Here is a 121,207-nt window from a genome sequence, read left to right as displayed (position 1 = left end):
AGCAATAATGCTTTTACCATTGATAAAACTACAGGCAGACTACATTTCTAAAACAGTGCAGAAAAACGACGTCATCTTTCACAACTTCTTCTGTTCGCCTGGTGGAAATTCTACAGGAAGAATCCAAGTGAATGGGAGAAAGCCCAGATGGAGCACCAAAGGGAGATGAAATTGCATAGTTCACCTTCGTGGTAAACTACTGAAAAGGAATTTGACTTCCCATCATAGCTGTATTTGACACGTTGAAATTAGCCTCTGTCTCTTTAAGAACCTCCCACCCTTTCCGACACTGTGCCTTCTGTACATCATCACAACAGTGCTCTACATATTGTCCATTGATGCCATTTGCAGTTTTCTCTTAGGACTGAGAAGTGGTTTGTATGATGAGCTCAGCAGGCTTGCAGTTTCACCAGGTGTTTGCTAATTGCTGCTGCCGCTAGTCTGGAGGAGCTGTGAGGCAAAAACTCAGCCCGCAGGCTGAAGCTCCAAGGCATAGCATAGTAAGAGTGAAAATTGGAGTTATGAAAATGTTAAATGTTTTGGAAATGTTTTATTTTGAAAGGCTCCCCAGATGGGGAGAAGAGCGAACATTCGGGGACAGCTGAGCGCGGGACAGCTGATTGAGTAGCGGAAAAGAAATGAAATGTTCGACACTGAGAAAGGGCTCAATTGTTTCTGTGGATTATTCTACAAAGGAGAATCACAATATCTGGACACCCACAAGTTTTACAATAGCTTTGTTTAACTAGGCAGTTCATCGCATGAAGAGACATTAAGGCATTTTTAAACATGCAAAATTGAGTCAAAGCAAAACGTCGGGTTTGGTTTTGATACGCGAATTATGTTATAACTTGATAAACAGCTCAAAAAAGTCAATTTTTGCATAATCACCCCTAACCAACTCTTGAATATTTTACATTCTTGAACAAAAGCAAATCCTTCTTTAAAAACAGAAATAGTACTTCAGTGCAGAGAGAGGAGAGAAAGCTGTGAATCAAAACAGGCGATTGCGTCGCTACCAGGTAGCAGTTAGCTAGTTGTGCTATTCGCAGGATGCCTCATATCTCGCCTGTCACTTTATTATCCCCAAAAAACAACTGATTTCGAACACTTGGGGTTAGCAAACTCCACTGACACAATGAGAGCAGGACTAACAAACTAAAGTCACTTCCCTTCACATCCACGGTTTCCAATATTCACTTAACCTTCCTCCACCAGCCAAAACAACATAATGGCAGCAGATGAAAGTGCTTAGAAAGACAAAGTTCACTTTAACAAGAAATATCGTGGCATGAGACATCGTCACATCCGTAAGAGCATTTAAATAGTTTTTGTCAAACCGTTTTAGCTTCATGTTTTCAACAACTTTATTAAGTTGTTCTTAAATTAGCTTCCAAATCAGAGGAAAATATTAAACGTAACCAGGTGGAAATCTTGATAATGTGCTTTCTTTTATATAAAATGAAGTACATTAATACGTGATGGTTTGTAGATGGAGAAGTTTAATTGTGATTTTCTTTTCTTTTCATGATCACAGAGGAGTTAAACAGCACCAAACCTTTACTTTTGGTTTTGCTCCATTTGTTGCATTTGGGTACTCAGACGTTTGTATTTGTCTGAGTATTTAAGGTTGTGCATAAATGGGCCTTTACTGGCTAATTTGTTTAAGCTAACATGTTGTTCAAAAGTCCACTTCTATTTGTTTAGTCAAACTGATTGAAGTTGACCAGAAAGCAAGTTTATGCAACAACCTAATTATCTGAAAGCTTCAGTGAAAATCATTTCTGAATCGAATTGTGATTCTAAAAATCAGAATCGAATCACCAGACACATAAAAGATTAGCATCTCTAGTGGACACACAAAACACGGCCCTGCTGATTGTGTCCTACAGACATTAGGGTATCTTTAGTTGTTTTTTTTGTAAGATGCAATAAACACACACAAAACACAAACACACACTCCTGTTGGTACAACGTGTTTACACATCCATCATCTCGCGCAAACAGAAGAACTCCGTTTCCATCTCGTTAAACCTCAACTGCAGCCAAATCAGGAATGTTCGCAGATTGTCCCACAATTCCAGATGACAGACACACACTCTGCACATACAGTGAAAATCACCCACTCTTTCAGCTGTGGGTGTGTGTGTGTGTGTGTGTGTGTTTAAAAGGTAAAAATATGCTGGTGTTTTGTGGACATGGGAAGCAGGCTGATGGGTGCATAAATAAGGCATGTTGGAACATCTGGTCTTTGTTGTGCGTTCAGCTTTTTAATGTCTTCAAAGAGCAACTCTGACGCATCGCTGACTACCGCTCCTTGCTCCTGCTTCATTTTACCATGGAATAATAAACCATCTTTGGGGAATTGAGTCCCTAAGTCTCTCTCGCTCTCTTCATTTGGATATGCCGGTGCGACCCTCCTCTTCCCCCACACTCTTCCTTTCTTCCCTCGCTTCCAACTCCTAGCACCCCATTTAAGGCAACTTTCCTTTTTACTTAGTTGATTTTAAATTTTTTATACCTCAGGGAACACTGGTGTGTGTCACTGCAGTCACCGGCTGTGTTGCTACGAGCACAATTAAAATTCACGCACACTTTCCTCGTCCCCCATTCCCCCGGCATGCTCAGACGCTTCCTCTCCGGACGACGGCAGACATGGAAAGTTGTACATTTCTGATTATATGCAGAGTAGATTTAGTCTGGAAGGCCCTGCACTCAACACGATTAGGCACCCAGAGCCATAAATTAAACACACGCAGGACTTCATAACTGAGTGATAATCCTGTTGACCACGAGAGCCGTGTTTAGCTTGTACTTTCATTACGAAGCACAAGTTTCGGGCCGTGTTCAACCAGTGCTGCTGCTGCTCGAAATCAACCAGCTACATGACACATTAGGAAATGTTTCCAGCGCGACACGGAAAAGCTCCAAAGACACAGCAACACGCTCTCACAGTGCGTCTCGCTGCTATTTTGAGAGAACTCATTCACTTTGCACATGGTAATTGAAAGATGACGGCAGACTGTATTCCCTGAGAAAAAGATCATTCACAAGTGGATTCAATGGGAGGAAGTGTCGAAGAACAAAGGGCATTTTCTGGGGGCTTCAGCGCGCTGGTGTTGTGGCATCTGAATGCTGTGAAAATCGGCGTGTGTGTTGAGGTCAGGCCGGTTTTATTTAGTCTCATGAGTGACACATGACTCACTGGTGATATAGATTTACCGAGTTCAGCTGAAGAATTAAAATATCCGAAGACTGAGCAGCTGGGGACCAGCAGATTCATGGCTCTTAATGTTTTTGACATGAAAATCTGCTAAAATAGTTTTAACTTTGGCAGAATTATTGACTTTAATGAAATCTGAAAGGGTTAAGACTTCTTTTCTTAAAAGTGCTTAAAGTTATACTGAATGTTTTCCTTCCTAATTTGTCTACTTTGGGTGTCTAACATTTAAATTGTTTTGTAAATAAGTTTTTCATCACGTGATTGCAAAACTAACCACTTCTAAAACATTTCCAAACATATATATTTTTTATGAATTATTAATGTATTTATAAATTTTTTTTAAACGTCCTTTATGGTTTAATGATTGCACCATTTGTGCATCAGTTTCTCTGCTTTCACTGCAAAAACAAAATTAAACCAAAGTATTTTGGTCTATTTTTTAGTGCAAACATCTCTACACACTTGAATTAAGACAATACTAACTTACAAGTAACTTTCTGCAAGATATGGGGGCTTGGTTTAAGTAAATAATTCCTTAATATTGACAAAAAGTACTTTTTCTGGCAGATTATTTCACATATAGCATGGAAAAAATGTCTTATTATTATCAATATCAAGGAGTTATTGCCAAAACCAAGCTCCTAATTCTACATTTAAGTTTGATTTATTTTAATTCAAGTGCACTAAGATATTGTCACTAGAAACTGGATCAAAAATACTTGGCAGGATTTTGTGTTTTTGCAGTGTTCTTTCTCAAGGAAAAAGTTTAATTGATTTTAGTTTTTTTGGAAGAATGGTCCAGAATGGTGAGCCATGGGAGAAGTTCATGATCACAGTGAGTGCAGTTCTCATTACCAGCTTACAAATAATTAAAATATCCTTAAAATAAGTATCTATGATTAGATTCTTTCTACCTTTTTTGTATCCAAACATAATTTCTCTGAAAAAAGGCAAATATTTGGCATATTCTGGGTGAAGATGTCAAGAGAATTACAAAATCAACCATAAAAAACAAAACAAAAAAAAAAACATTCGATATTAAACATCATGGGCTGAAAAGCCACTCAGAGAGGAAGAAGCCATTATACAAGAACAGCAAAATTCACAACAAATAAACAGAAATAGACAAGAGGACACATGAAATATTTAGGCAACATGCCAAGATGTCAGCCAGGAGGTTAAAGATGCGACGGAAACGAAGCAACACTTTAGTTTCAAAGCGGGTTAAGGAAAACAAAGTCAGTGTTTTAGATTTGCCGTAAAAAAGCTGTGATTTTGGCACAATGGAAGTTTAAAGACAGAGCTGAAAAGATTTGCGAAAGTAAACAGGAAGCTTTAGAAATATAACCCAGTTACTCCGGTTCTGTCAGGAGGATTGGGCCAAAACATCAGCAAATTACTGTGGAAAACAAACGGAAGGATAACCTAAAACACGTCAAACTAAAGGCCCGGGGACCGAGCACGGCCCGCCACAACTTTTTATGTGGCCCTTTAGACTCCAGAGCCACATAAAGAGAACTTCAAGATAACAGATGTATGCTTAAATATCATTTTATCTGTGAAATCAAAGCACTTTATTACATTATTGTGAAAGGATATTCAACATTATTTCATTTAAAGAAGTAATCATGGATTGCTGAGACAAAAATGTATATTCTGTTATATATAATGATTAAGATGGCTTTATATCAAACAATCCCTTTGTACAAATATCAGTGATCATTTCACATGCAATTAATAATTAATCATATATTTAAATCCATCAGCCTTTCATACATAAATCCCAGGACCCATCTAAACAATCTTTCCTAATTTTTGAATCTGTTTGCAGTAAAATAAACTGATCCTCTCTCATAAAGTTGAGTTTTTCTGCTCTAGCAGATGTTGATGCTCATTTCTTTGTTTAAACCAAAAGGAAGAAAAGAGGTATGACACCAGAAAATGTAACTTATTTTCCCAGGAAATCAGCCATTAATTAACAATAAACAATTTCTCCACACTATCTAATTGGCACCACATTTGCCAAGGATAGAGTTAAAGAGACTGCTTAATTAATTAAACATGAAATAGCACCTTCGCAGAGTGTTTGAGAATACAGATGTAAAAGTGAAATTTTTCTTTCTCTGCGCACCAACACCTCAACCCCAACCTCTAAGAAAAAAAAAAAAATCCAGCACCAGATTTGATAAGATTTGTTCTCTTTATCACTTTAATTAGCACCTCCCTCCTGTCCCCTTTGCAAATGAGGGTTAGGTGAGGGGGTTCGGGATTTGATGACTTAAAATGCACACAGCTAACGAGTTATTCATACCCTGCACAGCTGTTAAGGCAATTTAACGGCTTCTTCTCCATTCTCTTGATGCTTACTTGTCAAGGAGGGAAAGGTGGCGAGAGGCCTCAACAACTGCTCCATTATCCTGCCAGAGATACTCTTGGATTCAAAAATGGTCACAAATTTTTATCATTCACCTGAAGCGGGAACGATTTACGGCTATTCAAAACTCAAGCTCCCACCTTTCCTGGAACTTCTCTCCGTTTTTATGCAACTTTTTCCTAATTCTGAAGATGGAGGGGTTTTGTTGGGAAATCTTGCTGCTGCTTTAAAGCCGTTTCTGTTCACAACTAGAGTATGAGCACATTTCCATGCATGAAGTATGCTTGCACTCCACCGTCGCCCATCTGTCACCGTGCACTCTTGATCAGGGGAAAGAAACGCACTTCCATTTCCATGCAGATAGGAACAGTTAGCATCAAAGTGATTGGAGGTTCACTATGCATGTCTGCAAAATGCTGAGAGATGCAAATACTTTATGTAAATTCATTAAGTTAAAAAAAAAATTCTAATCGTCCAGGTTTTTTTGTTTTGAATTTTAGATATGCACCTCCAAATATATACAATTACAGTTAGAAACTTTTACTTCCAAAACTCTACTCTTGATCCATTTGTTGTTAAACTGCTTCATTTTAATAACTGTCAAAAATTTATTGCAAGCCTTTAATTGAAAGTAATTATGAAGAGTTTCAGCTGGTTTAAGAACTGAGCGCACAAAAACAAACTGGGAAAAGTTACTAAAATAATGTTCTCATCGATTTAGATAACTGGCCTCATGTTTACTTGTCTTGGAAATATAAAGTGATGTTGGTGTAACTATCTGGCTAGTCACAAACTTTGGATGGCATTAGCTTGTTTTTATTTCACTAAGGCTTGCTTTAAATCCACTGCAACAAGTTTTCACAACTGCTTGTTTTTATTAATATAATTTGAAATATCCTTTACAATATTGACAAAGGAAAGTAACTCATGATTTTGTTTTACTTCGACGCTGGAGTATTGCGATTCTTTCTTTACTATTGTGATATTTAAAGGGGAGAAGTATTACAAAGCTTTTTGCTGATTCATAATGCATAAGTTTGCTAGTCTTGCTAGGTAACGGGCTGGGCTTCGCTGGGGTTGCTAGGTAACGGGCTGGCTTCTCTGGGGTTGCTAGGTGACTGGCAGTGCCTGCTGATTTGGTTACATTCCAGAGGTTTTTGAAACAGATAATTTTCCAGACACCAAAAAAACATTAATTTATTGCCAAAAATTGACTTTTTAAAAATTATTTTAATCGCTTGTGCTCTTTTTAGAAGCAGTAGAAACCCAAATGTAAGTACAAAAACAAGCAAAGCAGGTAGTTCACCAATCCCCTGATTAAAGATGCTTTTCCATGTCGCCTCTCAATGTGTTATTGCTCTGATTAAAACGTCTGTCTCATCAGGCTAACGGTTTTTAACAAGCTGTTGTGGCGCTTCTTTTAATAAAAACCTCGACCAGACTGCAGTGTGGGTTCCAGTTTGAACCAGGAAAGCTGCATTTTCCTGGCTCATACTGGGCCATTGCTGTTTGGTGCTGCTGGGGTTTATGTTTAGGAAGCACAGCATAGCTTTTCATTGTGTTGTCCATGTCGTTCAGGCCTGTTGGCTAGTTAAGCTAAGCGGCAGTAATGCTCTGACACCTTTTATTGAACGACTCCAATAAGGAATTAGGGTGTTATTTTGGACAGTTCTTTTAAGTTGGCTAAACAGATAAGCGCAGTTATTAAGTCAAGCTGTTTCCAACCCGACTCATTGCTGAAATGAAGCTTTATTTCTTTAAGGATCTCGAAAAGGTTCATCACCTCTCATCTCGATTACAGTGATTCTTTATTTTATCTCCTTCTAGATCAATCACCCTTATAGCATTTATAAATAGTTCAAAAACATGACAGGAAACGTCATATTAGTCGTTGTTGCTGATATTGGCTTTATTTTGATGTGAAGGAACAATTACTAAACTATTTTTTTTTCTAAATTCAGTTGTTTATCTATTGACATGTTGTTAGCTCTTTAGTTTTGGGGGGGGGGGGGAACCAAGAATACATTAAACATAATTCAGACTCATAAGTGGTGGCGAGCCACTTGGACCTGCAAACGGCCTAAAAATCTGTGACGCAACTTTCGCTGTCGAGTCTGTTTTGGTCAATGCATAAGTGGAACCGCTGTGACAAGAGCCTCCAGACGAGTGGTGTTGTTCATTGATGAGTTATTGTTTTTAAAATAAAAGAGGTATGGCAGGTTTGGGGAATAAAAAATGAGTTCAATTAGTACTTCATCCTGCAAGAGGCCACTTGAGCTAAAATCAGACAAGAGGCTACAGAATTAGTAAATAAACATGAGTCGATTGTTCATGAAATTTGAGGAAAATCTACTAACCAGACTTCAAAAAATTCATCACATTCATCCAAATTCTCACCTAAAATAATGATAGGAAAACCCGTTTTAGCTTCTTTAAACCTTCATCTGGCTGAACGGACTGCAGTCTTCGACACAAACTTCGAGGAAGCTGAAGTGTTAAGTAGATCCATCTGTCCGTTTCCACACATTTCTGCTTGAGATGCTCAGATTGTAAACAGAGGTGGAAGGTCTGAGCTCTGTGGAGCCACAGCTCTGCTTGTTGTGTCTGCCTCTAAACTTCAAACAAAAGCTGTTGTGTCTGAAGCCACAGAGATGAAGAAAAGGGCTGCTAGAGGTGTCGGCTTCAGACGTAAATAAAAATCTTGTAATGCCGATGCCAACGGCTGAAACGAAAAGATGAAGCACGTTTACAAATGTGCTGTCATGGTCATTATTTCACTTACAACATGGGGGAAAAGCTATGTCTTGTTAAAAGTGAAATAATCTGCCAGTGGATCTAGTACTTTTTATTTACGCAAAACAAACTCCTATGCGGTTCTGAAAAGTTACTTGTAAGCAGAGGTGGGCAAAGCACCGAAGAAATTTTTACACAAGTAAGAGTAGCACTACTTAAACATATTTTTACTCAAGTAAAAGAAAAAAGTAGTTGTCTAAAAATTACTCAAGTAGGAGTAAAAAAGTATTTGGTAGAAAGACTACGCAAGTATTGAATAACCGATCAAATTATCAATCATTTAATATTTTAAAAAGGACTCATTAGACGGACTAAGACATAAAGTAAAATGGAAATGTTGGTATTTTAAAAAAAAAAATAACAAAATCGGGCGATTTTTTTTTCTCCAAATCAGTTTCTTTCAATAAAAAAAAAAACCTGATGAAACTTTAACAAAAACTGCAGGTGTGTGTCTGGTGAATTTTTCTTTAAAACACGTTTGTTTTTCATTCAGTGGGTAGAAAATCCAGGAATTTTACTCAAGAAAGAGCAGAAATACTTCATAATAAAATGACTCAAGTAGAAGTAAAAAGCACAGCGTTTTCAAAAAAGTAAATATAATTTAGTGTTGTCTTATTTTAAGTGTACGACCATATACTAGATACTAGAGAGGTTTTGTGTTTCTGCAGAGCACTTCCCAGACGCAGTGTAGAGAAAACGAATACCAAAGTGACGAAGGAACATTTTTGTCTAGCTGTTGTAATAGATTTAATACAGCTAGATAACAGTGATGTTTTTTTTAATAAAAACAGACCAGGTAAGGAATGTGGTTGGGCTTAATTTTCCATAAATCAGAACATGGATCCAAACTGGTGTCGTGCCGCTGAACTAATGTGATCAGCAGGACAGTTTCAACCTGCCGCATTGGTTCGTGTTTAATCTAGCCTCCAAAGACCTGGAAGGCAAACAGTGAGAGAGGAGAGCAGAAAGCAACTCTGTGATTAAAGTTATTAATTCCCAAAGCTCTAACCTTCCACTTCGCTGCATTCAGGAAACCAAGTGCTGTTGACTCCTAATGTTCAGCAGCTCAATGTGACGGAAAGAGTCACAGTTATAGGCGAGATTCGAGTTTATGTTGTGGCGTTGCCTCTGAGATTGCCATTAAAATAACTTTATTAGGCTTTCTGCTGCATTTCCTGTCTGATTTACTGCACAGTCCCAGGAGCTCGCCGGTAGGCGCAGAGGACTCGCCGACACGAGGAGCCAGACCTGCCAATGTTCTGCCGCGGCAACCTGAGCATAACGTCCCTATTAATCTGTAGATAAACGTGGCAGAAAGACAGCAGAGACGCTGCCCAGTAAAACGGGCTGCAGACCTGTTAATGCAGCATGTGTTCATGTTGGTGTGTCCATGTTGACAGAGATAACAACCAGATGATTCCAGGAAAACAACCTGTTTAGGGACACTAATCCGATGTGTTTGACTTGCTGTCAAATGTTCTGTAAGGTTACCAAAATGCAAGGATTACACTGAAGGAACAGTCAAGTTTTGCTTCTTTGTCATCTGGAGTACTGTGCCAAAGGAATAAATAATCCTTTATTTCTTCTTACTTTCCTTTTCAATTCCATTGAAATGCATACATCTTACACACCACTCATGCAGGTGAAAAATGTTGCAAGTTTTCATATATTCATGAGTCCAAAAAGCCAATTTATTTTGAAAGAGAATAAGAGTCAATGCAGTTACAAAAGGCCTTTGCAGAAATTTCTAATTATTCTACAGCAGCTGCATTTTCATTGACTTTATAATTGCACAAAATTGTAATAACAAAAATCAATGGATATACGACAATTTAAAAAAAAAAGTTTTTGCACGAAGAGATCGTTTTTCGGCTGTATTAAAATTTGTGTATTTCACAAAAGTGCAATGGCAACACTTTTATTTGCATCCCGAGTCATGTGACCAACAACCAGATGTTACTACTGGCGGAAAAGACAAAGATGGCGTGGCATGTTTTTTAATGACTTACCGCGTCAACAAGCGTTTTCACGTGATTTTAATTGTGTTTTTTATTTAATGGAAACATCGCAATTCCAAAATTGTGTTTTTTCAACATTAGCGGGATGTTAAAAGTTTTGCGCACATTTACAACAGAAAAACAGCTAGTGTGAAAGACCAGTCACAAGTGGAAAAAATGTAAAAGGGCTGATCGACAAGTTTTCCTTTATCTACAAGCTTGTTGAATTTTATGATGGGACCAAAAATGAGCAAACACCAAACCAATGTCACACAAAAGTGGTGGAGAGTTAATAATTTGGGCTCGTTTGGGAAGCCATACATGCCCAAATTCAGAGTCAAAAACAGCCGTCAGTGGAAACTGACAATGATCCCAAACTACAAAACAAAAACAGACAAAGGATCAAAATGTTTCAATGGCCCGATCAAAGTCCACACCTCCACCTGATATTCACTGGAAAAAATTACCAGAATTCCTCCACAATATTTTTGAGTGACTGATGAAGTCAGACGGAAAAAAAAAAGGACAACTGCAAGTTATCAACAGTTCACCAAGCTGTTAAATCACGAGTTATATTTAAGTTTTCGCACTCAGCTTTTACATTTTAACTGCATCTTTATTTTTAAACATAATGATAGTGCGGAATCTTTTGTGCATTTTTTGCTGTTTAGTTTAGACGTTTTAAGTTTAGAAGCTGTAAAAAGATGGTGTTTTTCTGTGAAACCCCAAAATTAAAAGTCTGTATGGTTTCTTTTCACCATGACTGTAAATGCTGTAAATATGATCTGTTGTCTCCAAACAAAACTTACTTTTTCTACAGTCACGAGAGCGTGTTAAAATAAAGATTGTTTTGTTTGCAGAAAATGGCTTGCTGTAGTGGCCTGACTCCAAACTCAACTTTGGAGTCAGGCCACTTTAAAAAGCTTGAACTGCAAGAATTGTAAGGGTCAAACTTATGCAACCTGGGCCAAGCAGGCTTAAATGAAACCTTCACAGGTGCTGTCAATTATGGATGAGGTGCCATGCAGAGAGCTTTCACATATCTATCCAGGGCAAGTTGAGATTCTGTAGAGCACATGTGTCAAACTCAAGGCCCGCGGGCCACATGTGGCCCGCTACGTCATTTTATGTGGCCCTCTCCCCCCACCACCGTTTTACAGCCCCATTGATTGACTTAAAACAGGTTTTGAGCACGAATTGACTACAAACTACATCTCCCATAATGCCTTCCGATTCTTACCAACCAACATTACGGCTTCTCGCCACTAGAGTGCAGCAGAGTCACCTCAAGCTGATTATTAATTTTCCCAGCGAATAAAACTGAAACATCGACAAGCTAACAAGCTAAAGAGCGAAGTCCCGTGATGTTTCAATCGAGGACTTTTACCGTCTCCTGCCCCCTGATTTGATGCCACAGCTTCGGCTCCATGCAGCTCGTGTGTTTTGTCCACGTTTGGAAGCACCTATCTGTGCGAACAGATGTTTTCAATAATGAATTTAAACAAGACCAAGCACAGATCGCGCATTACTGACGAAAACCTACACGCCATTTTGCGGATTTCCACAGAATAGAACTAAAACCAGACATGGACGAACTGACCAGGGGAAAACGGTGCCAGACATCCGGCCAGAAAACATTGGTAAGCACGAACAAACTAAATTAAAATAGAATGAATGTAAAACCAAAACTCAGTATACTGGAATATGCATATAGTTTATTGATTTTGCTTGTGTTTTGTGTTTATTTACAGAACACAACACAATGAGGATGTGTGTGAGTTGGTGACAGGGTGAAGAGGATCAGCTTTGTGTTCAACATCACCTCATTGTTTTGTTCTTATGTGAAATACATGTTCGTTGTGTAATAAATAACGAAAACGTTTTGTGAATGAAGTTGAGAGTTAATATCAAAACTTGTTTTTTATTATTTGTCTGCTTATCTTCAAAGCAGACCATGATTAATTTTCCCAGCGAATAAAACTGAAACATCGACAAGCTAACAAGCTAAAGAGCGAAGTTTAGCTGAGCAGTTTAAAAATACTGAGCATATTTTTAAACTGCTCAGTTTAAAAATACTGTAATTTTTAAACTGAGCAGTAATTTTACATCCATGCAAACTCAAATGTAATATTTAAAACTTGAATACATAAAATCAGTTATTTAACAATATGAGGTGTTGTTTAATTTATTTTTAACATTGTATTTTCATACATTTATGCTAGGGTTGACCAAGTCTAGTTTTCCAGACCTATCACTCTGCAACTTTAGATGCGTTCTTTCTCTAACACACCTGGATCATTGACTCATTCATAGGCCTCTACAGAACTGAGTTGCTGCTAATGAGGGAAGTCAACTTTTTGTCTGGGGTATGTTTTAGCAGGGACACATCTAAAAGTTGCCGTCTGGAGGACTGCACTTGGGCATTCCTGATTTATACCGTCAATGTGGCCCGTTGAGGGTGGCCAATATGCTGAAGTGGCCCTTGGTGAAATTGAGTTTGACACCCCTGCTGTAGAGCGTTGATTGACTAATGTGTTTACTTTCTTCCTGCTGCATAAGGAAATGCAGACACAGCAGGTCTTGATGCTCAATTCCGATTTTTTGGGTAAAATTTATTTTGCTAATTTCTTTTTTTTATTTTTTGGTCGGTTGTTTTTACTACTAAATAAATGTGACCTCTAAGACTTCTGTGTGAACGGTTCACGTCCCCAAAGCCGTCCACATGCGGCGAAGTAGAACGTTGACGTCACACAGTGGCGCATTGTTTACGGAAGTAATAATGGATTCAGCAGTTTATGGGTCGATTTTAAAGTTTATTCAGCAACGGGAGCCGACAGCATGTCACAAGATCATAGCAAGACTAAGGAAGCTAAAAAGAAAGAAAGAAAGAAAGTTGATCTAATAGCAATGGCCCTTTGTGAAGCACTGACTGCAATTTCTATTTCTGTTTGGATTCGTAGTCAGAGCAAGACCTGACACGGACTTCTATCATAAGTTCATGGACACAATTTACAACCATTGTTTACCTTGTCGGGCTTCTTCTGATGCAGAATTAAGATGCATATCTCACATCTATGACATAAAAGTCTGATCAAATGAGATAACCGTTTAAAAACAGTAATATATCGTCCCATTAAAGAAATGTGACCGCGATCAGAGTTCTGTATGAACGGTTAACGTCCCCAAAGCCAGCCGCGTGCACAGAAGAAGAAGAAGAACGTCGACGTCACTGGGCAGCGCCTGTTTACGGAAGTAATAACGGATAGAGCCGTTTATGGATCGATTTTAAGTCTTTTCAGCAACGGCAGCAGTATCGTCACAAGATCATAGCAAGACGAAGGAAAGAAAGCTAAAGAAAAAAAGACTTCTTTCATAAGTTTATAATCACATTTTTCAACCATTGTTTGCCTAGCTTCTCCTGGCGCAGAATTATGACGCATGTCCCAAGTCTGTGACATAAAAATCGAATAAATTAGACCAGTTAGACTGAAGAAAGTTAGAAAACAATCCGAATTAGTACCACATAATGAAAATGATCGGAATTGGGAAGTTCAGAATGCCATGGAAAAGCCGACTTGGGTCGCATTTGCCTGCTGTGTGAACATAGCCTTACCTCGTGTTTCCTTGAATTCCTTTATTATTTTATTTTTTTTTCTCTTTACCTTATGCTGTTGATGAGCATTGTAGCGAGCCATTCCCCTGCTTTGCTTAACATCGTGACACTTCCAGAAGTCTTTGTTATGATGAAGCCAAAACTCCTGTTTCCCTTCAGTTCGTCTGTGAAGTGTTAATGCTTGCATTTGATTGACGTCTCCATGAGGACTCTGGGGGATTGTGTTCAGTGGAGCGTGCGCGCTTTGCAGCATTTAAGTACATCCACGCTGCAGATGTGCATCCTTGCAATGCAAAATCCTAATTATTGAACAAACTCACAATTTCTCGATGTTTTTATTTTAATCAGTTTTGTCCACTTAATTTAAAGTTTTCTTTTAATTATTGGAAGTGTGAACTTTTGTAATAGTTGACGTTGAAATCCACACATGGAAAAGCAGCGTTTTACCTTCAGCATTACAACTGTTTAAAATTAGATTTATGAGTAGGTTTGATTCAGTACTGGTGTCTGGACTTAAATGTTTACGGATGTATTTACGGTCCAAATTTATGGATGATGTTTAAAAAAGGCTTGATTTTTATTTTTTTTTTATTTCAGCTGCATAATTCTGCACTGAACATTTCTGAAAATGCCACTTTAACAAACTATTGCCTGTAATAAAATTTCTTAAGTAGTACTTGGGCAACATAGAACTATATTTTCCACAGATTGTACCTTCTAAAGCAGTGCTGTCTTCTGCCGAGAGCCTATAAACATTTGAACCGGTTCAAAAATTGGTGGATTTTTCTGTGAAAAATCTGCGGAAAATCTGCCAATTTGCAGATTATTTTGCAGAGAATTTCTAAGGTAAAGAAAATTAAGTTAGGAAATATGAGACAAATCTACCTGACATGCCCCTGGTTTGCATATGCAAACTAGCCAATTCAGGAGCGCCATTAAATTTCCTTGGTGCCGATTGGCTGTACCACCAAGAGCAGATATAGTTTCTGTGGTAGATGGTTTCCAAAGTGCATATTTATGTATTTTAAGGTACACTTACCTTAAAATATATTGGTTGATGTATTAGAATAGGAAGTTGTATACATTTTTAGAGGAGTTTTTAAGAAATCATAGATTTGAGCTACATATTTGTGGCCATTTCTGAGTTGATTTTGCCATTTATTTTGAATCTTCATCTTGAAAGAACCAGTAGAAACACATCTTTAGTTTACTTTATGTCAAATTTTTGTTCAAAATGCTGTATTTCACAGATTTTATGATGCTGTGCACTCTGTTTTCCTGTGCATTTGGAAGAGAAATAGGCTCAGAGCATCACCTTCACTTTAGAGCGTTTGTTGCCAGAAGGCTCTTTCTCATCTGACCAAATGACACAAATTAGAAAAATTTTGCAAACTCTTACTGTGTTTTTGACAGCATCTAGGTTTCATTTCTTTAAACTTCCTTAATGGCCAAACTTAGGTGTTTGACTCAATTGCAGCTTTTAACTTTTTACTATTTTTCTGAATGTGCATATGGCGAAGGTTATGAAGATCAGCACTCTTCTGTTTTAGTTTAACACAATGTTCTCTTGTCTTTCTTATTTTGTAGAACAGTTGAGAAACATTATGCCACAACATGTAGGAATCAGGTCATTCTAATAAAAAGTTTGAAGGCACTTTCATCAACTTAAATAAGTCAGATAAGAATAAAATTTGTTTTTAAGGAATCATTCAGGCATTTTTAAAATACTTGTTTTTCCCTCTGAATAAATGGACTCAAATTACAGGTTATATTTGTACAGAATGTTCAGCATAAGATATGCTAATTTATTTAAAGATTAATTTACATTTAAGTTATTTACGGTGCTAATAAACAAAGAGTTTTGTGCACGACGAAGATGGAAAGCCATTTTTTACTCATAAATTAACTCATGTTATAACCTTAAACCTGAAAATTTAACAAATATATAAAGCTAATCTCCCAAATGATTTTCCTTACACTGCAAACATTATTTCATGTTATGCGTCACCTGTAAATATGTTTCCTCTCACCACCGTTCAGACTTTACCGTTATTATTTAACCAGTTAAAATTAAACTTTGCTTAGAGCTCCACCCAGCTCTCACCACATGTGCGTCAGCTGGAAGCTTAATGTGGAAACTGTTTGCTGAGGATTTCTACAAATATCACAAGAAGATGCCTCTGTTTGCTTCTTTTTCACCAACTCAGAAAAGGTGGCCTGTTCCCCAGCATGACGTCTCTTTAGTTTAATAATTTAAAAGCATATAAGCCTCCCCATGACGTGCCTGAGGTAACAGCATTGGTGACTCATCAGTCACCTTTATTGCCATGAATGTGATTTCTATTTTAACGTGTGGTGAAGTCTTTGAAGCGGAGAGCCAGAAAACAGCCTTACCTGTCAGAGAGTCGAACACAAACCAGAGCTTTCTGCTGCTGCTTGGGGGAGAGTATTTACTGAAGAATCAAATTTAACATCTACATGAAGAAAGTTACACTGAGGTTGACAGAACATATTTATTTTTGACTTTATTTTGACCCTAATCTATGATTTACTAAAAGGAAATATTCTTTCTGTGTTAATCTTGTCCCTGTACCTTAATATCACATTATAAAAGCTTGTTTGTGTTATTAAACATTAAAAAGAAAAGCAACCTCGCAGTTTAAGCAATTTAGTTTCCTAGGTATTTACAATTACTTCCATAACGTATAGTTTTACAATTATTTACTGAGAATGTAATTTTGAACTTAATGAGTTTTTAGCTTTAAATATGTTTTATTTATTTGTAGTATAAATACTGACTATTTTGGCATTGTTTTTAATATTTTTGTTCAAATTTTAAACAATGATTATGTCATATTAGCCATTTTTGATGTTAGATTTTTGAAATGTATTTAGATAATTTTAGCAACTTTTAAATTTATTTTTGTAAGATTTAGACCATTTTGGACTTTAAATATTTTACACAAAATTTTCTCTTTATGCTTTAGTTACATTTTCTTTTATTTATCATAAAATAACCCTCAGAAAATCCAGATTTTACAGCAAACACACAGAGGAACAGTGGAGGAAAATATTTCAGGACAGATTTGTCAGTTTTTGGACTTAATTGGACAGAAACTATGTAAATTTTTAAAAACTTCTCCTTGTTTGCACTTGTAGGTGTTTTTTTATGCGCAGTACTGACCCGGTATTTAGAGATGTTCTTCTCCACTGTGTCCATGTGCTTGCACAGGAAGAACAAGTACATTAAAGTAATTAGACATGCTGGTTTAGCAACTCTATTAAATATAACCTTAAATGTACTGGACGCATTCTGTAAAATGACTTCTGCCGTAAAAGAAAAGCTGTTTTCTAAAGGAGACAGTCTGGTTGTCATGAAAACAGTGATAATGACTTAACACTGGTGTTGCTGATAGTTGTTGGCACCTCTGTCAGCGAGCGAGTGAAAAATCAGGAAAAATCAACGCCGCTTTCTTATTTCAATCTCGTTTTCACCTCTTAACATGCTTTGTGTCCCCTCAGATCATCACCTCTGACAGCTCAGACATTTTTTTGTTTGTATTTCTTCTCCCCGGAACACAAACCGCATTACATTTTGCAGGATAAGACAGAAAGCCGGCTGCTGGAGGACAGGCTGGCACGTTTCCCTGGGTGTGAACAGGTGAGGGGGGATTCCCTCTCAGTGAGGTCAGGACACCTGCGCCGCGTTAGATGTTAACTCCCAGGTGTTCACACCTCACGCTTTTATTTATTTCAGATTTCACAGGTGCTTCAGATACACTCAGCAGTTCGGAGGAGCCCAGGTACAGTCGCTCTGAGAGGAAGAGGCACAACAGAAAATTCAGTTCTTGTACGATGAGCTCTTACACAAACTTCAAATATATTTACAATAATAAACAATCAATGATCCATACCATGTGATATTTACAGTTATTACAAACAGCAGGTGTTCCCAGCTGAGCGGGGTGTTTAAAAACAATTCACATTGTCTCGTGTTTTGATTCCGGAGAAGAAGACAAAATAAAAACCCCTCCCTCCGAGGGCGAAAGAGTCTGGTCAAGTTAATGCCAAGAAATCTGTGTAACAATACAAACACTTTTAATCGTGTAATTAACAATCAATAACCACTTCTAGTTAGAACATCTCTGCAGAGACGAACTGAGAAACACTTACAAAAACAGTCGGTTTGTAACAAAATAACCGGTGTTCTCGTTGAAATGAAGGCTTTTTAAAAAAAAGGAAACACTTTTTGTACAGGATCTTTACACAGCCGGAGCTTTCCCAATCGGATCGTTGACCATAGGAAGACGTGTCGCAGACATCGGACCTCACACAGATTGCATATGTTTTTTTCTTTTTAACTCTCTCTCTAAGCTCGCTTCAGGTTAGTCGTTCCACCTAAGCTTATTTGCATGATAGTAAAAATTGCATACAACAATAATAGTGAAGCTTGTAGCATGATTAGCTTGACGGACAGCACTTTATAGGCAACCTTTAAAGCACGCTTCTCCGTTTAAGACGTTTAAGACACTTTTTGTTTTCACTGCCCGGTGAAGTTACACTTATAAATAGGAATAAAAAGACTGGTGGAGATTATTATTTAAAAAAAAAAAAAAAAGAAAAGAGGGGGGGGGGAAAGTGACAAAGTTTCAAAATGAAAACTGTAATAATTACATCAGAAACACTGCATGAACCGCAAATAAATAACGTCAGACAACAGAACATTTTCATCCATTCACATTTCTAACCGTGTGGCATTTCACAAATTACAGTGACGAAGGTTTTGCAAAATAATCTAACATCGGCAGTGCCGTATAGTACAAGGCATTTGTTGGCATAGTTTCTTTAAGACTGTACTTTTTTTTTATTTTTACAGTTACAATATAATGTCTATATATATTTATATTTATAATTCTTCCCTAACAGATAATAAGTACAGATTGAGATCTTCTCAGAGATGCACCTGGGCTCTGGGTGATTGCAGTGATCCAGAATCACATTACGCTCTTTTGTAAAAGAATAACTTATCCGCCAGCAGGCTCCAGACTTGATACCTCATAATTAAGGCCTTGACAACCACTTGGTCCTTGATTTCAATTTCTTAAAAAAAACTACATACATAAACACCTATCGAACTCCTGGGAAACTTTTTTTTGTTTGTTTCTTTTTTTGTTTCCTTTCGGAATATAATCAGTAGCTCAAAAAGAGAAGTCAGTGTAAAACGATGTACATCGAGTGCAGCCAGCAAATATCCACGTCAACATAATTACAATAACTTTTTTTTCTTTTTGTGCAGGTTATTAAAATGATGCTTCAGTCTTTACAGTGATTATTACAAGTTTTACAAAATCCAAAAAGTAGTTCTGGGTTTTTTTTGGAGTCTGAAATGGGCTTTCCAGTGTGTGTGATCACATATTTCCACATAGACACGCCTCGCTGGTCCGGACGCCGTACAGACTGAGGTCACGGCTCCGCCTCACGTTCAGCGCGCTGCCATCATCACGGTCGTCGGTCCTACTTGACCTCGTGCTCGGACTCGGACTGCACCTCGGCGCCGCGGCCCAGGTGCTCCTCCATCTTGATGGAGAAGATGGTGGCGGTGGTCTGCGTGCTCTCGTCCAGCTCCTTCAGCAGCTCCCCGCTCTCCCTGAAGTCCGTCAGCTCCTCCTCGAAGGCGGGGCTGCTGCGGCTGCTGCTGCTGCTGCTGGTGTTCGCCGCCGTGCTGCCGCAGTTGTTGTTGTTAGCGGCGGCGGCGGTGTTGCTGTCCTTCGGTGCCTTGGCCGGGTGATTGATGTAAAAGCGTTGGTTCTGGAAGAACTTGATGATGGTGAGCTTGGGCAGGTCCAGCTGGGCGGAGAGCGTGTGGATGGCCTCTTCGTCGGGGTAAAGGCCCACGTCCTGGATGAAGCTCTGCAGGATGCCCAGAGCCTCCAGGGAGATCTTCCCCCCGCCACGGGACTTGATGCCGCGGCCGCCCTCGTCCTCCGTCTCGGCCGGGGAGGCGGTGGACGGCTGTCGAGGCGGCAGTCGGGGGCCGGCGTTGTTCTGCTGCTGCAAGGGCTGCTGGGAGAGAAGAGGCTGGGAGGGGTGGAGCGACAGCGAGGGCTGGTGCTGCTGCTGAGACTGAGGCAGCTGAGCCTGGAGAGAGAAAAACCAGAGGAGAGTAGGAACTAGTTACAGTTACTTGAAAAAATATACTTTTAGGAGTATTTTTACTCCTTGCTTTTCCTTGAGTAATTTTATTATGAAGTATTTCTACTATAACTTGAGTAAAATTTCTGGAATGAAAACCAAACATGTTTTAACAAAACATTCACCAAACACACACCTGCAGTTTTTGTTAATGTTTCATAAGTATTTTATGGAAAGAAACTTTTCTTTTGCCTGATTTATTTATTTTTTTCTTATATGAATTAATGTCATTTTTGTCCCTAAAATACCAAAAATTTCCACTCAACTTTATATTTTGGTCCAACTGATTAAGTAAATTTTAAATATTAGATGATTGATAATTTGACCAGTTACTCTGTACTTGAGTAGACTTTCTACCAAATACTTTTTTACTCCACTAGGCCTGTAGCAATAAATTAATTAATCCCATGATAAATTAAAACAAATACAATAATTTCCAGTTACAGGATTTATCTTTTTCTACCAAAACCTGGATGACAAGTGTTTAGTCTGGTGTTTTGGGCTCAACTAGTCCTTTAATTGAATGACAATTTTGTTTACAGACACTTCATAATTCATCTTATTTGTTGTTTCTGTTGTTTTATTTACTTTTAGACATTTAAAATGTCTTCCAGTTCCAGAGTTTAATGTTCATTAGAATTTAAAGTTTATTGATCTTTGAGAATTTGTTCTTGTATTATTATGCCATTATTACCATCATGTTACCTAAAAATGGTGTCAAAACAACAATATTATTGTTTATGGCAATAACTTCAGCAAAATTTGTTATCCTGACAGGCCTTATGTATGCACTGGTTGGCTGTTGGCTTTATTGGGAGCTGAAAAGCAACAACATCACCCTCAGGTACTTAAATAACTCAAGCAGCATAACAGAGAGGAAACCAGTGTTTCAATTCTGTCCTCAGCAGCTTATCAGGCTCCAGTGGCAGCCAGCAATAATCATTCTTGCGCTCAATTCACGTAGCGACGGTGCGGCTGACTCGCCGCTGTTGATGGCTTTCACTCCGGCTTCGGTTTGGAGTCCCGTCAGTACAAACACATGACACATTACTCGTAAAATGTCTCATTGTGTGGCTGGAGAGGGAGCGAGTGGGCAACTCGTGGTCCCTGTTGACCCGGCGAAATGGCTGCTGTTGTGTTTTCATTTCTGACTCAGACGCTGTCGATAGGTGTTTCATAATCAAGTTTGCAAAACAGCACTTTGCGGGGACTCGGCTCGCCAGCTGCATAAATGCACCCAGAGATGTGATTTTACTGTACCAATATACCGAGCTCCGGTAACTCTTGTTGAGCAAATGGGAGTTAATTTGGCCAACGTGTCGCGCTAGTGAAAGACCGGCGGAAAATATTTAAACCCTGGTTTTTTTATGGACAGTAAGGAGCTGCACCATTAAGTCAGAAATAATCTAATTTTATCCATCTACAAGCATTTCTGTTGCATGCAAAGTCTGCATAAAAACTCCCTCATTCCATATCTGCTGCTAAAAGAAATCCTATTACCTTATTTATATCCAGTAAATGAGAGCCTTTGTGAAACAACTGGCCGTGTATCTAAGGAACCAAAAAAACAAATCAAGCACTCAGCTGTGGCGCGGACTTTTAATAGGAGTATTATTGTGCTTCATTAAGATGTTTCTACCGTTAACTGAGCCTTTGTGTTATTTGTTATTCATACGCCAGATGTCTCGTATAAAGCAGCTCTGTTAACTAAGTTCAGCCTAATGATATCTTTGAAAACAGCTTTCTGTGAAAAGTAGGAACTTTGAAGTGTTGCCGTGGTTCTAATTTACAAGTGTTCATTATGACTCTTAAACGTTGTTTATTTATTTTCCTGGAATATTAGCTGAAAATGCATTAAATGAGAAAAATTGTGTTTTTCACTTGTTTTTGACTCTTTCAGGATCTCATAAGCAGATTGTTGTCAAGAGAGTCTAAATCTGCGTCTCACAAGTAGTGTTTACAAATTTATTCAGGCTGCAAAAATGATTCAGATCCAAAGGCAGTTTAATAACTGATTATTCTCTCCTATCAGATGACTCATTTAGCAACTAAATTGTCCAATAAAAGACATAACTTCTATGAAACTAACCGTCTGGCTTAAATTATAAGAAAATAAGCACAAGAAAGAAAATGTGGAACAGCTATTTATAAATGTTTGGTTTAATTTCAGCTATAGTTATGTTTTAAAAAAGTACAGCTTGATAAAAAAAACGTGGTCTCTACAGGGTTTTAAATTATTTCCATCTAAACTGAAGTGTTAAAAAAACAACAGATTTTGCATTTACACCCCTACTGCCTTTTGCATTTATGAGGTAGCAGGGAAAAGATGCTCATCAGACACTGAACAGTATCTGTAGCTGCGTATTAGAAATTGGAATTATTAAAATAAATTTGCTTAATGGAAACAGGCCAATTTTTAAAAAAAAAATGCTTTCTTTAGGATGAGGTGGTTTGATGGCTAAAATTAGTTTTGCTAAATTTGTGTATTTTGCGCATCACGCAAATCACATGATTAGGGCTGTTGTAAAAGAATATTTTAGTAATCGAGTACTCTATAGAATATTTTTACGATTATCCGAGGAATCGGATCTATCGCTCTCTCTTTCTCTCTCAGCGCCATCCCTACCGTTCGCTCCAAAACCGTGAGAACGCAATTCCAACGCCACAAAAGCTCTCGTAGTACAACCACCTCACCGCACAATTCAACACCATTCAACACTGCCAGCACTTCACAAAAGCTCATAGGCGGAAGTAAGAAATAATAATGATCCAGGTGGAACACGGTGCGCTACATAATAAAACATAAATTAAGCTTTGAGGCAGATAAATTTTTCTCGAGGAATTTTAATAATCGAGGTACTCGAATCATTCGAGGAATCGTTTCAGCCCTACACATGATCAGTAATTGGATGTTACTTCTAGCAGAAAATACAAAGAAGACAACAGGAAGTAGTAGGAGGATGATGGCGTTGCATGTTTCTTCACATCTTATTGCACGAACAAACTTTGTTTCAAAATTGTGTTTTTTGTTTTGACATTATTGGAATATATTCAAAGTTTTGCTCACATTTTTAATGGAAACATAACTACTGCATGTTCCACAAATCCAGAAAATTGTAAAACAGCCGAAACACTGAGATCCTTTAAACGTAGACTAATAATCAATCTGTTTAGAGTTGCTTTAAAACCATAACAAATGAAACACTAACCAACATTTTGATTTGTAAATGACGGCAGTTGGAAAAATTTAATGTTTCAGTTGTTGATTTTGGGGGTTTTATGATGTAAAGCAGTGGTCCCCAACCCCCGGGCCGCGGACCGATACCTGTCCGTGGACCAATTGGTATCGGGCCGCGCAAGAAATAATTAAATACTTCCGTTTTATGTGTCGAGTCTGGAGGATCTTTTATTTTGAAAATCCTTTAACCGGATCCTGTCGGTTACGTCTTGAGCATCAACATTGAGCCCACAAGCAGCAGAATGAGTTAGAAACAGCAGCAACAACATCGGTGTCGGTCGTCTCGACGCGCCCAAGTGATTTGGGCAAGTGTTGCTACCACTTGTGGTACTGTGTTTATTACTATCAAGAAACATCTCTACTTTTGTCTGATCTGTACAAATTACATTGCTTAACAAGTTTTGATGCTTATTTTGCTTAAAATTAGTGCATCGATTTTGTTTTTAAAGGGAGAAGAGGCTTTTTGATGGCAACCTTTTTATGTTTGTTCAGTCTCTTTCAACTGTCCTGAGCTTAAACACTTAAAGGGGCTATAATATGTACATAAAACCCTTTTATAGCATAATCAAGTCATTATGTTTCCTTTAGTTGTTAGAAAAATGCTGCATAACGAGGTCTTTTGATTAAGACATAAAAAAATTACTTAAAATAACTTTGACACCTTGAAATTGGGTCTCCGTCTCTTTAAGAAGCTTCTATTCTTTCTAACACTTTGCATTTATCAATCATCAAAACAATCCTCCATATTATGCTGTTAACCGTTTTCAGGAGCGTTGAACTGAGACTGAAAATTAGCTTATAACTCTTCCCAGATTGATGTTCAGGCTCACTAGTTGCTTCTTTAAAGTCATTGCTCATTTCTTTCCATCTTGGTGTTGTGTTGACATGCATCTGACTGTGTGGAGGTGAAAACTTCAGCTTTTAAACAGGCGGTCACTCCATGTTATATTCTATTATTGTGTGGAATCTGTTGCGTATTTAAAGAGATTCCACACAATAAGTTAAACTGGGACAATTTTTTTACCTAATAAAAAAGATAAATCGTATTACATGACATTGTAGGATACAAAAAGTGTATCTTTTGATAAGCTGACACTATAAGCCTGGTTTTCCTCAGTTTGTTTGATTGAACGTCTTGCTCACCTGAAGCTGGTCGGTGGAAACGTGGATCAGGTGTGGCGGCCGCTCGTTGTGGTGCTGCTGCCCGGCGCTGCTCTCCTGCTCGTAGATGGCGTCGCGTTCGGCCTGCGAGAGGCTCAGGAACCGACGGATCATGGACAGGTTCTCCCACAGCGTCCGGTTCTCTGGAGACGGATCCTCTTTCCAGCGCAGCAGCTCACAAAGCCAACCCTTGAAGAAATGAATGAGAGGAAAGTTCAGCAAGTTACAGACTCTCAAACACAGGAGAATCGAGCAAAGTGAAGATTTATTTTAAATAAAAAGGTCTAGTTTACAGTGCAAATATATTAACACACTTGAAGTAAGACAAACCTAACTTACAAGTAACTTTTCAGCACAATATAAGAGCTTGTTTTACATCAATAAGTCCTTAATATTGATGAAAAAGTTCTAGTTCCACTGGCAGATTATTTCACTGTAACATGGGAAAAATGTTTTGTTACAAGTGAAAACTTGTGAAATAGCTGCAAACAGATGCACAATTATACAACCATATACTTTGTACAACAAACAAGAAAGCAACAAGTGGTTTCTGGATGGTAGGTCAACAACAAAACACTTGTCTTTTCTAGCAGCCATTGCACCGCGCATACAGCGGTAAAACCAGCTGAATTATTGACTTTAAAACTTTTATATCTTGCTGAAAAGTTACTTATAAGTTAGTTTTGTCTTATTTCAGTTGTACCAAGATATTTGCACTAAACGTAGACCAATAATACTTGGAAAGATTTATTGTATTTGCTGCGCAGGCTAAAAAAACTTGTTGTTATACAAGTTGAAAAACCAACATTTACGATTAATTTATTAAGAAAAACAAGTCAGAATAGGTATTTAACAGAAATGTTTTCCAGCACTAAAAAAAAACAAAAATCCCCCAAACACACACAAACTGAAGCTGTGGTGTGTCTGCTCCTCCTCTGCAGCTGAAGATGAAGACGAGAGTGACTGGAGGTCAAGTGGCACAGCAGCAAGGAACAATTTAATGTGACAAGAAGCACACACTCTCACACTGAGCTGCACCCTCAGGAGGAAACAAGCGACTCGTGTGTTTGAGACGCTCCAGCAGAGGGCCACGAAACACAGAGCTCAAAGACGGCGATCACAGAGAAAACCGATTTAACTGATCAAACAAAAAACCATGGATTGGTTGATTTATGACTCTAGATGTTTCTTTAAAGCTTAAAGTAAATAAGAGGTTCAGTTATGCCACGAGTAAATGGTTCTGCATGTAAGGAAAATAATTAAATGACTTTAAAGTGAAGAATTATAAAAGCACCTAACGCAATAACCCCAAAACATGAGTTTACTCTTAGATTAGAAGGAAAGAGGCAGGAAAGCACATAATCCAGAAACAAAACTCCATTTTTTTTGCAGACCAGCTTCTTTTTGCTAAAAGGTCGGGTGAGTCATTTCAATTAAATACGTCTAAATACATGGATTCAGTCGGAGAAGTTTGAACTAAAATAGTTGCTGAGATAACTAAAACAAATTTGGTCAAAATTGATATCTTAAGCAGAGTTGTAATTACTTTTACATAAAAGTATCAGATGTGACGTAAAACTTAACAAGTTTCAGAAAAACTTTGAGCCAATGCTGAATAAAAACAAAAATGTGAGGCCTGTTCCGGTTAAAAAAAGGAATATCGTCCAACACCCTGTGAATAAATAAAATGAAAAGATATTTACCAGCAATAATACACACACACCAAACACACTGGCCCTATTTCAGCAGGATACACAAAGAAACTCAGCATGCAGAAATGAGTGAGATTTATTTTAATTGCCCAAAGCTGCACCGGATCGGGTTGGAGTGACCCACTGCTGTCATGAATCTGAGTTGGAGAGTAGGTGTGAAGTAGGGACAGCATTAAAACTAACATTATAGCTGGAAATCGCTGATTTCATGATGCTGGTTTCACTTCCATCAACACACATCGTCACAGGATGTGCTGCGGCTGCTGGAGACTTTAAGGTGGTTTAAAGAAAAACTAGAGCTGGTGATTGTTTCAATCAAACTGACTGGTTTCACTCTATATTTTCTAGAAAAAATGAGCCAGGATAAAACAAAAACAAGTAAAAGTTGATTTCTGCTGCTACTCTGAGCTGCGTCATTGAGCTTATATATGGGGAAGAATATTTTTGAATCTGTCAGAATTTAGTGCAAAAATGGGGTTTTCCAAATGTTCCTGTACATCATTTATTTAACAATAATTGAAGAAATTAACTTATCACTAAGAGTTAAATGTTAGTCAGGACTTGACGCTTAAGTAAAGAGTTAAGTCCTCTTGACTTAAATATTAACATTAGCTGGGGATTTTTCTGACAATCATAGAAACAATATTCATAATGATAATTATAATTGTTAACAATCAATGTTATTGTTGCTCTTTAAATATTGATTTGACCTTTATGAATGCAAATCCAGATCTATGTGCATCCAACACACTGCAATGAATAAAAACGTTCATGTCTGAGCAAAGATGTAGTCGGCAATATCTGTAAACCTTTAAGCTCTTCCTCTATTTTCAGGTACTGATGCATATAGAAGCATATTTGAGAAACTTTACTCAGTTAAAAATTGGTTTGTGAATAAATGTGAGAAGTGAAAGAAGTGAAGATGCAGATTCGCAGCGGTAGAGACAGAAGGACTCTTCAGAGGCTCGGTGACGTGGTCGGACATGGTGACCTCAACTAGAACAGCATGAGTGTGTGAGTAAGAGCGAAACGGAAACACCGGACCTCTGCCCAAGCTGCGGGAGAGGTGTAAAAGAACGAGGGCGGAAGACTGCAGAGGGCGGGCGCGCCTCCGGGTGTGTGAGAGCGTGTTTGTGGGCTTCTCTCTCGGCCCGGCGGTGTGTCCTGGCAGCGCGACAGAGCGGCGCTGTAATCTCCCGGCCAGTGCGCGGCAGCACCTTTCATTTCCGCGGGATTACACCGGGGCTGCTGGTCCGCGCACAAACACGGCGACACACACGGAGACACGCACGGAGGGCAGAGCCACGCCGCCACACTGCATGCAGGAGATAACTCAGCAGTTTGGTCGTCCCCCGTTCCAACTCCTCCCATAAGCCACATCAAACCCAGGAGGGCTTCTGGAGGAAGGCGAGACCAGGAGAGACATAAAGAGCAGAGGAGGATGGAGGAGAGAGAGAAAGGGAGAGATGGGTGGTGGGGAGGAGGAGGACGGGAGCAGAGGGGGCCATAAAGCCTGCGTGCCCACCTTGTTCCTTTGCCACGTTTATTGTTGCGTTTTTAATTTGCATGCAGAGGGATTTGGATGGCGCTCCGGTTGGGCTGTCTGTGGTTTCAGCTGATTCGGTATTGAAGAACACACACACACACACGCACACCCACCAACCCACACACACACACACACACACACCACCACACAGCATCTTGTCAAAGCCAGAGAAACAGTACCCAAGCCCAACGATGGAGTAATCCAACTCAAACACTCCCCAAACCAGCAGGATTAAACCCAAAGCAGCAGAGCCAATCAAACAAAGGCGCGACGTGAACTCCATTTCAATGCCAGGAAGTCCATTTGATTAAATAAACTACCGAGAGTTTATTAGTTCACAAGTATGAATTTTTTTTGTTTGTTTTCTTTTTGTATGTGTGTTTGGCTCTTTTCTCTCACTTCTCTGCCAGTTCTGGGGCGGCGTTGAGCTTTTAAAGAAAAAAAAAATCATGTACCACAAAAAGAGAATTTACCAAACATTTCTTTTTATGCTATATGGATGCCAAGCAGCGGTTAACTCTGCTCCCAGCCAGCACCGAGGACAGTGGACAGTCAGCATTTTCCATGGCAGTTTCAAGAGCTTTGTTTGTGTTTGTCTAATTGCATTGCTTCCACAGGCCAGGCAGAGGCAGCGAGACGGGAACAAAGATGCACATGGAGAGCCAGAAGAGTTAGCACGTCCTCCGCTTGTCTGTAAACTACACAAGCAAATGGAGGATTTCCTTTAAAATATGATGATCGCATTTGGTAGTTTCTCCTTTTGAAATAGAAAAAGTCTAAAGAACTCCCTAAAAATCTGAAAAGTTTGTTTCCACAAGATGGAAAAGTCTTTTGGAATCATTCTTAAAAAACTTTGCATCTACAGATTATTTTGGTTATCAATTAATCTCTCCATTATTCTGACGACTAATCATTTAATCAGATAAGAAAAAAATTGGCACATTTTGCCTTTTTTTGTACAATAAAAGATGCAAATAAACACGAAATAATTAAATTCCTTTAAACAATAAAATGAACATTTTATTAAGCTTATTTAGTGAACACTTGATGATGTGCGGCAAAAGATGCATCTGCATTGGAAAAACTACTTCTAACATGTGAAAAGCTCAGCCTTTTCTGCTTGACTGAACATTAATACAATGTGGAGCGATTTTGTTGATTATGTTTTGGATTAACAGATTAATAACTGGACAGCAAAAGGGGCGTAAATAAAAGATATTTTTACAGAATTTGAACCAGATGAAGCTAAAACTAAGCCACTTTAGGAGTTCTGGGTGGAACATTTTTTTAACCCTTTCATGCATAGTGGTCACTACAGTGGACAGCAATCTAAAAGCCATTTTCTTGTGCTTCCTGTGGATTTTTATGTTATAAATGCACACAGACCACTGAAGTGGACACTAATGCATCATAAAATATACCATCAACTACTGGCCATCAGCTGCAAATGCAAGAAATTATTTTTGTTAAATACAATATGGCCGACAGACAAAAAAGCATGAGAACCGACCCGGTCCCTCCTTCTACTGTAGACGACTCTTGCAAGTAAAAAAAATATTGTGACATCAGAGAACCCCTAAGGAACAATACTACTGATGTATTTTTCAAATAACAACTTTGTATTTGGACAAAATTACAATTGATCACATAAAAAAAAAAAATTTAAAAAAAATTATTTTTACAAAAAAATGTTCCTACCTTTTTTATGCCTTAAGAAAAGAATTTTAAAAAATGGAAAAAAAATTCTGACACAAAGGATCATAATTCATGCATCAGAGGGAAAGGGTTTGTTTTTTTATATGTTAAATGCAAACTGTTTAAATTCTTTGTACGGTTTTGGCTTCATTACTGAAATTCTCGTTTTTTGAGTCAATATACTCCATGATTAATCCATTACTAAATTGATTTGTCTTTTTAGCCTTAGCCAACACCTTCCCAAGGTCAGAAAAAAAAGTCACCCAAACTGCCTCCTTTATATGAAAGAAAACTGGTCAGGAGCAAATCATGACTCAAGTCTGCATGAACTGGAACCCATCAAAGACGGTCCTGACCAAGAAAGAAGGCCCTGTTTGCATAAATTGGGTGGAATAATAAAAAAAAAAGAAAATCTTCAAATTCTTCAACTTTACCTCAAGTCGACAGCTAGACAGTTAAAACTTGGATACAAACGGGGTAGGATGTTCCCAAAGACGCAATGAAATTGGATTTAAAGAGGAAAAAGCAGCAGACCCACGCTGAGAATTATCCAAAGCCTCATTATCAAACTTAATGAAAATATGTGGATAATGCCTAAAGACCCAACAAATTCCAGGAAATCAACTAATTAAATTAACTCTACAAATTCTGGTGAAAAGAGAGAGGACAAGCATCCAGCCAGAATTATTCATCTACATATCAACGCTATCCACAACAGAAGAGCACCAAGATGTTCCTTATTGATATCATTGTTTGAGTTTTATCGTTTTTAATCAGCCCATCATAAAAAACGCCGGGGTCATGCTCATGGTAAGTGTATGGAAACCATTTGAATATATGTATATTTTAATAAACTTCAAAGCATCAACATGATTCTATGCTTGACATTCCTGCACTCTTGTGATATTACCGCCCTGTTGCAAATCTGTTTTCCCCCTTATTGTTTAATGTAATTTGCCGAGCCTCTCCACTGCAGCTGACAAGCACCGACTGCTCTTGATTGGATCACAGAACTTGCTGCCCCTGCCGCTAAAGTGTCGCAATATGTTCCAGAAAACAAAAATCTAGGGCTCTTCAATGCAGTGTACTCTGGGTTTTGTTGTAGATCATTAAGGGCTCTCTATAAATAAATAGAACAAGTAGTTCAGAACAGGCTCGGTTGTCGACTAACAGGGACATTTATGCATCCCTCAGATTTTCCCATGTTACAGTTTAACCATTCTGGTTGAAAGAACAGCACAGAGACAGGAACTAGAAGACTTAGGGACCTTGCAGTGACTGATGAGAAGAAATACTTTCATTTACGGATGACCTGCATTCGTATGAGAAACAGAAGTAAGATGGTTACTTTTAGTAAGCAGGCTGTGAAGCCTCAAACCTCACATGAAGCCATGTTATAATAAACCACATACTAGTGTGGCTGAATTCAGAGAACAATGTCTGAGAGGAAACAAAAACCAAGAACTAAACTATTAGTGAGGTCAAGATGTCAAAGGTTTCTAACATCCAGTTTTTGTTTAATATGTATTAGGTTCATTTCATCCACAGTTTGCAGATGTTTGTGTAAAATGCAACGCGGTATTGTACTGGGATCAGTTGGAGGTGTTCGTCTTGAGAGCTCCAGGAATGTGCTGCGTTATCAGATGTTTAGTGAATTACTCTGTAGGTGAGCGCAGCTACGCCACACCCAGCCGGGCATTCACACAGAGGAAAGGGCGTGGCCGGCGAACCTCCAATCAAACTCTGATGACCTCGTCACTGGGAGCGCAGCTACTGGCAGGTGGCTCCACTTCTTCTGAGCAAGTCATGTAATCAAGTCAAAATTTAAAAGTGGCCTGTATTTGAAACTAATTTGGTGCTCATGCAAACCTCTGAGAAGTACGACAATGATTTGATTGACGAGAAGTTGGCGTGTTACGTAAAGAGCAATGCATCGGGTTTAATGGGGGCTGCATTTTAGGTCTGGATAAGGTTGAGAGGTGACTCAAGAAATCACCTTGCCACAACATGACCAGACATTGGAGCCATTGAGTACATGGTACCTTAAAACTACGCCTCGTCCTCTTGGCCATGCCCATGCCAGAGAAATGAAATATGCAAACCCACAATACAACTCCTACCAAACTCTGCTAAGCAATGCCAACACCATCCAAAGCATCAGTTAAACATCCTTTGAGTATCCAGATCTTCAATTATCGTTTAGACTGTTGGTTGCTATGGTAACGACACGTAAACACCATTGAGACCGTCACGATTGCCCCAATACTGCCTTGAGGTGCCTGTTGTAGGTGTGTCAGCTCCTTAGTTATTTACTTATTTATACTCATCACTGATCTATACTTAGACCAAATTATGTTGGTCATGTCGGACTTCTTACTGCTCAACACTTTCAAAGGGTAATTAAAAATATCAATAGCACTTAAGTCCAGTCTAAAGCTTCTTCTAGGAAAATTTGAGATCTTACTTCAAAGATAAAGAAACAATATTTAAACCAATGTCATGCTCCAATTCCTCAAGTTTCAAAAAGTAGGCCTGTGGTTGTTGATAGGTTTGTTTAGGTCTTAGTCTTACAGGTGGTGGTGACGTTGAAGACAAAGAAAAATTTGGTGTTATTGTTTTATGAGGCCTTTCAGACAGTATTTGTGCCAGTTTTGTGTCCAAATCATTGATTATCCATTTGTGGACAACAAGAGCTACATTTTCTGTCAAAGTTTTGCTTCCTTTTGTCATAGTTTGGCTTGTGACCTTTGCAGTCTATTGCAATTCAATCATTAATTACTTTTAAGACCTCTTGAGAAAAATGTGATACTCTGAACCATGACAATGCACTATCATGATCCAGTACTCTTCCTTTTTCTCCCATACCAGATGGATAAGCCGGTAACCAACATTCTCCAAGACAGTTTTCTTATTTAAAAAAACACCAATTGGGTTTTCCTGGCCAATCCCAGGTATAGGTTTTCTTGGATGTCTTACTTATTGATTCTGTTTTGAATAATTCTGCTTCTGTTTTGTTTTTTTAAGCACTCTTACATACACAGAGAGGAAAGTTCTGAATATTATTAGCTAATAGATTTTAATTCAATAGAAAACTAAAGCATTAGAAAACTGTCCACCTATTTGTACAAAAGTACGTCTCTAAACAAGGTACATGCTTTTTGTTGATGCATTTATAGACCACGAATTAAGGGATTTAATAGTTTTGATGATTTTAATGAGTAGTGAAAAATACCCCACATTTTTAGTACTTGACTTACCTCACAGATTCGATTAGATAAAGGGAAAATCTCTTTACTTTTTGAAAAACTGACTGATTTTAAATTATTCAAATGCACTAACCAAGCAGTGTGATGTAAACTTAGAAGCTGCAACATTTGAAGATCCAATGAACTAGAGAAGAAAATCTTTTAGTCCAAGTAGAGATAGCAACCGTCGTGTTCGGGTGAAAACATTTTCCTAGGTACACAATAGCTGAATTCATCCGCAAGATTTCCCCCAACGATGCAATGAAGTGCATCGTGTAAGTGAGTGCAGGAGTCACAAGCTGCCAATGAGAGCTCTGTCAGAAAAACCCACCCACCGAGCCATTCACCACAAAACCTCTGCTGCAAAAATCCCCAACATAAAAAAAACCCTCTAAAAAAAGCAGGCTTTGCTGTCAAAAAACAGGGACGCTACAGAGAAGGACAGACAGAGTGGTCTGTCACACTGCCTGCACCAACACCTTCCCCTTAATCTCATTTGCTCCTTATCAGCCCCATCAAGCTGACCTCGGCCACCGTGAAAATAAATAAAATAAGCCAACAGATGTCCATCAATTTGCCATTGGAGGCTTATCCCCCTCCCCGTCGTCGTATTGCTGCGCGACAACAACTGAGGCCTCATTTTTAGCCTCGGTAAGGGCAGTAAGGGCTGAATTTGGAAGCAAAAAAGGCCAAGATGATGCATCAGAAATTAAAACAGAGGCGAAAAAGAAGAGAAGTAATGATTGTGGCCATTGTTGTGACTGGCTGGTTGGAGGAGAGGATGGTTACCGGGGCAGCCAGACAAATCTCTCCTGTGTCTCAAGCTGGGGGTGAGTTAAAGTAGGGGGGGAAGACAATGCATTACTGTCTTTATTCCTCCTCCTTGAACTTGGCAAAAGTCCAGCGCTGGCAGACAACACAGTGCAGATAAATGCAGTCGATAACACGGTGTGTTCAAACCTGTTTGTCCTCTCTGAGCGTGCCAAACCAGTAACTGCACATGCACATTCGACCTACAAAGCTGGGGTGTGCTGTGCTGTAAATGCATTACGCCACGGTGCACGCCCATCTGCTGACGACAGCAGACTACTGAGATATTCCTGATGCTCAGGCATATGTGAATCTAACGCAACAATAAGCAGTAACCGGGAGCTCGTCTCAAGACCAGAGCAAGGCTTTCTGTGCAAACAGAAAGCGATGGTTTGAAACGTGTTCAGTTTACTGTAGGGCAGGAAGGGAAAGAAAAACAGGAGAACTAGTGTTTTTACTGTGCTGTGTAAGAAAAAGGAAAGTCACTTCAAGTATAGGTGAATAATCAATGAATATTCAACATATGGAAAGAGCAAAAGAAGTCTCAAAGTGTTAAAAATAAAAATGGGCTTTAGGACGTTTTAAAAGTGGCACTTCTAGTGTGCAACGACAAATTGTTGCATCATTTCTAACGGTTCATTCACATTAAGCAGATTTACACCTGACAACATATTTTTAACTAGTTTAGAGTGACAATTGCAATGGGGTTGTTGCCCAAACATGGAAACGAAGATGTATGTCAAATATGGATAAAAAATGAAGTCCTGATTAGTTTCTGGTTTGGTTATATTCAGGTCTGAATTGATTTACTGTTTGAACCCCAAACAATATTTGGGGTTCAATGCTCAGTTTTGTTTTTTTTCTGTGGATTTGAATATTTTCCTTGTGGAAATGTTTTTTTTTTCTTCTAGGTACTCTGGTTTCCTCCCTTAATCTAACAGCATGAATGGGAGAATAATGGGAGATTTTAATCTGTGTGCTTGGCTGTCTGATTTTGCTTTATTACTACAAGATAGTCAGTAAAAGACAAAAATAGGATTGAAAAATTATATAATAATAATTAGAATTATTAATACCTATAATAGATTGCATAAAATACTCAAATAATGAAGACAATAATGCTTGCAGCATTTACGAATTTTAGAGAATGCAAACTTTAGTTTTTTTGTGTTTTTTTAAAAGCTGCAACTCATTTAAATAAACATTGTTTTTGCTGAAGTGACAAACCTGTTAACAATACTGGCCCCTCTTTTAACCTGCTACTTAAGCTTCAACAGATGCCACTAGTTTAGTTTTTTTATTTTTTGAGGAGGCTTTTGTGACTGCGAGGAAGTCTTAGCTAAAGGTCACCGCAGGAGCTGCAACTTTTGCTCAGAGGAAGAGATACTGAATATGTTTCGTTGTCATGGAGGCAAAGGAAAAAAAGTCGAAATGGAGGTACTTGGAAAAAATATGCCATTTTCTAAAGCAGACTGAGTGATCAAAGAGTTTTATTATTCTCTGCATAATTTCTCATAACCACCATCTGATTACAGTTCTGTTCAGCAAACTTGAAAACAAACTAATAAAGCTGACAAATGGTAATCTTGTTAAATGATGGCTAGGCCTCCAGGAGGGATGTATTTACAGCCATCCGACTCATTTCAAATTTTCCCCTTTAAAAATATTTCACATCATAAAATGACCTAAACATAACTCTGATGTCTGTTTTCAGTGCCGGCGTTCCAGATTGTGCCACCATCCTTTTCTGTTCTTTCTGTGAGCGTCGGTCTGAATTCTTCATGCCAAACACTAAATCTCTGTTGGAGCTGCGACACGGAGAGGTCTTAGCCAGACAGTGAGCGTTTTCTGAAAGAGGTCGCAACCTCTGAGCATACAATAAGGCGACTTGTCAGCGTTAACAGATTGACGGCTAACGCGACGCGCATTGTGCGGAGGGGAGTGAGACGTGACCGCGCAGGAAACCGGGCCCCCTCTGTGTCAGAGCTAGCACCAGAAACAATGTAGACCGGCTCTGTGTGGCCGTTTACGTCATGGCTGCCGACTCAGTTTGGCGTTTGGGGAATTTTCGAGAAGGCAAATAGAGGCAGATGGAGCAAAGAAAGAATAACCAAAGGCAAATGACCATTCCATCTAAAACGGAGCGTATTAAACATCTGTGTGGTTTGCTAACAGATTTATTTATTTATTTCTTCCTCCACAGCTGCACATCATGCTGTAACAACCAAAATGTGGGAGTTCCCCAGAGTGTATTTGTGTTACAGGACTAATATGAAACTAAACACTAGTGGTTAGCAGAAAAAATACATCCACTGGAGGATTTTTTTCCAAAGTTCAGATATGGGAAGGAACATTTTTAGTAAGTTGCACCTTTAATATCAGTCAGTATAAAATCTGTGAAGGTTTTTCTGTCCCAACGCAGCACTCCAGATGGTTCATGTACACAAAATGGCTGAAAAATGAGTCACCAATGGAGCTTCAGCACACGTGCCTCTTTGTTTCAGATACTAATATTGTTGAAATTGCACCATAATCCAGTTTAGCCTGGTGGTGGGCTGATATTTGGGTACGAGCACTGCCTGCGCAGCCAGTGTTTGAGTGTTCAAACACGGCTCTCCCACCGCAAATTTACCTCTTGTTTATCATCTCTTCTATTCAATACTGATGAGGCAGATGGAGGCTGAACGCGCACGCACCAGATAACAAACAAGGCGAGGATGAACAGCAGACAAACAGAAACCACAGCTCCCATCCCAAACACACACACAAACACGCACGCGCGCCATCACGTAGAGCACCTACGTAGAGTCTGATTCCATCAATTATAAGAGCTTGATTGAGATTTAATTCAAAGCTGGGGTTTAATTGCTAATATCAAAGGATAATTAAGCTGATAAATCATGACTGATCTTATTGAATTAGAGATTGAAATAGCAGAGAACTTGCAAATTGTCTCTGTCAGTTGAATAAGTCATTTAATTGGTCTACAAGTTTGCCTCTGATACTAATCGAACTAAATATTCACCCTAAAAAATAAAGAATTAAAATAAGTTTGTCAGTTCGATACAATTACTAACCATCATTAAAGTAATTTACCTTGAGTTTAGAATTAGTTTTTTTCACTCTGCTTCAATAATATTCAGATTTTGCAGAATATTTCACACTCCATAAACCTGTTTTCATTTTACAAACTACAAACATCAATGTGTTTATTAGGATTCTTTTGCTACAAAATTGTAAGTAGGAAAGAAAAACATATTAGTAAATGGAGTCCACCGGTGTGTATTTTAATCTCAGTTCTGTGAATGAAAACCAAGGAACAGAGCAGAAATGTCTGAGATAAAGATGTGGAGAAGTTTAAAGCAGGATTAGTTTCTAAAACAACATGCTAAGCTTTGGGCGTCTCACAGAAATCTGATTCATCCATAAACATAAAATACAAAGAAACAAACGCTCAAGGTAACTCTGGAGGAGCTGCAGAGATCAACAGCTCAGGAGGGAGAATCTGTTCACTCCACAAATCAGGCTTTTATGGAGAGACAAGAAATATACTGTTGAAAGAAATGAATGCAAGATACAATGAGTGGCAGAAAATGAACCCTGGTAATGAAATCTCCATGGTATAACATGGTGGTGGAAGCATCATGCTGTGCTCAGCAGAAACAGGGGAAAGATTGAGAAAAAAATACTGAAAAAACACAAAACTGTTGAAGGCTGCAAATGTTTTACACTGCAAAAAACACAAAATAATAAGAATTATTTTTTGACCAGTTTCCAGTGCAGATATCTTAGTACATTTGTAATCAAACAAAACTAACCTAAGTAACTTTTCAGCAAGATATAGGAGATTGTTTTAACTCAATAATTCCTTGATATTGATTTTAAAAAAGTACTTCTTACACTGGCAAATAATTTCACTTATAACAATATTGTTATAATTTCTTGATGGAAAGTTACTCATAAGTTAGTTTTGCCTTATTTCAAGTGAACTAAGATATTTGAACTGGAAACTAGATTAGTAAGGCTTTGTGTTTTTGCAGTATAGAGAGAATCCTAGTGAGTGTTGGATTATGACGTAAAATCCTGACACAATACAGGTAAAGTAGAGATGAGTGCAAGGCAGAAACAGTGATGTGGAGATCATGAAATACATCAGGAGGAAAAATAATGTGAGTGAAACCAAGTGCACATAAGCAGGATGAGGACTTGGATAGATCCTAATATCTCCCCATGCGATTTCACTGCACTCTATCACACACACCCCTACACACACACACACACACCCCACCCCCACACACACTCTCTCTCTCTCTCTCTGTCTCAGACTGCATCTGCCGGAGCTGGTGGCTGTAGTTAAATTGAAATATTTCCCGGCGTGTGTCAGAAGCATGCAGAATGGTAATTATGACAGATCTGATTAGGCGGGCCGAGTCGGGCGGCTCCGGGCTGCAGGTGCGACCTTGTGCATTCCTGCGTGTGTAAATAAAATTAATTACAAGCGTAGGGGGCGCGCGGCGCGTGACATCGGCGCGCACAGGGGGGACTCCCACGGGGGGCACCCTAATGGAATATTTTCCCCGAGTCTAATAATACAGTTGGTATTGACTTGAGGTAATTAGGGGGATCATTAAAGCGCTTTTCCCGGCGTATTTGCCTGCCTGATCAGATTAGTGAGAATGGGCCTCAGAACAAGCCCTGTGTGGTCTGTCAGGAGAAAGAAGTGGAGACAGTGGGAGTGGGTTAGATAGCTCGCATTTGCAGGGAAGACGAAACGAGGAAAACGCCACACCTGGCACAGGAGCGGGAGCAGATTCGGTCAGAGCCAGAGACAGCTCGAGGAATTCGTCCTGAACTAAAGCGGCTAAAAGCTGGAGAACGTTCATTAAAGACGTAAAAGGTGATGACGAAGCGTCCCGACAGATTCCCGGCTTAGACTGGAGGGTAGGAGGTAAGCGAGGAACCGTGAGGGAGCTGTAGCGGTTGGGAGACAGATGGGGTGAGAGGTGGCATGTAAGGCGTAAGTGAGAGAGATGGAAAGAGAGATGCAAAGTGCTCTGAGCATGCTCAGTGCGGCCCAGTGCTAAACAGTCGGATAAAGGCTGCTGGGAATTCCTCTGTCCATTAAACAATAAGAGAAAGACTCATTTCAGGGGGGCGACTCACCGTTTGTGAGATAACTCATGAGCTAAATTAATTATTCAGACAGCTGGGTCTCCAGATCAAGAAATTTGTGTCCTTAATAATAGAGGCGATCTGGCCCTGCCTGTTTCCCATGGCAACCTAATAACCAAGCAGGCACGGGAGATAAATAAATAAATCAATTAATAAACAGTCACGGGCCTTTTCGACCCCCGGGGCTCCGGAGCGCCGGCTCTGATCTGCCTAATTTGAGAGACGTGCGATGTGTGGAGGAGCCACACAGGCGGGGAAGCTAAGCGCATCTTTACAGGCAACTTTAAAGTTTGTTTGGTGTCGTTTTACACAGAAATCTTCAAACAAGACAAAAATTTATAGTAGGGCTGCACAAAATTTGAACAAAATGCATCTGAGATATTATTGTTCAATATGGCAATGAAGATATTTATTGTAATCGACTCACATTTCCCCAGCAGTTTTTCTTTTCCATTTCTCGTTAAACGTTTGCATCCTGGTCACTAGATTGGCAGGGAAAATCCTTGCAACTGGACAAATATCATATACTAACATTTAGAGATGTGATAAAATGAAAACTATAAGTCCAAACACATCTTTTTAAGATGTTCCGGATAAGAACTCATGAAAAATTAAGATTTTTCTCCAAAAACGAATGTAAAAGATGGCTGACAGACGCACAATATATCGGCACTAACATCGGAATCAGACATTTTTTAACATATCGGTCTGGTAAATAAAACAAGACTGCTATGAACAACCAATATTTGTTTTCATCTTGTTGTCTGTTTCTGAACATGTTTAATGTTATTCAAAACTGTTGAAACAAGAAATATATGTAATATCACTGATATCCAACATTGACAATATTTGATATCAGATTAATATCGGATTTCGATTTTGATCCAAATTTTATATCAGTGAATCTCTACTCCACATACATCAGAGAAGACTTGGGTTGCAAGGTAAATCACAAACGTTTCCTCACAACATCCTTGTGTAGAATATTTATTTTCTAAAGAACTGCCTGTGTTGCCTTAGATAATTATATAAACACCATGCTACTCACTAACCGGGGTCTGTAATCGTGAAAAAAACAAACACAAACAGACATTAACTGCAGACTTAAGCATTTCTTTATTTATTGCGAACCATCGCAAACAATAGCGCATGTTTTTCGGATTTTGTGCAGCTCTAAAGCCGATGGTGGTAGCAAGAAAAACCAGACAAACCTGCTTCACGCACACAACTTCTGCACGATTGAAACATTATGGCAGATTTCCTAGACCACTGATTGTACGGAATGCCAGCGGCGCTAAAATTTTTGTTGTGCAACAAAATGCCCTTGAATGTAGAGCACCTCATGAAGTCTTCCCTTAAGTCATCAAGAAAGTGGCTTCACCTTCAAGAAAAACTGACAAGCTCTTCTCAAACCCCATCTCTGCATCTTGAAAGCATGCTCACTGTCTTCATCATTTGCTTTTTCATTAATATTTGGATAAATTGCTATATTAAGCTGTAAATCACTGTGACGTGCCGTGAGTGTTTAGGGTTAAGGCTGATGAATTGTTTTAATCTCATTCATCTTCAATAAAGTTTTCAGCTTCCTCTTTAAATGAAATAAATGTAAATTCAGACTTTCTACTTCCCCGTATATTTTGATTTTGGATTGATGATTGCATTTCAGTGCATTTTTCCGGCTCCAGTCATGATTTAACCCGATTCGGGCTACCAGATCGCCGGCGATCTGAGATGCATACATATTTTTCAAATGCCGGTAGAATTCGAACCACGTAAGGTAGAGCAATTTTTTTTTTTGCATATTAAACTGTAAGAATTGCGCTTCCTTTTCCGACCCTAAACATCCCCCCCGAGTTGCTGTGCGCGCGCAGACGAGTTCACAGATTTATAGTAAAAAGGATGGGTCCACAAACATGATGTGGCATCCATCCCTATATTTGTAGATCAGCTCGGGTCTGGCCAATCACTTCCTGTGTTGTTCTGACGTTGACAGAATGAAATACTACGAGATTTCATGAAATGTCACATGACTTCAGGTGAGATTTCATGAAAGTCATTTCCGTTTCCTGCACGTGCTATTTGGCTCTGCTCTTGCAAGGCAAACACCCAAAAAAAAAAAAATTATGGAAAGACACGGAGTAAGAAGATTTTACTCTGCGTCCGAAGTCTTGGAGCTCGTCACCGCTCAAGATGGCCAAAATGAGGAGAGGTATTCTTCAGACCCTGATACTGCAGACACTGATGAGGAAGAGGACTTCATCGAAGGGATCGATAAACTTCATGATATGTAAGTGGGCTCTTTTTCGCTCATATATATATATATGTAAAAAATATATTATTTTTTATTTTTTTATTTTTTTTTTACGTAACACAGAACGTGTGATTGAAAACTCTAACTAATCTGTAATGTTACGTCTGTGTGAAGTACTGGCAATATCGTGGAGGAGAAAGATGGCGATCTGAATGAGGATGATGAAGAGGACAATAACGGTGTGGTGGCAGGTGCAAGTAGAGGAAGAAAAAGAAGTCGGGAGGGTCCAGCTAGTAAAAGGAGAGGCAAAAGGTCAGAAACTCATGTGGACACTCAAGTCAAGTGGAAAACAGAGAAGGAGACTGATCATTTGCTGCACCCCCCACTCCATTTCCGTCCAAAGAGGACACCAGGTGTTCAGCTGCCCCTTTCCAATACTGAGATTCCGTCACCTTCAGAGCTATTCAAATTATTTTTTGACCAGGCTACCATAAAGACATTATGTGAAAACACTAACAAAAATGCAGCCAAAAATTTAGCTGCTGGAAAAAAATTTCGTTGGACTGATGTCACAGCTAATGAAATGTATGCATATATTGGACTTACTCAATTTGTGTATTCACTCATGTGAATACACAAAGACTGACACACTTTCATTTAAATGTTTGTATTTTATTGTTGATGTACAATGTGCAATGTATCTTCTGCACTTCTTTTTTCTGATTGCACTGATAAAAGCATTTTTTTTATTTTCCCTCGTTTTATTGTTTTTAGAAAATTGGCTGTAACTTTGAAACGAAGCTTTGAAAAAACTCCAAATAAATTGTGTTTGGTTTAGAAGGCTTGTGTGCAACTTTTTTGTATTGGGAACTTTGGTAAATAAAGTTAGGAAACTCTTCATATTTACAAAAATATGTCAAAAAAATTATAAACGGATGGAGTTCTTGTTATTGTTTTGCAAATTTTCTATTTTTAATCAGTTATTATTGATAAATGGCATACAAACTTGGAAAGGAGGACTTATAAGGATTTTATAGATGTAAAGAACATTGGAGTGCTCCTAATAATGACTCTGCAGCATCCAAAAATGTAAAAAGATGCTCATGCGGACTTTTATAATGGTAGTCCTACAAGGGTTAAAGTGGCTTCTCAGTAACAGACTAACATCTGAGCAGCCACAGTCTAGAAACAGACACTGAGAAAGGTCAGCCATCTGCCTCGCTTGTTAAGCCGCCACTAGATGCAGCGGAGTGATGCATGCACTGTGTGCATGTGTGTGTCCATGCATGGGTAGTGCTGTGGTAAAAAAAAAATTTTAAATGAGGAAAACCGTTTAGGGAAAAATTCCAAAACGAAAACGCCGCAGACTCTTCCCGTAACTTCTGACAAGCTTTCACAGTTTTTCCGTCCAGTTCCCTTCCTCCTCTTATCAGTGTCACCACCTGCCCCCCCTCACCGCCCGCCACCTACCCACCTCCGCATCTCAAGACCAACATGGCACTCACTCACCCCCTCTGCCATCACCCAAACCCCCCTCCGTCGTCCACGACTCCAGGGAGCGCCGTGCCAGGCGGGTGCAGGGTGACAGATGGCACACACCAACCTCCCTCCCCTCCTCACACTCTTCTCTCTCTCTCTCTCTCTCTCTCTCTCCCACCACCGCGCCCCCCCACTGCATCAGCCCCCCTGCTCGGCCTACCTCCCTCCTCCGGTGGCGCAGCGGCGGACCAGATCAGTGCCATTCTGTCTCATTAGAGCCTGGCTAATTAGCGTAGCCTCTTCCAGGGGAGAGTGAGTGAGTGAGGGAGAGAGACGGCGAGAGGATGATGATGATGGGAAAAGGAGGGCGTTGGTGGCGTTCACGACGATCTGCGCTCTTCTGGTCATTGAGTCATCGGAGGGCTTTGAGCCCCGCGGTGCGCCGGGCTCCCAGGGTGCTTGTTTCGCGACAGCGGGGGTTCTGATTCCACCCACCGCATGATTCCTCTCAGGAAGTGTCGGGAATGTTTTGACACGAAAGTCAAGTCAAAGGAATGCCACCCCCTCTCCTACTCCACACCCCCATCCGCTCCACACCAACCTAACCTCCCATCGCTTAGCTAAACATTAGCTGCCAGGCTAACTGGTCCCCTGTTAGCATACTGAAAAACTCTTTCAGCTTTCCTGCATCAGGTAATAATTTGAATTGATGAATGTATTTCAGACATTTCACCAAGAAAATAAACAAAAACAGTTCAGAGATCAAATTATAGCTAGCATCCTTACAGACTTACTATGCTTCCCTGAACAGGTTAAAATCCTTTAAATCCAAATAAGTTGCTGCTGGCCACGCCCCCCAACTCAATGTTTACACTGGCATGTGAAAATGGCTGAAAACAGATGCTCAAATATGCAGCTGTACATCTTTGAAAAGCAGAAGTAGGGCCTCCTGCACAACCAACAAGAATGCATTAAATGGTTTCTGGATAGTAAGTTGATCATAAAACACTTGTCTTTTCCAACAGCCATTGAACAACGACTAAACTTGCTATAGCTTAGCTGGCGTTGCTAGGTAATGGTCAGAGCTTCGCTGGGGTTGCTAGGCGCGGCATTTCTAGGCAATGTTACATTCCGAAGGTTTTTGAAACGGCTCATTTTCCAGACACCAAAAACCATTAGCTTATTACCAAAAAATGACTGGGTGTTCTTTTAAGCGCTTGGGTTGTTTTTAAAAGCAGGAGAAACCAAAATGGAAGTACAAATACATGGAAAACATGAATTTTGCATAACAACGTCCTTTTTTAAATGAAATGTGCCGTTGTGGGATTTCTGTCTGTGCCATCACTGGATCATTTTCTCCGATTCAGACGACCCACAGAGCTCAACGAAAATGGATTAATACAGATTCTGATTTCCTATCAACGAGACGTCTCTCCTCGTTTTCCCAGATTGACTGGGTGCGAGTCGCAACCTTTAATCAGATAAAGTAACACGGCTCAGGTTAGAATCACAGCTCTATAGTTGCGTCTGAATATGTGGCAGTAAAAGAGTGATTGAAATGCAACACTGAATACGTGAGAGAGGAGGAGGAGGGGGCTGTTAGGGTCTGGCAGAGGCCTGCTGTGGTTACGAGCCCTAAGAGAGAACAGAATGGCTGTGTTCCAGATACCTCCCAAACACACTCATACAACACACACACATTCAATCTGCCTGCACAGAAACCTATATCTGATGCAGGAGAAGCACACACACAAATCTATACACACATTCAGTGGAGCAGAGCGTGCACCAATCAGGTAAATGTTTACTACTCCTCCATCTTCAGAGCCACAGGATGAAAAAACGGACCGTGTTTCCTTCTGGTTTCTATCAAATACTTGTCTGTGAATAAACCAAGCGCTTCTTCTAAACATACCGCTGCTGGGAAACGCCCACCCAGCACACATGGGACTGACGTGCTGGTCAGCTGATTTTCTGTTCTGAAACACCCCCACCCTCCCAAAGCTGAGCCTGAACTGACAGGACGGTGCCAGCTTCGGTGATGAGGCCTCTCCGTCACCCTCCCCCAACGATTATTTCCCTGGACCCCATATGGGCACCCTGCCAGTCGAGCCCATCCTCCATCTTCATCACCAACCCCGATGCTCGCTGTTAGCAGGAGCCTTTCATTCGGGTTATATTTTCCCTGCAAACATCTCTTGACCTCTTCAGCTAAATGTAAATGAAGACAACTTGCTTCATACGAACCAAAAAAAGGCAATAAAGATGGCGTCGTTGATATCGCACATAATGGGGGGGAGAGAAACAAAATCCTCCAATCAGAAGGAGCGATGATTTCACCACTAACACCTCTTTTCAAGTGAGCAAGGAGAGATGAGTTGGCAGCAGTGTGTAGCAGGGTTAAACAGACATAGAGTCGGTGCTAATTACTTACTTGTTTTGCCTTCCCTGATATGAGTTCTTGAGAAAATCATGTTTTTTGTGCATGAATGGAAGGTGGAATCTGTTCTACCTCTTTTGTATAAGGAAATATTTTTATTTCAGACACCATTAACTCTGCAGCACAGTGTAAAAACCAAGCAAGCATTTTTAGATCTAGTTTCTAGTGGAGGTATCTTAGTAGACTTGAAATAAGACCAAACTTACAGGTAACTTTTCAGAACAGTGTAAGAGCTTATTTTAAGCCAATAATTCTTTAAAATGAATGAAAATGATTTCACTTACAACAAGCCATTTTTCCTATAAGTGAAATAATCAAATTTTTTAGTCAATATGTAGTAATTATTTACTTGAAACAAGCTCCTTTATCTTACAGAAATTTTACTTGTAAGTTTCATCTAACTTCAAGTTGGTAAGAGATTGTCACTAAAAAATTAGATAAAAAATCCTTAGTTAAATGTTATAATAATAATTTCACCAAGAAGTGAAAGTTTCAAAAAACCTCTAGAATAAACATTTTTTGTAAGTGTTTAAACATTAAAAATCAGAACCGACAAGTCAGACTCTTAAAAAACAAATTGAAAATCTGAATCGGCCAGGAAAAGCTTGATACGTACGTCCTAATGGTGTTAAGACCATTATTATTATTATATATGTATGTATATTTTATGTGTTGTTGTTGTTTCTAGGTTTTGCTTTTTCTCTTTCTACAGGTTTAGAGGCAGACTTGTGTTCTCTCTGTGATTCTTTCTTTCCTCTACTCTCATCTCATTTTCTTTAAAATGTTTTCCCAACCTTTTCCCAACTCTCTTTTCACCTTTTTTTCCTGTCTGTGTCCATTATATTTTAAATAAATCCAAAGAAAGTCCTAATAAAGTTTTAAATACATCTGAAGTGGAGCGTCGTGGTGAAAGCAGTAATCCTCTGTTTGTGAAAGTAAATCTGTTGGGCCTCACTTTGACACTCGGACAACAATTCTCAGTGCCACACTGCCAGACAGGAAGCGTTTAAAAAAAGAGAGAAAAAAAGAGTTGAAAATTAAAATAACATTCGAAATAAAAATGTATGGAAATAAATTAACCAATTGTAAATAAAACTTCCAGCATAAATATTTTCCTTGAGTGTTTTATTTAACATTTAAAATCTGAATCTACAAGTCAGGACTTGAAAAAATTGGAAATCTGGATCGACAAGGAAAATCCTGATCAGTGCATCTCCAACATAACAAGACATGACTTGAACCCATCTATGAAGTGGATTAAAATGACTAGAAAATGTGGGATCTATTAGGAATTTGCACTGGAAGCTCTGCGTAAGCTTTGGGAGCAGGTTTGTGGTTGGAGCAGCGACTGGTCTGAAGGTTGCTGGGAGCTGTGGCGGCTGCTGAGGTAAGGGGGGAGACCAGCTGCCCGGGAAGCGCCCATTACGAGATGGAGCCAGAGATAAGTGCTCTCACAGGCCCCTTTTCAGAGGCATAATTAGCACACTTCTTATCTGCAGCTCAATTCACATTCACACCCGCCTGCCATGAATGGAACGTGAAAAAGAGGCAGAAATCGGAGGGAACGGCGGAGGCAGAGGGGCAAGACGGAGAGACGGGAGGCGGGGAGGGCACGGTGGAAATCGGTTCCCAGACAAGCCGTCAATTTGGGGAGAAGGAGACAGGAGCGAGTTAATACTGCGACTGCCTTTTCTCTTTCTCCATCCTTCCAAGGAGTCTTTGAACTCTTTAACAAAAACAGTGGTTTGTGCATCAAACTGCAATTTGGTAAAACAAAGCTATCTGGGGCTATAATCATCCTAATCAGCAAGAAAAAAAACATAAAGCCTTTGCAGATATTCCGAGATTATTCCGCCCTTGGTGATCTATTTCCCCACCCGTCCTCCTCATCAGGCACAATTGTGGAAATCTCTCCAGCTCTGCCTGCGACACACACATTACCGCTAAGTCCTGGGTGCCGCAGCTTTAATTGCTTTTAATAAAGAGTTAAACTGCTGGTGTGTTTTCTCCTCGCCTGTTTCTCTGTTTCCAGCACACACAGGCTCGTATTGTTCGAGCTTTGTGAGAAGCTGACAGGGGCCCCTCATCATCATCTTACTGCGCCGAGCTAATATAAACAGGTTTGTTTGGTGTTGAAACAACGTCAACCGCTGAACTCCAAACCCACAATAAAGAAGACATGATGATGATGATATCTCACTGCTGCTGTGTTCTGGAGTCAAACACATTTCACCTAAAACTTCTAGGCAACTTCACGTGACACATTTCAATACCTGAACAAGTTTTTATCATGGATGTTTTATAAAGAAATGTTTGCAAGGAGCTAAATTGCTGCTTGTTCTGATACATAAAGATTATTTAGTTTGAAACACATCTGCTGTATGCCAGGTTGCAAACTCGTTGACACACTTTGGCGAAAAAGTAAAATAAGTATCGGCGTTTCCATTGACCATATATAACTGCGCAAATTGGAATTATGAAAATAAATTCACTTAATGTAAACACGCCCATTCTTTAGGGTTTTTCAGCTGTATCAAAATTTGTGTATTTTGAAAAACTGAAATGAAAACACTTTTTTCATGTGAAACTAATGCTACTTCTGGTGAAAATGACAAAGCAAATGCCAGGAAGTAGTAGGTGGATGACTTATCAGAGGAACTGCAAAGTTTTGGATTTTTTCAGCATTAGTGGAATATCAACAAAGTTCTGCACACATCTGTAATGGAATGGCCGCTACTGAAACATAACATAACAAGACGTTATGCTGCAATTGCTTTGAACATGATTAACACCGATAATAAAACAGCGAACACGACAGTTCCCGTGTGTTTGGGTACCTGGCTCTTGGACGCAGCCACCTTGGCGAACAGGGCCTGGGACACTTTGGCCCGCTTCATCTCCTGCTGGATCTCGTCATAGATGGTGGAGGTGATGTTCAAGATGCAGTTCTCGGTCTTGCCGTTCCACTCGCTCGGCAGAGGCGATGGTTTTACCTGAACAAGAAACGTAAAACACACCTGATGCAGAAGTCTAAAAATGTTTAAAGGGAAACTTTATTTTGTTGTGATAAACATAAACATATGGAGCTAAAAGAACTATTGACTAGAATGATGGCACTTTCCAATCCAATGAGATTTAGTCAACATGCTGACCAATAATAAATCAACACAAAGTAGTGCAGTGGTGATGTTGCTTATTTTCCTCCAGCAATATTACTTTGCATATGTTACAAAAAGTTAAATTTTTATCAGATCTTCTTCTTCTACTGCATGTATGCTGCGTCCATGATTAGGAATTGCGGCAAACCTTATACTTTATTTTTCATGGTTTTATCTTAACAATGCATCTCAACGTACCACTGCTCCATAAATATAATGATCTTTTCAGTACTTCAGGAGTGTCAAACTCGTTTTCATGTTGGGCTGCATCAAGATCATAAATTTCCTCAAAGGTTGTAAGCAGAATGTATCAACAGAAGTAACTAATAACTAAAATATTCTAACTTTTTTCAATTAATACTTCTAAATATTAAAATGAAGGTAATTTGGTCCTATACACTTTGATAAAATAATACATAAACAGTGTTATCATAAAGTTCATTGAGTCTAGAGGGCCACAGAAATGACTATAGTGGGCTGGATTTGGCCTGCGAGCCTCGAGTTTGACCTGTGCACTACTTTGTGTTACTCTATCACATAAAATCCCAATAAAATAGATAAACGTTTATGTTTGTAGCGTGAAAAAATGCACAAAAAAGTTTAAGGGGCGGAAACTGTATTCAGTTTGATTTGCAGCGCATGAAGTCCAGCAGATGTTCTCTAGTGAAGGATGAACTGCAAAAACAAAAACTTAAAAGTATCTTTAGTCCAGTTTCTAATGCAAATCACCTTGGTACGCTTGAATGAGAGAAAACTAACTTACAGGTAACTTTTCAGCAAGAAATAGGAGCTGGGTTTAAGTCACTATTTCCTGGATATTGATGAAAAACTACTTTTTCTGTTGGACGATTATTTCACATATAACATGGATAAATGTCTTGTTATAAATTAAACAATTTGTCAGTAGAAATAGTACTTTTATATAAAAACAAAGGACTTAAAGCCAGCTCCAATATCTTGTTGAAAAGTTACTTGTAAGTTAGTTTTATTTCAAGTGTGCTAATATATTTGCACAAGAAATTAGACATAAAATACTTGGTAAGGTTTTTGCCATATGGAGTATGACATGGTGTCGTGTTGTGAGTTTGCATGAGGCTCTGCATGCGCTGATATGTTGGAACTATTAACATTGTGACAACTGAGCGTGACCCCTATCAAACTCTGACATATTCACATAATATTTGCTGATGTTTCTAAATGCTTTTGCCCAGAAACTGTTGTGTGAGTGTGTGTGCTTTGACCGTGGGTGTAATTGTGTGTTCACATTTTGCAGTGTTGCAGTTGTCGGGGTGAGTGGGTGACGCTGTGTGCTCACAGGTGAAATTCCCACTGGGATCCGGGGATTCCAGTCCTCCGGCCTCACGCTGTTGCAGTCTTCCCTCCGAGGCTGAAAACGTCGAGAGCAGAAAAAAGACACGGCCATGTTTGTTCAGGCTCACATGTGGAATAATAAAAAGAAATCTGTCTGCACCAACACACAAACACACACACACACACGCACATTGGAGTGTAGATTACACCCACACTGAGAGCTGGATTGTTGCTTTGCTTAAAACCACTCTGATGTGTTGTATGAAATGTTAGTATTCTTATGTGGAGCTGGTGATTAAAAAGCAAATGCAAGTCAAGTGAAATCAAATCATTTTTAATCAGCGGCTTGTTGCATCTTGACAAAAATCCTTTGACAAGGTAACAAGCATCCTAATAAAAGCATTACCCAAGAATCATTAGCATATGAATCATTCCATACGAGGCTTTTGAAAGGAGACATGCACAGGGCTGGGTATGAGTGCAAGTGAATGGCATTCAAATAAATTATAATAACACCAACAGCGAAGAACTCCTACCAAATAAGAGGCTGGGATCAAAAACATATATATTCAAGTATTTATCTAGCTGCCTAATATGAGCCTGATGTGTTAACAACAATACCAGAATCCTGAAATTTGTGGTTGAGATGGAATGTCTGGGCATCTCTGTCTCTTTTATCTTCTTTTACGACAGCGCGACGCGGAGCTCGTCAGTCTGAGCGGGACGATACCGTGTCAAACAAATTGTCGAGGCCTGGACGTGCAGCGACTGGCTGTGGGGGAGCCGAGCCGAGGCGTCAGCACACATGAGAGAAACATACCTCTGCATCTGTTTTTATGAGGCCAATAAAAAGCCTCCTCTGTCTCTGGCTCAATTGCCACCTTGGCTGATTTATGTGCGTGAATTCACACCGCATTGCTCCACCGGAGAGAGGCTGGCAGATGGCCAGGGTGCGCGGAGCGAGCGAACCTGCGTCTGCGGCCGTGCGTGAGAACTGCCTCGCGCAGGAGCGGCTCTGTATGATGAATGTCTGCGCGCCGAAGTCACGTGGGGGAAGTATACAACCCCTGGAGCGATCGGGCTGATGTGTCAACAGTATTCTGAGAGCTGTTTGAATAAGAATCACAAACCAGATGCTTTGAACTTTTTTTTTCATTGTCCTGACTGTTATCACTGCAGATTTACAGCCAAGTAGCTGTTTGAGAGTTAAATGTTGCACTGGTCTTGTCTTCGTTGAGTTTCTGGTTGGATGCGAATTGGTTTTCTTTAAACTCTGAACTTGTTTTGGTCTTTGTCTTTACTCTTACTGCAAATCTACCTCTGTTTTTGCAAGCTAGGCCTGGGAGATATGACTTAAAAATAAAATCTCCATTTTCTTTCACACCAGATTCAATTTTATTCTTTTCTTTCTCACTTTCTTTTCACTTTTTGAAAATATTATCAAACAGTGGCTTTTATCATCCCTGCTTTGAACAGGACTTCTTCCCATTGTTTAATTACAAAAAAATAGTCACAATATTAGCAGAATAAAAACACAATTTTACCCAAAACCCATCTTAAAATGACAAAAAAGTCACTTTAATGAGGCAAAAAGCTTTTATAGTTATCAAAATCTGAGTGGTTCTATTTTTGAAATGCATTCAGTTGTTTACAGGATCATTTCAAAGTCTGGCTGCTGATAATAATTTGATGCAGTTGTGTTTAAATATGAAGTATTTCCTTATTTATAGGTTATATATTATTTATAAACTTAAACCAAAGTATAGCTTTGTATAGCTCAACATTCCTCATTTGAATTTTTGTGTTATTTTTGTGTTGAAGTTACTGTTTCGTTTTCTTAACATTACCACTTTATTGTTGTAATTTTGTTACTTTTTTCTCATACTTTAAAAAATAAAATAATTGCCCTGTTCGTAAACGCAACCTGAATTCAGTGTGCATTGGTGAACAAAGAAATCTGGATTTTTCAAAAACCAAAAATTTGATTAATCAATGAAATTGATTTATCGCCCAACCTGTTACAAACTGAACTGATATGTGCAGAAAAGGCTTTTAAGCTAGTCACGCTATCAGGAAATTTGAATTTGAAGTTATGAATGATCAGACCTAAATGTTGCTTCGCCTGAGTCATTCACATACTTTTTTTTGTAGGATATGAGTTGATTTCCTCCTAATTAGCTGGACCGAATTAGTTCAAAGTTTCAAAGTGTCTTTGTCTCGACTGATAACTCTGCAGAGCTACTTCTGGTTTTTAGAAACTGGTTTCAAGTGCGTAGAAAAGGCTTTGTTAGATTAGATACATAAGCGAACGATTTCCTGTATCAGATGTGAATAGTAGCAGTTTCAAATCTCAACCTTAGCTTCAGGTTAATCATAAGAACACTTTACAGCAGACTTTGTTTTTTTTACATTTTCACTTCAATAAATTGTTGTGCAAAGATTCATTATTTGGCTCTGATGCACTGCTCTGAATTCAGACAGCTGCTCAGTGTATTAATGTGAACTGCTTGAGTGCTTTTGCTCTAAAGTCCTACTCTTTTTACTAGCAAGCAGAGCACTTAAAAGGAGAGGGGGCCTGATTTTGGAGATGGAAGGTCCTTTGTCCTTCTTACTTTCCCCCTTTTCACCTGAATAAAAGCCAAATATTCTTTGCAGACAGGACAGAGGACGCCTTTGTCTGCCCCCGCCACCTCCCAGATGCAGCTGACCGCGCATCAAATGCTCTTAAGTGGTAGAAAGTTGCCACATACGTCTCTCATAAAGGACACTGACTCTAAGAGAGGGTACAGAGTTGTGCTGTGGTATGCAGGGATTTGGAGAGAGGCACCGACTAAACGATGTTTGATCTTTCACGGAGCTTGTCATCACTGAGGGAAACCAAATTTTTTTCTTAGCGAGCGCTGTCTAATGCACGGTAAAAGGTCAAAATTAGCACAGATGTTTTTTACTTCCTCCGTCATTTGTGCATGATCTTCACCTGAGTGGTGAGGGTGGGGATGGTGCGGAGCTGATTTGCATGCAGAAAGAAGGTAAAGGAAAGTGAATAATCTGAAGTTTCAGTCAAGTGTTCGATGTTAGGGGTTTAAAAAAAACATCTCTGGGTGGAAACTGGATGCATACTTGCAAGAAAAACTGAGTGTGCTAATAAGCACAAGAGTAGTCAGTGTTTGTACAATAAAAATGTGCAGCCTAATGGATAACCACTTAATGCACCAGTATTTATGGGAGAACGTTCATCGTACGTGTCTGGATTTGGTTTATGACAATAAAGCAAACGGCCCCCCCACAACTCTGCATACCTTTCCTCATCACTGACTGCAAGAAGACGCCTACATTAAACAGTAATAATATATCAGAACAGACAGCTTAAAGGTTTAAATAATGCGATCCTTGGTGGAGCGTGGAGGGGGGGGGGGGGGGGGGGGGGGGGGGGTGGCAGCAGTGGTAGACCATCTACTCTGAACCTGAACTAAAAGGTCTGCACAGTTTTACAGCCAGGTTGGCTCAATTTAAACTAACACCATCATTAACTATCAGTTAAAGTTAGATTTAAAAAGACAGGACAGATAATAGATGCTTAAATGTATTAAGTGCCTCACAAAACAAAAAAACAAGAAAACAATCTACGCGTTGGAAGAAATACAAAAATTCTCAACTTAATATTACTACTATACTTGTTGCTCCACAACTTTATCAATCACAGTAATTTTCTTATATTCTGATATAAAATAACTCCTCCCTGACTTGGATTTGACCGAAAGAGACTTTACTGTTCATCCGAGCGTTGATAGTTGACGTGATAGTTACTGCTGGAGCTTCCCTCCAGGCCAACATCTGGCCTTTGTTTTACATGCTGGCCTTTTTCTGGCAGCTTCCTCTGCTCACATCTCCACAGCTAAAAACATTAGCTGACAAAGCCGCTGAAGCATCAATGAAAAAGGATTCCCAAGGATTTTTCATGTCAATTCTTTTCCTTTTCGACCAACTTTTGCTGTGTAAATTTTAAAAAATTCACTGTGAATTTATGGCTGGACATTATGGGTGGCCATTGATTGTATCGTTTATTGTGTATCATTTACTGTGATAAATTTATGATCATGATTTATTATTGTCACAATAAATAATGTTTAAAAATACTTAAAACTGCTCATATTGTTGAAATTGTAGTCACTATTTCTTCTCCACTGTTTGTTCAATTATTAAATGCGGTTACTGTGTGTATATTAACAATAAAAATCAAACTTATTTAAGCTACTTGTGTCCTAAAGATGCTTGTTACAAATGGGTTTGTTTCTCAAGAGGAATATTTATGTCTGTGGGTCTGAAATTGCCATAAAGTTACCTAAAAAGGAGTAGTAAATAGTTCTTATCATCACTTTTCTCATTGCCACAATAGTACCACAAAATATTGTGATAAAATTTTAAACCGTATCGCTCAATCCTCTTGGGCAGACATAAAATCAACTCTGGAAACATTTTTTTTCTTCCAATAACCAATAAAATTCCCAGCTTTACTGACTTTTCCAGACTCTGAAGGAATCCTATGTTTACAATTTCCTGTCTAGACACAACAGAGTCACCGGCAAATTTTCTGTATTTGGTAAAAAAGTCGACTCAAGTACTGAGTAAATGATGAAATAATCAATCATTAATATTTAAAAATTACATCATTAGACAGATTAAAATATAAATTTAAGTGAAAATTTGGGCATTTTAAGGACGAAAATGAAAATAAATAATTTAAGTAACAAAAAAATAACAAAATCAAGCAAAAGAAAATTTTTCCAAATCACTTTCTTTCAATAAAAAACTTATGAAACTTTAACAAAAACTGCAGGTGTGTGTCTGTGTCTGGTGAATTTAGCTCGAGTAGAGATACTTTATAATATCATTCAACTCAACTAAAAGTAAAAAGTACAGCATAGTAAAATTATTTCTTTCAAAAAGTTACTCAAATTAATGTAATTGAGTAAACTTAACTAGTCACTATCCAACTCTGGTGGTGATTTTTATTAGAAAACACAAGTGTCATGATTCAAGAAGCACTGAGTGACAGTGGGGAAGCCAGCAGGAAAGAGTTCGGTACCTGAACGGGCCGACTGGTCGGTGTGCTGATGAGGGGAGTGGAGCCCATCGCGGACGCTGCCGTGAGGCTCCGCTCCCTCTCCTCCTGATAGATGCGGTCGCGCTCGGCCTCCGGAAGCTGCAGGAAGTTCTGCATGGCGCGCAGGTTGACCAGCAGCGACTGGGACGCCGTCTTGGGGTCTTCTTCCTTACGCAGGATCTCGGACAGCAAGCCCTGAAAAAAGAAACCGAAGACGGTTAAAAATTGATGTTTTTATTCTTAAGAGAAACAGCAATGTAGATTTTTTTCTGCAGACACCAATTTTTATTCATATCAAAGAAAACCTCAATTCCTTTTCAGCTTCGTCTGTCCATTTACACACGACAAAAACACTTCACTGGAACTCGTGTGCATAATACGTGTAATTTTGCACGTTTTCTTTTTTTTTCCAGGTTGCCTTTGATAAGAGCTCAGCTATTCGCCTTGTTCAGCGGGCAATCAGTGTATCCTCTGTTTACTTTTCAATAGTGCTCAATTCCATCATTATGAGACAGCGATGACTCCATTATCGGTGATGTGTGATTGGGCCTTTTCATCAGCTCCTGGCCACACACTGTGCAAACCGACGCTGTGCTTCTCTCACCATCAATAGGTGTGATTTGGTAATAAAACAAGGTGATGGGGAAACATACTCGTGTTTTTTTTTTTGAGCATTTAAGTCCTTTTTAATTAACCAGAGACGTCTAACAGCTAAATTTTAAAAAAATCAGACGAGACACGCCTCATGTTTTCAATATTTCAGTGTGAATGCATTGATCCAGACTAGCCAATTGGTTTCCTTTCTATTACAAAACCCACTCTAGTCTGATGAAACACAACGTACAACTTCCCCCTTTTTTTCTGCATTTTTTTGGAAAACCACAAACCTAATAAATTATCCTCTACAGGCGCACTATCTGGCTAATTCCTCACATCAGAGACAGATAAGACTGAGAGGAAGCTTCCTGAACTGTACAAAAACACCACTGTCTTACTCTCCCATGTGACTTTTTAAAGTGAGCGCTGTACGTTCAGCTTGATCTTTATCAGTCGACTTAATGCTCTCTATTATATGCAACACCTTCAAAGCAAAGACAAATTGAAGGAACAGTTTGGATGATGTATTATCAACACCAGATTATTGCCAAGAGGAGAAACTGAGCACAAGTCAAAGCAAGATGGATGATCATTTTCTAAAGTTATTTTTAAATTAAGTCACTAATGTCAGGAGACTGAAGTTGCTGAACTATGTTTATGAAGTTGAAATCATTTGATGATTCTGCTTCTGTATTTTAGAAGTTTTACTCCAGATAACAATTAATCGATTACTAAATTAGTTGACGATTATTTCAAGAACTGATCAAACACAATTAATGGTATTAATCATTTCAGCCCTAATGAAAACAAAAGAAAACCTGTAAAAGTTGAACCTAAATTCCTCCCAAAAGTAACCTACAGGATGCATAGAAAACAGACTAACTCACGTGATAATCAAATAAATTCTGTGTTTTGTCCTCACCTGGGTTCTGTTGAAGGCCACCCGGGCAAAGACAGCCTGCGAGATGCCGGCCCGCTTCAGCTCGTCCCTCACCCACTGGTAGATCTCAGAGGAAACCTCCGTGTTGGATCCCACCTGAGGCTCCATTGGCTTGGTGTGGGAGTTGCGGTTTACAGGTGGGTGGTTGAGGTACTGCTGCGACAAGGACTGTTGCGCCAGCAGCCGGTTCACCGCGTACTGCTGGTTGAGGATCTGCGCCATCACGAGCTGCTGGTTCACCAGCTGGGGGCTGATGGGCGTGGACACCAACCCCGGATGGTGCAGGCCGGGGAGCTGCGGCTGCCGGCCGCCCGTTTGGCCGCCGTGCGGTGGAGCGTGCGGCAGTGGCGGCACTGGTGAAGATGGAGTCTGCTCTGCGGTGCTGCCAGGGATGGGCTGCTGCTGGGAGAAACCCAGGTGGTTGTGGTTGTGGTTGGAGCCAGGAGGGGAGAGATCCGACAGGCTGTCCATCTCCGCTGGAGGAAGAAGGGAAATGGAAAACACAAGCCAAACTCATCATTACGGCTGCAACTAAGGACTGTTTTAGTAATCGATTATTCTGATGATTAATCGATCATTCTGACGACTGATTAATCGGATAAAAACCCAAAACAACACTCCTGAAATATAAATATGAACAGTGTTCAGATTTATAAATATGAAAAGTGTTCATATTTATATTTCAAGCTTACAAAGTTACACATAGTGATTAATCATGATCAATCACAGCGCCAGTATGTGATTAATTTGATTAAACCTCTTGATCAATTAACAGCACTACTTATAGCTAGAACAACTTTTTCATGTTTTCATCAATATTAAGAAATTACTGACTTAAAACAAGCTCCTATATTTTGCTGAAAAGTTAACTTGTCAGTTTTGTCTTATTCTATGCAGGGTTGCAACTAACTATTATATCAGTGCATGATTATTCTATCAATTATGATTATTCTATCAAACTGGCACATTCTGTTGATTTTGCATTTAACCATTAAGTCTTTTTTTATGTATATATTAGAAATACATTGAAATATGCAAATAAACAATTTAATTCCTTTTTCAAGTTAAGAAAATAAACATTTTATTGCCTAAACTGCAGCAACATTTCATTCCTTTAGTGAAAGTTTCATCATTTGATGCAAAAGAGCTAAAATAATATTTCTAATATCAACATGTAAGAAGCTCAGCCCTTCTTGACTTATCAATGCAGTGTAGATATAGTTTGTTGATTATTCTTTAGATTAACCAATTAATAACTGGATATGGAAAGGTGCTTAATAGGAGATTTTTTATCTTTACAGAATTTGAACCAGGCAACTTGAGGAGTTTTGGGTAGAACATATTTACAAAAGTTTTTCTTTTTATAATTGCAAAACGTATAGATGTATGCATTGAACTAGATGTTCTTTCAGCAAAAGGCCTTTTTTAGAGTTCATATCCCATTTAACAATTAATCGATTACTAAATTAGTTCATGATTATTTCAATAATAAATTCAAAACGATTCATCTAATTATTTGATTCAGGCGGTTTGATTGGTCCATTTGTGTTTATTTGTAGGCATGACAGAAAAAAAAGCTTAAACAAACTAGTTTTATTATGTTTTTTTAAGAGAATCAGCAGGTCCAACCTATAAAAAAAAAGGGCAAAAATCTGTATTAGTCTGTAAAACCCGGATTATTACATCTCTAACCATGACCACAGATTCTAATCCAGGGAAACAAACCAGACCTGGTCTGCACTGGATCAAATTATTGCCTGGGGTCGAAGCTTGCCTGATCGTTAACATTCTTGTTTTTGCTCTTTATGGGGAGGCAATACAATCAGGAGCTTTGAAAACGAAATTGTTAAAACCAAAATACCAACAAAAAGATACTGTAATCTGTGTTTTTTCGGGGTTTGTTTTCTTCAAAGGGCTCTTCATCGACGAGTGGATATGCCACAGCTGGTTATCCGGCTTGAAAAGAAAAAGATGCAACCGTTGATAAAAGAGCCTCATTGTGTTTGACCTGTGTGTCTCATGCCTTCAGAATTAAGTTCAGAATGTGTTTGGCCTCGTGGAAAAAAAAAAGAGAGAGAAAGAGATCGACAGTGGTGCATGTGTGTGTCTGGCTGGGATTTATGTTGGTGTGTAAATGCATCCTTAATTCTAAAATAAGGAACACACGGTGGCCAATGTGACAATTTTAGGGATGGATGGTGTAAATATAAATGTGAAAAACACAGACAGAATAAACATCAGTGCATGTAGAAACCACCTCGTTTTAATGTTTTTCACCTTCCAGAGTTTAAGTGAACCGAAATTAAATGTTTTCGTTGTCATTTGAAGGCATTTTCGGAGATTTCTGTGGTGTCTCTTCTTTCGGGAATCTTTAAGTCCATAATGGCTGCTGGGGAATATTTTAAGACTTGTTTAAATGATGTGCTAAGAGGATGAAAACAATGATTTAACATTCAAAGTGCTACCCACAGAGAAGTGAATAAGCAGCTGGAAATTTTTTAGGTTGCAGAGGATTTTTTTTTCTCATCTTCTGTGCTGAACGAGTGAGGGGGAAGCATTCAAGGATTCATCCGCGTGGCGATGCTAGCTCCTCGGAAGTGGGCTGCGGCCTCCACATCGTATGGGATTAATGTTAAAGATTTGGATTTTTCCCCCTCCCATTTGATAGAGCAAAATGTTTCAGCAGATGGAAGATTAACTGCATGGATGTTTTCCAAATAAATATTGATAATCGTGTCTATGAGGTGCTTGCTCTATAACTGTCAGGGTGCAGAAAACCACCGTCCAAGGCAGGTCTATTGAGCTTTTTTTTAACAAATGATGTGGAGTGGAGGGGTGACGAGGATAAAACAAGAACAAAACAACAAAAAAATGTTGGTAATAATCACATCTTTTCTCATAATCCCTGGCATTCCTTGGCTCTGATGGTATGACATGCCTATTCACTCCTATATGAATGTGTGTGTGTGCATATGCTTGCACATGCAGACTGCTGGGGGGCATGCTCACAACACACAAACACAGAGGCACATGGAGGTATTTCCATGCAAATTGAAAAGAGAAGGGGTGACAGAAGAGCATGGCAGGCCCTGGGAGGAAAAAAAAAAAGGCTGCCACAGAAGCAGGAGTCCTCATGTGGAATCCTGCCACAAAAGAGCCCCGGATTAAACACACAATGGGAATGGGATGTGAGCTGAGGGAGAGAGCGTGTGTGTGTGTCTGTGTGTGTTTGTGTTTGACAGAGTGAATGAAAAAGGGATTGACCCAACTCTCACTTTTACGTTGCCTTTCCTAAGGATCGGGAACTTTATTCAATAACCAGGAACTTTAACCAAAGCACAGATAAATAACTTTATTTCTCAGTTTAGCTGCGTTTTTCCAGCAGATTCCTCTCCACATGTTGCCATATATCAACCCAATTAAATGGACTCTGCCACAAGCCTGTGGTGGACAGCTGACATATATGTGCTGGATTTTTTATCTGAAGTTTGGTTAACATGACATGTTAGTGCTAAAGTTTGTGTTTGACTGCACGTCTTGAGATGTTATCACTGCAAATGTGCACCAGTGTGGTTGGTTTTCTTATCACAACGTAAAGTTCCAGACTGAAGGGTTTTATACATCACCGTTTTTATGAGTTGTCACGATTACACAGAGTTTAGGTGATCATTTGAGTGGAAAAGTGACTTTATGTTAAGGGTTTGTCATAAAAATCATGCAACTTGTGCGATTTTATGAGAAGATTTGAGTTTTCTTCTTTCCTGCTTCAAAGGTTTGTGCTTAGTAAGAAACAATAAATTCATATAGAAACAAAAACACTCCATTAATAACTGGAACAGCTGATTCTTTTAGGCTTTTTCTTTCCCTGTGGCAAATCTACATGACATCTTTGAGATCGAAGCTTTAGCAAACAAATCTTGAGTCCTGATTATTACCAAAAGTAAAACTTTTCTTCCAAATTAATAAGAAATGTATAAAATATAAATTTGATTCTTGAGCACAACTCGAAAACTATGAGTCTGAATTTAAACTTTTAGGGTAAATAAACCCATTAAAGGAACAACCACCATTTCTAATTCTTCATCTGACCAATCAGAGAGGGAAGTTGTTCTTAAAGTGACATAATCCAAGTCATTCTGTGACGAGAATGTGCTTCAAGCAACACAGACTTGTTTGTGAACTCGCTATGTGTAATGTGTTTGGCTGATATTACTTTGCAGTCATAAATTGTGAGAATTAGTAAATTAAATGGATAATTTGTCATCGTTCCGCCACAAATTTCAACATATTTCAAAGGATTTTTAAGTGATTGACCAACAAAAATGAAAGCATAGTGGTGAAGTGGAAAGGAAGTGCGGAGTGACGGAAAGCTTTTATCTTTTCTTTTCAAAGTTTCAGTCAGACTTTTTCACAACTTAACTTCTTGTATTTTATCTCTGTTGTGTTTCTAAAACAAGCAGCACACTGTACTTTTCAGTTTCCTTGAAAAAAATTTAAAACGATTCCTTTTTCTTTCACAACACAAATTATTTGTCGTTTTTACCAGACAAACTGTCAAATGATTCCAGAGGCGCGAATACTTCTGCGTGTCGACAATAATATTTGTTGAGCTGTGATCTATGATGGCCTCCAGATCAAATTCCCAAAAATATTAGTGTCTCTCTGAAATCTACTCAAAATAAAATCAAGCATTTGAAATAGTACATTGTGAGATTTCTTTTCTAAGTTGAGGTAGAATGTTTAAGTCTCTGCTTTCAGGGACAAGATGAGCTCTTAAAGTGAATCATTTTTCATTTCTGCATGACTTTAAATTAGCATGAATTGCTTTTTAGAACCGGAAATAAGATTTTAATTAAAATTCTAGTTAGGAAAGTCAGAAGGTAACTGTTTTAGTTTATGCATTTAGGAATAAAATGCTGCTTCTCAAATATTGAGTGGGTGACTGCATCTTCTATTAAAGTTTGAAATGGAGATTTGCAGTTAACCTTGGGAAAACAGGAGCTAACCTTGCAGGTATTGTGGTTGGGTTAAAGTAAAGCTGCAGGTCAATGTGTGTGTTTTAAGAGGGGTGTGTAGGTGTGTGTGTGTGTGTGTGTGTGTGCCCATGCTGTAACCTACCTAGCGCATTGGCACGCGGGCTCTCACGGAGGACACACGTCCCCAGGTAGCCCTCCAGCTGGGAGGGTTGGCGCATGCCTGCACGGGCGAATACACACAGAGACACACACACACACACACACCGCCGTGCAGGCGTGAGGAGAGAAACACAGGGGTTAAGGCTTTCTACAGATTGTCTCTCCCACTTCCAGCTACGCAGGAATAAAAAGCATCAGCATTACTACAAAAAGGCCAGACTGGCAGCTGCAGCAGCTCCCCGTCTGAGGAACATAAAACCGGATAGAAAACAAGTGTGACAGAAAACGTGTGGGAGTGAAGCAAGAGAATACACAAGAACAGTGGCTCTGAAGTAAATAATGTACCCAGTGTACGTTGTCACTTTAAAAGGATCAGATAAAATATGATCGCAGCACACCGTTTGCATGCAGGATGTGAAAACATTTTTGATAAAGAATCTCGTCTGTCATCAGTGTGAGGAATAGCATCCTGGCAGAAAAAAAAAATAAAAAATTCAGCTCAACAGATTACTAAAACTAATATCTCACCACTGCCTGCTGCCCTACAGGTTCCCCAGCACAGAGCTGCTCCGCTTAATAAAACTACAGAAACGTATATCTGATAACTATCTCCAGCTTTGGTGGAACTGGCTTTATATGACCCCCATTTCCTGGGAGGTCAAAGGGTATTTTTTTAGATTACATAAAGTAATGCATTGGTAGAGAGGTAGATAAGAAATCTAATTTAATTCTGGATGAGGTAGTGGACAGTTAAAGTCATTGCTGCCTTTTATTCACAGAGTTAGAGAAAACATAAAAAGAAAATATTCAGAAATGTTTGTTGGTTGTGGTAATAATAGCTCATTTTGAGATGCAGTAATTGAAAAAAGAAAGCACACCCTACCCACCTTCCGTATTTTCTGGACAATAAATTGATCCAGAGTAAAAGTTACAATCATGTTGCAACTTTGGTACTCGATCTACCGGACTATCAGGTCTGATAACAGAATCCAAAACACTTTATGAATGCAGATGTGTTGTTGTTTTTACAAACTGTCCTGACATGAACATTAGCATTCACCATGCTAACTGAGGCCTGAAGAGTCTGGGATGAAGCTGTTGGTATTTTTTTTTAGCATTTTTCAGAAGGTGAGGTTGAGTTTTTCTGGGAAAAACTTTCCCATGAAGATTAGCAAACGTCTTAAACGTTTTGCATTAATGGATGTAGAATCATAGACTTTAAATTGTTTATGAATAGTTTCATAAGCCTTTGCAGGATCGATGGGAAGCTTCTCTAAAGCTATTGCTGATTCTTTCTAACTTGGAGTTGTGTTAACACACATCCAGAGCAGCAAACAGTAAACACTCCTGCTTTTATAGAGGTCACGATCCAAAAGGGTCCACTTAGATTCTCCACAAACATATTTTCCATTTCTTGCTTAATAATGCCAACAACAAAGGTTATATTTACATGTTTTTTGACCTTGTCGAGATCCGATCATTTTTACTGTCCTAATAAACAAAACCGTGGCGCTGAGAAAGGGTGTACTTTCTTATTCCAATGGTTGAAAGTCGTTTTGACCTTGAAATATTAGATAACAAGATAAAAACGTATCTGTGCAGCGTTCAACAGCAGGAAGACAAAGAGCCGTTTGGATAGGGGACATATTGTGATGATGACTGGTGCGAGTGTGTGTTAAAGAGCGCGTGTGCGCGTGTGCAAAGAGACAAAAGTGTGAGCGCCATACTTTGCGCCCCTCCGTTTTGCTTACCCATCATATCTTTTGTCTTCTTGAAATGTTTATACCAGCGCCCAAATTCCTGACACTTTGCCGCCGACACATTTGCATAGTAAGTGCTGTTCACAATGGAGGAAATCATACTCTGAAAGAGAGAGATTGATTGAGAGAGAGCGGGAGAGACTTTTAGATTCTCACTGTGGAAAATACAGACATAATATTAGAGCTGGTGAAACATGCAGCAACACTGTCGCTTGTCAAAGCAAATAAAATACAAGGGAGGATAAAAGTGTAAGACATGCAGATGTGTAAGATTCTTTCCTTCCAAACGAACAAGAAATTACATCAAACAAGGTTTAATCTGTTGTTTTTAATTTTTTTTTATCAAATGCCACAGAGTTTGTCTTTTGCAGTGTGGGTATTATTCATCAAGAACAAGAAAAATATTTACCTTCAAAAGGAACATAGCAATGTATTAAGCATCAACAGCTGTGGAGGTGTTTCATGTAAGCGAATACGAATCTTTTTATTTTTATTTGTGCAATCTGTTGGAGACAAAAAACTTCAAGCGTGTCGGGGTCCGTAGCGAGCATGTCGCTCTGTGACGCTGACTCTCCCTATACAGTTGACTCTCAACATTTACCTCCAACCTGAGACAAACAAAAAACCCCATTTATTAAATCCCCATGAAGTTTCATTAAAACGAGCGTTTTAACACCTCGCCAGCCTCCGGGTGAATGCAGACAAAAAATGTTTTTGATTGTTATAAATATTCAAAAGAACCGAACCATCTGTTTTCAAATTATAGGTATGCCATCTTTATCGTTTTCTATAATATATGCGCTCGGAGGTTTTGTGCGGGGGACCTTCTGGCAGAACGAGCACAAACGAACTGTTTCAGCATAATTCTGCTTTTCTGGCTTCAGCTTCTCCGCGCAGAACGGGGAGGACAAAGCCAACAGCTGTGCCATCAAAAAGGTCAGACCAACTCTGAACTCCTGACCTTTTGTATTAAAGGGATACTTCAGATTTATTTCATGTAAGGTTCTGCTAAGAGGTTTTGACTGGTAGGTCTCTGCAGAAGTAGTTAGAGCAAAGTGAAGACAAAAGATTTCTATCATGTTAAAAGACCTTCAGATATAATTATATTTTATAAACTATCTGGACATGTAATAATGACTTTTTTTATATACAACCGGCAAAACAAACTGGATTTTCCTGCTACAAATGTAAATAAAACACAATATGCTTAATTTGTCTGACACATTTCACATGGGAAAGGCCCACAGCAGCACAGATCCACCACCGTACTTAACAGTGTGGATGAGGTTGAGGTTTTGTTTCAAGTCAGACTCAGCTGGACTGTTTGTTACTTAGGGGCAAAATATAAAGTCTGACCAAAACACAGGGTTCAGCTGAGGTTTTCTGCTGCATTTTAACTCAAACTTCTGACAGGCTGTGGTTCATGCCTTCAAAACAACTTGCTTATAGTGTGTGAATAAAAAGCAACTAAGATAAGAACCAGTTCTTGTAACCACTTTCTGCACCTTACTTAACCAGCAGGTTCTCCATTCTTTCCCCTTTTGAAGGCTTGTTTGGAAGGTCAATGTTAATTAGGGAGCAACACCAAATTTGGCGAAAGTCACCATGAACGTCTGCATAAATCACCAGGACTATTTAAAGGTACAAACCTTATTTTGCAATTGATATTTGCAAGACTGGAGTTTTTGACATGACAGAAATCAGCTTTCATTTTGGCCCATCTACTGCAGGTAAAATATTAATCAGCCTACACCCCATCAGAACCCGACTTTAAAAGGATCTGAGCTGTCCCCTTAAGTTATAGATAAAACAACAACGGTTTCTTAAATGATATAAACTTTGCCCCTTTCTTCAAATCAATACAAACAGTCTGCCAAAGGTCTTTAATGACATGCTTTAGTTTTATCTTGCTCATGGATAATCTAGTTTGGCAGGAAATTGTTGTTGAACTATGTTAGACAACTTTGTAAGATGGTATCAAAAACGCAGTCTGAAACTTAAAATCGTCTATAGGAAAACATTAGACAGCAGAAAAACAGCCAGTTGTTCTCTCCATCATCTCCTTCACTGTAAAGACACTGCTAGCTTCTTGGCAATCTCCCAAAAGGTTTTTCTGTTACATTTTTCACATTCCAGAGACATTCTTTGAAACTTCCCACAACATATCACAAGAATCTAACCATGAATACTGAGAACTGCATCACTTAATTTCCTTTTAATTCAATTCAGGTTATATACAAGGAACCAATACACCACAAATGTTAACTCAAGTCACTTTACAGGACAAAGAGTTCGAATTTATATCCAGAAATATATATTTAAACCAGTGTAAAACGGATTCCAGTTTGATCTTACTTATAATACAATGCAATTAAAGTGCCACTACTACTAATACTATCTGACTGCTGAATTTTATGCTGCATTCCAGTTTTACTTATAACTTGGAAATTCTGACTTCCCGGTCCTAAAAATCAATTAGAAACCTATCCGAAGTCGGATTTCCCTTCAGAAACTGTGAAAAACTCCAACTACCATCAGTTACCCTCTGTAAGGCCAACGTCGCGTTTCAATATGGCCGCTTCTCGCATCAACAGTAGTAAGCCGAGGTGGAAACATGTTTACTTTACAAGGAAACATGTAAAAGTGCAACTAAATATTACAAGTTTATCCTGAACAAATTAAAAGTGGTTTAAGCTTCTGAAAAGTAAAGCTTAAAACAATAATTGTAAACAATGGCTATGGCGTTGCCATGTTGAAATTCAGACGTTTGACATCAAATCCACATTAATCCTGGGTGAAGGGGCTCTACAAAACATTCTAATATAAACATAATTTCAATAATATATATATATTTTGCTGAATTGGTAAAGCCATTTTGTCAGATTGGAGTTAACATGTTACAAAACCCCTTTTCTGTTCAAACTGTAAGAACATGTCAGATCTAAAACTTATTCTAATGATCGAATTACAGTGGATAAGACTGTTATCTGCTGCAGGTAGGATATTGATTGCTCATGGTGTCTTAATAGAAGCCCACTTGAAAGTTAATAAATTTTATAAAGCTGGAACGACACAACAAAAACTTCAGAAGAAGCTCAGAAAGACACCAAAGGAAAGAACCATGAGAGGAGTCAGGAGAAGATCTTGATTGTTGTAGAAAACATTTAAATGTTGAGAAAATGGTTCACAATACAGTGAAAATAAAACAAAACTAATCTGTAGTTCAAAATGCCTGTGTACAGCGGATGGTGGCACACTTTCAGAAGCTGATTTTATCTTAATATTTTCTGGGAAAAATGAAGACAGCTGAGCAGAGTCACATTGGCGACTGCAGCTGGGTGTGAATCTGTGCCAAGCATGTTGTGGTGCATCATCCCGCCATGATGAAAAACAAGAGGGGTGAAGGCGGGGGGGGCAAAGAGGTCTGCAGTCGGACTTCAACAGTATAACAAAGCGGTCCTTTATAGATTTATTGAAAAGGCTTCATTCAATAAAAAAACCCTGATGGAGTTCAGGTTGGGGTTAGGAAGTCAGAATTAGCTTTTTAATGGGTCATACATTTATGTATGAAGCACTTCCTTCTTTAGAGTTTATGCAATATTGTTATTAGCAAAGAATAAATAGTAGTTCAACCTTTTGTGGTCGATTCCTTCGGATGCGGCGAAGCCGGCCTGGTTTCCTGCCGTGTGTTTTAGCTCGGGGGGGTAGAGATGGGAATATTCTGGATGATAAATGGCGTACTTGGCAGTGAACCATGCAATCCAGTTTAACCTGGTTCCAGCAGCCCAAAGATCCACCTGAAAAGGCTAAATTTAAAGTGAATACAGTTCTCCTTTTAGTTCGGGGGGGGTTGGGATAATGAACTCCTCTCCTCTACACTGCCATATTTTATTTACAGTATATCTGGGCTAAGGCGGCTCCAGGCAACAAACAAGAGGCCTGCAGATCTCTCTCTCTCTCTTTCTCTCGCTCCCTTTTCCTCCGCCATCTTTGACACAGATGTTCTAATAAACGCTCCTCATTAATCAGCCCTCTCCCTCAATACATCACTCTACCTCTCACAGGGGGCCCAGCCTGTATGTGTGAGGAGAAACAACACACACACACACACACACCTATTCGCGTCCCCCACTGCTCTGTCACACACACATGCAGACGCACTAAGTGAAATCAAGCAGATAACCAGCGTCTCTGCTTCCACTGTGGAGCCAGCGGGAGGGCTGAGCTTCAGTGTGTCAACAGGTAGTAACTCTGCCTCTGTGCCTGCATGTGTGTGTGTGGACCCTTTAAATGATAGCCATCTGCAGCACAGAGCGCTTATCGGTAAGACCAGGAAGTGGCACTGGGCTACTATCGGTCCCCAACATCTACTCCACTCCGCGACATAGGAGACAGGAAGAGAGAGAGAAGTGTGTGTGTGTGTGTCTGCATGTGTGTGTGTAAGTGGATCGCAGTGCAGCAACCAGGTACTGTACACACACACAAACGCACACACGACTGCGCCGGTTGCCTGAATCGGTTGGGAAAAAGCGAATCCTATTTGCGACACTGCGCCTCGCCGCTCGCCAACATCTAACAGAGCTCAATTATGGCACATGTTCATCTCAACTGGGATGACCCCTCCCCTCAACCACCGCCATCGCCACAGACACACAGAGACGCCACGCACTGGCAGCCAGGTTGCGCCTGTGGCAGCTGAGGTGGCGAAGGCCTCGCAAAGATGGCATTTTGATGACTTCGCTGCTACACGACGCAGCAGCTGGTGCATCAGGGGCAGCTCAGTGAGAGGGAGGAAGGGGGGAAATTCTCGTTTGTTGCCATAGTTTCTGCAAACCAAACGAGGGTATGAGGTTTCTAAGCTTGGTAGCATCTAGGGCTGAAACGATTAGTAGGATTAATCATGATTTTTGAAATAATTGTCAACCGATTTAGTAATCAATTAATCGTTAACTGTAGTATACAGTCTCAAAAACATGTCATTTGCTGAAAAAACAACATACTGAGAGCAGTAATTAAGCCATAAACTGTACATATATATTCTGATCAGATCAGAAATGGATGGTAGTTCTTGAAGACCAGATTTTGCCAAACCTGCTTTAAAACATCAGTTTGTCATTAATGAAGAGTACGGCTGAAACGATTAATCGTTTTGAATCAAATATTGAAATAATCATCAACTAATTTAGTTATCGGTCCATTATTAACTGGACTATACAAGGTCAAAAAATAAGACACTCAGCAGTAATTAAGCCAAAAATGTAGTAAAAAAAACAAAACAATTGTCTTCCTGTTCTACCCAAAACCTCTCAAGTGGTATAGTTTAATCATCACCTGATTCAAATTCTGTTAAAAAATCACTTACTAAGCTATTTTTACAACCCAATTATTAATCAGTTAATCCAAAAAATAACCAATAGATCAATCCTATACTGTACTGGTGTTAAGTCAAGCAGAAAGGGTTGCGTTTTTCACATTTTATTTTTATTTTAGCTGCAGATGCGTCCTTTGCTACAAATGATCACTAAAGAGATTAAATATTTGAAATGTTTAATTTAATATTTAAAAAATTAATTGAATTATTTGTTTTTAACATGTTTCTAATATTTCACAAAAAAGGCGTAAGTTAAAAAATCTGTAGAGTGCTAATTATTTTTATCCGATTAATTGATTAATCGTCTGAATTAGCTAAAATAATAATTAGTTGCAGACCAGCTGACTGGTCGATGAGAAGTTTAATTTTGCAGAAGTTTAATTTTGGCTTCTTCGAGTCATTACTCGTTAAAGTTTAAGAGCCGCTGTGGGTCGGAGCCAATTGCTTGAGCAGTGAGAATAGAGTCCAAACACACAAAGAGTGAAATTAAAGATTTGACATCGCAGAACACAAAAGAAGAATTTCACACAACAACAACAACAATAATAAAGCGTTTTCTTCTCCTCCATCTCCTCTGAGAGCCGTTCAGAGGTGGGCTTGCTTGCTCACTCACTATCCTGTCATCTGTTAACCTCGCCTTTTGCTTTGGGATTACACAGCAGAATATCAGGGAAACACTAATCCCAAAAAAGGTCCCAGTCTTCCGTTCCCTCCCACTACGCCCATTTCTCCTCCCACAGCCCTCGCTCGCTTTGGTTGAAACCTTGCAGGGAGGGGCCAGGGAGCCGGGGAGAGTGTTTATCGGGGAGCAAACGGCTGGGTGGGGGTAGCCGGACACATGCGGCCCCCACAGAGTAACAGATGTCAAACGCCGTCATAGCAGCCGTCTCTTAGATACAATTGGATCATCAGGACATGTTCTAACAAACCGAAGCCAGAAATTTCAAATTGATAGAGTGGTTTGCAAAATAAATTTCCAGAAAGTATTGCTGCCTCAGTAAAATCAACCGACTTCCATCAAACGCCACCGAATTAGAAAACAGAATCCAATCATATTATAAATACAGCCGATCGAAGGTGTAAGGGGTTTCTGGACACCATTAGTCGATGTCTTTTGAGGTGGTTTTTTACTCTGCGGTGGCATCAGCCATCTTCTGTGGTCTGGTATGTTGGCGCTGCAGCTTATCTACAGCTAAGAGGAAGCAGTTAGATAAGCTCAACATTAAACGGAGGGTATAATGTATTTTCCATTTTATTGCACAACTGAGCAACTTGTTGTTATAAAAACACTGTATGTCTCAAAAACAACTTAATACATATTTTACTGCACATATAGCCCAATCTGATGCCTTGAAATTAGCCTCTGTCTCTTTAAGAAGCTCCTACCTTTTTTCACACTCCCCCTTCAGCAAATAGTAACAACAATGCTTCTCCTTTATGCTGTTCTTAGCAGCATTGGACTGAAAAGTAGTTCCTATAATGAGCTCAGAAGACGCGCAGTTCCAACAGGTGTTTGCTATTTGCTGCTGCTGCCGCTAGTCTGAAGGAGCAGAGGGGGAGAGGAGAAGGGTAGAGGTGCTCCATGGTGGAGGTTTGAGCAAATGTTAAGGCACCCAATTGGCTATGAAGAGAGATTCAAGGACTTCTCAAACATGCATGAATTTCTGAGGAAGGAATGGCATCATAACAGGATATAAAGCTCCAAAAAGTCCATGTTGCATCATAACACCACATATGTTGTAGGATGACCACTCAACCCAGTGCAGGTGGACAATGTCTCCCACCCCATGCATGAAGTTGCTGCTGAACCGGAAACTCCTACAGTGACAAATTGCTGCATCCTCGATGCACAAAGGTGCATAACAGAAAATCCTTAACCATCACTGCTCCCAAAAAACTGAATATGTGTTTCGATCCTTGCTGGTATTTGCACAGTTTTCTATTTGTTGTAAATACTTTGCTGTTTTTTGTGCACAAACATGCATGAATGTTTTGCACATTTTTTTAAAAAGTTCCTCCTCAGTTGTACATTTCTTTTAATCTGAATATGCTTCCATCTGCCTGTCACTTTGCTGCTGGTAAACCTGAATTTACCTTATTCTATTCTATTCTATTCTATTCTATTCTAACGGCATCATTAAGACTGACGAACACAGAGTGTGTTATTAAACAATAATCTAAACTTTGAACATCTCCCATGGCTTTGCTCAACACATCATCTGAAAATGGAAAGAGCTTAGCCTCCAACCTACCCAAACCTTTGCTGTCTAAGTGAAAAACAGGATAAGGAAGGAAATTAATAAAAGAAGAGGTTAAGAAACCCATGGCAAGAAACTGGAGAGCCACAAATCTGAATCTGTCGACAGGATAACTATTTGTCAAACCTACAGAGGAAAGATGTCCTGTTTGAAGTTTGTGAAAAGTCATGAGCCAGAGGAACAGAAAACAAGAAGAAAGTAGAGGAAAATGTAAATTATTGGCTTCCTTACAAGATGCTATGTTTGGTAAAGTCGGAGTATAAGTATAAACACATATTTCCACACTAAAGCTCAGTATCATGTGGTAAAGATGCTTTCTTTCAGTTGGGAAAGGTCAAATTTGAAGGGAAATTAGAGCAAAAGAGGAGGCAATGCAGGCTCACCTTCCAATGGGCGGCTTGAGCAGAGCTATGTCTGAGTTAAAAAGAGGCCAGTCAAAATCCAAACCTAAATCTAATTGACATTGACTGTGTCAAGATTTGTAAATTGCTGTTTACAGACGCTCGAGGTATCTGGCGAAGAAGAACGGATGTAAATGTAAGCTTCTAGATGGACAGAGCTGGCAGAGAAATGGAGGAAAAGACCTGCAGCTCAAGAGAGTCCAGAAATAAATCATGTTCCTTCACTAGGATGCTCTTCTATCACATTCAAATCCCAATAAAACTCCTAGAATTGTGTTGCTGTGGCAAAATGTAGAAAAATCCACAGGGTAAGCTTGTGTAAGCTCATTGCTGTTGTGTATATATATCTGAGATAGCTTCGGTTTTACATAACAGAGCATTTAGGACTGATTTATAGCATTTAAACTGGTAAGTGGGAAAGAAAGACATTGGCTTGAAAGAAAAAAAAAACAAAAGCAATCTGATAATTTAATCTGAAACTTGTGTGTGTGTCAGTCTTACGAATTTGTGTCTGAGACAGACTGAATGTGCTTTGTGTGTTAAATCCTCTGAGCTAGTGTGCGCTCTCCTCTGAGCCGTCTTCACATATGGACCGTAAACAGGGTGATTACCAGACCGGGCTGGGCTCCGCCTGAACGCCACCCAGGGACTCTTTACATCATCATGCCCAGCTAAACACACACACCCACCCCCACGCACACATGCACCCGAAGCAGCTTCTTACGCATACGCACGGCACAAACCCGGGTCTCCAGGTGACCATCCGGTGGACAGGGAGGAGAGCTGGCTGCTCGCTAAAAACCTCAAAGAGCGCAGATATAGTCTGAATATTTCACCAACAAATCCAGGAAAACACACACAAGCCGGGGTGAACAGTAGCTAACACACACACACACACTCTGAGATATGCAGCCTTTTCTTTCCATTCACTGCCTCCATGATATACCGACTGCATTGCCTTTTAATACAATATCAGTGCAAGCGCGCTGTATTGAACCTCTCGGCACGCAGCGTAACACCTAACATGTGAATGTGTAATTCTCCAGCCCAGTGCAGCGATACGAAATGAACTAAAAAGACAAAATTAAAAAAAAGAGAGCAAAAAAGAAAAAAAAACAATCCGGATCGTTCTGGGATTGGTCCAGTGTTTATCTAACAATAACCATATGTTCAATAACACCTCTGGTTTTTTGGCTGCCGCTGCACGCACGTCTCTTGGTGTGTGTGTGTGTGTGTGTGTTTAGTAGGCGGCAAAAAAAGGGAAAAAAATATTCAGACGACAATGGCCATTGATTTGGATTTTCTATGCCAATTCTCTTTCCCAGTGGATCAAACTCAGGGCATTTGATAAGTGAAAGATAAGAGACGGAGGTGATGGAGATAGGGGTGTTTGTTTTGTTGTGTGGTATGGTAGCGGAAGGAGGGGAGGTGGGTGAGGTTGAGATATTTTTCTGCTTTCTTTTGCTCTTTTTTAGGGGAGTGGGGGGAATTTTGAATAAGCGGATTGGGCTTCAGCACCTGTGATAAAGGGCATTCTTTAGCCAGAGAGCTCTGATTCATGTCTTTGAGTAACTCCTTGAGGGCGTTTCTTACTGTAGAGTGGCTCCATTGCTCGGGCGGCAGGTCCTCCAGCTTAGGACAACTGTTAAGAAACAAAAAAACACACGGGAGACAGAGGGTGTAAGGAGAGGAGAGGGGAGGAGAAAGGGATGGAGAAGGACAAGGGGTAGAGAGAGAGGATCATGAGAAAAAGCTTTTAAAAAATCCCTGAAAAATATTAATTTATTTGCAGATTTACTCCCTGAGGAGCTCAAATCAGTTTAAAAAAGCTGAATTTACTTGGTTTGCACTTTAAATCACTTACATTTTCCAACATTTTGATTATTAGGGAAACAAAAACTGTAGTACAAGTTTAAAATGTCAAATGAATAATAATTTTGACTTGGTTTTACAATAGTAAAACAATGCTTTAAGGTGACTGCTCATTCATACACACAGTATGACGACACCTCTCTTCCTAATATTAATAACTATTGGTGCTTAGGACAGGAAAAGTAGAAAAATATATGTTGAATTTTGATTACTAATACTGACTACTAGGAAAAAACTATTGTAGACTTTGAGCAGAGCACCAACGTGAGCGATATCATCAGCAAAAGAGCCCCTGACGACAAAATTATAAAACTTACACTGCGATTTCATAAAAATGGTTTAAAAAAAAGTTTTTTAAATCATTGTGACCCATTTAGTTTTTGAACGGACTCTGTAGCAGAAGGTAAGAGGAAGCGGATTGCGTTTTAAGATCAAAGTTTTTAAAGATTTTTCCATGTAATAAAAAAATACAACTTTATTTTTTAGTTGTATTATGGCTTTTATATATAAATAATTGCTGTAGGATTGCAGGTCAAAAATCAGACAAATTAATTTGTTGAGAGTGCATTCTTTTCAGCAGCAAAATACGGGATTATTATGAACCTGAAAGATGTTCCAAAATGTTAAAATCCAATATTATTCAGATCAGTAAATACATCTTAAAGCACAGAATAACAACCCTCTTCAGTGTGGACGCTGTTACTGACTGAAGAAGAGTGAATTAACTACTTTCAGTACAAACAGACAGCTGTTCTGGTAACACTAGCCTCAGTATGGCTAAACAGTTTAAAATGTTAAACCAATAATAATTTGGAATTGGTTTTTAAATAGTAATACTCTATGTTAAAGCAGCTGCTCATTCATACACACAGTGTGACATCACCTCTGCTCCTAATATGAACGAATAATGGTGCTTAGGACAGGAAGACGAGAGAAATATTCGTTTAATTCTTATAACTGGGTAACAAGAAATCGGATTTGGTATCTGTAGCACAAATTCTAGGACTGAAAAGTCCAGCCACAAACATTAGATAATTTCCCCAGAAAACAAATATGTGAAATCTGTTTCAGTTAGTCCAATCCCGTTTGAAGTCCATGTGCTGTTGAACTGAAGACACATCAGAAAGGCAGAGCAGAGAGGAAACCAGAGAGAAGAGAGAGCCGAACACACGGGCCTCTGCTCGTTTTTCCTGCTGCAAGCGTCCCTCCAAGACAGACAGATTTCATTTGGCGCATCAAGCAGATGCATCTGGAGATTGCTCTGTCTCTTTCTCTCTCTCCTTCTCTCTGCCTTCCTCCTCTCTCTTTCAGATTCTCCCTCTCTCCCTCTTTCTCTCTCTCCTGATTGTTCTGATTAGTTAATTACTTTATACAACACATCTGCTGGATTGATGCATGAATTATACATCAGCTGCATGTGGCGACTATTATTCTGTGTTACTCGTACCTTCCTGGCTTGTTGTATTCGCCGAGACAATTTAAGTCCTAACTGGGTAGATTTCTGCAGTCAGAATGCAATATTACTGAAAATATTCAGCACAACAATACGGTTATAGGAGCAACAGACTGACGTCGAATTTAGTTGGGAGAGTCATCAGCTGCAGACATTCATCTCTACCTGGAAAAACACTCCTGGGTTTTGAAAATGAGAAACATATTTAGATGGAGGGTGTGGGCAGCTGAACTGGGCTCCAGTGGTTTCACCAAGTCTGGATGTGCAAGACGTACGTTTTATGCTTTGCTGTACACTAAAATTAGCAAAAAAAAAATAAGATGTGATAAATCCACAAAAATAGGAGAGAATATTTGGAGAAAACTCAATCATTTAGCTTGTTGGAAATGTTCTGGAGAATGGAAAAGACAAGGATGCATGCAGTGGTCGAGGCCAACATCTGCTAGCGAGAAAACACACAGCCTTGCACGTGCACGCACTCCATCAAGCCGACAATGGATTTTCCAGAACACCTTAAACTGCTCCAGCAGCTAGAGAGCCTCTGGGGAGATGGAAGTGAACAAGAGGAGGGAAAGAGCGAGCAAGGCGGGAGGAGGGAGCAGGGAAAGACAGCTATCCGTGCATTCAGAGACTGGCAGGCCGGAAATAAACACAACCTTCTGTATTCTGGCTGGTGGACGTGCTCGCATCAGTCAGTGCATGTGTGAGTGCTCGGCTGGAGAAGGTGGGAGGCGGCGGAGGGTGGGGGAGGTGGGTGAGACAGAAGGGGAAGAGGCAGAGCAGGAACAGCTCTCCAGAGAGTTGCAGAACACTAGGTTAGCGTGCAGCTGGCACGAGCCTCCACATCAGCGCCAGCTGACTGTTTGCGCGCGCACGCCTTTGTGTCCACGAGCACATGCGAGCCTGTTTAGGTCCAAAAATATAAACGTGTGTGTGCTTGCTGTGTAATAACACAACAAAGGCTCTCACACCTACAGAGGAGAATTTAGCATCCAATGTGATGAGAAGACAGTTAACGGCGTTCAAGCTAAGGCTTGAGCTGGTTGGTTTTTCTTCCCTGCAGCATCGTTTAGGTTTCAGGTTTTATGTTCTGGTTCTAACTGGTCACTCAGGTTAGCTGGAATACAACCTCAGATGTGTAAAACTTAATTTTGTTCAACCAACATTTCAAAAAGTTTGTAGAATAACCAAACGGTGCAAAAATGTTCAGTAATTGTCTTCTGGATGTTTGTATCTGTGCTTTACATTACTGTTTATGAAATTTGCAACATCTTCCCATGACCTTATTTTAGGGTGTATTCACACCAGCTCTGTTAATCCACTTTAATCAAACTTTAGTTCATTTGCCCAGAAATTCCAGTTTGTTTGTGGAAGTGTGAATTCGCAATCAAACTCTGATGCGGACCAAAAAGGTGAACTATAATCCCCCTGATAACCTAAGTCTAGGTTCGATTGAAGTGAATTCTGGCGTGGTTAGAATGCACAATATGAATGCAAATGGATCAGGACTCACTCCAAAGGTAGGAAGTGAACTATAATGCAGAATTCTGGGTAAATACAATCTAAACAAATCCGAGAGCCTAACGCTAGTGGAGGAAATGGCTCATAATCTTTTGCCAAAGACAAAACATAAATCCTACAACTGCTAAAATCTGACACCAATCCATTTTTGTTTATATTTTGAGAAGGAAGTTGCGCTCAGTGTCATTTTCTGAGGTTTTTGTATTGTGCCCTTCTGTAGTTCTTGGTGCAGCGCCACCACGGGCGAGGAGGGGAACGGGTTTTTCAAAAGTTCTGGCTCGTTTGACAGTGCACCGTGAAAGTAAACCATACCAACCAAAAATGCAAAAAATGCTGTAATTTTGGTCCCTAATTGATTAAGTCTACTGGACTATCTGGTGTGAAAACACCCTCAATTTATTCATTTAATTGGTTCTGGCAAACCACAGAATTTCAATCATGATGTCTAAACTTTGACTGGGCCAATACAACTGGGTCAATATCCTGTTGACGTCCCAGTTTGGACCGTCTGACAGACAGATGGCTTCAGATTTGACGGCAGAATAATTTGGTACACCAAGGAGTTCACGGTCAACTTAAAGAGTGCAAAGTGGCCAGATATAAATTTTTAGGCTTTACAGTTTTCCAGATGAGTTTTGTTTAGTTTTCTCCAGAAATTGTGCTGCACATTAAGAGGAAACATCTCTACATTTTTGCCAATTTTTTGCAATTTTTCTTGAAGATTTCAGGATCTGACCTTGGGATGCTTTTCTTTCCAGGAAAGGTTTTCCACTCTCCCCAACATTTTCCTTTTCTTATTTCTATAAAATGACCCAGTAAAACTTCTCAGATTGATGAGCAAGAGGAATTGGTTCTGTGAGGTTGTTACTGTTGGTTTTCTTTCTTGGCACTGTTTCACACACGCTGTATGTAAACTGCCAAAATTCCTGATTACTGATAAACAATGCATTTGATTAGCAGAATCTGGACGTCACTATTATGGAAGCAGCATGAATTAACTTATTCTATGAATATTTTCTTATTTTGATAAATACTTCCTTATCTTAAGTATGTTTTTGGATACATACTTTTATAGGTGTGTGAAGGGGTGAGCATTTGTGAGTGTGAATGGATGATTGTAACCAAAAGCAACAAGAGGGAGTTAAAAGAGTTGTATTGCCCATCTGGGGTTGAAATTTCAATCTTAAAAGTACAGAACAGATGATTTATTCATAAAACCTTAAAATCAAATCAATGTTTATGGTCTGGATTCAAAAGAAACATTTAACATCTGGGGATTTTTGTAGCTATTTCTGGTTCAAAAAAGAAACAAAAAACATAAAAATGTTTGGATTAATCTGCTGGAATCTCCTTTTATTTGCAGCGCTTGATTCAATACTTGCAGCTTTATCATTATATTATATTTTATCTTCCTTCACCCATTTACGAAACAAAACGCTAATCAGTTAACAGCAATTACCAGTTAAATTTAGATCAGCCAGTGGCACTAAATCCACTCGATCGCTTTAAACTAAACTGTGAATAGAGTCTTGGATGCATTCGCTCTCTGTGTTTCCGTCTCTTAACAGATAAAGTGACTAACTATAAAACAAGTGTGTGTTTTTGGCACCCAGTAGGTATAGAGGTTTTCCTCTGATATCTGTTCCTGTTTCCTGGGAGAGGTCAGGCGGCTGTTCCTGTGACTAATAAAGCTATTCTGGGTCTGAAACCAGCAGATTGGCACCTGCCAAGGAGAAAATGCTACGTGCTCATTGTGTTAACGCTGCAATCAGGGATTAATGCGACTCTGCGGTAAACCCTCACATGAGATTAATGTATTCCGCATGTGTTGGCGAGGATGTCTGAAGATAATAATAAGAAGAAGAAGCGGTGCCAGGTTCTTACCTGTGCAGCTGGATCTTAAGCGTGACCACGTGGTAGACGTCCTGCAGCATGTCGGCCACTGTGGCGTCCGGCGCGTCTGTCACGTACGACAGCGGGACGGGGTTCCACTTCCCCACCTGAATCATACCTGAGTGGATCACAGACAAGCCGACGTGGGTGAACAACAGATGTGGACAAGAGAGCGAGCGCATCTAAGCATCTGAGCTAATTTAAAAAACAGTAACACGTGTGAAAAGTGCGAATAGCACCATGTGTAGGCACCCAAGAAGCATCTTGGTGCTATAATCACTCTAAGCTCCTCTTTATTTATTAGTGAAATCACAACAAGCATGTGCGAATTTCTCTTGACGCCGTCTTCAAACCTGCAGCAGCCCACACAGCAGGACGCGAAGAGGAGGAAGGCTCGCGGGAGAGCTGGATAAGGATGTGTGTGTGTGTGTGTGTGTGTGATGGACAGGTTACAATAAAAGAGCATGCAAAGAGGCACCTTGAAACAGCCAGCCTCGGCCTGCATGTGCTCCAGTGCAATTAGTGGACCCTTTCCTCCACCTGCCTTCACCACCTACACTCGCTGTTTGTGTGTATAAATATACGCACTGGAAGTGTGTGCAGAGCATGCATGTATGCAAAAACAGGTAGTGCGCCTGACCCATTGGAGACTTTAGCATCTCCTCTCTGGGATCAAGATGAGCTACACTGCAAAAACACAAAATCTTCCCAAGTACTTTTGTCTAGTTTCTAGTTTATAGTTTCTAGTGACCAAGATATTAATACACTTGAAACAGGACAAAATTAACTCACAAGTAACTTAGGAGCTTGTTTTAAGTCATTAATTCCTAAATATTGAGGAAAAAGTATTACTTCCACTGGTGGATTATTTTACTTATAAGTAATATTTTCATCAATATTAAAATAAATTCCTATATCTTGATTAAAAGTCACTAAGTTAGTTTTGTCTCATTACAAGTAGGGCTGCTACTAACAGTTACATTAGTAATTGATTGTTCTATTGATTATTTGACGATTAATAGATTAATCAGATAAAAATGGCAGATTTTTCAAATTTTTTATTTAATCACTTAAGCCTTTTGTTACACAATATTTGAAAAAACATTAAAAGCAAATAATTCAATTACTTTTGTCAATAAGAGAACAAACATTTTATTATCTAAAATGCAGTAAAATAGCATTAAATTAATGAATTGATTATTTGTAGCCAAGGATGCATCTACAGCAAAATAAATATTTCTAATATCAACATGTGAACAGCTCAGCTCTTTCTGCTTTACTTTGCATCAATACAGATAATCTGTTGTTTATTTTTCAGATTAATAAATGGACAGCAAAAGGTGCTTAATAGATTTCTTACAGAATTTGAAGCAGGTGAAGCTAAAACTGCCACTTAAGTTCTGGGTAGAACATATTTACAGATAAAGACAATTTTTAATCTTAAATGAAAAATATGTGTATTTGCACAGTTTTGTTTAAATTACTGCCCTCAATAGGTTGTTCTTTCAGCAAATGGTCTTTTTTAATGATTACTAAATTAGTTGACGATTATTTCATTAATCGATTAATCACGATTAATTGTTTGCACTAGAAACCCGATTTTGTGAGATTTCAGTGTACTGTAGCTTCACGTTTGCTGTAGGTAGGTTATCGTGGTCACACAGTGTGTGTGAGCGTACAGTAAGAGCATGGCAGGGTGACGGAGCGACCTCGGCGGTTACCTTTGGCCTGAGCTGCGGAGCTGTGGGAGTAGCCCAGCGACAGCAGGGCCATCTCGATGAGCTGGTTGAAGAGCATGTCCTTGCGCACCAGGACGAACTCGGCATGTTCCTCCTTGCTGTCGAAGTCCATGGGGTTCTCGTAGTGCTCGACCACGCAGAACACGGGCAGCATGTTGCCTGACGACACACAGGCACAGGCGAGAAACTGAGTGGGTTCCACGTTTCTCCACATGCAAACGCTGACCTTCAGCATTCCGTCGGCAGGCTGAAATTCAGCGCCGATGATTAAGTTACAGTAAGTGTCGAGGGACTCGGCGGGAATGACTCGGCTGCCGCAGAACAGAAATGAACCTAAAGATGAAGACATCGCTCATGTTTGAGGGAACAGCTTCTAATCAGAGGCACACACCTTTACCCTTTATTTCCTTCTGGTGACACAGATATTGTTAACCTTTACAAGTACATGAGATGTAAATGTAAATCTGAAAGCGTATCAAGTAGCTGCTCATAACTGTGTTGGGAAGTCATCATCTGTTCATCTGCAGCCTCTCCTGTTTTTTTAAGATCTCCCCTCTAGGGTGGGGTGTTGTTTTTGTGCGTTTTTGTGGTTTTCACAAACAGTTGCTCTCAAAAGTGTACACACCCCTATAAAACACCAGGGACTGTGTTTTAAAAAGGCCTAACCAAGATCAATCTCTTAGTTTTTCCACACATTAAGGTGTATGTTACATAATCAACCAAAAATACTTATATTAGTTATAAAGAATTTTTAAAAAAACATCCATAAACTAATACTTCAGATTTATTTGGTCCACAGTTAACATCACTTATAGTGAATCTGATTATGCTTTAGTTAAAGCTATATATTACTCATATGTCGCAAAGGTATCAATCAGGAGAAGGTTACAGAGAAATTTCACAGCTTTATAAGGACACCATGGCGGAGTGAAGGCTGTTATCAACAATTATGGAACAAGACAGAAGTCACAAAAGGGAAATGTTTCTTCAAAATAAAGAAAGGATGCCAAAAACTAAAAATATTTCAGTTCAAGGCAACAATGACTTCACCTTAAGAAAATTTAAGATTAGTTTGTTTTTCAATTGAAATTCTCAGAAAAATGTAAAATTTTATAAAATGGTCCATGCTATCTTATTGCTTTCTTCTACTATTCCATATCAAACCAAAATAACTTTCTGACGGTACATATTATTTAGAGAAGTCATACTGGTTGTCAAAGAGAGCACAAAATGAGCATGAATTCATCCACAGAAAGTTTAAAAATGGATGAAACTGAACAGAAAAAGGCACTTTATTTGTTGATGCAAACTGTGATGCATAAACAGTTTGATCTTTTCAGTCTCATCAAGTTGATCACTTGGCGACCTACTGGAGAATCACCAGTTCTAAGTATTTTATTTTCTTCTGGATTAAATCTATCAAATAACTTGCAACATTCTTTTTAAGAGAGGCACAACAGAAATGATCTTTTAAACAGAATTAGCTGATTTACTGTTTAGCTAGCTAAAAAATTCAGAGCTGTTTCTGAGGGAACGCAACTCAAAAGTTAGCTATTTTCTGTAACATTGAGATAAATGAAAAATAAGTGGTAGGAAGCACAAAATGTGTAAAAATTTAGTAAGAAATTTTGAAGATATGTTGGTATTCAAAAAGTATCTTGAATGCCAGCAACTTTTGCTCTTAAAATTGGCATAAACTCTAAGATCAGTGCCTCTCTTTTTTGTTTATTAAAGGCCAAAGTTTATATATTAACAGCTGAATTTATATACATGATTGTCTGTAAAAATGAAATCAGAACCAGCAGGTTGGACCTCAAAGTAAACCAGAACCCTGGATTGGCCATTAAAGCCCAAACGGTGCATCGCTACATAAAACATCTGTTAAAAATCGTCCTTTCCTCTCTCTCCTTTTGGGCACAATATCCTCCTTATTCACTGTCAAGGTACTGTGATTACATTTGCCTTTCTACTCTTTTGCTTGCCAACCCAAAATCATCTTCCCATGATGCAGCGCTTCAAATCCCGAGCCACCTCCGCGCCCCGAGGTTCACTCTTCTGTGTCAACAGTGGCTCTGCTGCTTTAAGAAATGAGCAATTCTTGTCCAAAGACTGAATTTTCAAATGTGCAAATATCACCTGTTTCTGTTAAAATAACATCCCTGTAAATTGAAGAGTTAGAAAAGGGCAAATTTGGCCTTTTAAAATTGAAGAAGAGGAGGAAAAACAGAACATGTCGAAGCCTTCTTAAAGCAGAGCGTGTTTACGAGCCGCTCCGTTGCTCCACTCGGCTGTCGTGCGGAAACATTTCTGTATGTTTATTGTCACTGCAGACAAAAATGATTCACTTTCTAATATTTTCCAATCCCAGGCATTCCAGAAGATGTGCACAGCTCTGGCAAAACAATCAATAAGCCGACAAAATGCAACGGAATGTGCTGAAAGAGCTGCTTTTCTCCTCCCCTGATTTTAATAGATAAAGATCTAACAATAAAGACTGCTGTGTAGGTTCATTTGGGGGATCAATACTGGCTTTGTTTCCAGGGAGCCCAGAGAGGGCTGCGGTAAATATTGTTTCGGGCTCGGACACAATGCCCACTGTGGGCTCTCTGCGAAGCCTCGGAGAATCATCCGCCTCCACTGGCCGCTTCACCCAACCAAAAAGAAAAAGAGGAAGAACTGATGAGTGGGAAGAGGCGGAGGAGCGGAGAGGAGGCTCGGAGGAGCAAACGCGGTGGGAGGCCACGAGGAGCGGCGATGATGAAGGTGACAAATTAAACTCTCTCTCAGCCGGAGCGCAAACACGTACATAAAAAGCAGCGAATGAGAGCAAACGGCCCATATGAGGACGCTCGCACGGCCGCTTTCCAAGACTTTCTGCATCCCCGTTGGCCAGGGAAAAACTAAAGCAGCCAAACAAACAAACAGTTTGGGAGCCAAGAGCAATCACGGCCGAGACACTGCAAGTTTTTTAAATAAAAAAAAAGAAGAAAAAATCAAAAACGATGTAAATTACGACACTGCTTTGCAAAAGTATCCCTACAATTCTGCCATAAACATATTGTAGTGAGGGTTTTGCAATAAGCGAAGAAATACCAATGGATAATAACAAAAGAGACGGATGGTTATGCATATTTTTTCTTTTTGTTTCACAAATAAAAATGTGAAAAGTTCTCCTTAACTCTTTTACCCTCAAATAAAGCGCAATAACCAATTGAAAATAGCAGACAGAGTCATTTAACCTCATTATAAATCTGTCAGAAAACGCAAGAAAACACATCACCCCCCTAAGAAACATAGTAGAGGCACCATGATGCTGTGGAGAAGCTTTTCTTCAAGATGGTAAGAGATGATGGAAAGATGGATGGCTCTAAAAACAGAGCAACCAAAAAACGTGAGACTTACCCTAAACATACCAGCTCCAACAGAATGACTTGGATTAAATTAATCTATCAGAATATTCCAGTAAAATCCAGACCTAAATCTGAAGATTTGAAATCTGACGCTCACAGGCACAACTCATCCATCCATGCCGTCCTTGAGCTGTTCTATAAAGATTGAGCCAAAATTTCAGTCTGCAGGGCTGCAAAGCTGGCAGAGATGCCCCACAAGGTTTACAGTCTTAAAATCCATGCCACTGTTTCCCATTATTATTATTATTATTATTTCTCAAACTTTTAAAAATCATTAATTATTTCACGTCCTTGCTGCTTTGTGTTGGTGTATTGCATAAGAAATACCAACAAAATTTGACAAAATGTGAAAGAAGTTCTCACTACTTTTCAAAGTCGGATAGCTTTATCAGTTATTTTCTTCTTAAAACATGAAACCAGTTATTTAAAAATACATGTTAAAATATTAAAAACTAGATTTAAGAATCTCAATTTTCAAACTGAAACTTCTCAGTACATAAATATAAGAGTCGCAGTTGTAGTGCTGTGCAGAAATATTTCTCACACTGCTCCTCTATTAGCTTTTGTTTGAGCAAATAGTTGCTGTGTGATATATGAATGAGAGAGTGTGGAGTCTAAACAGAAGCGTGTTTTGTTTTCTTTTCTCTAAAATAAAGTTTAGGACAAGTGAGTGGAAGAGCATGTCCACTCAAGTGAGTACTAAGGTTGAGTTAATCAGTGTTTAACTTACTTTCCTTCATTAATATGAATTTTAATTTTAATAATTCCTAAAAAATCAAATTTTGACTGTATCTCTAAGTCTAGGCATTTATTGTTTCATTTATCGTGATAAATCTCTTATCAAGGTAAGCCTTTGATTTTTCGTTGTTACAATAAATTTCAATGAATGTTGTTTAAAACCCCCCAAAACTTTTATTTTTACTATTTTTAAACATTGTTTCTTCAACAGAGGTGTAAAAATTTCATTTTGATTGCATTGCTTCCAGCGGCGGGAATTTATCGTATCGTTTATCATTTATCATGATAAATTTCTTATCCCGATAAGATTTTTATTTATCGTTGTGATGATAAATTCCGATTAATGATGTTTAAAAATCCCTAAAACAGTCCCTATTGTCAGGATTGTAGTTTTTACTATTTATAACCACTGTTTGTTCAATAAAGGTGTGTCAATAAATATCAACAAACGTGAAAATAGCACTAAATGCAGTTAGTGTTTGTGTTTTAGTGCTACAAATCACACGTTTTTATGTGATTGTTGTCCAAAACAAATTGTTTTTTAAGAGAAATACATTAACTTGTTGGAGCATATTTACAAAATCTTAATAAATTGTTCTTATTGTCACTTTTATTGCTATCAAAATAATACCACAAAGTAATGTGATAAAACTCTACATTCATATCACCCCTATTTCTTTCATTCACATATTTTTTATAATTTAGTTCTTCTAAAGAAGTTTTTAACAATGTCCTGGGTAGGACAGTCTCGACAACAAATAAATTGTCCCAGAAATTATCACGATAAATAATAACATTGTCATTTTGAGACCATTTTAGACTGATATAATAATAATAATGACATAATAACGCAAGCAGATCATCTCAAATATATAAAAAACCTTTCATTTCTAAACAGAAATAAACAAAACAACAATTATTCAACTGGATTATAAGTCTCTGTAACCAAAATTACGATAAAAAAAAATCAATCATTCAGCTTTGGCAGGGAAAACAGGCAAAAGTGGCAGGCAGTGCAAAATAACTACTTTGTATTGGGTGTCAAATGTTTGCATTATTTTTCAAAATGTCAACTTTTCCACAATATTAACGATTATTATTCATCTCATTTCAACTTATCATGGGATTGATTGTTGCATTGCTTATTGCGACAGGCTTAGTCACAACAATTTGTTGACTGATTGTAAAAAATGACTGAGGAAAAGTTGAATAAAAAGTTGACCATTTGGCTGCAGCTGCATGCTCTCCTACCTCTCTTGTGGCAGGCTTTCAGCAGGTGGCCAGCGGGTTTGTACGGGATCCCGGCGAGCTTGGCCCCGGCGCTGCCCAGCCTGGCCCGGCCCAGGGGGCTGCCGTTCTGCTCCAGCCGGGGCAGCTTGGCCGGCGGGGCCTTGGCTTCGGCCAGGCCGCCTACCAGTAGCTCCGAGTTCTCCTTGCCCAGACACGACTCGCTGAGATGGTCCATCATCCTCAGCACCTCAGCTCACTATCACCTGGGGAGGGATAAACAGAAAAGAAAGAAAAGACATCAGCGGCTAATTTTTTTGGATCATTTATGAAGATAATCTAATAAAGCTGCTGGAATGTTCATATTTTTTAATGGTGTAACGTTTACGGCTGTCCCGCCGGATACTCTTGAGGAAAAAAAAGGGGTAACGAAGGTAGAATTTGTTGTGCAAACACCTGACATTGTTCTTGGTTGCATGCAGTGAAAACACACAAGGTTCTGCAGAGCGTTGCAGGAAACTAACTCAATTCGGTGTGTGAGTCACTGCTTCGTGTGGCTTCATGCTGCAGCTCGGAGGGCAAAGGGAGGCGAGAGGCCGCGTCGTCGCTCTGGTGCGACAGACATGTCGGCTGCTCAACAAGTGTGAACTTTATTTATAGGTTTTGCAATGAAAGCGTTAATTTTAAAAACACAACAGTAACGTTTACGAGCCTGGGACGGCGGGGGGAAAACAGACAGAAAAAAAAAAAACGTGGCTCGAGGAAAGTTCAGAACAGGCGACTGCTGACTCATAATCAGTCATGAAAATTTTGAACGTGGGGACGCTGCATCACCCACAGGTGCTTAAAGAGCTCGGATACAACTCAGCAGAATCGTGGTGAAAATTCAATGTGCCGTTTGTTGAGGTGGAAACGTAATGGTGCGTGCAGGTTAACGGGAGCTGATGGACGTGAGCTGGAATGCTCAAAGAGTGAAAAGGGCAAAATTATCCACCCCCATGCAAAAAAGATCATGAACTCCCCCATTCATAGCATGCAATGAGGCAAACTAATATGAGGAGGGAGGGGAGGAGGACAGGGAGGAATCCAAACCCGGATGCCGTCCAGATCCAGGTCAGGATTTTTAAATGACCTTAAAACACAAAACATGAGCAAAAGTTCAAATCACATTCTAAGAAAGTGGATTTATGCAGAAATGGAGTGGAGTGCATTGAAAACTGCATGCAGAGTTAAAAAAACAATAATTCAATCCTGACTTATGCATCTCAGGTTTTCAGGGAGTTGGTTGAAACTAAACGCTGCCTTTTTTCACCTGACAAGTGGCTAATAAGCTTTATAATAGGTTAAAACATTTTAAAACATTTTTCCACCGTGTGATTCACTTTTCTGGTCTACAAGCAGCAGCATTTTTGGAGAAGCTGCGACTGCCTCATTGACTTTTATTGACACCTGTAAAGACAGGAAAATAAAAAGTGTACAACAGCTGATTTCCTTCTCTCTTTTTTGGCAATGTTTGGACACAAATCTGTTTTATTTTGTTGGGGCTTTTTAAAACATAAATAAAGAGATAATTCACCTCTATTAGTCTGAGTCTATCAGTGGCATGCCCTATGCTCGGTCATGTTGAGATAACACACCAACCTGAATCTGAGAACTTCAGCACTGGAGAGCATAAAAAACCGCCTGGAAAACGCGTCTCCTTCAAGTTTAGCCAGTGTAGAAAAATATTTCTTTTTTTAAAACAACAACAAAAAAAAAATTAAAAACAAAAACAACACAACAACTCCCGGGTCCTCTCCTCAGTTGGACTCGCTCTCCGTGTGCATGACAGCGGGGAGGTTGTGCTAGAATCAGTGTTGAACCAGACGCTTTCTCCGGCTCTTCTTGGCAGCGCAGCGGACGAACAACAACAACAACCCGGCGTCTGTGTGCCACTGCGAGGGACGACGAGGTCGAGATGGACCGCGACGGGCGAACATTGGTGAGCGGTTATGTCTCTCTGCGCGCGTGCCGGAGCCCCTGAACGTTAGCTAATTCCGTCCAGCCGGAGGAAACAAGCGGCAGAAAAAACGGAAAGCGGTAAAACCGGCGACATTTAGCTTCACAAAGTGGAGCGGGTTTAGCCGCCTCCGACCGCCGCTGCAACGGTTACAAGTCGAGAGGCGACTTCGGCTCTAGTTCCGCTCCGCGACATCCAACACCGCCGCCGAGCAGTCCGGATAGCAGCCGATAATAAACCCTCGATGTGGACGGATACGAGAGCAGCCCCGGCGGTAGGGATAGTAGGAGGCGTCCTGTCTGTTGGATGGGGGATTGGCGTCCGGACGGAGCTCCTCTTCTGTTTCTCTTTCTTTCTTTCTTTCTGTCTCTGCCCCTCTCACTCCGTCTCTCCCTCTCTGTCCCCATTAAATTATTAGTTGTATTGACTCATCACTCCCCCCCTCACTGCTCTGCTCTCCTCGCTGCTGCCTGCGCTTTCCCCCTTTTTCTCCTCCTCATTTCCAACAGCGTGGCGGAGGAGGGGTAAATTTATTTCTATATCGTTATTTGGGGGGGTGAGAAACATTATAAAGCATGAAGCAGAGCCAGGGTAAGGTATTAGCGAACTACGCGGCCGCTTAGTGACCCTCAGAGGCCAGAGGGGGGCACCCAAGAGCACTTGAATTCTTCCAAAAACATATTTTATTACATATTTGTCGAAACTGTCACTCTGTTGCGACCATATGGCATGAGACTGTGAAAAAATTTAGCTCCTCTGCCTTCAGTGCTATCGATAAATAACCAATCAGAGCCAGGAGGAGGGTCTTAGTACTGTCAATCACTCTTCATGTAGCGCTGCAGCTAGCAGAGCCTCAGGCTAATTAGCATGGCTAGCAATGACGGTGGTTTGCTTGTAACTGTAAGTTGTTTCTCCGCCATTAGCACATTGAGCAGCGAGTACAGGAGATTGATTGACAGCACTAAGTCCCTCCTCCTGGCTCTGATTGGTTGTTTTTGGTCGGAAGTGAAGCATTTCTTCACCCAACAATAGCAGCTCAAAGAGAGGATGGTTAAGATCGATCTTTTCACAGATTATCTGTCATATTTTGCCGTCAAAACATGGTGACCGTTTTAACAAATATGGAAAAAAAACATATTTCTACAAGTTACATATTGAAGCTTTAAAGGAATAGCTCACATTTTTTAAAGAGGGCTTTTCTTAAAAAGGTTTTGCAGGCCTGGGGCAGGGCCGGCCCAAGCCTTTTTGGGGCTCTAAGAGGATTTTCATTTAGGGCTCCACAAACCAACATGTCAACACCAGATGCTTTATCATTGCTAAACTATTCAATGTGTGTAGCATGCCTGCTGTCATGAGCATCATTAATAATTACTGTACATCACCAGTGTTATTATGGCTGTTGATTTTAACCTTACATGAGTAGCAAACAAAAAAATATTTGGACTTTGAAATGGAGTGTGGTGTTTAAGTGTGTCAAATTATTGTAACTATTAAACAGTAACGTCACTTGATACAAGCTAAATCTACAGTAAACGAGTTAATCTAAGTCATTCATAAGTCTGTTACAACAGCAAGATTATGAAACCAAAGAAGAAGAAAAAAAGAAAGTCCACTGCCTGAGAAGTAAGCCAGCAATATTAAAGAAAAGCAGAATGACAGACGTTAATTTAGTCCAATCAGGTGCCGTCCTTGAGAAACTCCTTATTTTGGAAACACCTACTTTGTCTGCAGACATGCTTCTTTAAGTCTGAGTTAATTCAATTTAAAAAGTGAAACTTCATTATCATATCTCAACACTTTTTCTTCATTATATTGTATTATAATTTTGAACAAAACTTTAAAAACTTAATATTAATGCACTGCACTGTCAATCCAGAATCTGTCCTGGAAGCACTATCCGTACCATCAGCTAATTAGCGCGTGTGCTAAAAGAAATACTTCTGGTAGTGCATTTTTATTTGTTCTGGTATTTTACTGTAATAATAAAAATAGTGTATAATTTTTAAAAATAACAAAACATTGAAATAAAAACTGTTTAGTCGTATTTCAGTATAGTGCTTTGACTATTTTCTGAAAAATAAATCAAGTAAACACATTTGCCCGTGCACAATATTGAAACATTAGGAAAGATGGAATAATAAATTAGTGTTTCTTATGGAAACATGGGATATAGTCTTGAACAATAAAACATTTAGTTAATCTAATAAAAGATCTGTTATAAAAATAAACGTCTATTTTTGTTCATGATCAGTCCACTAGGGGGCGCTTTGACGCAAATCTATAAATCCTTTCTTCTGAATTATAATCTTCAAACTAAATTCAACAACTATTATTCGGTAAGAGAATTATAACATTCTCTTATTGTGTTCTCTTATAGTGTTTTAAATAACATAGATAAATATGGTACACTTTGTTGATGTGAATTTTAAGAATGATCCAGAAATATTTCTTTTAGCGCTTTCTGGACAGATTATGCACTCAATATTTGTTTGAGCCATTTTTGCATGAATTCATAAATGCAGCATGGCGTGGAAGCGATTAGCACGTAGCAATGCTAAGGTCTTAAAAAAACCCGCCCAGGTTGAATTAATGGCGGCCTTCACCTCTTCTGCATTGTAAGGTCTGCAATCTTTCGTTTTTCTCTTTATGGTACCTCATAGTTTCTCTGTGAGGTTTATGAGGTCAGTGAGCTGGCCAGTTAATGCAACAGTCATTAAAGCAGCTACTGGTACTTTTTGGCAGTCCTGCTGGAAAATAAAATCAGCATCTCCATAAAGTCAGTGGAGGGAAAGTTTGAAGTGCACAGAAGTGGTTCCAGAGACTCCTCTGAACTGAGGATACAATGAAAACACAGTGGAGCAACACCATTGGGTTACACTGCCCCGCAAATCCCCACTGAAACTGGAAAATTTCACACTGGATCTCAAGCAACTTGGGTCCGGTGCCTCGCCACTCTTTCTCCAGACTCTGGGAACTCAAAAGGAAATGCAGAGTTTTACTTCCAGTTCGGTTCAGTCCTTTTTCCTAGATACATCAGAGTGGTATGGCGCATGAAGCTGCAGTCCACAATTTGTGAATCTCAGTCAAATTCTTTAATGGGCAGTGCTTCGTAAACCTTTACCACAGTTTTTCCTTCCAGTAAACTTTCCACCAATATGCTTGAATGACTTTTTGTGGCATACCATCATGCCAGATAATGGTTTTTCTGTAAGCCACAATGTAACAGAGTTCAGTTTTTTATTGGTACTCTGCAATATTTAATTTCTGAATTTAGGGTTGCCATTAGCTCTAAGCTATAATCTTTAAAATTAATCAAAATAAATACCTAAAATCACACTGTATGAGTTTACATAATTTACTTTATGAATTCAGACTGACATAAATTAACAGTTTCTTTCCTGATATTCTAATTTACACACTTTTATGTCTTAAAGTAATTTTCTTACAACGTGTTAAACGTTTATGAGCTGTTATTATCTTCCCTGCAGTGGATAATTCTTTTTTTCTTTGAATATATATCTGGTCTATATTTAGATTAATATACCTGACCGAAAGAGAAAGTGTGCATTCTACAATCTAGAAACAACTAAAATCACAAAAATGTCCTTCTTTATTAATCTTTCAACTGTTGTCATATTGGCATCAAAGCAGCTGATGATAATTTACACATGAATTTGAGTTAGGAGGCAGCGTGAATGGAATAATCTTCCTATTTGAAACAAATACTCAGAATGTAAGAGTACTGGATTTCCAGTTAAAGTCTGGTATGAAAGTAAAGCAGAGAAAATGTTTTCACTAAAAGTTAATTTATTAATTTTTAAACTGCCTTACTTTTCTTTAGGGATGTTTTTCTGATTGGTGATTATTTGTTCCGTTCTCAGTTCATGTTTCACACAGGAAGAATATTGGCGGCACACCACCTCCAACCTCCATTTCCTGTCTACATAGTTACTGGTTTCGCACACTTGGCACAGTTTAATGGTTCTTGAAATAGTTTTCCAATAAACTACTAACATGTTTTTGAGATTAAAAGTTGTTTTTCACACAGTAAACATAACCTTTGGTTTTACCCACTTTCCAGATTAGCACTTTATTCTTTATTTATCTAAATAATTAGGCGTAGGAAGCTACACACTGCAGATAACATATTAACTGCTTTTGTGAGAAAGCAGTTAATCCAGAACTATATCTGGATTTTCTAGTTTAATAAGAATAAGCCTGACTTTTAATTAGCTCATAATTTTGAGTTAAATATATTTAACATTTTAAACAGTTTTAAAATGTTAAATATTTTTTTAAAGCATGATGACCTAAAATTACTAAGGTTTTATATTTGCTCAAGTATTGAAACTGAAATGTCGTCTATAATCTAATTGATTTTATTTAAATCAAACAATATTTATCCGTACTGTTGCTAAAATAATAAAACATCGATTAATGCATCTTTAAGAATGTTATCATTCACATTTTTACACAGTATTATGGAAAAATATAGAACAAACACCCACTAAATTTAGTAGACAATTTAAAGTTTTTAATGCGGAAACTTAAAGTTTCTAACAAGTTAGTATTCTCTGTTTAATTAGTCAGGCTCTCTGCTCAGGTAGCCAGGCCAGTGCCTATCTGGCATGTTGCTACTAAAAGGAGTAATGTGTGTTTATATTTTCTGACTGGACAAAATTACACAAATTTGTTTTTCCTGTAAGCGTGGGGAAAAAACAAACTGTCTTTTTCTAAATTGCTGAGATGCAGTGTTTAGCTAGTAGAGGCGGGCAATATGACAAAAACATTTTGCAACATTTTTACAGTATAATTTATGTCTTTCTAAGTATTTTTTTTTTCAGAAAAGGAATCTGACAGTGATAATGCAAATATATTTGCATTGCACCAAAAGGCTAGTTTTCATCCAAAACAGAAAACTGTATTAATTTAGTTTAATGTGATATACAGACTACAATCTTCTTTGCTTTGGAAGATCGTTAACTCTTTCAAAAGCAACACAATCAGATATCAACTACCAGTCATAAATATTAAATAAAGGATTGTCTTAATTGTAAATAAGCACGTTAAAATAGATTTTTTCAAGAAGGTTTAGCTGTGATTAAACCAGTTTTGCACACGTGATTATAAATAATATAAATATGTGAGCATAGACTCACTATGCTCTGACACTTCACAACATGTGAATCATCGCTGAAGGAATTTTAATTATGGCGGCTACTTATAACTTACAATAACACAACATCCTGATCACAATTACATCACACATTCTCCACAATTGTTATCTGACTTTTCTGCGATGTTAGTGCCAGAGGGAAACAATCAAAATAACGCTGAAAACATAGACCGCCTTCTTTCAAATGCCACTCTGCTAAGGTTAGCTAGCCTGCATTGCTAATGGTATTACATGGACATAAGCTGGACGGACAATTTTAGTCGTGTTAATTTTGTTCCCTCTTTCCACAATAAAGCTTTTAATAATATTTTATGAAGATCTTCACTTCTGAACAAATACAATGTATTAAATTCCTTATTTTGCTTTATGTAAAATTTCAGTTGCGTTAAGCTGCCTTAGCAATCAGCTATCACAAGGTGGATTCATACACAAATTATGCAATAAACACTCTCTGTAGTTTTGCAATGATGTTTACATAACAGTACTAATCTAAAAGTTTCTAAAAAAAATCTTAATTAGTCATTTATTTGTTACTTGTAGCTTAAGAGTTCAAGTTAAAGCCGGAATTCACTGCTTGCTAACTAATTAACTATAAAACAATTAGTATGAAAAGAATGCATGACATAAAAGTTGCATGACTTTGTGTTTTTATGACCTAAAGCCCTTTAAAATACCTTGTTGCTAAAATGTGCTATACAAATAAAATTTCAGATTGATTGATTTGATTGAAAAGAACAATTGACAACCAATTAAGCTTGGTGGCACTGTGGTGGCCAACTCAATGGTTCCCTTGCCCCTCATATAACCTTTGTCCGCCCCTGGAAGAGAGTGAATGTGTATGTGAGAAAAAGAGACCAACAAACCCCCATTTGTTTGGACATATTTCTCAAAATGTCGAGTTAGAAAGAAAACACATTTCACTCACACATACATAAACAACTATAAAACCCTACACACACGCACACACACCATCGGTGTGATTTCAGACTGTGCACACAGGAATTTTTAATCAGCTTGATTAGAGTGAGGCGGTCCTGCATTTATTAGTGGGCAGCAGCACACAGATGCTCTCACACACACACAGACTCCAAATACCTCAATCTATTAAGGCTGTGTGTTATTTTCATGCTTATGTTTCATTCAAGCATTTTTCTACTTTTATTTCACCTGCATTTATTGTGCAAAAATGGCAATAAAACAGATTCATACGAGCCAAACATTGAGGAAAATGAGCCACCTTAAAGCTACAATACATATTTTATATTTTGCACATATCCAACCTTATGCTTACGTGTTATTGCATTAAAAGTAAGTAAGTTAAACTTCCTTTCATGCAAACATAACACCTTATAAACTTTAACCTGCGCTCTCCATTATGTCAAAGTAGATTATCCCAAAATATAAGGCAGGATAATCTCTGTTGACGTTGTCAACAAAAGTCTGAACTGTCAAACATTCAGAAGGACAAAATGTTCAGAGACCAGCTGGACGTTGATGTTGTTACTTGTGCAATTATTTCAGAAGCCTCAAAAAAGTTAATCTGTTGAAACAGACAACAGAAGCACTGATATACTGTTTGTATGTAATTAAAAGGTGGGTTTATAATAACGGTTTACTGTGGGATTATTAATGCTGAAGATGTGCATGCACAGGTGAGAAAAAGCATCTAAAATGTTGCTTGTTATGTGTTCTTATGATGTCATCCAAATCTGTAACCCATGTAAGACGAGTGCGCTTTCCTCCCTTAATTGCTGCAACAAATGAGAGGTGAGAAGCCGCTTCTGTCCAGGTCGCGTAAGAACAAAAACAGGAAACCAACACAACACAGGAAGCCTGCGCACCTATTGCAGCGTCAGAACCAGAGGCTCTGAGGCGACCTCGCAGGTCAGGCGGGTACGAGCCGCTTTGCACATGTCAATAAATCTTTGCAGGGCACAAAACGAGACCTGGGAGCGGGGGGCGTATAAATCAACTCAGAACGAGGAGGAAGCGCTTGAGTCAGCGAAGAAAGGAACGCGACATGATGACTTTTAAGAAAGGCGGTCAGCTCTGCAGTCAAAACTTAGACTTAATTTGAAAGAGGAACAGGTACGGCAACAAGATGCAGATAAATGTGAAACCAAATCATGTGAAACCAAATCATTGTTCCACTCACCTCTACTGTGAGGTCAAAAGTTTGTTCATCTGTAAATACGTATGTAAAAGGCAGAAAGAGGCCAGCAATTTTAAACGGAAAAACTACAATGTGAAACTCACCTTTCGGACCCGCGATGGAACAATGGAGTGGTTGACACCTGGTTCAGTGTGAAGTTTTGAGGGGGCGTCTGAATTTAAAACGGAGACCTACGATTGTGGCTTCCTTTGAAAGGAAATGGAAGGAAGACTTTTTTTAGACCCCCTCCTGACCAAAATGTCTACAGTGACGAACCGAGGCCGCCACACAGATTCACCGATCAATTCTTATCTCGACCATGCTCAGGGTTTTAGAAAACTGCCAACACTGTAAGCTAAACAAAGCTGTGGTGTGCAGTGTGGTTACACAGCTCTGCTGTGTGCCATCGCAGACCAGAATCAGCTCGTTTTCAGCATCGGGCGAGACATTTCGATCAGAAAAATGAGCAATTTCAAACCTAAAATGTAAACAAGGTTGAAGCTCTTTCAGGAAAAAACATCTACATATAGCTCTGAAAAAATACAGAACAACAGCAAATGTTTAGTTTCTCTGATTTTTGCATTTTTAGGCATTTAAGTAATAAAAACAGGCAACAATTCTTCCAAATTTCACATAAAGTATTGACATTTTTTTGCAGATTGTGACAAAGAAAGAAATAAGTGGTGGGCAGTATGGACTTAACGTTTTATCACGATATTTTGTGGTAACAATAACAACAATTTATTACTTCTTTTTTGAGTCTGACTGTATCTCAGCATTCAAAACCCCACAAACACAAATTCTGCTCTTGAGAAAAATTGTAATGCTCTTCTTTGTTCCTAAACTCCCCACAATTATTGATATTTAATAAATAAATAGTGGATAAAATAGTAAAACCAACACCACAGATACTTTTGGGGGTTCTTGAATATTAGCTGGAATGTATTGTAACAATGATAACTCAAAATTCTCATCATAAGAAATTTATCACAATAAATGACAAACAATATGATAAATTCCCACTCCTACCTCTAACAAAAAGCCAATATCACAACAATAATTACTTAACTTTGCTTTCATGCAGCTTTTTTTTTTTTTTTTTTTTTTTGCATATCTGCTCCAGTTAACCTTGACATGCAGCGCCGTCACGCTCTCTGCATCTCCTGCTTTGCGGCACCTCGACTTTCACAGCACTGCTGCAAAAGACATCATGCATCTTCACATGTTTTCCCACGTTTGACGTCTTCTGCAGGTTTTTCTCCCCCCCACCCGTCTCACGCCCCCTTTCCTCCCGGCCACTCTCGGTAACCGAGCGACGGTGAAAAGCGAGCCATTGTCGACAAATGCTCTTTTTCTCTCTGGCATGACGCAAACCGCCGCAGTCATTTTCCACAGCGATTGTCGGGCGCCATCAGAGAGAGAGAGCGCCGATAACCCCTGCCAGGCCTTGGCACCAGCCAACAGGTGCCGCCACTGCCAGGCGAGGCTTTGGCACCGAGCGCGGCTCGCGGAAACCCTCTGACATCCAGAAGGGCACAGATTTGCACTGAATGCACCACTGAATCAACACTGCTGATTATCAATTAACATATAGCGGGTTTTGTGTCTCACAGAAAAGAGGAGCAAAAAAAAAATGGGCTTTGAAGCAGAGAAAGCTGGTTTTAAAACATACTAGTCTTGTGCTGTCATAATCATGTTCTGAATGCAGATTTAGCTCTGCTCATGGTGGCTTTCTGCAGGCCTCTGGACTGCGCAGGCAGGATCTTTTTTCTTCTTTTTTTCACGCCTGATGGCCACATTTGTAAAGACGTCATGAGGAATCACAGAATATCTGTGCCACCTGCAGAGTGTGCACTATCAAAGGTAACGCTTATCTGTGTATCACATTTGGCCTGCTGGGTAAAAGCCTCACGTTTACGTCTCATTAAGCCCATTTCTTTAAAGAAGACACCAACAATCAGCACACAAAGGGGGGAGAACGTGACTAAGAAAACACATCACAGTTGGCTCGGCGTCGAGGAGCGTCTTTATTTAGAGCGTCACGCGAACCCGAGCCGCCGCCGCTCGCAGCACGTAGGTGTCTGTGATGTCTTCATGCTCGCCACTTGTGATGCCTCTAATGGGCATTAATACGATTATTTGCCTCCTAATACAAATTAGTCTGAGCGGCAAACACAAACAGCATGGGGGCTAAGCTCCGCCACCGGTTTCGACTCTGAAGCGTCTCCCACAATAACGCAAACATAATAGTGTTATTTATTAGAGGCTGCGGAGGATTTTAATAAATCTGTCGAGGAATGTGTCAAAAAGACGCCTCTGTGAGTGGGTGCGCAGACGAGCCTCAGACAGACACTGAAAGTGGAAATAAAGTCAAATAAAACTGAACAAATTGGGTTTTTTCTCTCTTTTTCAGGAAATTTGATCTAGAAAAGTACAAAGAAATCCCATAAAATTCAGAATTATGAAAATAGTAATCCAATTTGTTCTTATTGAAGTACTGGCATTCACTGCACTGCAAAATCACAAAGTCTTACAAAGTATTTTGCCTACTTTCTACTGCAAATATATTGTACACTTGAAGTAAGACAAAACTGACTTAAAAGTAACTTTTCTGTAAGATATATGAGTTTGGTTTAAGCAAATAATTCCTTAAAATTGATTTTAAAAAATACAAGTTCCACTGGCAGATTATCTCACTTAAAACCTGGGAAGAATATTGTGAAATAATCTTCCTGTGAAACCATCAGTATTAAGGAATTATTGACTTAAAAAAGCTCCAGTATCCTGCAGGAAAGTTGCTTTTAAGTTAGTTTTGTCTTATTTCAAGTGTACTAAGATATTTGCACTTGAAATTAGACCAATAATACTTGGTAAGATTTTGTGTTTTTGCAGTGCGTCTTCTCAGAGAGGTCTATAAAACTCCCCAAAAATTATAAAACACATTTATCACAACTTCCTTTATATGACTTTACATGCAGATAAGCAACTAGAACCATCTGAAAAGAAAGGGATTTTGATCATTTATGTCTATGCTGCTGTGTTGGAGGAGGCAGAAAAGAGGAACAGGGGGGCATGATGAACCGAGAGTCGGCTCCTGAGTCTTTAATTGTTTTATAATCACATGAAGAAGACATAAATAGCAAGTGGTCTCCTCCTCAGGTCAGCTGACATTAAGGCCTGACGCCGCTCGGCCTCCGCCTGCACCAAACACCAAAACCGTTTGCGCTGGAAGACGAAAAGACAACAACACCGTTCTCACACCGCAAACACTCTGCTTCTCAACAGTCACCCCCCTTTAAAGTGCGCGGCGTGCACTGTACACGCTGCAACTCCCACGCATGTACACGAACATCCGCTCGGCTCCGGCGTGCAGGCTGCGCTGCGCTTCGCCTCGCCTCTCCGAACGCCTCAAAACTCCCCACGACTCCTCTGAGATCAACCTGTGTCCGAACCGGCTCTCGCTTTATTAGATTACAGAACCAATTAGCCGCCAGACAATCAACAGGCATCAGAGGCGGAGCAGCTTCAGAAAATTACTTTTCTGCCACTGCAGCCCGGACAGGCCGGCCTTTCACATGACCGAATAATCAAACTCTAATTTTTGCCTCGTGGATCGCAACAAATAAACAATTAATAGAGCCAGACAGGCGGTGAAGGGAGGGGAGTGTTTGTGTGCATGAGACAGAGGATGAGGAGCTGGCTTTGCGAGCGAGGGGTCAGGAAGGTCAACATGTCCTGCTGGGTTTTTTTTTAAACAGAGCAATCCCAAGGGAAAGAGTTGCAGGTGAACCAGGAAGTGACGCCTGATAGAAACGGAGGCAAGCTGCTCCTAATAAGAGTCTCTTTCTGAAAGATGCGCCTCTTTATCTGTGTTTTTTCTGTGCAGATTTAATCCCTCGTCACAGGATAAATCATCCATCCCCTGACGAACAAAACAGTTGTTAAGGCAAAGTGTGTGTGTCAGGCGGAGAGAATACAGTGTGTTGAAATTGTTTCATTGGGGTACGTGGGTGGGTATTAACAACCTGATCTTAGCGGGATGCGCTTTCCTCCAAATCGCTCCTTTTTTTTTTTTCCTCCCCCAAACAAAGGATTCTGGAAAAACCTACACAGATTGGATAAAGACAAGCAGCACAACAAAAGACAATGTGGTTTAAAAAAAAAAGAAAAGAAGGGAAAATATATACGGTGGGACATGTAATGTGATTTGAATCGTGAAAAACTTGCATGCACGCATCTTTTAATTGCAGGAAATAAGAAGCAGAGAGAAAAGAAGGCGAGCAGGAGAAATGTCACTTTGGAAAAGCGTGACGAAACCGAGATGACGGACTCGGAGCGCGACTCGCCGAGCCCATTCTGAGGACGCCGAGACAATGTGAGGCTTTTATCAGCAAGCCAAGGAATCTGGATCAACAGTATGCAAAACATACACCAAAATAAATGCAACCAAACATGTTGCAACAGCATAACCCTCGCTCGTTTTTTATACTTCCTACAAAAGAAAAGTTTGACAAAATGAGCTGCAGCTCCTGATGCAGTCAGGGTGGCATGTCTGTATCTGACAGCAGAGCTGCTGCTGGTGTTGGGGGGGCTGTTGGTATCTTTCTTTATTTTCAGCCCAGGAATGCAGCAATCACTATTAACTCGCCAAGCGCCAAGCTTTTTTTTCTTTCTTTCCCTTCTCCACAAACTAGCTGCAACATGCCGCAGATGAGGTTTGTGTGAAGAAAATCATTGTTATCTTTCTCCTCTATTAGCAGTCTGACAGAGTTGTTTTACACTGAGCAGCGTGCACGCACCGAATCCCCAAAGAGACACACATTTAACACAAAAAAAAGAAAAAAAGAAGCGAGACAGGCCTCTTATTTACTGGCGACAGTCTAATAAATACACTTGCTGGCGGCTAAAACAGGTATTTACTTCACTCCCTACCGCAGGTATAATTTCACTGTTTGCTGAGCTGTTATTTTGCCACAGCGATAATTATCGAGGTGGCAGAGAAGGACAATTAATGGTTTTAGACGAGATATCAGCCTCAGCTCTAAAATCTCTGCAAACACCAGAGAGATGAAGGGGAACATGGAAGAATTTCAGGAGAAGTCTCAACTCAGAGAGGAAGATGGAGGCGGAAATTTAGCATTTTTTGTTTAAGCTTTTTCTTCTCTCTCTTTTTTTTTGGCTTGTTTGAGATGCACCAACCATTTGAAGTGGGATCAGAATCGGCTTTTAAAATACTGAACAATCAGTTTTTAAAAAAGGAACAAATCACAACCAGCAGCATGTATGCTGATGCAGGTTTTTAGTTAAAGGAGAATCAAATAAAGCTTAGAAACATATGGTTTGATGCATAAATCTAGATTATGTATTATCTTCACTACTTCTAATAAACAGCATGTAGCTCATTTCTTTTCTCTTTAACGCGTCAAAATCCTTAGAGGAGAAAAAAATCCTGATCCACAGGTCAAATACATATTTTTAAAAATCTAATTTTCCTTTTTTATATCCATTAATTGCATAAGAAATGTAAGTTTTCTGTCTGTAAGCGCATCAACTGACAGCATCCACTTTAAGTTTGACTAAAACCACGTGAAACTGGGGAATATAGGACAAGTTTTAATGATTTAATTAAGAAATAGTTTCATTTTTACTGATGGATTCTAAACTGTTCTAAACTAATTTTAAGTCTACTTTTTAGGAACTGCAACACATCAAGCATAAAAGGAAAAAATATACTGCAGGTTCTTTTTTTAAAAAAAATAAAAGGATTACACTCATGATAGATTGATTACAGTTTCCCTCATTCAAAACCAGAATAGCAAATAAAAACAGGAATCAGTTTTGGCCTGGAAAACCCAGATTGGTGCAGCTCTACTTCGAGGTGAGAGTTTGGGAACAAACAAAAACAAACAAAATAGAATAGAAAACAGAACCAAATGCTGGATTTTTACATTTTTTGTTTGGTTTTGCGTTCACTAATTGGTCCCTCGTGATCACGGGGACAGAATTCACCGTCTCCTCTGGAGCTCAGCAACCATCAGACGATCCCCAAAGAACGCGGTCCGAACCGATCCCAAACGCTGGCTGGGATTACGGCTGCACAAACACCTCGGTTCACATCACAAGCCGACTTCCTGCTCGTACACTACTACGCTACAGTAAATGCAACGTGCTCTGGTTTCGATTAGTCGTAATGAAAACAAAACCAAGCCGGTGAAGAACAAAGGTTGTACCTGCGAGTTAAAAGAAAGAAAGAAAGAAAGAAAGAAAGGTGGAAACCCCGCAATTGTTTTCCGAAATCAGTCCGCTGACTGTAAATCACAGAGGGGTTATTGTAAGAAGAGAAACGGGATTTCATCACACGGTTAATAAGCTGTGACAGATGTTTTACTCCCCGCCGCCGCATCATTGTGACCTGGCAGTCATGTTCAGCCATCCTCATGTTCTGATTCTTATCATTCCTGCCAAGCAAGTTTACAGATTTCGCCAAGCATGTTGACGTGTCCGCCTGGGGACACGTCTATCTGCGTGTGCGTGTGTGAGAAAGAGATGTATCTTTGTGCCACTTTCCCGACCACAAACTGATAAAAAGTGGTTGAAGAGGAGCTCTCTCTCTCAAAGCCGAGGAGTAATACTGAGAAGTTGTTCTTCTCGAGGCTTTTCGCCTTTGTCAGAAGACTATGTTACAAGAAGTGACACTTGGCAAGCCTGAGACAGGAAAAGGGCTGTTTATGTTGGTGTGTGTGTGAATCGCTGTTCTCAACGGTACTGACCAGATAAGCCACAGCACCTTGAGCTGCCAGAGATCTGCAAAGATAAAAGGAGAAAAATCACCGGTTCTTCGCCATGATCCATTTTCTCACATGCAAAAGAAAGTGCCACGCTTTATCTCACCGGTGCACGTTCACTCGCACGATTGTTCATAAAAATCCCCGACTAATAACCCAATCTGACACATCTGCTCGGGCCTCTTAGTCATCGGGTCAAACCTGCGTTTCTGCTGACGTCTATTTATGAGCGATCTTGATTAAGCCAGTGGCCGAGCCGCTGCCTGTGTGAAATGTCAGCTTTTTTTTTTTTTCCTTTTCTCTAAAGGAGCAGAGTGAAACCTTTAAAAGGCTGCAGACCACAGAGCAGCGGTGCCCACGCACAACATAAGACGGCAACACACACTCCTATCTGCCCGTCAAAAAAAAAAACACACACAACCTGCACAGCGTTCTGGTTGTTAATTCATCCGCACAGCCACAGAGGAAGAAGCAGCTTCTCTGCATCTAACTGGACTCGCTGACACCAAGTCAGACTGAAAAACTTTTACTGCTGTGACATTAAATTAACAAAAGTTTGACTCAAGCAGCAAAGAGGAAAAAGTGAGCAGAGGAGAAACGATGAGGTGAGTCCAGGATGCATAAAATTTAAGTTGTAAATGCAAACATTTACTATCTTCCCACATAAATACTGTTATTAGTTTTCTCTTTGCACATGCATGTCAGTATGCTTAAAGAGAAAAATATCAAAATATCTGTCACTTGTTTGATCTTTTCCCCCCCCAAAAAAACTCCATATTAGTTTTACAACCGACTTGATTCAATAAAATCTCTTTTGAAAATGTAAACATCAGAATCCCTCCTCTCTTTTTTACGAACAGCAGCATCACTTCTTCATCTTAAAATTCAAAATTTGACTCGTTTTGTCGCAGAACAGACGACTGAGATCAAACAGCGTCTGAAAGATTTCAGGGTTTTTCAGTGGGAAGGAAATCAAAATATGGAGAAAAATTATTTTAGGATCGTTTTTAAAGCGAGGCGGAAACATGAGGTGACAGGTGTGCAACATTCACCTGACTTTAGTCAACTTTTACCAAGTTTTATGGCTTTTACAACTTTTTGAAACAGAAATGTTATCCTCTTACATAGTTTTTATTTTATTCTTTATATTGAATATAATTTCATGAATGTGCAGATATGTCGTTTCAAAACATCCACCTGCCTAAATAAGTGAATTTCAGTGAATACATTTTAGATTTTGTAAGAAAATATGTGCAAAAGTTGATCATCCTCATTTAAAGGAGACGCACCTTATATGTTTTTCTGGTTGTTTGTTTATTGTTGTTTTTTTTCCTGATGATGAGACTTTAAATGACCCCCAATCAGCTGAGGGCGGCCATGTGCGGCTGTGTGGCTCCATACCTTTAAAGTCAGCAGCCGCTCGACCTCCTGTTTTCCATCAAAAGTTGAACAGCCTCCCCGTTTCAGCGCTCCACCGCGGCGAGAGATCCAAAAATAGGCGACAGCTCTGTGGGAAGAAAAGCTGCTCTGAAAAGTCAAAAGTCCGACGGATGAGGAGGAGAAAGAGGAGGAGGAGAAGGAGGAGGAGGAGGATGTGGAGGAGGGGGGTGGTCTTGTGGAGACCGCACAGGCGGGGAGAGGTTGAAGTTGAAGGAGCGCACACGGAGCGCAGAAAACGCGAGCAACCGTGCGCTGCGGGCAGCGTGGGTGAAGTGGAGGAGAGGAGAGAAGAGTGGCGGCATGTGAGGAAGGAGGGCTGCTTTGAGATGAAGGGGTGGCAGGTAAACGGAGCGCCCCTCCCCGTTCGCATGATGCTCAAATCGATGATTTGCCAGCTGCGGCGCGGCTCGTCTCATTGCCCCACTTTGGTATCCGGGGACGCGAGGGGAGAGAGAGCGGCGCACTCACTCACTCACTCACTCACTCACTCACTCACTCACTCACTCACTCACTCACGTCCATTCTCACATTTACACACCACATGTCTGCATGTCAAGGAGAGGAGGAAGGTTGAATCAACAACAACAACAACAAAAAGAGAATAAAAATAAATCCTGATAAGCAGCGGATTACGCGCAGATTTTGAGCACACCTGAGCGGAACCTTGAGCCATCTCCGGTGCAGAAAAGAGCGCAAAAGTGCGTGCAAATAACTTTTTAGTTATAAGTAGTAATAATAATAATATTAATAATAAAAAAAGCATAAATGTTTGCGGTTGCCTGTTTTAATCTCATTAATTTCGCCAGTTTGAACAAAGCTTTTAGTGGGGAAAATATCCCGATTAATATTCTGTTTATTCTGCAGGAAACATTTCAGATGCGTCGTTACTGAATTCATCAGCTGTTGCCTTTTTTCCCTCAAACCTGCGGGGCCGAGCAGCAAAAAGTAAAACCTCTAAAAGGTTATTACAGACAGGCGCGGGATTACTAGGTTTTTAATGTATATATTTGTATATTTATTATTTTTAAGAACTGTTTTTAACAAAAAGGTTCAGAGAACAGGTGAGATAAATATGTTGGGTTTTTTATTATTATTATTTGAACAGATTTCCAGAGCTATAAATGGACCGATTTCGGAAAATAAAAGAAATTCCAAGAACTGAGCTTCTGTAATTAGTAGGGAGATTCTGAACTTTCGGGGTTGTAAATTAAATTGTCTCCATTTTTAACTTCATTAAGATGAATCTAATTTTTCTTTTCCTAATTTTCATTCGTATTTTTTTCACAATAATCCTCTTTATATAAGACTCTTTTTTTCTTTAGGTAAAATCTTGAATGAATTTCTTCTGCGTTGTCTGGGCTTCTATTACATATTATTTAGTTTTATTTTCTTTAAATTTGTGCCACGCTTTGGAACTTTTGCGCGCATTCCCGTGCGTGTCTGTGTGTGCGCGTGGATGCTTTTTCTTTTCTTTTCTTTCTTTTTTTTTTTGCGTGGAAATGATTGACAGTTTGCATCTGTGCGCAGGCCAACTGCTCCGCAGTAGCAGGTGTGCAGGAGCCCACAGGTAACGCAGCTGTTTACCTCCAGTACGAGCGCGTTTTTTTTTTTTTTTTAGAACAAACAACACACTGATCCGTTTCTGCATTCACACTTAATTTACACTTGGTGTTAAATATAGAATTAGTGAAGCGGAGAGGGTTTTGGTTTGGACAATATTTAGATTTATTTTATTTATTTTTTGGATTCTTATGCTGAGATTATTTATCAGAGGAGACGCGGAGACTCTGGAGTCCTTATCGTAACTGATGTGTACAAATAGTTCTCAGAAAAGTTCATTTGTTGTGGTTTTGGGACTCCACAAAAGTTTCACTATGAAGTATGTGAGATTTGCATTAAAAGAGACGAAGAAAAAAAAAAAAGAGAGTCTTATCTCCCTCACACACACCGAATCTCTGTGAATGATTCACACCAGCTTCTCTCTCCTGGGAGAGTCGAAATGGGAATTGAAAAGTTCCAGTAAAGAGATTCAGATTTGCTTTCTGCGTAATTATAAATTCATGGTAAGTTGGGGATGTTTTCATCGCGGATGACAACAGCTGGTGATTTTCAATGCAGCCTCTGATTAATGCAACAATTCAATGTGGGTGTGAGACCGAATGTCACCACCAGGGGGCCCAGTGAGCCTCATTTCAGCAGAGTGAAAAGCGGAGGGCAGCTAATGGTGACCCCTCCTCTCTATCCTGTCTCTTTAAGACTCTTTTGAGACTCCAGTTTTGCGTTCAGGTTTACTGCGTCAACACTTTTCATCTAAACCCAACAAACCCTGAGCTTTGCCCTCCAAACACAGCCGGCTTTATTAGACGTGCGAGAGCTTTCCGAATTCAGATTGTTAATGCACATTTATGTTTCTGAAGCATAAAGACGGCTCGATAAAGCACTAAAACAAACATGTGTGAAGTGTAAACAAATCAAAGCAGACCTTGAGCTGAGACTTTTAATCATCTGCACTTTTTTTTTTTGTTCCCACTGTGAAAACAATAAACAGCACTTGGAAAATTGCAAGGGTTATACACCCCAGAATTAATTTTTCCAACCCATAACTAAATAGAAAGACACGGCTCTCTCTCCATCAAGTGGGTATATTTTAATTACAGGCTATTGACTACAGAAAGTAATTTGTCTCAGAAAGATGCCCAAGAGCTACAAGACAGACGTCTCGTCTAAATGTGGAATGCTCCGTCGCTGTTTAGTTGATCTGGTTTTGTGGTTTGCCTCTGCAACTTTCTTCTGCAGCTCTTTTGTAATTATTCTGCCTTTAAAGCTCAGCGAGGATTCCTGGGAAGACTGGGACTTGTCTGCAGGTTTTAGTCTGGATCAGCACCAGATTTTCACCTTTCGCCTTCCTCAGATCACCTGAATTATTCCTCTTCCAGGACTTGTTGAAATTTTGGGGTTTGTCAATTACAGGAGAATCTCTGTGAATTGGAATATCATAGAGAAATATGTTTAATTTGAAAAGCACAATTCAAAAAGTGGAAATCAGATGTTGTACAGATTCATTACACGTTCATCTGCAGCTAACAAAAGCCCAAAATTTCACTTCTTAGAATTTTCAGGTGGGAAAAGATGAATAAAAATGTTTTTAAATATAGAAATTCACACCCAATGAAGAGTATTTTCACTTATTGTTACAATTTAGTGATACAAATCATACTTCTTTATGCGACTGGTGTCCAAGTAGAAATGTTTGTCTGCAGCAGTATTTGTGTTTGTGGGTCATTAGTTGCCATTAACGATGCAGTCAAACCATACAGTTTTATGCAAAAGAAGAAATAAATAGTTTTTATTGTCACTTTTATTGTTAATTTTAAACCTGATGTTTCCGGTTCAGAACTGGATAAACACTGTGATTTCGAAAAATGTAGCTGAAACGATCTGTCAGCAACGCAGATCAAGAATCGCAAACTGTATTTTTAATACCAAAATTAGCTTCAATTTCAGTTCCTTCAACTTTTCCAAAACAAATATAAATAAAAACGGATAAATCAAAAGCAAAAGAGTTTATTCTAAGGCTCGGCAAATTTAGTTTCCTGTTAAAGTTACTTTCCACTGTCGCCGCATGCTTGCTCAGCACGACTCATTATATAGCAAAGTTAACAACTTGCACTGAAAAATTAGATTGGCAGTCCAACTTAAAAAAATATCGAGTTCATTTGTTACATGTAATCGAATTAAGTTTGTTCAACTTAATTTAGTTACAACTTAATAAACTTAATATATTTATTTGGGTAAACTTAATTTGATTGCATGTAAATCAGTTTTTTAAGTTGGATCAACTGGTTTCTTTTTTCGGTACAAATTGACATTAAAATCTTAGTTTTGCTGTATTATTGAGTTATATCTAGGAATGAAAGGGAAAGTATGCAATTTAATTTGAATCTGTCTCTCACAGGTGTCAAACTCAAGGCCCGTGGGCCAAATCTGGCCCACCATAACTAGTTATGTGGCCCGTCACGACTATCCAAGGTCCGCGTGAATTCAACATTAAGATAAATTATTATCTTATCAATTAAATCACATTGGTTTTCATTTGTATAGAAAAAAATTACCTAAACGTGAAAAGATGTTTAAAAAAACAAAAAACAAATTGATCGTCAAGAAATGTTAAAAGTTTTATAAAAACATTCTGCCACAAAAATACATCTGATCTATATGATTGGAGTGATTAGAGTTTATGTTTTGAACCAGTCCTGGATAAATAAAGTGAACTGAACCCGGATTAAAACGTTTGAGTTTTCAATGTTACCTTAGCAGGTCTGGACTAAGGCTCATCTGGTGTCTGCAGGCTTCACGCCCTGCATGCAATGCCACTACTGTCGCCACATCCAGCCAAGCGCTGTGATTTGCTGCCACCGCTTTATTAAAGACCCGGCTGTGGAAATCCTCAAAAAGCCTCATATAATGTTGAGCCACCTGGAAAACGTTGCCAGCATGCTGCTCGGACCTTCCTGTTGTGGCTGATAATCTACACCTTAGTGGAGTCTTAATTCTGTTTTGATTTATCATAAGACTACATAATGGGCAAAGGTATTAGCTATTATAATAAACCACAACTTACACAACCTGAATATGTTCCCGCGTTTCACAGGCTGCGTCTTCTAACTGTGAGTTAATTTTACAACATTTCATACATCCTGAGCATATTAGATGAGTTTAATCTGCCTGTCAGGGGAGCAACTAGACAGCAGGTGTAAAAACTTCTGCGAAAGGTTCGTTAAGCTTAATGAACCTAAATGTGGATGTATATGTGAGTTAATATCACCACACTGCAAAACCGCAAAATCTTACCGAGTATTTTTAGTTTATTTCTAGTGCAATTATTTTATAGCACTTGAAATAAGACTAAACTGACTTACAAGTAACTTTTTAGCAAGAAATATGAGCTTGTTTAGTCAATAACTCCTTAATATGGTGAAAAATTACAAGTTCCACTGCCAAATTATTTCATTCATAATCAGGAAAAGTTTTAAATAATCTTCCGGGGAAGCCAGTACTTCTTAATCAATTTTAAGGAATTTTATACTTGCAACACATTAATTTTGAGTTTTTGTACTTTACCAAGTACTTTGGTCTATTTTCAGTCCAAATATCTCAGTGCTTGACATAAAACTAAACTAGATTACAAGTAACTTTTCAGTGAGATATAAAAACTTGTTTTGAGTCAATAATTCCTTAATATTGATGAGAAATTACTAGTTCCACTGGTGGATTATTTCCCTTATAGTAAGACAAATTTCCCATGTTATAAATTAAATAATCTGGCAGGGGAACTGGATATGGATGTTGGATTAATTTGGAGTTAATTATAATTTGTTTGTAACGTCTGTTTTTCAGGGTGAAATGATTATGCTTCAAACGACTACAGCGCATTTGAAAAACAAAAACTGGGGGAAAAAACTATGAGCCATAATCAAACTTTGGGAATAACAGAAAATATCTGACCACTGTTCTCTGAAGAATCAGTAAAAGTTAATTTAATTTAATAATTTCCTGAAACATACCTGATCTTTAAGCGCACTCCAGAAATCGGTTGGACTCCATATTTGTTTTTTCCAATCATAAAACTTTTCTCCAGAAGGTTTTTGCCATGTGCACAGCTGCAAGGTTCAGTCCAGCTTGAACGTTTTGGAGCAGATCACCCTCTTGGTCCATATTGATGAAAAACTGGGTTCACTCTGGATTAGGGCTTAAACGATTAATTGTGATTATTTGTGATTAATCGTTTACAGAAATAACCATCAACTAATTTAAAATCTCATCTGCGTTGCTCAGACTGTCATGAAAAGGTCAGATACAGGTCAAATAAAGGGAAAAAAAAAATTTAAATCTGATTTTGGTCACTTCAGGCTGCAGTGTGAACGTAGGTTTGTGTTTTTGAATCTGTTTTCTGTCAGGAGAAAAGTTAAATCCACTCCACTGACGTCCTTCCCTTCAGGATGTCGCCTGTAGCTCGTCAACATGGCCGCGCGTTCAGGTTCGTCCTGCAGCGCGGCACAACGGGAGACTCTGTGTTTGACATGCAATGCAACACAGCGGCGCCGTCGCAGCAAGACGCTCCGACTCCTGGAGAGTCTATTAGCTGTGCTTAATTAAACAAACGTGATTAGACTGATCCAAACTCACACAACTGAGTCCTCAGTACGGAGAAGCAGGGAGGAACTGCAGTCACGCCTGGCTCAGCTTCATTAATAGCTCTTGTTACGCGTAACACCACTGCAAGCTGCGGCGTAATGCAGACGTTTCAAGTCCACTTCTGAAATTTGCCAATCACAGTTTAGCGCCGACTGCTGAGAAGAGACAGAACTCGGAGAGTCGGGATAACTAATAACAGATTGATTGCTGGTAATTTGGTGCAAACATGTGGGTGGGATTTAGCAACGGCTGTCTGCTGCAACCAGGTGGAAGGCAACAGGGAAATTTTCACTCACTTGTAAAACATGAATCACTGACAGACACGAAGAGATGAGAGAGAAACCAAAGCGTCTGCATGTGCTGATATTTCAGGGGGATTTTAACTCTGAGTCATTTCAATTCACCATCAAGTGTAAATTGTTTCTGTCAGGACATATTATTCAACTTATAGCAGCAGTTCTATAAGTTGGGAAAGAGAGACGCAGACTTTGAAAAACTCAGTTAAAGTTTGAACTCTCCCTGCCCTCTGCGTCTCCTGAGTTAGATTGTGAGCTCATTATTCAGTCACACACAACCCAGACATCCAGAGCGGTTCTGTCTGTCCGCGTCTCACTGATGGGTTCTGACAAGCGGCTTCAGGTAATACGTTATTAGTTCAATGCATATTCAGACTAACAGGGTCGCCATTATTATCCCAACTTTGGTAACTTTGATTTACTCAAACCAAAGAAAACAGCCTGGCCTGATTCTGCTTAAAGGGACGATAGTCCGTATTTTTCCAGGCACATACACAATCAAGTCACTGTGTTACCTCCAGTTGTTATAAACATGCAGAATGTACCAAACATGACTTAAAAGAAACTTGGTTTTGCAGTTTGACGCCTTCAAATTGGGCCTCTGTCTCTTTAAGAAGCTCAAGCTCTTTCCGACGCTCCGCCTTCAGCACGTCATCGCAACATTTCTCCGTTAAGTCGTTTATGTTTTGCTAAATAGTAATTTGTATGATGGATGTTCAGTTCCACCAGGTGTTTGCTAATTGCTGCTGCCACTAGTCTGAAGGAGCTGCGTGCTTGGAGATTCAAGGATTTCTCAAACATGCATGAAAGAATCAAAGCAACACTCCAGGTACGTTTTTGATGAGGGAATAACATCATAACACCCAAAAAAGTAAATTTTACACAATATAACCCCTTTAAGTCCTTCAAAACTAGATTTTTTGTGCATTAATTAAAGTTAGTGTGCCATGAAAAAGGACAGATAAAAATGGAATGGATTTTTAAAAGTGAATATTATGCTTCCTTGAACAGGTTAGGATAGATTTATAAACTAAGCAAAACATGTTTACTAGATTTTTTTTTTTGCAAAAAAATCGTTCTTGGATGATGAGATTTTAGTTTGGTCAGTTTTGATTACTTTGAGCTTCTTTCAGAATGATCTGTTTTAGGTCCTCTTGTCACTTTAAATTAAAAAAGCTGCTGCTGGCCCCGCCGCCAACTCAACGTTTACCCTTGCACGTGAAAATTGCTGCAAACAGATGCATAATTATACAACCATACATCTTTGAAAAGCAGCAGTGGAGCCTCCTGCACAACCAACAAGAATGCAAAGAGTGAGAACTGCATGGTGAGTCAACAACAAAACACTTTTTCTTTTCCAGCAGCTATTGTACAGCACATACAGTGGTAAAACCAGCTGACAAAAGTGCTGGAGCTCCATTTGGGTTGCTAAGTGATGGGCTGGGGTTGCTAGGTAACAAAGCAGTGCCCGTCGAATGTGACTTAACAATCGGGATGTTTTTGAAACAACTCATTTTCCAGACACCAAATAATATTAACTTGTTGCCAAAAACAGTCTGGGTGGTTTTTTTTAGAAGCAGCTGAGACCCACAAGGAAGTGCAGAAACATGCAAATTGTGAATTTTCATAATAGGTCCCCTTTAAAGGTCCTGGTTCCCCTAACTCATCGTCATAGTGAGACCACTGCTTATACGCTTTGATGCGGTTCTAGTTGCAACGACTCGTTAGAAATCCAGGCCTTCACGCTCTTTAACAGTTTGGTTAAACTCCACCACCAAGCCGTCTTTCATTCTCGTTGCAAAACCCCCTGCAGGGAGTCTTTGACGTAAATGGTGTCAAGTTTTAATGGACCGGGTTCCTACCACAGAACAACATCACACATATTAGGTCAACTGGGGATTTCAGATTAACTCAGGGTTAATCTGAAAGTCCAATAAATGAGTGACGAATGAGCAGAAAGAAAAGGTCAGCTGGGAGATTCTGAATTGATCAAATCAAACTGTTTTCCATCCAACAAATGCTAAGGTACTGATATTTTAACTTGGTGTGAAAAGCTATTAGCTGCTCCTACACCTTACATTTCTTTATTAAGGAGGAAATAAATCATTAACATGGAAAAAAAAAACTTGAATATTGAGGCATTTTTTGGTTAAAAAAAACAGTCACTTATTTGAAAGTTGTTGTTGCTCTGCTGCTGAAAATGTCATTTCCCAGTAAAGTAGATCAGAAAGCGAAGCAGGAAGGAGACAAAAGTGGTGTTTACAATAGTCTTTGTGCAAAAACCACGTCATGGAATCTCATAATTATATAGGGCAGGTAGGCATGATGTAGCTATGGTAACATACGTGTTGATGTTAAACGGAGATATAAATATGAGTGTGTCTGTCTGCGTGTGCTTGCAGGAGTGTGAGGCCTCAACCACTCTGCAGGCACAGCTGAAGTTTAAGCATTAATGGAGACAATTAATTAACCTTTTGTCCTTGTTATTCTAACGCGTTGATCTGCACGGTGAAGGATCTCTTATGTTTTATGGTTATTTATAAGTACTTGCTTAAATCAAAAACAAATTCATTGTAAGGCAGAATGAATAAACAATTATGAAGACAACTTAGCTTTAGCTGCATAACAATATTTATAAAGAAAGTGACTGGTTTCAGAAAATGTTTAATGTACTTGTATGGGTTTTTTTCCGTCTGATTTTATATGCATCTATTGGGTTATTTTCAAACTTTTCTGGACAATTCCTTGATTTTCTCTGAACACAGAAGCAGATTTTATTTTCTGCACAGGTTCATTAATCCAAATTCGTCACAACACCACAACCAAACTCTTTGTAATACAGTACAAACAACAACAAGAAATCATGGATCCACTACCTCGATTGAATGGTTCGGGCCAAATGTTGCAGCTTCGTGCTTCTTACCTACAGCCAACACATTCTCCGCATCCAGAAATATCTAAATAGCTGCAGAATTTGTTTTAAGGAAACTCTTTAATCGTTGAGAAGTTCCTGTAGATAGCTGCAGGAGTGGGAAACCCGTTTTAACACATTGTTATGAAACTGTTCAATTTCAGTTTCATCAGGCAGAGAGAAAGAAACTCGATGACACAGAGTTTCACTGAATGTTATCGGAAAATATGAGACAAATTCTAAAAGTAAGCGTAGCACCAGTTTCTACTGCAGGGAGATGAACTTTGAGCACTCGACACATATTTCTGCATCCCTGGTAAAGGGTTTTAGTTTGAGTAAATTCACTCAGATTGGATAATAAATAGAAAGAATGTGTTTGTTTTAATATATAAAACCACCAGTTCAACAGTTACTGCACATCCAAAATTTCCCGATTTGAGTAAGACATGTTACAGGGTACAACTGTAACATGACAGAGTCCAGCTTGCGAAATAGAAAGGTAGAACTGAAGTTTATCTTCTTGCCAGATGCTTCAGTCTGAAAAAGTTTATTGCATAATCCAAACGTTCGGTCCACTCAGATTTCTACTTATTAAGCACTTTGCAATGGTTGAACAGAGTGGCAATTTGACTTTCTCTCCTCTCTAACCAGGTTGCCGTTTCTTCTCTGATCTCACATCAAACGGGGATTTTCGTCCACACACCTGCTGCACAACGTCTATCTTCTCCTTTTGGACCATTTTGTAAACCTGAGAGATTCCAGTAGAGCAGCAGTTTCTTAAATATTCAGAAACTGCTGAAATGGTTGTCTAATGGCACAACAACCATTAAAAATCCCCCTTTTTTACTCGTTGTGACGCATCGTGATGCATCGTTTGAATATCAGCAAATCTCACTACGTCTTGCAGCCTAAATGCACCAAATAGCCGCCATTTGAGCAGCTTATTTGCTATTTGCGTTAACAAGCAACTGAAAACCTGTAAATTAACTGGTTTTCACGTTTAACCAAACACGACACATTCATTTTTTTTTTTGTCTCTTAACAGGTTACTGAAGGATGTATTAGTACATATAAAAACCGTAGATAATTGTGACAAATTGCACCGTTTATAATTATTTTTTCTAATTTCAGATAACACAACCGCTGTCTCATTATCAGGTGCAATTTTGCACACCAGTTATACCAGTTTCTAGCTTCACTGGCTGCGTTTCCATTACAGATGTGCACAATTGTTGTCTATGTTCCGCTAACGTTGAAAAAACTGAATTTTTCAATTACAGCATTAAATAAGAAATGAAATTAAAATGACACGTGAATAAAGCAGCGACAGATGTAAACAGCTACATGAGATTATATTCATAATTCAGCTGACATCAGAGGTGACATCGACGTTTTATTCAGGCGTTAGGTAGTCGCTCGTAACCAAGTGGAGCGGCGTTTTGATTTGATTCTGTAATTTTTACAGAAGAGATTCAACACTTTTGAATGACACACAACATTTAATGGTGGAGCCAGTTGTACCTTGTTTAAAAAAAATTAACTATTATCCTCAACCGCTTCCTGTCTTCTTCTTCGTCTGTAGCGACAGCTGGCTGCTGGTCACATGACTCGTGTGATGTGGAAAAAGTGTTTTTATACGGCCGGAAAACAACCTCATCCTAGCGCAAAAACGTTTTAGCGAGTTTTCCCAAAATTGACATGTTTCCATTAAGCAAATTTATTTTTGTAATTTCAATTTGCGCAATTTTACAGTTAATGGAAAAGCAGCTATTGAAGACGCTGCAAAAGAAAGAAAAGTGGTATGTTTTTTTTGTAACATATTTAAAATGTTTTATTCATTTTAGTTTAATTTCGATGGTAAAGTGCAGCAAGTTGATGGCTTCGCTGTTTTAAAACAAGCAGTCAAATTTCCCACGAGAAAAATATTTAAAAGTTTCTCCGGATTCCTGAAATTTTTTTCTTTCTTAAAAATTTGGGGTAAAATAAAATTTTTAAAAAATTACTAAAGCAGTGGGGGGTAATTTTTTCTGACTGCACATGGAAGCGATACTCCATTTTTAAGTGAATGCGGAAGTGTCACCGGATCATCCATCAATCCACAGACGTCTCCATACACCGCAATGCTTCACTTCACTTCTAACAATCACTCACATAGTAAACCTCTAATCCAGCTCGCACTCTCCAGTTGACTTTGACAGCAGCTTAGCCACCCCGCCATCCAGCATAACGCAGCGGGAGCACAGAAACCCTCAGGGGTGAGATATCCTACGCCACCCCCTCCGCCTCCGCGGTTGCCCCCGGTGACAGTGACAGAAGTCTGTAATTGCCACCTCGTCAGACGGCTTCATTAAGCTTTGTCTGCGCAGCTGAATGGCAGCGGATGGGGAAGAGAAGAGCTGGAGCCGAGGAGAGGAGAGGGGAGAGCCCACAATGCAATTACTGCGTGGCTGTGACAGGTGGGGCGTCCAATCCTCGGCATCAATGGGGCCCTGATGCATGTTGGGGAGCCACTGCATCATTTTTCACCCCCCTCTGTCATTAGTTGGTAATGATTGGATTATTTTGCAGATGAATCGCTGTATATGTCTTGCTCACAAACATTTCCTGGCCATATTAATCATAACCATCAAAGGCTGGGGAGTCAGAGCGAATTAAAAAAACAACATGTCTGCATTAAAAATTACTGCAATCCTTCATCAGGGTGCTTTTACCCCATTGATTAGAGGACGTGTCGTCTTTAATGAATGTCTTTGACATGGTGACATAAAAAAATACTAATCATGTTTAATATTCTAATAACACAGTAGGTGTAGAAGTATTAATATAACAAAAAGGCTTAAACGGCATTTTTTAAAGCTCTATTGTTTTAACATTTATTAATATTGACTGTTCTATCTATTACCCCGATCTACCAAAGAAGAATGTTTCAGTGTTGTCACATTTTCAAGTACAGTACCTTGAAAAGGATTAACAAGCACTCAACATTTCCATAGTTTGTCACAAAAAAACACTCATTTGGAAGGAAATGATTTTACATGATAAACCAGCACAAAATGGTGCATTTTGATGGAGCATATGGGAAAAAAAATCACTAGTTTTTGAATTTAGCCCCTAAATAAAGTCAAGTGAAACTACCTGCCTACAGAAGTCACTTAACAAGATAAAGATCGATAGATAAACTGAACTTGTTAGCCTCATTGTGTCTGTACAAGAAACATGATCACAGGTTGCACTAGACAGTTTTCATTGTCTGTCATTTTGACTGACAGGGCCAAAAAAAGAGAAAAATCCAGTCACAAACTATTTTAACATGTCAATTTTTAAAATGACAATAATTAACAAGATTTGCCCAAACCCTGGCGTTACGGGCGTCTTGCAGAAAAGGTTCACCAGTACCGACATTTATGAGAGCGACTGTCATTCAACACTGTTGACCATGACATATTGAAACGTCTGGAAAACTGGGTCAGACTGTGGTCCAGTACTTGACTGGTTTGAGTCTTACCTGAACCACAGGGACTTCTTCATGTTAATAGGTAACTTCACATCGGAGTTGACAAAGATTACATATGGGGGTTTCCCAAGGTTCCATTTTCGTTCTTCTCTTTTTTAATATTTACATCCTCCTGCTAGCTCAGATTATAATCAGCAGCAACAGAAGCCGCCATAATTATGTAGAAGATACACACCAGGTGACAACAAACCCATTCAACCCCAGTGGGAAAAAAAAACAATGTGTGGAGATGTGCCGTAACTTCCTCCAGTTGAGTAAAAACAAAACTAATGTAATTATTCTCTGACGTAAAGAGAAATAATCAAGTGTCGGCACACAGATTGAGTTATTAGAGCAAGAAACGAGCAATAAGGTCAGAAATTTGAGTGTAGTGATGGACCTGAACATTCAGAGACACATAAAGACAATTACAAAGTCAGCCTTCTATCACCTGGAAAACATTTATAGGATTAAAGGACATTGATAAACTCACCCATGTGTTTATCTTTAGTCACATAGATTACTGCTACATCTGATCCAGTTCTCACTAAAACCAGGAAAATAGATCACATCACCCCAGTTCTAGAGTCCTTACACTGGAACCCTGTCTCAGAGAATATACTTTAAAATGATTTGTTAGTTTATAAATCACTGAACAGCTTAGCACCAAAAATCATTAAAGTCTACTCTGCATCGCCAAAATCAGAACCAGACATGGAAAAGCATGATTCACTTTTAACCCCCAATCTAATATGGAACAAACATCCAGAAAACTAAAATGCTGAAACACTTTGTTGCCTTTCACTGTTCTACTTATAATATTACCTGAAACATCATTTTAGTCCAACTTTTTTCCTTCATTATGTCACTGCAATGACATTATGTCATTATGTCATCATCTTGTTGATGAAATATTCTATACCAGTAAACCTACATTGCCTGTTCTGTATCAAAACATTTGTTTTGATAAGATAAGCTTACATTATACAACAATGGTAAAGATATCTTCTTTGATTTTATTTAAAGTTGAGTTATTATCTATACTCTGATGTCGTGGTAAAGCATGAAAACAGCAGCAGGATTTACTCCCATTCAACCCACCTCCAGAAAAGCACATTCCTTTCATCCATCGAAATTTCACATGACTGGGATTGCCCTTGGTGGAAACATATCTTAGCCATTCACAACTCTTGGAAGGCTCCCGTTGGGTGGTTCCACCCATGCCAAGCGCCTGGGTTGGCCGAGAGCCTCCAGGGAGGCCGGGGCCTGCGTCTCCATGGCCCAGTAAGCCTAGGGGCCTCTTAGCCCAGGGAAATGTAGCGAATCAGAGAAACGGTGCCCCACCTCCCCTTAGCCTTAGGACAGTCGAAGCTAAAAGAAGGCTAATGGTGGCCAACTGTGCAGCGAGTGGGTCTGGGGTGTTGAGGAACCGTGTCTGTAGGTTTCATCTGCATTGGCGTCGATAAGGATGTGTACAGTTCGTCCTTTGCCTATCACTACCCTGCACAGGGTGGGAGCTGAGTGTGATGCGTTTAAATGTGTCGGTGTGTGTGTGTGTGTGTGTAGCTGTGGCACAATGATGAGGGACTGGCAGGCCATCTCCAGAATGCCAGCAGTGACTGATGCCACACCAGACATTCCTTTCAGAGACGGTGGCAGCGTGGTCAGCTCTCTGCCAGCTTTCACGGACCCCCAGGACTCCAAGCCTTTCCCCAACATCCTCAAAGCAAAGACCATGGCCCAGATGGCACGACTTTCCAGCAAATTAAAGACAAACAAACCGAGAAAAAGATGTGCCCGTTTTCAACTTTTTGTTTTCCTTTTGTTTATCATGTCGTCGGGGCTGGATTTGGAAGATGTGAGCCTCTGGGCTAGACCCAGTTTTGGTGCTGTACCCACGTTTCTTTTAAGCATACAAATGAAATGCATTGATAGTTAAGAGAGCATCAACTTCAAAGTCTGTCTACATAAAAACAGTATTTAAGAACCAACTTTGTATTTGTCTTTTGTCCGTCATCTTTGCAAATATTCTCATTCCTGCAAAAAATATCCAAAATATGAATGTAAGTATTCCTTGTGCGCACTAAAGTCATGAGTTGGACTCAAGTCATTAATATTATGACTTAAGACTTGATTTGTACAAATGTTCAAAGTCCCATCCGACTTGACTTGGACATTTACACCAGTGACATGGGATTTGAATTGGACTAGAACCTGTTTAATTAGTGAAAACGTTGGATTTTACCATAAATCAAAAGCTGAAAGCATATATTACTTAAAAAGGGTGCACCATTAATTCATTTCACTCATTAGGTCTTAACAAACGTAGAGAGTCTCTCTGTCTTTCCACATTCTGTATATATTTGTATATCAGATTAATCCATTTCTTTTAAGCTTAAGACAAATATTCTTTAAGAGTAATTTCTTTTGGGTACATAAACTATGTAGTACTCAGAAAAACGAAGTGCAACAGGCAACAACTTCCAACCTTACTTTGACTGATCAGTAAGTTTTGTTTTGCTACGATGAGATAGATGATGAAATATCAACTCTAGTTGACGGTAGTCTGTCTTTGGTTGAGACTTGAGGTTAAAAACATTGACTTGGTCCCACTTCAAGCATGTGGTGATGTAGCTTTCATTACAATACACCAAGCTCCTGATGTTTTGACCAGTGTAGTTGGAAAGTAGAGTTCGGTTGATGGCAACATCGTAGTTTGAAAAAAGAAGAACTGATTCACCAGTTCACCAATCTAGCCAATAATCCAGTCATTCTTTGACCCTGACATTCATAATTTAATCTGTCCACTGATGCATCTGTCTGTCCTTTATCAGCTCATCTATGAATCAATCCAACCATCCATCCACCCGTTAATCCATCCATCCAACCGTATACCAGTTTATCCATCCATCCACCAGTTTATCCATCCAACCATCCACCAGTTTATCCATCCATCCATTCATCCAACCGTATACCAGTTTATCCATCCATCCACCAGTTCATCCATCCATCCAACCGTATACCAGTTTATCCATCCATCCACCAGTTTATCCATCCATCCAACTATACACCAGTTTATGCATCCATCCACCAGTTTATCCATCCAACCATCCACCAGTTTATCCATCCATCCATCCATCCAACCATACACCAGTTTATCCATCCATCCACCAGTTCATCCATCCATCCATCCATCCATCCAACTGTACACCAGTTTATCCATCCATCCATCCATCCATCCATCCATCCATCCATCCATCCATCCATCCACCAGTTTATCCATCTATCCACCAGTATATCCATCCAATCGAATACCAGTTCATCCATCCATCCAACCGTTCACCAGTTCATCCAACCAACTGCACACCAGTTCATCCATCCACCTCTCAGTCCATGCACGTCTTATTCATTCTTCTGTCCACCCTTTAAGCAATCGATCCTCCCAACTGATCCATCTATTCATGCGTAAACTCTGCATTCATTAGTTCGTCCAACCTTCCATCGGTCAATACGTCCATCTGCTCATCCTCAACACAGCAATGCCAATCAATAGAAAATTTATCTTAATTTTTTTTGTAAATGTGGAAATGGGAGTCTGAAAAAGTCTTATATTTAAAAACAAAAAAATATATAGGAACTGTGATATTGGGGTCATCTTTTAAAAAGTGATATTTATTACACAAATGCAAAAAAAATAAAAAGAACATTTATTCAGGGTTGTTTTTACTGCACGACTAATTTTAGATCCTTCCAGCGTGGAAAATTTGTCTTCTAAATTTTTTTTCTCCCTCCAGAAACTAAGAAGATCCCAACTAAAACCCACAGAGCAGAAGCCATTCAAAGCCACCTTGCTCTCTTTCTGTCAGACAAGCCTCTCCATCTCGTCTCAGAAATTACTGCAGAGGTTAGAGGGGTATTCAATAGCCGTAGCCCCTCATGCTCCTCCAGGGCTTAAGTGATGACACAGAATGATTATAGCACCGTTAAATACCCGGTTTAATGAGCCAATTAGCCCTATTGACATCCATAGCCGTCTCGGAGGTGGGGAAAGTATCAGGTACATGCTCCTTAATCAGAACCAATAACACCATTTAGCCTTCAAACACTAATCCTGACTCGCAGGCTCTCTCTGGAATCCACTGTGATTTGTCTGTACTCACGCTGAGTAACTTCACGCCTGATTCATTTTCAGTTCCACTCCTCCTGCACAGTTGTAAGTTCACTGTGGTTTTGCTACCATTATGACGGATGAGTTTTGGTATGATTTTAATGCTCGCACAGGATGTTTTCTTATTCAATATATATTTTTAAGCAGTTACAGCAGAGCTCAAACCATGCCTAACACATAATTAAACAATTTTTTTACTATTAGAAATGAAGAAAGATGTGCAAGCAAATAGTGGAAAACCTTTCTTCTTTCCTCTTTGAGGATTTCCATTTGATGGTCTAGAAAAAACGAAACCGAGAAAGTGTTACAAATGCTTCAGGTAAATTTGGGGCATTTCATTAAAATACTTGCCACAACAAAGACAGTGAGACTCGTAGCCTTAGCCCAGGGCACTTGTTGAGTCATAATAGAGTGAATGTTTTGCTATTATTCGAGTTACTGTAAATTTTATCCATCCACAGCCTCACCAAACCGTGAGAATATCTCAGGATGCGCATATGAAACTGTTTTCTTCTCTCAGTGTCGCAATCGCAATGTTGCCCAAAAGGAAAGGAAAAAAGTGTGAAATGAAAATCCGTTTGACCAGAGACTAAAAGACAAGAATCCTGCACCGCCTTCCAGGTACTCAGATGTTACCTACACAGATTTAAATGTCATATTCGAGGAAACTGCTTCGACATTGAGCACATACAGGATGCAAAACTGTAGTTTGATATGGAATAAAGAGCAGTTTCTACTGCGTCTTCTTGTGGTTAAGCTGAAGTATGAACAGAGCTGAAAGTGTGCCGTGTCTGTTGTTTTTTTTTTGTTTTGTTGGGTTTTTTTTTCATTTCTGAGTAACAAACATCAAGGTCAGCAACTCAAACAAAAGCAATGTACCAACATGCACACAAATATACAGTCCACAGCTGAAACTGGTGCACTTCCTTTACTACATGTGGTGCATACTTGCACTACAACACCAAGTCCACAACTGGTACCGCAACATTGTCGCACAAACCTACAAGCTCTTCACACCTTCGTGGGCATCTGCCAGGTTCACAACAACACAAGCAACCTTTAAATCATCCCACTCGTTTCTCTTTTACAGTCATACTTTTACAGTCCACTGTACCTCAATGCATGTAAGCATCAGTACATTAGAATATCATCTAAAAATGTATTTCAGCAATTCAATTTACGATGCAAGACCTCGAACGACATACTAGAAAGCTATGTACTGTAGTTGGTTGGGGCTCCTTTTGCATTAATTTCAATGCAACGCGGTGTGAAAGGCTTCAATCAATTTAATATTATTTATATTTAATTTGACATTATTTCGATGAAAGGCGCACAATTATGTGGTCAAGTTTTCTTCCTAATAATTATGATTTTTCATTAACAGCTAATGAAAATATGACATTTGGTTGGAATATAGCATCAAATTAATAAAGTAAACACATGTTTCATATAGAAATGCAGGCCATAAGCAGGTTTACACTGCAAAATAAAATCTTAGGGTTAGTGTTGGGGTACCCTAATCTCTCAAAGTATTTTTGGTGGAGTTTATATGGCAAATATCTCAGTACACTTGAAATAAGACAAAACTAACTTACAAGTTTTCAGCAAGATATAGAAGCTTGTTTTAAGTAAATAATTCCTTAATTTTATGAAGAAGTATTAGTTCCACTGGCAGATTATTTCACTTATAAAATGGGAAAAATGTTTTGTTTTAAGTGAAATAATCTGCCAGTGGAACAAGTACTTTTAACTAAGAAATCTGT

The 121,207-nt window shown here is 39.3% G+C and overlaps 1 protein-coding gene and 1 long non-coding RNA gene across 9 annotated transcripts; one reads left to right on the top strand and one right to left on the bottom strand.

The window, feature by feature from the left end:
* Positions 1-17,707: 17,707 nt before the first annotated feature.
* Positions 17,708-102,692, bottom strand: satb1b (SATB homeobox 1b). 8 transcript variants are annotated; one of them, XM_032558680.1, is made up of 14 exons: positions 102,343-102,692; positions 100,927-100,960; positions 84,854-85,095; positions 79,437-79,613; positions 77,707-77,833; positions 72,495-72,618; positions 62,938-63,049; positions 61,170-61,247; positions 56,034-56,527; positions 54,497-54,709; positions 49,364-49,486; positions 47,779-47,934; positions 24,574-24,780; positions 19,515-20,138 (listed from the first exon to the last, which is right to left on the bottom strand). In XM_032558680.1, the coding sequence occupies exons 3-14, from the start codon at positions 85,068-85,070 to the stop codon at positions 19,515-19,517; spliced, it is 2,652 nt and encodes an 883-aa protein (XP_032414571.1). In that variant the 5' UTR covers positions 85,071-85,095; positions 100,927-100,960; positions 102,343-102,692. The 8 variants fall into 8 exon arrangements, with proteins under 8 accessions (XP_032414569.1, XP_032414573.1, XP_032414575.1 ...); XM_032558678.1 differs by lacking the exon at positions 100,927-100,960 and having other exon boundaries at positions 17,708-20,138; XM_032558682.1 differs by lacking the exon at positions 100,927-100,960 and having other exon boundaries at positions 17,708-20,138; positions 56,034-56,524.
* LOC116717358 (uncharacterized) lies at positions 40,460-41,862 on the top strand. The gene is made up of 2 exons (XR_004338731.1): positions 40,460-41,058; positions 41,197-41,862. It is a non-coding gene; the product is annotated as an uncharacterized LOC116717358 (long non-coding RNA).
* Positions 102,693-121,207: the final 18,515 nt, after the last annotated feature.

Source organism: Xiphophorus hellerii, chromosome 3, assembly GCF_003331165.1.
Source record: "Xiphophorus hellerii strain 12219 chromosome 3, Xiphophorus_hellerii-4.1, whole genome shotgun sequence".
In the NCBI taxonomy this organism is placed as follows: Eukaryota; Metazoa; Chordata; class Actinopteri; order Cyprinodontiformes; family Poeciliidae; genus Xiphophorus; species Xiphophorus hellerii.
This window is presented reverse-complemented; position numbering and strand designations above follow the sequence as displayed.

Bases quoted from the DNA above. Each gene is read 5' to 3' on its own strand.
- satb1b (XM_032558678.1), bottom strand. From the start codon at position 85,070: ATGATGGACCATCTCAGCGAGTCGTGTCTGGGCAAGGAGAACTCGGAG. The intron at 49,487-54,496 runs GTACCGAACTCT...CGACGTTTTCAG, and splicing joins CGACCAGTCGGCCCGTTCAG to CCTCGGAGGGAAGACTGCAA. The intron at 24,781-47,778 runs GTACCCAAACAC...CATTTCTTCAAG, and splicing joins TGGCTGCGTCCAAGAGCCAG to GGTTGGCTTTGTGAGCTGCT.